The sequence below is a fragment of the Parasteatoda tepidariorum genome, chromosome 1 (genome assembly GCF_982258835.1).
Source record: "Parasteatoda tepidariorum strain Cologne lab strain chromosome 1, Ptep-v5.0, whole genome shotgun sequence".
Classification (NCBI taxonomy): domain Eukaryota; kingdom Metazoa; phylum Arthropoda; class Arachnida; order Araneae; family Theridiidae; genus Parasteatoda; species Parasteatoda tepidariorum.
This window is the reverse complement of record NC_141755.1, coordinates 123,828,771-123,949,020: the sequence shown is the minus strand read 5'-3', so window position 1 is coordinate 123,949,020 and position 120,250 is coordinate 123,828,771. Positions and strand designations below refer to the sequence as shown.

At 29.1% G+C, this 120,250-nt stretch overlaps 2 protein-coding genes and 2 long non-coding RNA genes across 11 annotated transcripts; 2 read left to right on the top strand and 2 right to left on the bottom strand.

Annotated features, from left to right (window-relative positions):
• The first annotated feature begins 4,167 nt into the window (after window positions 1–4,167).
• LOC147816878 (uncharacterized) lies at window positions 4,168–44,435 on the top strand. Its single transcript, XR_015429351.1, has 6 exons — window positions 4,168–4,230; window positions 12,837–12,916; window positions 20,555–20,637; window positions 32,545–32,622; window positions 34,269–34,320; window positions 42,268–44,435. It is a non-coding gene; the product is annotated as an uncharacterized LOC147816878 (long non-coding RNA).
• A 7,287-nt stretch (window positions 44,436–51,722) lies between these two features.
• Window positions 51,723–61,621, bottom strand: LOC147816877 (uncharacterized). Its single transcript, XR_015429395.1, has 2 exons — window positions 59,704–61,621; window positions 51,723–51,913 (listed from the first exon to the last, which is right to left on the bottom strand). It is a non-coding gene; the product is annotated as an uncharacterized LOC147816877 (long non-coding RNA).
• A 3,136-nt stretch (window positions 61,622–64,757) lies between these two features.
• Window positions 64,758–93,589, bottom strand: LOC110282368 (phosphatidylinositol N-acetylglucosaminyltransferase subunit A). The gene is given in 13 exon segments (XM_087152170.1): window positions 64,758–64,955; window positions 67,801–67,900; window positions 70,392–70,575; window positions 72,486–72,571; window positions 74,543–74,625; window positions 75,964–76,070; window positions 82,639–82,746; window positions 84,405–84,475; window positions 84,477–84,518; window positions 87,092–87,267; window positions 88,389–88,511; window positions 91,683–91,836; window positions 93,269–93,589. Coding segments are annotated over 13 exon segments (1,329 nt in total). The 5' UTR covers window positions 93,334–93,589; the 3' UTR covers window positions 64,758–64,925.
• A 435-nt stretch (window positions 93,590–94,024) lies between these two features.
• LOC147816876 (ras-related protein Rab-34-like) lies at window positions 94,025–118,749 on the top strand. 8 transcript variants are annotated; one of them, XR_015429355.1, is made up of 12 exons: window positions 94,030–94,266; window positions 95,239–95,345; window positions 96,143–96,237; window positions 97,479–97,544; window positions 97,969–98,070; window positions 99,655–99,719; window positions 101,748–101,875; window positions 102,721–102,906; window positions 103,525–103,615; window positions 107,118–107,182; window positions 109,257–109,384; window positions 110,997–111,085. XR_015429355.1 is itself a non-coding variant. In XM_087152177.1 (8 exons), the coding sequence occupies exons 2-8, from the start codon at window positions 95,253–95,255 to the stop codon at window positions 117,010–117,012; spliced, it is 684 nt and encodes a 227-aa protein (XP_087008303.1). In that variant the 5' UTR covers window positions 94,025–94,266; window positions 95,239–95,252; the 3' UTR covers window positions 117,013–118,749. The 8 variants fall into 8 exon arrangements, 4 of the variants coding, with proteins under 4 accessions (XP_087008303.1, XP_087008318.1, XP_087008307.1 ...); XR_015429354.1 differs by lacking the exons at window positions 102,721–102,906; window positions 110,997–111,085 and having other exon boundaries at window positions 109,257–109,331; XR_015429358.1 differs by lacking the exons at window positions 101,748–101,875; window positions 102,721–102,906; window positions 103,525–103,615.
• Window positions 118,750–120,250: the final 1,501 nt, after the last annotated feature.

Genomic DNA, 120,250 nt, shown 5'->3' with positions numbered 1-120,250 from the left:
CTAAATCCCAATAATGAATTCGTTATATGGAAATTCATTAAATAGAAAAATCACCTTTTGAAATATTATTTGCAGGTTTTATATTCATAAACACCAGACATAATTAAAATAGCAATTGATACACCTTTATCTTTCATAGTAGTATTTGCTATTTATTCTATAAATCTCAACCATAAAAGAAATCTGCATGGAAAGCAATCATAGAGCAAAACATTATCCAGTATCATGTTACATATATTTTCAACTAAAAAAAGCTACATTTATGCACAAAACTATATCTGCATTTACTATAATAGTAATTTTAAACATGCGTTCTTAAGTTTAACAGATTTTATCCGTTAATTTTGTTTTCGCTTGAAATGCAAACAAAAAGGGATTTTACTCTATAAAAGTTACGTGGCTTCGAAAATCAATCGAAGGTCATTTCCCTTATAAAATGCGTTGAACAAGTTTGAAATGTTCTGAAATATTTTGGGAAATAGCTGTTCATAGCTATTAATATTAAAAATTCTACTGCTGACATTTTTATTATGGCTTGGAGACACTATAATTTTAATATATATATTTTTAAAGGCTTTTATTACGTCTTTTTATTTTATATGAAAATTTTATTTTGTCTTATTGGAGAATTTTATTTTAACTTTTTACTAAATTTTTATTGAACCTTTGAATCCTGCATTTATCTTAAAATTGCTGGTATCTAAACCACTCATTGATAATGGCAATTTTTATTTGATTCGCTTTTTTAAGAGTTATAAAGTTTTAGTTATAAATTATTTCCTTCTTTGAGTTAAAAATCTTGCTCTTTGCTTTTAACTCTAATGATTTTGTTACACTCTTCAAATGACATTTTGTACTATAAATAGTTTTTGCATAATTAAGGTTTAAATTATTATTATGTGAAGTTTATTTTTTATTTAATTTAATAAAACTGCATTTATGTATGTTTCAGCTTTATAGTTTGTTTCACTTAAAAAAATTTTAATGATAATAAAATTTTGATTGATAATTAATGCTATTCAGGAATATATAGTGTCTAGAATTTTCTCTTATTTTATAGATCCTTTTGTTGGTACTAATGTTGCAGCAGCAGCTAGTGATCCTTTCAGTGGAGACCCTTTCGTAAGTGCTTTTAATGTAACTGCATCACAATAAGAAAAAAGTGAGAGTATGGATTTGAATATTTTAAACAATTTCTTTTATTTTGATTATTTCAAATTTTTAACAGTTATTAATAATTGGTTGTTATGCAATACACATATACATTACTATTTCCATTTCCATTCTAACTGCCAATGATTTTCTGTAAATTCTGCGGGTCTTAACTTTTGTTTCTGATTGCTGAAACTTTGACAAACACAATATTAATTAGTAAAATAATAATCATTTGACTAAAATTAATATTATCAAAGTTTTTTTTATCCTTATCGTTTTTCAAAAACATGACAACTTATATAAAGCGAATTAAATGTTTTATTTTGATAATATTGCATATATTAGAAACTTTGAATACAATTGATCAAATATGCAGTTCGTTCAGAATTTACAAATTATTAAATACTATAAATAATGTTTCCTAGGGAGGTAAATTATGGAAAAACAGCTATTTGACTCTGCAAATGCGTAACTTTAGATATTATTCTTGAATTTCTTTATATTTTATATGTTTTTTATTGTCAAAACTCTATAAAAATAGAATTGAATCAAAATTTATAGTTTAAGGTTTTTGAATTTATTTTTCCTTTTCGTAAATTGGTTTAAAAAATACATTTCTTATTAGTTTTAATTTAGTTTACTGTATTCTACATTTTTAAGCATAATTAATTCTAAAAAAATTTCAATACATATAAATTCCATTTCACATATTTCTTTTGCTTAAAACTTATGATTCTTATAATATTCGAGCAAAAAGTTCCGTTATATACTGGTTTTAAAAATTAAGAGGAAATTTTAGATGTAATGGATTATATCCAGAACTACTGTATAGATTTTAGTGAAATTTACTATCAACATAATTAATGTAATGCAAATTTAATGACCTTTCAACAAATATAATGCCTTTTACATGATCATGTGTATCACTCATGTGAGTTCAAAGGATGAAATAGTGGATAAAAAAATGTAATAAAAAATAGGTTAATATGGTCCTGCATATGGAATAAGCCTAGAATTTATTTTGCTCCAAAGCATCTATCTAGAATGAGATAATCTAGATATGAGAAAATTAAATTTCATCTATCTAGATATGAAGAAATTTACCTTTCATGCAATAGTTTTTTAAATGGAGGGCCTAGGGAATTGGACAGAGCCACAGTTATTTAAAGAAAAGTGTAAACGTTTTGAAGCAGTAAAAAATGTTAAGAGGAATCTGTCAAAACCTCCAGTGGGTTAATGTATTGGGTAGTTTTCAAGTTCTTGGGGCAGTTGGTCATGATCATCTAGCAATATTGATTTCAGTCTCTTGAGTTTTTTTTTTTTTGGGAGAGATATCGCACGCTTAAATTGCTCTCTAGAGTGTACCAAGCATGCTTTATAGAGATCATGTCCAGAAACCTGATTATCAAATCTACTCGACCAAAATCTGCACTTTTTCAGAAAATTGTCTACCAGGTGAGCTCTATGTTGTCATGTGCTACCTTAAAATGAAACAGGGATAACCTCATCTCTGAAAAGGCAAACAAAGAGTATCAAGGGCTCTTTTTTATACCTAGTCAAAGTGCTAGTTTGTAAAAGATAAAGGGGGTCTGCAGCTATTCAGCATACTGCTTACTCGGACCACGAACACTAAACGTCCATAATTGTAAATTTCTTAATCATTACACTGGTAACATTAGAGAATAGATAGTGGCGCTTTTGTTCAAAAGTGAAACTCTTTCATATGAAGAGAATCAGTGGTTTGCCAAAACTTCTCATGTATCTGAGAAAACAACCATTATGTTTGCCCTGTGTTTGCCTTTTGGTGGATACAGTTGACCCAAATTTGATTTAGATCCAGTTTTGATTTTAAACAGTCAACCTCAAAGAAGTCAGATAGACTGCGATTTTCTAAAAAATGAAAATATAGACTTAATAGATTATCCAGCAAAAACTTAAGATCTCGACTTTATGAAATATGTGTGAAATGCTCTGGGAAGAGCAATTAAAACTTGCAGGCACCCTCAGACAACCATCTGGACCCTGAAAATAGTGTTGAATAATTGAGACCGATTTCTACTTAGCTGATTTATTTCCACCGTTTTTGTTTGAGAATGTATTGTATGTCTGTATTGTATATATGTATTGTCTGTATGTATATATGTATTGTATCAACTCAAGTGCATTCAAAGCATTATTATTTTCTTTATAGAGTGATCCATTCTCTGGAAGTGATTTGACACTGCTTCTACCCCCTGGTAAGTAGTTGTATCAAAATTTATTGCATTTTGACAGATCTGAAACCACTTATTTATTTTTTGCTCTTCATTTTTGAAAACTCTAGCTTTCCAAGTTCTAACTCTAGGTAAAATTGAGTAAGCTTTTCCCTGCTACAAACTTGTTAAAATAACAATGAGATAAGTTAGTTTTTGTTGCATGGGTCGGAATAGCCTGGTTGGTAGGTTGCTGGGCTCATATTCGTGAGTTCGAATCCTGCTGGCCAAAGAATCCCCGTGTATTAAATTGTGACTCGGACACTTTAAATTTGTTGGGATCACAAAGTCCTTCAAGTTCCCATAATAAATCAATACTTCTGAGAGTACTGAATTGGACATTGATCTTCCTCTGGTTAAGGTCAAAATTATGATGCGTGGAGGAATGAATGGAGTGTGACTGGTTCCTCCCGGTAAAACGGGCTGTGACGTGTGTATGGCTGCTCTTGGGCATAGATGGTGCCACTGAAAAAAACAAGAAATGCCCTCTCTGCCTTAAAATAGCTTGGATTCTCATAGCAGGATTGCCGTCATTGGCAAGTGACATTTGTTACAACATCAGTTTTTGTTGCAACAATGCAACCTGTTCAACCTTTTAACCGATTTGCAAAGTTATGCAAATATTTCCCTTCCAAGCTGAAAAATTGATGTTAGCTAAAGGTTTAAGCTTAAAAAGACCCAGAGCAACTACTTAGCTGGTTAAAAATTATTTTATTCTAATTATTTTAATAAATGTATTAATACTTATTTCTTGTTTTTCGAAATAGATCGTTTTGATCCGTTTGGTTTATCTCAAGCAAATTCTAATCAAGCTCCTTCTATGGTATGTCTTTTCGGTTTTAATTTGTTTATGGCTGATTTTCAATTGTTCAATGATTTAATTGCACTGAATTTTCTGAAAATTTTCTTAATAGATGAGAGATAAATATTCAGATTATTAATGGGTAAAACTGTCTGCATTTATAAATTTTGTTTGTTGTTTAATGTTTGGAACTTTATCTATTTTTAAAAAATTAACTTTATAAAAGCAGGCTATCCACCCACCTTGAAAACTTGGAATTATCAGGGATTTTTTTTATACTGGAAAAAACCTGGATAAATCAGGGAATTTTTAAGAAAAGTTAGAATTTTTTTCTTAATTTAAATTATTTTACCATTCGTTATATCCACTTTATTCAAATGGAAATTTATCGTCAAACAGCTTAAATTTCATCAACTTTGCAATACTTCATTAAAATTCTCTCCATTACTACCCAGCTAAACTAGAATGCCATATAAAACTCTCCCATGTTGCTAAATGAATGGAGAAATCTTTGACCTCTTTGGAGATGGGACTAAGCAGTTAAGGAAAGTCAAAAATTGAGGGGGAGATGGAAGAAGGGGTTAGTATATTTGCTTCTGTCCATAAAAGGAGGGTTTTTCTGTTTTTTATCTTCTTGTCTGTGGGCTAAATTCATTTACTGTTCAAGTTTGTTAAGATGCTTTGGGTGTATTTTTTTTCTTTTAACAAAATGTTTCAGTATTTTTAATTTTATAAAATTCTTCGAAAAATAATTGGTTATAATTTAATAATAGATTTTATCTTACACTCTTTTTCTGAAAGCTTTTGTACTTCCATCAATGAATTATTTTTTTCTCAGCAAAGGCTTTGAAACATGAAATAGAATAGATTGTAAGAGCTGTACAAAATGATTATTTAATTTTATGCTGGCAATAAATAAAGCTATTAAATTATCATTTTTCCTAAGCAGTCTTTTTTCCCAGAAAAATTTGTTATAGACTTATAATACAGTAAAAAAATTGTTTTTATTTCCTTTTAATGTGCAATGACATTTTTTTCAATAGATTTTTTTTAATTTTATATAAAAATAATGAAATTTTCGGTATTCTTTTCCATATTATTAAAGAAAAATAGCAACAGCTTTTTTTTCCAAGATTTTTAAAGCTATTTAATTTAGGAAATATTGCTTATATATAATTTTTGTTTACATTGTTGTTAGGATATCATGCACAGTTAATATTTAAATGGTTGATTTTTCAACTGACTTATACAAGATGGAAAATGCTACTAAAACACATTGATCCATTCATTCCAACAGGAAATATTAAACATTTTAAATTTAAGGAAGCTATTAAATTGAAAAATGTTTATAGCATTAAAATTAAAATTTTCAGTCATTATAGTGATTATCTTTAACTAAAATTCATATCCATCTTGAAAAATTTATGTCTGACACTGAAGTAAAAAATTTCAAATTAATTATATTTCATATTTTACAAGTTAAGAACTGCATAGAATTTCTTATTCAAGTGTCAGCTTCAAAATTCAGTCATATTTACATTTAAATTGTAAACAAATTCACAGAGTTCAGACAATTATCAATCAATTAAATGAGTAATCGTTTTCTGCTTTTGTGCGATTTACATCAGACACCCACAATTAAATCCATTTATTTTAACTTATTATAATCAGTTTTTACAAAATAAACTGTTTTTCGATTGGTTATGATGTAATAATACTTAATGTAAAAATTTGATGATTATAACTTATGTTTTATGAGATAATTTTTCTAAGGAATTCATGTTAATTTTTTATGCATGACACCATGGAATTGCCTATTTGCAAGAAGAAAAACAATTAAATAATCTAAACAAAAAAAACATGGGGTTAGATAAGAATTCTCTAAATATTCCAATTTCTAATAAGAAAAAAAAATTAAAGAATTTTATTTAGTGTTTTTCTATAGAATATGCAACAAGAAATTCGACAATTTTGCCTCTGCGAATACTGAATATCTCTTAAAATAATAGGGCTAATTCAAAGTAAACAACATTATTTAAAAAAATTTCTTAAGATATTGGTTTAAAGAAAAAAATATCAATGAATTTTATAAAGAGCACTGTTTGGATAAAATAAAGTATAAAATGGCCCTATATTGAAATGTAAATAAATATAAAAATTTACTGATGTGTAATCACCCGGAGTTATTTTCTTTTGCTTAATGAAAATATATTAAACAGTACTTATCCAAGGTTGAATATCCCAACAGAGTTGGATATTTGGTTTCGAATTGATGTATGGTATTTTAGTGTGGAAAGGCGATACAAATATGACTTGTACGGAATTTGTTTCTTCAATTGTTCCATCTTGCAATCATTAAAAGATTTTTAAAAAAATTTTCATTGATTTTTTTTATTGTTTTAAATTCCGACGTTTTAGTTTTCAGATTGCTGTTCAGATGCTTAAAACTAATGCTAAAGATTGACTCTACAAAGTCTGTTGCTATAAATTTAATTTATATTAATAAATAAATTTCAAATTTTAAAACAAAAAAGTATGGGATAAATTTATTCATAGGAAGAGTCATAAAAAATTTAATTTACATGTGGTTAACAAGCTAATGTTATTTTAGTTTCCAAATAAACATGTGAGAGAGATTTAACATTGATTGTGTAGTCTCAAGTCGTGTAAGTCTCATGTTTGTGGTTATCGTATGACTTAGTTGTCTCTGGTCGTGATATTCTGAAGTCTTGGATATTCTAAATACTTGGAAGTCTAATTCTGTGGTAGTCTCAGGTATTCTCTGGTGGTATTCTCCAGTTGATCTCAGGTTATGTTCTCTGGTCGAATCAGTCTCAGTTTGTGTTAGTCTCAAGTTACGGTAGTTTCAGGTTGTTTGTGAGTCTCAAGTCAGGAAAGTTTTAAGTGGCGATAGTTTCAATGTGTAGTAGTCTCAAAGCGTGGAAATCTCTATAGTCTTGTTACAGTCTCAAATCGATGTATAGTTCTTATCAAATTTTAGAACTCATGTCTGGTATGGCCAATGCCCTTTCCGTAGGTCAAATCACCTTTTTTGGCAGCCTATTGCATGGCCACCAATGCATTTCATAACATCAGAAAAAAAGTTTTAGTATTTTTTAGTAGTAATAAATTACTTTCTTCGTATATTGCTCACTTAAGCAGTAGATTTTCCTAAAAAACATTTTCGTCGTAATAGCGGTAAGATAGTAATTTTTAAATTGTTATATAAATATTTTTGGAATCTTCAATGACAAAATTTTGTCAGCAACTTGCCGTAATAGTGAATTTCTTATTACATGTCGAACTTGTTGAATCGAACTTTTACTGTACTTAACACTTTATATACCAATTAAAAAAATTATCAAAAGAGTGAGAAACTTTTTTGTCCCATTAAATATAGTCTATTTTTCACTTTGACAAATACTTTTTTAAAAAAATTAAATGTTATTTTCCTATTTTTCATAAAATTCTCAATATGGATTTTACAACTCTTAATAAAATTTTAATTTAAGTCAAGCATTTAATACTTTGTTTCTTAACTAGTTGAAAATATTAATGAATCAGTAAGAAAATATGAAAGACTTGCTTGCAAAATTGATCTTAATAGAAAGCTGAAAATTGAGGAATGAAATTGAGGAATAATAAAATAGCTTCCTAGAACGACTTACCAACATATAAACGGTTACATTGATGTTAAACTTTAAATAATCGTGTGTTGGCAACTATTAATAATAAACGTAAAGTCATATTACAGGGACAGGCAAGTTCAAATGGGATATTTTGTTCCGTTTCAATGCTTTATGGAAATATTATTAGTTCAACTTAAATGTCTGATCGGTACATAAAGGGTTATACAGTATCAAAAATTTATTAATATAATTTTTCGAATGATTTGAATTGATATATTCATAACTTCATTGAAATCGTATTACTTTTTTTGAGTTTTATCCTTCAGATTCTTGTCTTTATGATGAGGATGGCATATAATTGGCAGGTATTTTGCGATGCCCCATAGTTCTGGTAATAATATGATTTGCTGATTCTTTTCTGATAAATGAGGGGGGAGGGGGAGATTATAAGCAATGCTAACCTACGACATTGTAATAGGCTACGGCAGGAAAAATTCGTACTTGAAGTATCTAAGTCGTAAATTGCAATTTCTAAGTAAAAGTTAAGTAAAACTAGTTTTGGTGGTACAATTAACAAGTTGACTAACGAAAACAAACTATGGGCGTGATGATTTATTACGATGAGATTAAAATTCAAACTTTCAAATCATAAAGAAAACTAAACATTGCTTTTTCTGCAACTCGTTGTTAGGTAAAATAACATATACTTGGGCTAACAATTTCATACAAAGGGCAAACGTCCGCTCTGAAAATTCAAACTTGCTTCCAGTTAAGACACTTTACTTAAGATAATTACTTGAGATAATTACATGGCATATTTGTAGACATAAAAGTGTAAATAATGTTTTGGTAGAATTTTTTTTTTATATCGTATTACTCAATGTTTAAAAATTCATTATTTCTGTAACTTACAATTGGTCCTGTAGAAGTCTTAAGCATCCACGATGAGAATTTTAATTTTTAAAGATTGGTAACAAGGTTCAAACTTTTTCCTACGTCATCAAGTCGCCACATTTTTTGCTTTCTTTTTGTGGCTTCTCTTACAAAACTTTTGGGCGAATTATTTGCAATAATTCGCTAATGTTTCACAGCAAAATTCAAACTTGGAGTTTCGATCACAAATTTAACCAAAAGTAAATTTTCCTTAAACTTTTTATGATTTTTTAGCTGAGCGAAATATTGCAAAATTAGTGAAACATTGTTATCAGCCAGTGGCATTTTTATAGGGGCCTCAAAAATTAGAAATTTAAAACAATATCCAAAGCTATCCATATTATTTATGTAAAGCATGTCTCAAAATATCAAATACACTACACGATTCATTTCTAAGATGGAGAAAAAAAAATTCTGTACCTCTTTAAGTAGTTTTGTTTAAAATTTTAGCCTAGTATAAATAATGTTTTTATCTTATAAAATTTAGGGCTTAATCTTTTAAACCAGTAATGCTAAATAAAATTTGTGTTAGTTTAGAATCATAAAGTTTATTAGATACTAAACAAAACTGATATTATTGGGATTAATATAACGCGATATGATTTATTAAATTATTTTTTTAACATCCATAGATTAAAATTTGATGGGAAATTAACTTGATTCTGAAATGAATCTTTGATAACGAAATTCAGTTCCCCTGAAATACCGCTCTAGTGTAAAATAAAATTGTTCAGAGTTTCATTATTCAAAAATGAAAAATACGTACAATCGTAGCTGACATGAAACTTTTAAATAGATTATTGCAAATAAAACATTTAGGAGAAAAAAAGAGGATCAGAAATCCATATTACTGTACAAACTCTGCAAATTCCAGATATGCGAAAGTTTCGTGTACTCGAAAACTGTAAATCTCTATTTTTTTTTAATGTTACTCAATCTTCTGGAGAAAACAAAATACTGCGTTTTACAGGAAACAAATTATGGCGATTCAAGCAAAACAAACAATTCAAGCAAATATTTTAAAGATAAGGAGAGAAAAAACTATAATTGTTGTCCCCAAATATTAAGTGAATTAAAAGAATTGAAATTATTAAGTGGAGGGGAAAAAATAAGAAGAATATGCAAATACTTTACTTAATTTTCAACTATATTTATTAAAAGTTTTGAGCAAATTATCAGCCTTTCATGTTAGCTTACATAATAGACTAAAAAACACTGCAATTGAAAAAAAAGTTTACATTTATAGAAAAAATGAAATGACAAAATAAAAAAAACGCAAGAAATAGAAAAAAACATATATCAGAATCATCACTTATAGCAAAATAATAAAAATACCGAGGAATAAAACAAAAACTATAAATGTAGGTCTAAAAACGATACTAACAGTGTTTCTGACAATTATGAATGAAGCAAAAGAGGAAAATAGATCGTTTTGATTTGAAAAGCAAAATTTTATTTCTACATATTATCCAGGAAAAAAAGGAGATAAAAAAATTAAATCATCAGTAATGCTCTTAAAAAATAACGCGTCGTAATAAAAACGTCGATAGAAACAAAAAATTTCAAACAAAGAATAGCAAAAAAAAAAAACAGTTCTAAAATCTCAATTTTTCAGATTACGGGAAAAACTACCACGTCTTTGTATAAACAAAGATTAAGAACAAATTATAGAAAAAGAAAAAATGGAGAAAAAAAATTCTTAATTCTTAAAGCAAAACTTAAAAGCCGAAAGTTTTAGAGCGAAGCGACGATAGAAAAGTCTATCAAAAAAACACATAAAAATGCACCTGAATAAAATTGCCATTAAAAACAATAATTTAGAATTCAATTCTAATAAAAAAATTATTTTTCACACTGTAAATATCTTTTTTTCGTTTTGCTGCAAGTGGAAAAGATAAAAAAAGTTTTATTCGTCATTAAAATCTTATTTAGTCATCTTGTAACGTCTGCGAATGAAAGAATGCGTACCATGCCCGGATGGCCCAGTTGATAGAGCGTTGGGCCCATGTCGAAGTGGTCGTGAGTTCGATCCCCAACTGCCAACGGCTCTCCCCGTGCAGTAAATGGTGACTGATAGTGCACATTAAATCTGACAGGTCACAAAATCCTCCATGCTTCCTTAGCAAATCATACTGCTAGGGAAACTGAATTGGAAATAGATCGTTCTCTGGTGCAGGTCAAAATTAGGATCTGTGGATGTATGAATGGATCCACCCTTTAAACGGGCTGCAACGTGTGAGTCTGAAGTAGCCTTCTTGGCCACAGATGGAACTACTTTGCTTCACCCAACGAGCTTGCTGGTATAGGCAAGTTACATAAAAAACAACAACGAGAATGCGTGCAATGAAAGTTTCAGTGAAAATAGCATCTTTCTTGCGTAATACAAGAAGTCTTTATTATAGTACTTTATTTGTGAAAACCTTTAGCGTGGCGGACAGCTGGCCGCCTTAATCGGCTAGTCCTAAATAAATGATAGCTAACTTTTGTCCAAAAAAATTATGAATTTTGCTTAAAAATATTAGTTTATTCCCATGCTGCACAATCCATCCAGCAGACGTCTAGAATTCTTCCACATTATCCATAAGACATCGTGGACCAAACATCGACGTCTACTAGACGTTTTCTAATAACTTATTTATATGTAATCCACAATGACTTAAGTATAGACGTCTTATAGATAACTATGGTAGACGTAATATGGCTAATACAAGCGGTGGGCTTTAGCAGACGTCTACGAAACAACCATCAAGAAACGTATCTTAGAAGGTTTCTCGTAGTCGAAATTTAGACGTAGGATTGAACCGAAATTAATAGCTTGATGAATGAACACATTTAATTATCACTATTTACATTTATTTATAATTTAAACATAATGTGTTTCAGTTAAATTTGGCATCGAATATTTATGATGCGTACTGCAAAAAAAAAAACAATATAAAGAAAAGCAATTCCAAAATTAAGGATGAAAATTAATGTTGCTAATTACAATTTAAAAGCTGAAAAATTTAATATTGCTTTTAAATATTGGTCAATATTAAGACAGTATAAGCCCGCGGATAACCTGCTGAAAAATATGGTGGCCACAACAGATTTTTGTAAACATTTGATAAATTAAAGCAAAGGATTACAAAATACAGTCGTACTTTCTGATGAGCTTACATATCTGCACATCTGCAACTATAAATAAATAAATCAAGGCTTGTGTGCGCATTTCAAAAGAACTCCTATTGGCCATTAAAGGACAAGGAGCTAGAGATGGAATCCAACCCACTATCAAAAAAATCAGATGTTACAAAATAAGGAAGCACAGACTCAAAGATTATGGCTAGATTCGAACCCACTGATTCGAATTCCACTCGGTCAATCATTTTTTCGAGTAATAATTTTTTCAAGCAATCATTTTTTAAGTAAACATCTTTTAAGTAACCATTTTTTGAGTAAACATTTTGAGTAAACATTTTGCTTAATAATTTTTTACGTAATCACTTTCTTTTCTTGCGTTCATGCATTCTTCTGCTATCTTGCGTTTTTGCGTTCGAGCATCGACCAAGACTAGGTTACAACGAAAATTTAAAAAAAAAAAAAATTTAAATGTCTGAATTTTTTTACCAAAACAAAACAAAAAAAAATCGTTAATCTTTCCACCCAAAAAATATGACCAAAAGGAGTTTTAACTTATTTTGAACTAGAAAACACGATTAATTTTTTACTCTAAACAATAGCCTTTTTTTTAATAGTTATACCATCCGCTAAAAAAATATGGAAATAGTATTTAATTTTATTTTTAACCAAGAAACTACGAATTAGAATTTTCCCTATAAACGTTAAAATTTTGTAGAAAATCGTTAACCAACCAAATGTTTTGTTAACCCATCAGACAAAAATCAATGTATTGAGAATTTAATCCATCTCTTTCGAGTTACCCTTTTTCTAACTGTTCTTGCGAGTTTTCGAACTTGTGAGCTTTGAAATACTTATTATATGTTGTATATTGTAATACTTATCATATACTATAGATTATTATATATTATATTTGATTTCTAATTGTTTTCCTTGCAATTTTAGGTTTACTTCTGTAAGAGAGAAGAGAAAAATCCTGTAATGGCAACTAAAATGCGACTATTTGGTATTAAGTTCGATGCGAGGTAACTATGTCTACTATGTTAACAAAAAATAGCTATAAATTACAATTAACAGAAAAAGGACAACTTTAAAAGAAATATTAATTTAAAGAAATTACTATTGCCAAACTAGTAAGTTGCGACATAATACCTAATAAACAAATTTGTATAAAATATCAGATTTAAAAAAAATAAAAATCATATGAAATGGCTGAGAAGCAATGGATAAATTCATAAAAAAATGCACGGAAACAGATGTGAATTTGTATTAAAAGCTTCGTGAGCAATATCAAAAAAGTGATAATTCAGTTTTTCAATCGCGTGTCGAAATATCATATATCAGAATCTTATATTTAAAAAAACCGAAACAGAACTAAACAATGATCAGTAAACAACGTCGATTCATTAGTGAATGCCGCAAATAAAATACCCCAGAATGTGCTTGCTCTATAATTCGAAATTCAGGTGTCTTAATCTCGTACAAAAAAAAGTGAAAAACTAAGAAGAAATGATCAGAAATCGACATGAATTCAAAATGGAATAGTCGCTAGATTAAGCATGTTAAAATGGGATTATTTTATAACTCGGAATTCGAGTATCGTATTACGTTGAAAATAGTGGAATTTCAAAAAACATGGTCGGAAAAAAAAATTAGATAAAAACAACGTAGGTTTACGATCGAAACTTGATTTTCACACGTCAGTATGTGATCACTCAAATTCGAAATTTGCGTTTCGTAATAATATATCACATCGAAATATCGGAAATTAAACTAAATATTGCAGAACAACTAAGGAAATTGGAAAACGTCGTTGATGGAATAACTATATTTAGGGTAAAAAAAAGGAATTACTTGAAAGGGACATTTTGACCTTGAACCGATTTTTGGTAATGGCCAAAAATAGGTACAAAAAAAATTGTGGTTTTGCAATGAAACTGTCTCGTATAAGAAAGTGATAAATCAAATTCCAAATTTGCGTATCATTACATCATATTCAAAATGTTGAAATTTCATAAACAAAATTGAAAAAGCGATCGAAAATCCGCATGGATTTCTTGATAGACTGTGTGAATACAGATTTTTGTTTTTAATATTGTGTATAAATACTATCAGGGCCGGATTAACCTATAGGCACACAAGCATGTGCCTAGGGCCTTCGAAATTCAGGGGCCTACGAAAAACTTGGGAGAAAAATTATTGTTGACAAAAATAATTTATCTTTAGAAACAACAAGTGTATTTTGCACAAAATTATGAAGATACAAATAAAAATATAATATTTTTCGGTAATAAATTATTTTGCAGAATCTTATGATCTAATATATTACTTTTTTGCGATTTTTGGATTCAACGAAATCTTGTATTATGCTGTCGAATTCCAAACTATGCAAAATGTCGTATTCAATAGACTTAAGTGCGAGCGATGCCAAACGATCTTGATTCATTGTTGAACGCAAATAGTTTTTTTTATCAATTTTAATCTGGAGAAAGATCTTTCTCCTTCTGCATTTGATCCAAGAATCGACAAATATATTCTTAATGCAATGTGAACGTTAGGAAAAGTATTCACAAGTTTATCTTTAATTTGAGCCTTCATCATTTCTTGTGCAGCAACATTTCTTGTCATACAAATTTGAAAATAGTAAAAATCCATCTACAAAGTTTTCCTCTAAATCGGATGAGTAAATTTTCACCAAATTTTGCGCTTTTAGTTTAATCTCAGATTCTGACAAATTTTTGAGAACAAGAAAACCGAAATTATCGTACAAATCACTGTAGGCTTTACGCCTTTTAGCCATTTCTGAAATTAATACATCTAAAATGGCGTAATACGTTCCTGACAAAAAAATTTGTCTTGGATTCGAGTTTGAAATTACTTCTTGTTCTTCTGTTTCGTCGAAAAATCTCTTTCGTTTTCGTGTTCTCTTTATTTTATATTCAGTATTCGGCAAAAGAACTTGTGCTTTCGATTTTAATTCGTCGAACGATTTTTCGGTGTACATGTTTTGAAAATGTTGCAATAAACTATAGTACAATTTGACTATTGTGCACAATTCTATCCCTGGTTCCTGGAGAGCTAAAGTGATCATATTAACTTGTTTTAAAGCATGCTACCAAATTACGGTCATAAACGCAGTTTCAAAATTACTTAATTAAACGATCAATTTTCTTGCCTCATGTTTAGCATCTTCCTTTTCAATATCACTTTTGCAAATAGTTATCGATCGAACTAATCATAATGGTATTATCGATATCAACTGCAATATCGGCAGTATGTCGGTATTGCAGATAAAGTTCGATAAACAAATTTGTAAGTTAAAATCCATATTAATAAAAATGTAAAAAAAAATATGCAAGAAAATTTTATCATATATTTTGAAAAGAGAGGAGGAGTGGGGGAAGGAGAGGAGGGCCTAAAAAGGGCTATGCCTAGGGCCCACGAAAGGTATAATCCGGCTCTGTATACTATATATACAATGTGAGGGTACGTTAGAGGGCAATAGCAAAAAAATGTGCAAGTCAAAAACGCCATACAATCCATTGTCGTAAATCGCTTGATCACGAAATCCACGAGACGATTGGAAACTTGATAGTCAGACGGAGTTAGAGGCAAATCTCGTACTGGCGCCTTTCCTTAAATATTTATATTATCTTTCTCTTTTTTACACTATATGAAATAATTTAGCTAATTTTGGATACATAAATCGCAGGTTTAATTTTTTCCTTCAAATTAAAGCCCATTGTTGAAAATAGTTAACAAATCAAAACACATTTTGACTAATTTTGAAGTTGGCAACCAAAAGTTTCAGACATTAGCCCAGTAGGGGAAATCCTTAGACAAAGAAAAATTTTTGTGAACTAAACACACCAAAATATTTCACATCGCGTCAAATTTTATGATCCATTGTAGTTCTTTAACCCCACTTGCCAAAAAGAACTTCTGTCTAAACAAGTTTTAACTATAATATTATCTGGAAAACAAGATATTTAAATTTGCTTTAAAGCGTTTTCCAAATTAACACTAAACATACCTTAACCGGTCAAATAACCGTTTAAGAACTTTTGCATCGCTTATCATCTTATCGTTTTTGCACATTTGACTTTTTCTAACAATTATACACAGTTAATAATCTATTGTTATAATTTTTTTTATATTTTGTTTGTTTCGAATAATACTTGTTGTATACCTATTTCTACCACAACCGGTCACTTGACCGGGAGAACAAATTATTGCTTTATAAGATTATCGGATCAGAAATTATGATGCAATGCGTGTTCAACGAATTGCATTCGATGAGTTGCACAGTTCTGCAAAGACTGTTGCGTAGTTAGTTCAATCAGAATGAGTGTGAATTCAAATTTCTAGAAAGTACCTAAAAATTTAGAAACCACTTAATAGAGTTCTCCTCAATTTTAACCAAATGTAGGGAATATCTAGCCTATTGAAAATCGTCACAAGTTCGATCACTGATAAAAAGTTTTTGGCTGAAGTAAGACAACAAGAAATAACAAAAGAACATGCTACACATATCAACATCTGTAAGACTACCTAACAACAAAATAAATTCTGTACTGTCATCTAGATTAGCTTGTCTTATATGCACAGTCAGGGGTCTGTCCAGACATTTTGTGAAAGGTCCGTTTTTCGTGAAATTGTGAAAAAATGACTCGCATTCTTTCAACCAGGGTCCGTATCTATGAATTTGTGCAAATAGGGTCTGGTTATTGCAAAAAACTTTTTCAAGGAGTTTTTAAATTGTAAATAGATACAAGATTATGCTCGACACTGTAAAATTATAATAAAAAAATTAAATTTTCAAAAATAAACAGCAATTGCTGCTTCTAAATTAGAGATGCAACATACAAATATTTGGTATTTAGCCTATACAGCTGAACGCAGAATATTCATTTCGGACGAATAATAGAAGAATCGTCTGCGGAAGACTTAACTTAATTCGTTTACATCCATCTTTCTTGTTTTCTGCCCTGGGAAAGGTTTATTTGATTAACAAAACAATAATGAAGATAAAAAAATTTGTGAAAGGTCCGATTAAAAGAAAAATCATTTTGAGAAGGGTCCGTTTTTAAATTAAAATATTTTGTGAATGTTCCGTTTTTATGAAAAGATATTTTGTGAAGGGTCCGTTAATGGACCCAAATTTCTTCTAAACAGACCCCTGACAGAGCGCACGAAAAACGAACCATTTTCAATAACGTTCGATGTAATGATCTTATTTTTACGTAAAACGACTCTATCTAAATGGTTTGAGAGGGGAATTTATTTTTAAAATTTATTCGTTTTCTCAAGAACTATTCGTACAATTTCGCTGTTTTTCGGTATTTTTTCAGTTGGTTATTTAAAATTAAATTCTTTAAAAAGATGTAAAAAATTTGGAAAGCATACATTTTAAAATTTTTTTTGTCTATTATGAAATAAAATAGTTAAAAATAATAAATACTTACTAAAAGCTATTTTTTGTATGGTATTATCTTTTGATAAACGAATTTTATAATTGCGTTTAAAACTTTTCAATTATCTTAAAAAGTTCTCGCGATATGGCAAACTACGCAAAGAAGTCTAAATAACATGAAAGTGTCCAAACTTTGGACAGCTCTCCTGACAAAACTATTGGAACCAAATTACCCAGATTGCGATTGCGACTACCACATATATTTTATGGATCAGATATCCGATTCCCCCGAAAAAAATTTCAGTTTATTCAGAGAAAGTACGATTTGTGCCTGCTTTCGTAGCTTAAAATATTGTCTGCATTAATTAATTAGCATATTAGTATTTACTCCCTCGAACCATTAAGATTGAGTACTAGAACGTGAAGATCCCATCATCAGATTAAAAGTTATCCAAATTAGTTCGGTTCTTTTTTTCGCACTGTAAATTGATGAACCGTTTATTTTAAAAGATATTTTCTTACTAATTTTTGATATACTGCAATTGAAATAAAAAAGCAATTTTGAATTCATTTTTAAAATAAGAGTATTAAACGCTTCACAAAATTGCACGTATTCGAAATTTTCTTTTTTAATTTATCATTTTTTGACAAATATGCGCTGTCGATAAAGTCATGAAAAGTTGAAATTGTTAACAGAAAAAATTCGAGAAAAACTCTTTAGAATGACAAACTGACTCATGTAAACATGAAAAAACGTTGCGTAATTATTTCTCATGTTTGATAAGCCTATTTTTTTCATTCAAAAATATTTTGGACATAGTTGAAAATGAAACTCTCCAACAAAATTCGTCTCGTAAAAGTCGTGAAGTAGTGACTATATTTCAAAAATAGTTCGTAGTCACTGCGTTTAAAAAAGTAATTGTAGTTAATTACATTTGTACACAAAAAACAGTAGTCATAGTTGTAGTTAACTAAATAACAATGCAGTTTTTCAGATTACCGCCCACGCCTCAAAAAGGTTCTGTCTGAACAAGTTTCAACCAATTTATAATCTAAAAAGAAAATTTTATTTAACCGCCTTATAATTTTGCCCTTTAAAATAAAATTTCTGGTCGCTGCTTACAACTGGTACGAACCAAAAGGATCAAGTACAGGACTGTGTACCAGCCTTATTAATTAAAATCCTTATGTTAGAACAACAAAATGTTTCGCTAGATATGGTGGGAAAAGAAAGTTTTAACTCATTTTTAAGCAAAACAACCACATGCGTATGGTTCTAGTCAAAAATTACCATTAGTAGAGAATCTGTTTGCCAAATATTTTTATCTCAAAAGCAAAACAATTGTTGCGACCGAAACATTTTGTATCCAACTTCTGATAAATTAATTATGATAATTCAGAATTTTGATTTGATGGAAAATTTAAAACTATTTCATGGTATATTAGCTCATCGAAGAAAATTGTTATTTTGCTCAATTTTTCGTCAGTTTACCTTCAGAAGTAAGTAACATTTGTAGGAATTTTTAACCGAATTGTTTTGGGTTTATGACTACTAGTGTTCAACTCCTTCTACTTCGTAATTTTGAACCCGATTCAGAAGACAAGGGAATTCCTGGATCAAGTACTGTGAGAAATATGCCTTCTTGGAGGATTTTTTTATGGAACTAACCCGCATTTGCGTTACATGGAGAGGAAGACCACGAGAACCTCCCACGGTTAGCCTGACGGCAAAGGGACTCCAACCCATGATCCGTCTACCACTTAGGACATTTCACGTCAGCACTGTTGTCTGTGCAAGCAAGATGCGAATTCGTTCCGACCAGCCATCGCTGGATTCGAACCCGATTCACCTCATTTGGAGGCGAACTCTATCCGAGCCATCGAACTCTAAGAGAACATATAAAAAAAATCGTCTTTCGGCATCCGGAAATCTATCTTACAGCAAAAGAAAATCCACATAAACCTGTATATCAGCTTTTTTTTACATGCCTACCTTTAACCCTTTCTCTGTTAGTATCGCATCTCATACGTTCGGCCTTTTTGTGGCCGTATGGTAGGCTTCTCAAGCCATGTGAGGAATAAAAAGAATTGAATCATTGAAATGGAATCCGTCGCTACCTACTCAATTCTTTAAATCCTGTGATTACTTTTGTATTTCTGAATATTGCTAAGAGATGGCGCAACTACTCCCACTTTCTTCACGATTTCCGCAATGAGATTTTCCACCTTGAATTGAAATCAAAATCATTTTGTACTTTTTGCAATTTAGCTTTCATTAGTGCTACCGTTGTATGTCAAAATAGTTATGATGTATTCGGAGTGTGAATCTGAGGACAGTGAATTTATTATATCTCTGTCGGAAGATGATAGTTCTGAAAAAAGTATTTACAAAAATGTTTTTTACCTAAGTTTAATAACTATTTCCTGAAGATCTTACACACTTTAAAGCAATAGAGTTAATAAATATGTTATCACATTGAATTTTTCATAAAGATAAAACAGGGAAAAGTGGAGATCAGTGGTCGGGACGTAAGATATTACGCCAACAATGCGTCATGTTAAAAACTGCTTGAGAACAAATATTTTGCATTTTTGAAGTTAGAGTAGAACATATATTAATTTTCAGCAGTAAAGAAATGTTTTTTTTTAGGTCTGAAATTTGAAAAAAATCAGACAACCAACCACATGCATACAGCGTAAGGGAAAGATAAACCGAGAAGCTATGCTTATGTTTAATGATAATTTATTTTAAATGATTAGTCTGTCTTAAAATATAAAAAAATAATTAAGCAAGGAAATCACAGTCCGATTTTTTAGAACACATGAAATACTTACTTAAACCATCTCTTATACAATCGTTCTATTGAAAGAACTCCCCTCGCCATTCGTCTGGAGCAGAGACGGTGACGAACTACTTCAAGTTGGAGTGTTGGGTCAATATTTAAGATAGGTTTGGTGAGAGAAAGGAAATCAGGGAAGAAAAGCACCCTCTTGCGATAAACTTTTTCTGCTATTTTTCTGGTTTCCATAGCAGTAGATGGCTTTAAACCCTAGGGTGATTTTTTAAATAGACAAACTATAAGTTACTGTCTCGTTCCTCCCTGTTCCCGTAATCTTTTGCGCTGTCCACACTTTCGTTTTGTAAAATATAAGTGTCACTATTTTTTGAATAAATTTTTATTGTAATTTATCATTTGAAATGTCGATTACCACGTTTGTTCTCTTATTATTTTCTTTGCAATTTTTACAGAACAAGATGTGGCCTTCTTTCCTGATAGAGTTGAGTCCTGATGACGTTGATTCAGGTGCATAATGAGATACACCTGAATTCAGGTACGAATTTCATTCTCGTGTTCCATTAATTAAAAGATCTCCCAGTGCCGACCAAAATATTTAGTTCAATTTTCACTCCTCAATAAAGAATAAAAAATAATTTAAGTTTTTATTCCAGTTACAGTAATACTATTTATGTTCGTTTTTTGAAGAAAAAAACTCTTAGTGTAACTTATTAATGTTGCTACTTGTCCTTTTTGCTGACTTTTTTTTTTCTCCTTCTCAAAACTGCAATTTCCAAACACAGGTTACATACTTTTTTTTAAAACTATTTGTCTTATGAACTTGAATTTTGATGCACACAAATCTTTTTCATTTTTATTAATTTAAGAAATGCTTTTTTGGTTTTAGGAAATAACAATGGTTATAGGAAGTAACATCATTAAGAAAATGGCGTTGCTTTTACGCCCTTTAGTGACCCTTTATAATTACAATTTTTCTGGCAATTTATAAAATTTATTAAACAGCAATAAAAATTATAGAAAATTGGTAACTTAAATTTGATCTCCAAAAAGTTTCGTTTGCTTGACCGCTAAAAAATGCCATACATAGGTTTTCGCTGATTTTTGACAAAAAGAAAAACTAAATGTTTGAATTTAACATCGAATTCAGATAATTGACATCCAATAAATGTTTCGTAATTTCTCCACAAAAAAAGGCATAATAATCTTCAAAATAAATTTTAGTTAGTTTTCGACGAAAAAGAACAGACATTTAAATTTCGCCTCCAAATTTAAGCCAAGTTTACGAGATTGTTAATCCAAATAAAATATTCATTTGTCAAAAAAGTTTTGGATTAAATAAATTTTTAACTATATTTTGACTTACAAAATAATTCATTTTTACTTCCAAACAATAGCCCGTAGCTGTAAATTATTAGTACATATTAAACTGCCTAAAAAATTTTTGTTCCATCCGCAAAATAATATGGCGCAACAAGAGAGAACTATAAAACTTTTCGTCCTTGAAATAACAGTTTGAATTTTGCCTTTAACTGTTAGCCTATAGTAGTAAACCTTTATCCCACCAGAAATGGTTTCTTCAAACTGTTGGTCCATAGTTAGCATTTGTTAGCAGTGTAGCAATAAAAGTCTGCCTATTCCAAAAAAAAACTCTAAGCCGGGTTGATTTTATTAAGGAAACCGTATTTTATTTAAATAGCTTTTATTGATTGTATTTTTTACCTTATTGCAGAGAATATTGTGCTCCGGAAAAAATCCGGATTTCCCGTTTTTTCTCTAACCGCGATCCGGAAATCCAAGATCCAAAAGTTTGGAGAAATCAATCACATTTATGTATAAAAATTCTTGTATACAATTTCATTTAGAAATTTTGTGATTTGAATTTATGCTTGGCATATTTGTAAATATTTTTTCTGGTAGAATAGTAAACGCGATTAGCGATAAAAGTAAACCTATACATAATTATTGATTTAAATTATGCTGCATATTATTTATTTAGAAATTTCATGTTCTGAAAATATCAGTGATTTAAATTTATAAAACCAATAATTTTTTTGAAAAGCGGCATTAATGATTTTACTCAAGAAATTTTCAGGATTTTTGAGTTGGGCTCACAACTTTTTTGTCCATTGTGTATAGACACATTGTATTTAAATTTAATTTATTGATTATTTATAGTTTTCAATTAATAGTATTTTTTATGATGTAATAATGCATCAGACGTCTAATGCTGCTGCTCACAATAATACCTGTTAAAATAATGCAACAAACGTGACAGAAACAATCAGTATCTTATCTAGTACAAGTTGTATGATGATACAATGATTTAAAAGATATTTTCATGTCTTCAAGTTGCAGAAGTTAAAATCTTAGTTTTTTGAAGTAAAAATTCGTTTTTAGAAATAAGTGAATTACTTCAATTTTTATGAATTTATATACATCAAGTACAGTGTGCAAAAAAAAAAACCACTGTGCATAACTTTTTGTGCAATGATCGGATTTTCACATTCTAAGACTCAAACTAAATGTTTCCGAGAGATGACTTCAAACGTAGTAATTTGTGTGAACGATATTTTAAGTTACGAAATCATAAACAAATACGTACTTTCTCTGAATAAACATAACCTTTTTCTTTTAACAGATTTTAATTTCTGACCCTCAATATAGAGGGGGTTGCCGCAATCTTTCCCAATATAAAAATAGATTATTAATAAGATTGCACTTGTTAAAATTTTTACTGTGCAAATAAACTTTAATAATACGGATATTTTTCCACTTAATTTCTTCAAAAAGAAATTTCTTACTAGTTAAAGTTATTTACTTTTTTTAATGGTACTTATTACACAAATTGTTAAAATGCTAGTAATGTATAATAATTCTTTTTTTTTTTTTTTTTTTGCAATTCATCCCATTTACTTTAAAATTAGCCTAAAATCATTCTAAATATATTACAGTCACGTTTTAATTCATACTAGTTGTGCTTTACATTGTTCCGGCTTAAACAAGTATTTTTCCTAAATTGTGCTGAATCTTTTTATCAGGAGTTTTCTATAAAAATCTTAGATTTGTTAAAAATACTAATTAAAATACATTTGGTTGTAAAATTTGAGAAATTGATTATTATAATTTCAATTAGTTTAAAATTATTGTTCTTAACACTTCTAAAGTTTACATCTGTTTCTCCAATAAACTAACGATTTTCAAATTATCATATTAAATCATATACCATGTAATGTACAGTCCGCCAAAAAAGAAAAAAGAAAAAAAAAGGTATGACTATGAATAATTTTCGTTCTAATGATCGGATTTTCACGTAAGTGTCTTTTCCTCTTCTTTCCTGCCGCCCTTAACATAATAAAGAAATAAGTTTAGTTTCTAATCTAATAATTTTAATTATTTCTGTTTCAGGCTGTTAAACGTTACTTCCAAATAGATTTAAATTCTGGGGTTAATTGTCACGTTTCGATTGAGCATAAATGAAACATTAACATTTTTGTCTTTTTACAATGAAATAAAAGAGCAATTTCTATTTATGATTTCTAAAAAAAATATATTAAAACTATTTGCTGAGTTACAGCTACACTCTATAACAAAAAAATCGACGCACCAAGAAGCAATCATCCGATTGCTTTGAAATTTCGTATGCATGAATGTTTTGAACAGATATGGCTGGAATGATGCCGACTGGGGACGTATAGTCTTTAGAGACGAATCCCGTTTCCAACTGTGTCCTGACGATCATCGAAGACGTGTTTGGAGACGCACAGGGCAGAGGGGGGATTCTGCCTTCACTATTGCACGCCACACCGGCCCTCAACAATACATTATGGTCTGGGGTGCCATTTCCTTTGACAGCCGGTCCCCTTTGGTCGTCATTAGAGGTACACTTACTGCACAGCGGTACGTTGACGACATCCTAGGACCTGTTTTGCTACCGTTCCTTTTGCAGCACCCTGGGCTGGTTTTTCAGCAGGACAATGCCAGACCAGATACAGCACGTGTTGCTATGAACTGTCTGCAAGCTTGTTAAACTCTTCCTTGGCCAGCCAGATCACCAGATCTCTCTCCCATCGAGCATGTCTGGGATATGATGGGAAAGCGATTGCATCTGGCACGGAATGTTGAAGACCTCGTTCGACAATTGGATCGAATTTTGCAGGAAATACCGCAGGAGACCATCCGGGAGCTTTATCGGTTTATGCCACGCCGTGTGGCAGCTTGTATCCAGACTAGAGGCGGGTCAACACCTTATTGAACTTGTTACTGTAACTCTGCAATAAATTATTCAATTGTTCTGAGATTTTAATCATTTACTATTCTGTACATTGTCTTCCTATTCACCAATTTTCGTTTCAATCGGACAACTCCTTCTTGGTGTGTCGATTTTTTTGTTATAGAGTGTATTTGGGGGAAGAAAATAGAGTGGAAAAAATTTACCCCAGAAAAGATGTTAGCCACAGCTTAATGGCCAACTATACATACAGTGGCGCTCACGTACTTAAGTACATGTCTTTATGAAAAGTAAAATCCAAAATTTAATGTTCACGCATAAGTTTATAGAATTGATAATTATGTATTGGAACAAATAACTTATTTTTAACATATTTTCACAATGAAAATTATTTATCTAACTGTTATACTTAAATTATGCAACATTTTAGAAAAAATATGCATTCCGCATACTTAAGGACAACAAAATTGATATTTCTTAATCGTTAATAAAATTAATAACAATGTAAAAAATGTAACAAAAAATAAAGATTTGGAGCTAGTATTTAGTCTGTAAGCCTTTTGCGGCAATTACTGCTTCACATCTACGAGGCATCGAATCTACTAATCTTTGACATCGCTCAGGTGGCGTAGCTGCCCAGCCTTCCTGAACACATTTCCATAAATCACCTACATTTTTTGGTTTTTGCAGTTTCACATATTTATCCACATCTATCCATCTTATCGGGTTGAGATCTGGTGATTGGGAAGGCCACTGCAAAACCTCAATTTTCTTGCTTGACAAGAAGGCCTTCGGAGTTTTGCTCGTGTGCTTTGGATAATTATCGGCTTGCATGATTGGTTTTCTTGAGCGAAGTTTCCTGTAATAAGGCAGAAAAACAGTCTTGATAATGTCCACATACACATGCTGATCAATGATGCCTTCGATTTTGTGAATTGGACTACATCCTGAACGTGCCATAGCACCCCACACCATCACCGAGCCGCCTCCAACTTTTACAGTTGATTTTGTACACCGTACATTAAATTCTTCTCCGACTCGACGCCTCACATAACTTTTGCCATCTGAGCCCATTCTGTTGAACTTCGATTCGTCTGTAAATATAACTCGATTCCAGTCAGCTGATGCCCAGTTTCGGTGTCTTTTTGCAAAAGCTAATCGAGCTGCTATATTCTTCTTTGACATCAACGGTTTTTTCCTACATACGCAACCCATAAGCCGAAACACATTTAAACGCCGTTTGATGGTATTATTGCTTACGTGCTTGCTTGTTAATTCAGCGAATTGTTTTCTGATGTCCATGGTTTTGTGACGATCTGCTTCAGAAATTCGATTAATAATTCGATCTTCTCGTTCGGTAGTTTTACGAGGACGTGGTATTCGGGAGCCTTTTTCAATACTTTTGGTCACTTGAATAGATTTAAATGCTTGGAAAACTGCTGTTTTTGATAATTTTACCGCCTACCAATTTCTCTAATGCTTAAACCTTCTTTTCTCAGAGTATCTATTCGATACCTCTCTTCATTGCTAACATTTCCTCCTTTACTCATAATAATGTTGAAATTTGTACTAAAAAAAGGGGAAAAAATATTAATATAATGTTTTAAAGCATCAAACAAAGATAATGTAGTAAATCACACTTACATTGATCGATAAATTGATTGTTATCATTCAATAACTCATGATTAGACAAACTGTCCTTAAGTATAAGAAACTTAACAAAATACTATATTTTTTATATAAACTTTTATGAAACACTTGTGAACACGAATCAATTATTTGAGGATTGAAGTTCAACTAAGGTAGAATTCGTCATTATAGATATCCTGATCAAAACGTAATATCCATCCAATATAATGTCGCATTTATTTTGAAAACACAGTCCTTAAGTACGTGAGCGCCACTGTATAATGCGGCACTCTGAAGATGTAAAGAGTGAAGATTGTTCTGAATGCTTAAACACAAAAATTAAAGGCCAAGCTAATTATTTTTGCGACATAAGTTCTCGAAAACCAGGGCTTTCTATTGGAGACTGCTTTGAAAGATATCACACGATGGAGAAATATAAAATATATTTTTTTACACAAAATTAAAACATATTATTGTGTTACATATATCTAAAGTTTAAAAAAGAATTAAATAATTGTATTTTTCTTTCATAATCCTGCATATTATGTATTACTGTTCGCTCAACGAAAAGTAATTCCGACCAACATGACACCCATGTATGAACTTAATACGACCGCAAAGGGTTAAGGAAATTCTAGAGTTAGGAAAACAAAAATTTTGTGAGATGATTCTAGAAATAACACGGTTTTGAAATCTTTTTACATTTTTCTATTTCAAGTGTAAAATAAGGCAAATCGAGCATTTTCCTGATATAATTCTTTTTTATTGTTCTAAAGGAGTTTTTGACTTTAAGCAAATTTTTTCAGCATTAACTTTAATAAGAGGGTAATTTCAAAAAATTATGGGTCGAGAATAAGTTTGAATATCAAAATAAAATTGCATGTGCATAATTTTTCGTTCAATTAAAAAAATCAAAGGCAATTTGTTGTATTTTTTTGGTGGGCACACATATGCATTTACTTTTCATTACTCAAAAAATAAGAAACAATAAAAAAAGACAATTTATTTTTATTTTTGGAACAAAATATTAGGAGGACCTGAAAGTAATGTCGTTTTAGCGCATTAAATATTCGTTAGTCTCGAAAACAAATTAATTTTTTCAGATTTATTTCGATTCATTTTCGATCCGGCATTGAAATCGTTGTTGCTAACGATTGTGAATAAATCATTGATTAAAAATAAAATCTTGATGACAAATATCGAATGCACCAAAATGACATTATTTTCCGATCTCCCTAATAGTTTGCTTAATAAATAGTCAGCTGTTTAACATAGAATAATTTTGAGCAACAGAATATTTTTAATTTCTTAACAAGACTTAATTCCCAGCTAGCTAGCAATAATTCTAAGTTCTCTTTAATAAAAACTTGATAATAATTTAAAAATGAATTTTACCTTAAAGAAAACCTAAATTGGAAAAATAGATAAAAATTCTCAGTATATTAGTAAAAAAATAATATACGTGGTAGCGTAAAGAAAAAGATTTTGAGAAATGTTAAAATTAATGAAATAATTGATAAATAGTTCTAAGAGACACGCGCGGACAGGTATTTAAAAAATTTATTTTGAGATTAGGACGATATATAAGATCTTGAAAAATTCTGCAATACTTAAAAATGTTGACTAAGCATTCTTATTGATAGTTATAAAATATAGACTGAAGAAATTGATAATTATATTATTCCAAATCTATGCATATGTATGTATATTATTGAAATTGTATCAATTATTGAAAAAACAAACTAGAAAATAAAATTTAAAAAAAAAATCTGAATAATCACATTCTATCAGAAAAAAAGCTTTTACAAAACTCGGCAATCGTTGAATAAAATGTTTTTTTTTTTATTTAATAAAATGTTTTATTCAAATTTCTTTACTAAATTAGGAATTTTAGACGACTAGAAAAAAAACATCGTGTTTTATAATTTAAGAAAAAAAAATTAGCAGTCGGTTATTAGCGAAAAAAATGGGAATGAAATTTTATGCAATGCGCGCTTAACTTAAGTTTCTCGTAAATTATCTACATTTAAATATTAATCGCCCTCATTTAAATAATTCTTCATCTTCACTAAATTATTTTCTTAAAAAACAACTTTAATTTTTCTCGATTTCTACTAAAAACGGTTGCAACTTCAGATTTTGATATAGAAAAATACGTAGATTAAAATATTATAAAAATAAATTATACCTCATAATTCAATTTTTTTCTATCCACAATTAAATAATGAAAAATAATAAGTAATTATTAAAAATTATTTTTTCATGAAACTATCTTTGAGTAAATTGGTTTATGAGTTTGGAGCATTTTTTTAAAATTAGTTTTAAAAGTAAGACTAAAAACGCGAAAAGTGAAATTAACATTAAGGAGTCTGAACTTAGGATCGCTCTCCTGACAAAACTATGGGGACCATATTTCCTAGATTGCGTCTACGCACTGTATTTTGAAGGTTAAGAATCCAAATACGTAAAAAATATATATATTTATTCAGAGAAAGTACTTTTCTGTTTCCGATTTCGTAACTTAATAGTTATCATTAAATAATTTTCATATTTGAGGTCACCCCCCCCCCAGGAATCATTAAGATTGACACTTAGTGCGAGAAAATCAGATCATTAGATAGAAAGTTATTGAGGGTGATATCTTTTTTTTGCGCACTGTATCGTTTAATTAAAACTATCATATTTAATTAAAACTTTTACATCATCTGGTTATTTTGAAAAATATTTTGTTTTCGTAAAAGTCTGCATTTTATTTATTTTAGCCGATCTTATTTTAGTGGTTTGAGCAAAAAGCGCACCTGCTTTGATTTATCTGGCTCAAATCCGGCAACCCTGTACGTTAACTCACTAGTTAAAATGTAGTTTTGTCTGAAATTGGTTTTGCATATTTAATGATCTCTAAACCTACCGTTAAAAAAAAAGCATTAGCAAGCGTTAACTATCTTTTACTTAGAAATTTGAAAGGTAAGTAGAACACTGACCCACCCAAGGGGGGTATGCGGAGATTAAAAGTTAAAATATTACATTAAATATTTCTTGATAACAGCATAAATAGTAAGCTGAAGTAAGTGTTCGAATTTTAGAAAACATAATATTGAATTTTGGCTCAAAATGTTAGCTTCTTGCAGAAATTTCGTTACTCTAATTTAGTCGGTTCCTTTTGGTATTCATCCACTTTTCCTTCGAGGTTAATATCTTCTTTATCTGTACTATGCATGATTCTTTATCGCCTTACGACATCATCGCTAACAAAACCAATTATTTTTATTTTTTGAAATGCCGGATGCTATTTAGGCAAACTATGAAATAAACGTCCTGATGAGGTTATTATGTAAATGATGTGCATGTTACTGTGAATGACCGAAATCGGTGGTTGTTGACTTTCACCCATGAATGTTGACAATCAAATTAGTCGCTTTGGTGAATGTCCGAAATATTTATTACATCCGATTTGATATTAATTTATTTGTGGATATAATTACATTTATTCGATATTTTAATACTTACTGACGATAGATTAGAACAAACATCAGTATTTGGAGTATCGGGCATATATATACCAGGCAGTGACACTTGACCTTAAAAAAACATCAGTGTAGGATATACCGGGCAAATGTATACCGGGCAATGGCACTTAACCAGAACTAGTATGACTAGACCTTTGGTAAATGTCCGAAATATATACTAGGTCTAGTGCCACTTTTGCTATAGCTTAAATATTTTTAAAAAAAATTAAACAAAGCGTTTGAATCAATTTTAAACAGATAATGAAATTATTGCTTTAAAATTAAAAAAAATAGTAATAAAAACTGCTCTAGATAAGAGTAATTGAAGTAGTTGCTTTATATAGCGCATGTGCGGAAAAAAAATTATTCAGATGCATCTAAAAGTGGATGAATATCCCAAGACACCAATTTAGTCCTTCAAAAATTTTCGTTCGGAAAACCAATAAAAAGATAATACAAAGATATGTTTGAAACAAAAATTTGAACTAATATTAGCTCACTCGATATGATAAACCATTAAAATTGATAGCCCATTGCTTCATAGCTCACTCCTCTGATTACCCATTTACCATGAAACAGAAGCTTATTATAAGAAATCGTTAGCCCCTAAACGTTTCTTCTGGCCAACCTCTACAGAAAAAAAAAGTGACAGTGACAAATATTTATTAGATTTTAAACCACAAGTTTAAATTTATGCATCGAAGTTAAAAACCATTGCAGGAAACAGTTTTCGTAAATCTAGGGATAAATATAAAAAATTTTCAATTCGCTATTTAATTTTAACCTCTAAAATCATTTGCAATGAAATGAATTTCGCAATAAAAAATTTATTAAGTTCATTACCAAAGTTTAAAAAATTATAACGTGCAGTAGGAATTAAAAAAAAAAAATTTTTTTTTCGATATTTGAAAAAGTCAAAATTTTTATTTTATTACTAAGTTGTTAGTTGAACTATGATGGAAACAAAAATATAGTAACAAAAAGTATATAAATCATTTACAAGCAAGAAAATGTCTTTCACAGACACATTTCAAAGTCAATTTTTTATTAAATTCTCGTAATAATTTTGCATACACAAATTATAACATTGAAAAATTTACAGCGATGACACTTAGTTTAAATTTTAGCCAGTTATTCGATTGCTAGTTGTAAATCTAAAGTTGAAACTAGTTAATGATTTTTAAGATGTTCATCAGAAGGCAATGAATGGTACTTTTTTTTAACAATGTTTATTACAGATTAAAAATAGGTAGGTAACACATATTCATAAACTCAAATAACAAAGAATAAATATGTAATAAACGTTATAATAATTCTTATTTTTTAACGTTGTATAGTGCTGTCCATCGCAATGTTGCTAACAGAATATCTATGCTTTATATCTATGCTTCTGACCTGATCCAGGAGTTCCCTTGTCTTCTGGATTGATTCAAAATTACAAGGCTACGGAGACATTGAACATTAGTAGTCGTAAACCCAAAAAAATTGAGTTGGCTGTTCAACGATGGATGTATAAAAAAAAACATTGTAGGTAGCAAGCTTCCAAAAAAAATGTGGCAAAACTTTTTCCACAGTTAATTTTTAAAGTCTGCAATAAAACGGGACCTATATTAATCGTTAGCTCCACGTTATCCCACAAACAATTTTCGCGTGGTCATTGCTCAAACTAAAATAAATTGAGTTACCGAATTTTTCACTTAAATACCACAAGTTATAATTTTGTCTCCAAGCATCAGACCGTTATATAAAATGGTTTTTCCGCATGCCAAAAAAATATATTATGTCTAAAACAAGTTTAAACTTTTTAACAATAACTAAAAATTTTAAATTTGTATCCAAACTTATCCTATTATAAAAAAGTTTAGCCTGCGATATACAATCTTTTGAAAAATAATATTATGGCTACTTTTCCAATTTTTATAGATATTCAGTACCAATAGGTCACCAATATACGGTTGTGAATTTGAAATTGTCGGCAGTTAAAGGCTTTTAAGTTGTCCATCTGTCCGAGATAAACGATATTGGTTTTTCACAAAGTTTATTACTTATGAGCAATGGGAAACTAACACATATTCCTCGATTGAAAAAAACGAAGAAATATTTTGTAAAACCTTTTAAATTTTAATATTGGTATCAATTCGCTTTTTACTTTATTGTTTTGGCATGTCATTCGTGGCACGAATTGGTTAACTCTGCGTTAAGTTTCATGAAAGTATTGTCTTCCCATCGGGGGGGAAATATTGGCGAAACAACCTCATTTCTGACAATAGAAACCGATTGTTTTAAATTTGCCCCCGAATTTAAACGAGTTTTAAGAAATCCGTCAGTCTATGTTAAACTATAAAATTTTCTTTAGCTCATCCGCCAAAAAATGCTATGACCAAAGCAAATTTTTGACCTAGAAGCCACAGGTTTGAGTATTACCTTAAAATGTTGAACCGGTGTATAAAACATGGTTTAAAAAAAAACCTTCATTCAAAATAAAAATTACAGCCAAAACAGCTTTTAAGTGGACTAACTCTTATGGACTAACTTCTGTAATCCCAAATTTGCGCATTCCCAGCGATCTTGCATTTTTTAAAATTTTTTTGCTAATTACAACTAATTTTTGAACTAAATTTACAATTTTTTTTTCAATGTTAATTGATTGAGACTTTCGTGTTTACTCGCTAAAAAATATTTTTCAGCCGATCCATAAAAAAATGAAAGCTACGACAACTGATTTTTAGCCAAGTTTGAATGATTGATTTTCAGAAGTTTACGCAAAAAAGTGTCATTTTTTATGTAATCATTTTTTGAGCAATCACTTTTTGAGCAATCACTTTTTGGGCGATGATCACTTTTTGCTTGATGATCACTTTCCGCGTAATAACTTTCCGCGTAATAACTTTCCGCGTAATCCCTTTCCGCTTAATCAATTTTCGCATAAGCATTTTTTCGCTTAAGCACTTTTTTGCGTAATCTTTTTTTTTCTCGTAATCACTGTCCGTAACATATATTGTATATTGTAATGCTTATTATATACTATATATTACTATATATTATATTTGATTTTTAATTGTTTTCCTTGAAATTATAGGTTTATTTTTGTAAGAGAGAAGAGAAAGCCTGTAATGGCAACTAAACTGCAACTCTTTGCTACAAAGTTCGATGCGAGGTAACTATGGCTACAATTTTAACAAAAAATATCTAAAAAGTGACAATTAACAGAAAAAAGAAAACTAAAAAAAAAAAGATTAATTTAAGGGAATTACTATTGCCAAACTACCTAAGTTACGCCATAATATCTAATAAACAAATTTGTATAAAATATCAGATTTTAAAAAAATCATATGAAATGGCGGAAAAGCAAGGGATAAATTTATAAAAAATGCTCTGAAACAAATTTGAATTTGTATTAAAAGCGTCATGCATCAAAAAGTCATAATTCAGAAAAGTGATAATTCGTGTCGAAATATCATATATCAGAATCTTATATTAAAAGAAAACAGAAATAGACAATGATCAGTAAACGACGTCGATTTATTAGTGAATGTATCAGAGGTGCTTACTTTGTAATTTGAATTTCAACATCTTAATCTCTTACAAAAAAATATCGGAATGTGAGAAACTAAAGAGGAAATGATTAAAAAACGACATGGATTCACGGTAGAATAGTCGCTAAATTAAGCGTGTTAGAATGTGATTATTTTATAACTCGGAATTCGAGTATCGTAATATGTTGAAAATGATGTCAGTGACATGAGTGTCAGAAAACATAAGAGATTGAAACAACGTTGTTTTACGATCGAAACTTGATTCTCGCAAGTTTAAATATGATGCACAATTTCGTCCGTTACAAATGGCATTCTTACACACCTGCCACGTCCGGTATCTTGCTTGCAACTTGAAAAAGAACTCCTGTCCCATAGTTGTTCGTTCAGTCGTTGAAATATTCTTGCATCGGGGACATGTTGGAAAACGATATCCGTGCAATCTTTGGAACTTCCCTTGCATTGTCGTACGTAGTTCCGTGCATGCACTGCATCTCCACCTTTTCCTGATTTGAGTAACGCATCCATCTGATCGGAGATCCACAGAGCAAATGAAAACAGTTGCAGTAAACAGCCTTTTTATGGCTGTCGCTGGGAGGCTCCCTCTAGCTCGTTGCAGCTTGAGATTAGACCATGGACTGTATGGTGATTTATGCTTACTAACATGTGTACCATGCGTTTTTTGGAACTGTAGAAGAGCACATGACATAAAGAGCATGCAGTGCGGAACTTTCTTATACCGAATTCAAGCAGGTCAGCGCTTTGCAAACTTATCCAATAATGAACTCTATTTACTGTTTATTATATAATTTTTTCAACATGTGTCTTACTTTTATTAGAGGCAACAACTGTATGCAGGAAGTGTCACAATCCAGTTTCATTCAGTGTTTGGAAGATTTATAACAAACAAAATACTATCAATGCATCTACAAATTTTACTTATATTTCTTTCTCTCCAAAGTATGTTCAGTATGTGAATCTTTGGTGATGTGTCAGAATTCTTGCCACGCTCGCTGCAATATATCACGATCAATGGTTGCGGATGTGGTCCATGATCGTAATTCTACGAAATTACGATACTTAGGGGGTATCAATACAGAATCTTTGATGTAACCCCATAAAAAATATCTCAGGGATTTAAATTTGGAGATCAAACCAATTTCATTTCAAATTCCGGGGGGAATTGTAACACACCCTTCAATTCTGATTACATTATTTAGACTGCTTTTTTGGAGCTATGGTTCTACTAAAATAACTATTTTTCTTGTAGGGAAGAGTTGTGGCGTTAAATGAGCTGTATAATGACGTACACTATATGTCAGGTAAGAATATCCTTTGCGTGATTTATCAGTTTTATTCTCTTCACATGTTTTGACCAAAAATTAAGTTTTCCAACTTTCGCTTCTCAGTCAAGTTTCTGGCCCCGCAGTTTCTGGCCCGATCGTTAAGACACGTTTCCCAACAGATCACCGTAGTCAAGCATCACTGGTTGTAGTCAGTGTGCGGGTGGGTGACCACTTGGATCACTCTGCGTAGGGACCGAGGGTGTGCAGTATGGATCCTCGTTAAACTGTTCTACCGTAAAGTGCTTGACTTCGCGCGCAGGTCGTTGGGCTACCGAAGCGGGGGTGCCATCCCCTCTACAGAGGATCAAAATTCTGATGGTATGTCTTCGCATCATCCTCAGGGATGCTTCTCAGACCGTCGCCAATAGCCCATTGTGCAACTCTAGTGCGACGTAAATGAACTACAATAACAACAGTAAAGTTTCTGAAACAACTTCATCAGTTCATCATTTTAGTTGCAGTAGAAATACTTTTATGCTTTTTTTTAAAAAGTATCACTCCTTTTTGTTAATATTGTTACGTATTTCTTTTGTTGGCTTTTTTCTCAAAACTGCGCACTTCAACTGAAATGAGGCATCTTTAAAGCTACTTCAGCAATAAAATTTAATTTTGATGAACATTGCATAAAAGAAGAAAAAATCAAATCAGCCCTGAATAGTTTTAATCTCATGATTGGATCTTCAAGTATTCGGTCTAGATCTTAATGGTTCGAGGGTTGAATAAGCTAATTAATTAGCGCAGACGATATATAAAGTTACGAAATCAGACAAAAAAAACGTACTCTCTCTGAATAAACATACTTTTTTTCTCGACGATTTCAGATTTCTGACCCTCAAAATATAAGGAATGGCAGCAATCTGTAAAATATGGTTCCCTTAGTTTGATCAGGGAAGTGGTTTAAAGTTTGGACCCCTTAATGTTAATTTTACTTTTTGCGTATTCTCCCATATCTAGAGAACTTTTAAGCGAATTGAAAATATTTTGCGCACAATTATAAAATTCATTTATCCGAAGATAATTCCATGCAAAAAATTATTTTTAATAATTATTTATTATACTTTACTTTCTTTGATTATAGGGGGAAAATTAGAATTGTATGGTACACTAATTTTTGCGTCACTTCAAAGAATATCACTTTACTTTGATGAAACCAATTAAAGGAAGGAACGGTTTTTTTAAAGAAATAAATAAATAAATAAAAAGCAACACGTATATGCAAATGAGTTATGAGATGATAGCTAAGCTCTTCGCGCACACCTTGCCACGCAGTAGTCAGTGACATCTTATGGCAGTGGTGCAATGATTGCATTTATGTAGTGGTACCTCATTTGCTCGCCTAAGATTGTAGCGTAAAGACGTTCTGAAACATCGTAGCTTAGCCCAATCTTTGTTTTTGACATTTTTTTACCCATCTTTAGTATCGCCAATCTTCATCGTCTAATCACGATGGCAGGGAGTTGGAAGACACAAAGCAGGGCAATCCGTAGCTTTGTAATTTTGAACCAATCTAGATGACAAAGAAACTCCTGGATCAGTACCCCCAGAGGCAGGATTTGTTATGGCAACATGGAGGATTTGGTGACTCAACAGATTTAACGTGCAACAGTCACCATTGACAACACGGGGGTCTTCGGCCGGCGGGGATCGAACCCACGACCTCTTGGACACAGGTCCAGTGCCCTACCAACAGGATACTTGTTGTAAGGACCTCTAGGTTTCGAGAAAGTTCACACAGAGAGAGGGGGGAGCAGCAGTTCGTCAGCCTGATCAAGGTGACAAAAGGGCAACAGCGCTGTCTCAAGACCATTATTAGCCAGTTCTAGCCAAAAGTGATAGCCCGTGAAAGCCTCGCAACCTGCATAATGCAGTAGAAATTTATTATTTTACGGATAACAGTCGACTAGAGGCTTAATACAGGTGCCCCGTATGCCAGGCGTCCTGAACCCAGCGTCCCGTTTACAGTGATCCACAAAAAACCCGTCTAGCATGGTTCCGGAAACACCTCTGTCTTCGACAAAGGATGATTGGGAGTGGGTTTTCTTCAGCGATGTGTTGAGATTCAGCCTGGACACCGACTCGAGACGCATTCTCATCTAGAGAGATCAGGGGTGTCGATATGGGTCCTTTAACATTGTCGAAAAGTACCACTATGATCAAGGAAGTCGGATGGTCTGGGCAGGCTCATGTTAGGCAAGCATACCAATCTTAATGTGTACGATTGAGGTACTCTGACGGGTCAGCGATACAGGGACGCAATCCTTGCACCCTATGGGACCTTTTTCCTCTGACCATATGGATCAAATTTCAACCTCTTGTTCGATAACGCTGCCCCATACATGGTTCAGTTCGGGATAATTAACTCTAATCGGGTAATATTCAACAACTAAAGTGGCATGCGATGTCCCCTGAACTGAATCCCATCGAACAGGTATGAAGCATCCATGGATGCTTCATTGCAGCTTAAAGACCAACTCCAATGACCACTGGTGAGCTCAAGGTTACCTTGGTGCAAGAGTGGATGTGGTTGCCATAGTAATAGATATCTACCCTGATAAACAGTGTGAAACACCGATGCGAGAGTTGTGTAGCTGTTTGAGGCCATTATATACCTTATTAGATATGTTTTTCTCTGACAGGATATCGGTCAGCTTTTGCGCTGGACAAGTGACCAGCTTTCTTTAAGTTTAGGACACAGAATGTGCCCATCTTTTCCTCATATATTTTGACTAGGTTTTGCTTTGTTTGTTTTGTCAGTTTTTTAATGCAGAAAAAAACTATTTTTCTTACCAATTGCTTTAACTAATGTATATGGCAAAATATAAAATTTGAACGAAATGGGTCGAATGCTTCCTGATAAATAGAAATCTATTTCCAAAGAACTATTCAGGGAAGAAGGCTAACTTCCATAGACATAATGTAAACCGCTTTCCCAAAAGTGGGCACGGGACCTGTGTATAAGGGAAAAGGCAGCATTTAGGGGCTTAGCCAGTGAAGATCTTCCTGAAACTGATTTTCGGCCCATTCTTCCAACCATTGCTGAGACTGGGATTAAAAGAAATGTTGTCGATTCGCTTTAAAAGTTCACGAGATACAACGAAATAAGCAAAGAGTAAAATTAGCATAAATGGGTCCAAACTTTCGACCGCAAAGAATTTGAACTCATCGAAAAAGATATATGTTTATTCCAAAAGTGTACGTTTTTGTGTCCGATTCAGTAACTTAAAATATCGCTTACATGCATATTTTGGGTCAGGCCCTCAATCCATTGAGTCCTATAGATCAGTGTTCCCCAACCCCCGGTCCGTGGATCAAATGGTACCGGGCTGCCAATTTCATTGAAACTGAATTTAAATTCATAGGTTTATACACCAAATTAAAAATATCTGCGTTCCATTAAAATTTTATTTATTTAAAAAAAGGAGCCCCCGAAGGTAGTGATTTAAATTTTCTTAATGTATATAATGTATCATTGCCTCTGATTACCCCCAGATGGAACCGTCTCATTGCAAAGAAACAAACAAGCTCAGGGTTCTCATTGATTTAACGTTCTAGTAAGTTAAAATGTTAAATCACTTTATATTTATTTTTTGGTGTAACTGTATTTTATTTTGAAGGCATGATTAAATATAATGAAATTAAAATTATTAAATCAAAATAATCTAAAATATAAACAATCAATGCCCCCCCCCAGAGGGCCGCTGTAAAATTATCAAACGTTGACAGGTTCGCGGTGATTAAAAGGTTGGGGAACGCAGCTATGGATCAATAGCTTGAATCCAATAGATCAAGATTTATTTAGAGTTATTACTTACATATCTCGCATTCCCTATAAATAATAACGTTGAGAAACTTTATACCGATGACTGTTTTAATTTTCATCAATTCTGCAATGGATAACTGTGAATCAAAAGATGAAGGTTTTTGAATTGTTCATCAGTCAGCAATGAACGATGTGCGTTTTTAATAATGTTTATTAGCAACAGGTAAGTAACAAATAAATATTCATAAACAGTAATTACAAAGAAAATATTTATAATAAACATTTTGAAAAAATATGTCTCATTTCACGACATTATTCAACGGTGTCTATAGCGACCTGAATAAAAATATAAAACCGAGCAAAAAGCTGCCAAATATGAAACACTTCTGTTATGGCTGAACATACAAATTTATTTTCAGCTTGCAAAAATTTTAAGCCTAATTGCTTTGCATGTTATTTTTGTTTCGCATATTATTATGGCAAAATGGGTAGTATAATCATTCAAAAAAAAAGTATAAAGTTGATACTAATTACGTCAGGTAAGAAACATGCTAGAAAGTGATTTGCTCCAATGTAGATAATCAGAGTTGTATAAAAGAAGATTTTGGTAGTTTGCACGAGCAATACAATGTCAGCTCTTTTAACGCGATAGAATTTTAGATTTTAAAGAAATTGGCTTGAGTGGTTCTGAAATTGGCAGAAAAATAGGAAGGGTCTAAGGCTACAATGAATACCTCAGAAATCCTGAAAGCTATGGCCGTTAACAGCATACTGGAAGGTAAGAAAAATTAAACTGGAAGCTTGCTTGCCACGGAAAGATTTCCTCTGCACAATAAATAATGAAATAAAATTACCACGCAGCAGCCGCACGGTTAGAAATTTTTTAAGTAATAATCCGATCATTCAATTTATAAAGATTAAAAAAAAAAAACTCCGTTTATTAAATGACACAAAAATGTTCGTTTAGCATTTACAAAGAAACACAGTACGAATGGGAGTGATGTGGACGTTTAATTTGGATGAATTAGATGGCTGACGAAAATTATATTTATACGAACCAAAATGAATTCCATTATGTATCAGGATATAATTTATTTCCTGTTGCTCCTCTTATAACATCCGAAGACTGAACCTTATAACAAGACAATGTTCATATTCAACTAAACACTGGATGAAAGCAAATGAGACTAAATCCCGCGTCCCTTACCATTTTTTTTTAAATGCAAAAAATCTATGTATTTTTTACTTCAGTAATAAATGCAGGGAACTAAAACAAAACATAGTACACAAGTTTTAAGTTGAAATTTTTTTTAATGTTTAAAACACATTTAATCTACCATCAGTTTACTATCCTCAGTTATCTCGGGCAAATGGAAAAAAAACTTAAATATTAGTCTTTGTATATATTTTAGACAACGCAGTGATACTTTCTAAACGCCAGTGAAGTGACATGCTTTCTATGTAAATTCAGCAACCATCGTATGTACAATCGTACAAAAGATGTGAGCAGTTCCACACTCCAACAGCAAAACTTCCAAACCAATCACAGTAGATTAGTTTTCTTGAAGCCGAGGAAAAACGGGATAAAACAAAACGCACTGACAAATTCTACTACTCCCGAGTTTTCTCGGGATAATCAATATTTGCAATATATACATACCCGAGTTAACTCGGGATGATCAGGGAAGCGGTTAAGTGGCCATCACGTAGCCCAGATCTGAATCCGGTAGAAAATCTTTTGACGATATGAGTAAGACACTTTTACAGATCTGATCGACAGTTCAAAAACAACTCGGATTCGATTTATACAATCAAGATGTTTGGAAAAAAATATTGATATCAAAATTTTACGAACGCTCTCTGGGTCCATGAATGTGAGATTGGAAAATGTAATTGATTACAAAGGGATCTCACGACTGATGTAACAATTGAACCGACTTTATACTTTTTCCAATTTACTTTGTTGAAATCTTAAAATGACAAAGTAATATGTAATGTATTTTGCTATTAATTAAATTTTGATTTTGATTTTTTATATATCATAATCTATGACTACATTATAAAATAAAATGATAGAAGTACTACTTTATACGTGCTACTTTATAAGTACTACTTTATTCATACGTTTTATCATTTTCATCAGTGACTTCATACTCAGAATTACTAAGCAAGCAATTTGTCTCACGTATTGTCCATCCCTGCATAACCCCTCAAAATATTTCTGTCTTCATTTTCGTCCTTCATTCTATAGACAGCTAAAATATTTTAAAATTACAAGTTTCACGTAATTTTTGAACTAGAAACCAAGGATCTGGATTTTACCTCCAAACGTTTGTAAGAACAAACCTTTAATCAAAATAAGAAAAACGGTTAAAACAGCATTTTGTCATCTTTTAAAGAAAATGACAATTTTAAAACTGATATCGGAAGTCCTTGTTTTCCTCTAAAAAAATTGTTAGACGACAAGATTTAATTTTTTTTCTCCTGGACGCGATAACGAAAGAGCCACTATGAGAAGGCACTAAGGCGTGTTTGGGGAGAACCGGGGTCCGATCCCCAAAGTTTTTAGGTTCACCAGCTTCAAATCCATTTGTACCAGCTCGTCTTCAAAGTAAAGGCGGTCAATGCATGATGCTCTCATGATTCTTTCCCTAGAATATATTATGCTGTTGCGGGTATGTTTATTTTTAACCTGCTTATAAGTAATTTTTGGCTAAAACATCTTATCAGCTTAAGTTAACTTTTGAACCAAATTAACGAATTTTGCTCGGAACTGTTAGTTGGTGTGAAATTTATCTAAATTTCGTTAGCCGACCCTTCAAAAAAACGTGCCCCATTCTATATTATAACCGGCGTCAAACGGCGTTTGAAATCGTGGATAAATGTAACTTTCGTGGAAAACTTTTTGAAGGAACTCACTTGCATTTGTGTTAAAGAGTGAGGAAAAACTCCCACGGTTAACCCGATGGCAAGGGGATTCGAATCCAAGATCCGTCTAACATTGAGGATATTCCACATCTGGTCTGTACTAGTCGGGAGCAGAATTCGTAAATATTAGGCATTGCTGGGATTTAAAGCCGCATCCCCCCCCCCCCCACTGGGTGGCAAGCACTTTATCCACTGAGACACTGCCTCGCTCATAATCGAATTGAATGAGCTTTCCTATTGTAAGTAGAAAACGTGCCAAAAAAAAGTTGTGGCAAAAACGAATTGTGAAGATGATAAACATAATTTTGAAAACGTAGCTCCCGTTCACTCACAAAAAAGTATCGTTAGATAATCACCTAAACAAGAGTTAAGGCAAAAATAAGTTTAGTTCATTTTTGACCTGGATAACAGAAGCTAGAATTTCGCCTCCAAGCGTTAGTCCGTTGCCCTATTGTAACATTTGCCCTATTGTAGAAGTTATATACCTACAATAGGCAACCTGACCCAAAAAAATTATATTCAAAATAACTTTTTCTTAATTTTTAATAAATCTAAGCAATTTTCAAACAGTTTCAGATATTTAATCCGATTTGTTAGTCTAATAATAAAAAATTTTAGCTCACTTTGCCATTTCCTCAGCTGGATCGCCGAAAAAAGCTACGACCAAAACATAACTTCGAGAATTTTTAACTATAAAACCAAAAGTATGAATTTCACCGCCATTTGTTAACCCATGCTGGGAAATTAAAAACCCATCAAAAATGTTAGTTAGCTAACCCTCTAAAAAATTTCGTGGTTAGGACAAACTTTAGCCCATTTTTGACCTACAAACTAAAATTTTTAATTTGGTTCCAAGCATTAATGTGTAGTACGATACCGTTAGCACATATGCAAGAATGAATTTTGTCTTGAAACGTTTTAGTTGATATGATCTAGTGATCACTATTTCGCCTCAAACTGTCATCCCCACAACCAACAACTTTTATTATTTTAACCACAAATAAAAAGCAATGGATAAAACAAGCCTTGCATAATTTTTGACAATAAAACCACAAGTTTTAATTTAGCCTTCAAATGATAGAGAGAATAGTTTGAACAACAAAGTCTGTCGTTGCTCATTTTCCAGACAACAGAGTATGAAGTTGGAAAGAAAAATTGTTTTGACATTAGTTATGATTTTTATAATTGTAATAACATGTTATGAAAAGACATTAAAAATGTACTTCTTGTTTCAGGATCTGTAGAGTCAATCTGTGGAATAGTTTGATACGTTGCTAACACTGATATGATTTCAATAAGAAGTGATGAGGGAAAAAAATGTCATTGATGCCAAATTAATGACATGTGAATACGACGAATTTCAAATATTATATGTAGCAGCTTCGTAAACTGGCTAATGCAGTTTGTGCTGCAGATCATCAAATTGCAGAGACAATTTCTATCCAGCACAACAAAAATATAATTCCAATTCACTAGTATATAAGACATGTTAACTCAATTCTGTAGTGGGGTGCCTTTTCATAGATGAAAGTTGAGATGGTTGATAACTACTATCCCCACATTGGTGACCCGGACGTGATGTGAAAATGCCTACCTTGATAGAAACTCCCACTTTGATATGAACACGCCTATCTTGACAGAAACTCCCACTTCGAATTGAACACGCCTACTTTAATGGATGGTCCACATTGAACAGTTGACTTGCAACTTGTGACTGCGGCATTTTTCACCTCTTCACGCTATTGCTACTCAGTCTCAATTACACACACAACGTCGGCCTGTATACACTCGACTGCTAATAGCAACATAGGAGCAACCATGACGGTGAACAAAACAACAATGAGTCAAGTACTGGTATCCGTTCATCGAATTCTATCAGATATAATTCTGGTGGGGGAGTACTGTAGTGTATCTACCACTACAAAAATACAATTCTAATTCACTAGTATATAGGACTTGTTTACTCGATTCTATGATGGGGTACCTTTTCATCGATGACGGTTGACAATGCCGATAACACTCGCCCCACCGCCTAATTTTCGTAGTGGGAAGAGATTCATTGGAGGCAAACTTGACTGTGAAAGTATAAACATTTTGAAAATTGCATCTTGTACAATTCTTTTTTCAGAATTTCCATCCAGTTTTGTAAGTATTTGATTGAACAATTGCCGTCCATCAGAATATAAGTGTCAGTAAGTTCAGAATGGAGGGCGAAACTCAAAGCCTCTCTGATGGCAAGATCTGAGCGAACATTCGAACAGTTGTCTGTGTTGCGAAACCTGTGATGAAAATTCAAACCAACCTCTAATTTAGCGTAGACACAGTTGCCAAACCTACCGGAGTGCAATTTACTTCTATCAGTGAAAAATACTAGGGCCTGAGATGGGATGTATGGTTCAGATTTAAGGTTTTTCTGATACAATGAATCATCTTTAATTGCTAAATATTAAGTATCACTATAGTGAAAGTAAATGGAAAACTAGCATATATATCTGTTTCATTCGCCTACCAAGTCTCCTTATTTACTAATTCTAGACTCAACCAGAGCGAAAATTAAATTTAATCTGATCCGACAAAGAAATTGAGGGTATATCAGTTGAACGAATGCCTAGAAAAGCCTTTTCTTACCTCTGAACTATACAGATTAATAACAGATGGGCAGAGCGTGTGGAGACTGGTAACCTCAAAAATTTGACAGTGCTGCAGAGGGTTCGAGACTAGAAAGAGGCCACAACTTTGAAAAACATAAAATAATTGCAGAGGAACATGGAGGGAAATCGCTAGCGGAATTGAAAGGGCACCATCAGTTAAATCTTTTCGTCAGATGTTTTACAGGGAGGGATGAAAGTTTCTTGGTGAAACCTTGTACCCCTCTAATCTTCATCGTAATCGCCAAGGATATAGAAGAAAAGATCAAATCAGTAGAAAGACTCTTGGAAGTGAGAACAAATGGAGAAGATAGGACAATTTAGAACCTTGTCAAGACATCTCCTAAAATATACTTTTTGAAAATTTTCTTTTACAGTCTAATATTATGTATATTTTTAATGCGATACAAAAAGCAAGCTGTATATGTGTTTAACATTAATCCTATATGATTGCTCAACGTTAACCCCCTATTTAGGTTAAACCTCATAATTCCTAAAAATATTCTTAAGTATATGGATTTAAGTGATCTTATATTTATATTGTATTTAATACGAATAGTTCTAAGCCAGTGATGTAATTAAAAGACTATTTCGTGTGTGTGTCATATTTACAACCTAAGAATAACATTTTAGCTGAGCAGAAGATTGATCCAGTTAGACATATCTAGTTGAGTTAGATTCTAGTGCAAAATTTACTTCGGATAAAATTTGAAAAATATCCACGCTAAAGAAGGTGGTAGCTTAAAGAGTAAGATATACAGTTTCAGAAATTCAATGTTGAAAACTATAGTAAAAAATTCAACTTTATTCCATAAATTCTCTATTTTTAAGGAAATAGAAAATACAAAGTAAATAAATCAATCGCATGCTGAATTTTTTCTCACCAAATAAATTTAATATATTAAATAAATTTAATGATTGAGTTCAAGGCTCGTATGCCGTATCCTGTGAACTGCAGCTCATTCAGCCCGGTTACTTTCTGTTGAAAAGCTACACAATTTAAAATCTATTTTTTTAGACAGAATTGTAAAAGTAAGCTGCAACAAAATAAGTATACCCGATGAAAATTTTAAGGTTTTAAGTATTGAACAAATGAGGGTATATTAGATAACTGCATGGATGATATTGGAGTAAAGTAAAACCTGTTTTTGTGCGGTGGATAGGGACCGCATAAAAGAAATCGTACAAAAAAAAATATTCGAAAATTTTATAAATTCCTACATATAATAACAACTTTGTACGATATACAACCTAAAACTTTTTTTATGTGGTGGATAGGGACCGCATAAAAAAAGTCGGACTCAGAAAATACATCAATGATTCATGAAATTGATGTGAGAATGCTTTCAATTTAATTAAATTAGACCTAAAGAAATTGTAAAAATATTTAATTCTTCATTGTACATATACATGGAGAAATTCTCAAATTATACATTAAATAGTTTGCTGCTACTCGTCGTAATCCAAAACGCGCATCTTCTTGGAATGAATTGGTTGAAAATCGCTTTCGTCGCTTGAAGATAGGATTTCAATTGATTTGTTTTTTGGTACCATAAAGTCAGTGATCAGTTTTAGTGACGACGGTCGACTGCTCAATTGCTTGTAAACGTTACGATAGTGAGACATGCATGATCTCAGCTCTTTAGGAATTTTAAGCGTCTTTCCGCATTGGTATCTAATTTAAGAAAATGCGTTTCCAATTTTTTCGAAATCTGGATCTCTGCATATATTTTATCTCTTGTAATAGAATCATAAAAACTACATATAAATAGAAACAAAAGTAATTAATTTATTTACCTTTAATCTCACTACAAAATGAATACTTAATCACATGAATCGTGTATAAAACTCTGAATACGAAGCGTATAGTATTTGAGATACGCGCAGACGAGAATTTACAAAATAAAAATAACGGTTTAATTTTAAAATACTAAGTACACAGCAGACGATTTTTTACTGATTTACTTCAACTTGTTTAGCGCAGATTAAATTATAAACAGAACAGAAAATGGAGTTGACGATAATAAATGAACTAATGAAAGAAAATAAACAGAGCATCGCGAAGTCCAGATACATCGTTGTCAAGGAGACCACGTAATCAGAGTTCGTTCACAACATGTATATGCACATTGATAGGAAACATTAAACTGGTGCTAACGCCTCTAAGATTCATATACCGCATAAAAATAAATCGCACAAAAAAAGTCGCAGAGAAATAAAATCGCACAAAAATAAAATCGCATAAAAAAGGACCGCACAAAAGCAGGTTTCACTGTATACAATCTTTTTGCGGCAACTCGATTCTAAAAACTCATCAAATATTAACGGGTTAGATAACCAAACTTGATTGAAATAATAATTTTTAAAAAAAAGTGAGGTCGGAAAATAATTTAATGATATATGAAAATAGTTTGAAGTACAGATTTTAATTAGTAAGTTCGAGTCCGGTAATGCAAAATTATAGCATAGTCAAGTTCCTAGAGTAAAGTAATGGACACAGAATAGATTTTCAAGTACAAAAGTAAAGTAAATAAGTTTTAGAATAGAATTAACGAGATTAGTTTTGCTGAAACAATTACTAATAGAAACATAGATTTAAAAACAAATGGGACTGGTTAAAGGTAAATAGCGAGTTTGAATGATGGTTAGCCAATTGATTTACGAAAACTGATCAAATAATTGCAAGTTCGTGTACCGATAGAAAAATAGTGGGATCAAGTATTGGTCAAAAGAGAGTGTCTAAAAGAGATAAGTCTTCTGACCAATACTCGAACCGACTAACTTTCTATAGGTTCTTTAACCTGATATAATTTGATAATTTTTAAAAACCAATATCCTTTGACCCAGAGCCGGATTATACCTTTCGTAGGCCCTAGGCACAGCCGTTTTCGGGGCCCTTCCCTCCTTCCCCCACTCCTCCCCTCTTTTCAAAATATATGCTAAAATTTTCTTGCATATTTTTTTTAACATTTTTATTAATATGGATTTTAATTTACAAATTTGTTTATCGAACCGACATACTGCCGATATTGCAGTTGGTATCGATAATACGTACCATTATGATTAGTTCGATCGATAACTATGTAAAGGTAAACACTTCACGTCAACAATACAACAACAAACCAGCAAAGAAAACAGTGAAATTGATAGTAAGATTAATTATAAGAAATAATTATACTACAAATAGCTTCATAGTTTTCATGATACTACTATGATAACTCAGTGAAGGAATTTAACATTGTCAAAAGTAAATCTTTTGACATTAATAAATAAATTTGCAAGGTAGGTTAAATGTTTACTAATAGAAAAAAAATGATTTAATACTATTTTCATAAAATGTTAGTCACGTTTTGTCAGGAACGTATTACGCAATTTTAGATGTATTAATTTTTGAAATGACTAAAAGGCGTAAAGCTTACAGTGATTTGTACGATAATTTCGGTTTTCTTGTTCACAAAAATTTGTCAGAATCTGAGATTAAACTAGAAGCTCAAAATTTGGTGAAAATTTACTCATCCGATTTAGGGGGAAACTTTGTAGATGAATTTTTACTATTTTCAAATTTCTATGAACATAAATCTGCACAAGAAATGTTGAAGGCTCAAATTAAAGATAAACTTGTGAATACTTTTCCTAACGTTCACATTGCATAAAGAATATATTTGTCGATTCTTGGATCAAATGCAGAAGGAGAAAGATCTTTCTCCAGATAAAAATTGATAAAAAATTATTTGCGTTCAACAATGAATCAAGATCGTTTGGCATCGCTCGCACTTATGTCTATTGAATATGACATTTTGCGTAGTTTGGAATTCGACAGCATAATACAAGATTTCGTTGAATCCAAAAATCGCAAAAAAGTATTATATTAGATCATAAGATTATGCAAAATAATTTATTACCGAAAAATATTATATTTTTATTTGTATCTTCATAATTTTGTGCAAAATACACTTGTTGTTTTTAAAGATAAATTATTTTTGTCAACAAATTTTTTTCTCCCAAGTTTTTCGTAGGCCCCTGAATTTCGTAGGCCCTAGGCACGTGCCTAGTGTGCCTATAGGTTAATCCGGCCCTGCTTTGACCACACTGCTTGAACTTACTAAATCGGTTACCACTAACATTAAAACTTTTGTTGAACAACTCTCTTCTGAACAATCCTAGAACCTACTACCTATTTTTCTCTAATCAAACCAAATTTTATTTTATAATTACTCGAACCCACAATGCTTCTATCGGTAGTCACACCTGCAATTCAGATTTCGAAACCAATTTTTCCATTTTAATACTTCAGTACTCGAACCTACTATCATTTGATCAGTTTTCAAATGCAGTTTCTTTTGATCGAATTCAAATCCACTATCTGTCTACCGAATTTATCACTTTTAGTTACACATTAACTTTCGATACACGAACCGAATATCATTTGATTAGTTTTCAAAAATCAACATATTGACGAATACTTGAATCCACTATCCCATTCTATAATAATCGCTATATTTCATTCGATTTAATTTATAAATCAGTTTTCGAACTCAGTCTCTATAATTCTATCCTCGAACCCATTTATTTTCTTCGCAACTGCAATTAATTGTACTGGAACCTATTAGTTATTCGATTATATTCTTCAGTACTCGAACCTGCTATCATTTGAGCAATTTTCAATTGCAGTCAGTGTCAGTCTTTTTTGTCCGACCTCGAATCTACTATGGGTTTATCGGTATTCAAAACCAATCCCTTTCGATCAATACTTGAACCCAATAACTTTACATCGGTACTCTAACCTGCGATTAATTGATCACTTTTTAAAACTAGTATCTTTAATTCAATACCCGAATCTGCTATAATTCGGTCATTTTTAGGTACGGTTGCACGAATCCGCGACTTAGGTTCACAGTATCCACTGAGTAACGTTAAATGAGAACACTTCTGGCATTTTCCGAGGTGAAGAACTATAATTCGGTACCTACCGTTAAAAATATATATATATATTTGGTACTCAAAAGAACTATGTCTAATAGAACTCTTTTTTTAGAAAAGTACTGGAACTCACTATAATTCATTTGATACTCGAACGCACTTTTTATCAAAACAATTTTAGAAACCAGTTATTTTAATTCAATACATGAATCCATTGACTTTCTATCGATACAAGAACCTACTAATATTTGATCCGTTTTCTGTCTAGTAAACGAATCTACTATCCCATTCTATTTAAATAAGTACTTGAATTCGCTAAATTTCATTCGATACTGGAACCTAATTCATAAGTTTTCAAAACATTATCCTTAATTCTATATTCAAACCTATTTAGTTTCCATCGTTACTTTAACCGTGTCGTTACTTTAACGATAAAAGTTCAAATAATAATAGCGGTCATTTTTTTAAAAATAAAATGTTTTACATGAATACTCGAATCCACTATATTCTTCTTGGTACGTGACCTGACCATAATTCGATCACTTTTCAAATCAAGTTTTTTTCCACCAATTCACGAACCCACTACCTTCCTCAAGTACCGAGATGTAGGAAGTGGGTAATGATGAAAAGATAATTATTTTGAAAAATGAGCAAATTTTAGCAGGTTCAAGTACCTATAGAAATATAGTGGGTTAGAGCAGTGTTTCCCAAACTTATGACTTTTGTAAATTTTTTCTAAATTTTTCGTAGCGCTGTGTACCACTAATAAAAAAAAAGAATGTATTTTTTACTGTAAAAGTTAAAAATCACTATAGCCAATAGAAAAATAAGTAATCGAAAATTTTCATGGCTAGCTTTGTACTTAAATAAAAAAAAAATTTACATTTTCGTTTGTTGCAAGATATTTCGCATAAGAACTCGTACCCCCCGCTAAATTGTTCCCGTACCCCTAGTGGTACGCGTACCACACTTTGGAAACACTGGGTTAGAGTATTGATCAGAAGACTTATTTTTTAAAACTGATCAAATTATAGCGGGTTCGAGTATTGATAAAAACAGGGTAAGTTTGAAAACTGTTCAAATGATAACAGATTCGAGTATCGATTAAAAGAGTTATGAAAACTGATAAAATTAGAGCAGGTTAAAATACCAATAGAAAATTACGGTTTCATACCCTCATTCTCAAAATTTTCTATAAATATTTATTTCTTCAATACTGGAGGGAAACCTTTTTTTTATGATGGAATGTGTTTTCTTGATAGAATTCGATTAAAAGGGAAATCAAATGAAAACATCATATTGCAAACGTGACATTTAAATTAAAAAGCACACATTAAATAAAAGAGCACAAAATTCTATAATATTTTAACCATTGAGATAAAAGTTCAAATAATAACATGAGCAATTCGGATGTATTCTGAAATCTGTAAACGCATCTAAAATTTAATGTAAAAATTTCGCAATTTTTTCTTTTTCACGAAGCCTAAGAAATTTAGATCTGATATACAAGAAGAATTATACTATTATTCGTATTAAACACTCGAATTTATAAGGCGCTATATTTCATTACGTAAAAACTGTATATGCGACTATTGCACACGATTTATATCACAAAATTATCTCATTAGTTGAGAATCTTAAAAACAATTTTTAAGGTTTATTGTAATTACAATTTTATAAAGACTTCAAGAAAATTTTCTACGAAAACCATCTTTGTCTGCATTTCTCCCCAACTCATCTGTTTTGGTAGAGGCTTAGGGAAAACTCATTAGGGTGATGTAAGATGGTGTCCCGTCTTACTTTTATAAAAAAAGGTGACAGGCATCGAAGAATTCTATCAGGGCTGGAAAAAACTCAAAAATTTTACCCGTCCTCCTTTGAAACTAACCCGTCGCTTCTAAATAAATAAGAATATAATTTTCTCTTATTTATTACAAACGTTTATAAAAATTGCACAATGAATTAGTAGTTACTAGGATTACAAATACTAGGATTCAATATACAGTAATAAAAGGAATACTAGGTTACTAATAGGAACCTAGTATTTCTTTTATGAAATAATTTAAATGACAAGTTATCAGGAATGTCAATTTATCCGAGGGTACTGCGTTTTTTAAATGAATCAAATATGACGTTTGCCAGTTCCACAATCAAGCTAATGATTTACAGAGGTTTCTGCACAAAAATCTGAAAGGGGTTTTCCATTTAGGTAGATGTACATAATTGCTTTTAACGCTTCTTGTTTAAGACCAGTACGTAATTTTTTATTTATTTTTGTAAGTTCATTGCTGAAAAGTCCCTTTCAACCGCTGCAGTACGGGAGACAGAGAAAACATCAATTCCACCATGCGCAGTATGTTGCTGCATTTCTAGATTAAAAGGTCATTTTAGAAGTGAGACGCTAGACTCTTGTAAGTTAACAAAAATTTAAAATGTATCACCAACATTAACGGGTAAATGGCCGTCCGCGCGGACGTCGGATTCGAGAAATTCGTTGTCCGCGGGGAACTTTTGACCGCCGAGGACGAGCCTTGAATTCTATCCCTTTTTTCTTCTATACATTCCTTTTCGATTTTGGCATTATTTGTGAGTTAAGTAGTTAGATAATAGTGAAAGAAAAGAAGAAAGGACAGCACAAAACAGGTATAATGCAATCAGTTCAATTCATTAGTCGGTTACGAGGAATCTTTTTTTTTTATTTAGGTTAACAAAATAATTAATTAGTGGTTAGTAATTTGTTAAGAGTTAGTATTAGTAAGTTGATGCAAAAATGAGCCGCAGTAAATCCACGAAGGGGGGGGGGCAACCCAAGCAGGTGTGAATAATAAAAAAGGTAAAAAATCATATTTTTATCTTATTTGCTCGATTTTTACCTATGGCCACAGTTCACATGCTTTCTACATTAGAGAGTGGAGACTTGGACTATCTTGATTTTCAAATAGATTAAAAACTTTTTAGTTAATAAACTAAATGGAACTAAGAAATCAGTTTCAAGTAAATCTCAAGTGGCAAAAGTAAGTAAAAATTTATAAAATATAATCGGAATATCTTAAATGGACGTGCACCTTAACAAGGAATCAAAATTATTAAAAGTTTTTTTTAAAAAAAAGAAAGACAAGCAGTTTAAACATTTATTTTTTATTCCTTTTTCTACAAATACATTCAATGAAATAGTTTAACAGTATCAATAAGTTTTAACATAAAATATATTACAAAAATTTATGCCTATAAAATGTTGATTTGCTGATGAATCTGTCGACACACAAGTGTTTATATAGCAACATCAGATTAACTGATAAGCTATATCAATTGTCTGAAAAATTCAAAAACAAAATCAGTTATGGCATAACATTACAAATAAAATATAAAAACAGTTTGCCAGTTAATCTGGACATAGCTCAAAAAATATGTTTAAACATCTAGCATTTAGACGCGTCTAAATACGCATTTAGACGCAGGTCTAAATGCGTATTTAAGAAAATGGGCCCAGCTAAAAATACCCAGTGGAAGACGGATCATTGGTTAGAGACCCCATGCTTGATCCAAGAGTTCCTTTACTTTTTGGGATGAGTTCAAAATTAGAAGGTTACGTAGTACATAATTGATAGTTACTAACTCAGAATCGGGTTACATTCAACGCCAGTTATATAAATGAGTGTCTGTCAGTGTGTGCGTCCTTTAAAAAGAATCCTAAACCATTCGACAGACAGCGATGAAATTTGCCATACAGACAGTTTCAAGCACGAGGAAGGTCACTGTCAACATTAGAACATTCTGCGACAAATCGTTCTCGCAGGATGAGCGAAAAACGAAATGGCATTTTCTGATAGGTTAAGCGTTAGCCATTGCTTTAAATTTAGCGATTCAATTTTCACATATTTTAAAGATAACATCAGTGATAATTGCTAGCTTTTAAATCGGTCTGAACAAAAATTGCACGTAATGAATTATTTTATATTCGCTATTTCAGACGAATTCAATTGGGTATAATATAAAAAAAAACACAACTACTTTCACTTAGTAGGAATAACATTTACCATGACGCAATGCTAAATTCTATGCCACTATCCACATAAATCAATTATTAATCAAAAATCGAATATCAATTACTTTTCTTTATAATGCAATAAAATCTGGCGAGCAGCTATTTAAACGATCAAACACTTTGTTTGTTTATTTGTGGCTTGAAGTTAGGCTCGCAGAAAATGCTGTTCATGGGTTAAATTTAGTAGGAATAACACAACCTGTGACGTATGCTATAGTATACCTAATTAACATTACGTGTTAGTACGCGTGGTTTACGTCCTGCATATTATTATTGACACTAATGCTCAATTTAATATTGATAATGTGTATTAATTGAAATAATATAAAATAAGCTATGTGCTAAAAAGCCAAGCCCATGAAAGAAAGATTAATGGGAAATTCGCTTAAGTATACATTAAAATATCGTCACTCACAGATGAGGCTTAATTCATATATAATATGTACTGCAGGTATTATGGTAACTGGCGATTTGGTTTTGATAAGCAACGACTTTTCCGTAGTTTCAGAATATCCAGTGGTAGCTAAGATAGTGTATTAATATTTTAGAATAACTTTTTTCCATCACTACTTTTAATTATTTTAACAGTAAATGAAAGGTCAGATAGAGTCATGCTCCGAAATCTTTATAAAATTCTGTTTTTTTTTCTTTTCTTCTTTAATTAAGGCGGCTTTAGACACTTACAAATACGTATTAACTCAAATGTTGAAGGGTTATGTAATAAGTACCAAATATACTTATATATGTATAAAATATATTGATATATTTGGTCATTATTAAAACTGCACCAATCAGTTTTTATACCTATACTTAAGAATGAAGTGTTTTACGGCCCCTCGAAAGGGATATGCACCTGAGAAAATCACTTCATAGTGGTAAATTTTAACTATCATGAATCGGTCACATGATGCCAAGAGATGCTAAATACATTTTACCTTTATTCCATTGGTGTGAATTACAAACTTCAATAACGTAAAGCCACGGAAGATTACAACATATAACATTAAGTAAAAAAAAAGAAATTATTTTAGCTACATTAATTCAAAAACCTAGTGGAAGAACCAAATAAGTGCCATTTTCAGAATGAAAAAAAAAAACACACCTCCGAATTATTCTATTACCAATTTATTAGAAGGTGGGACTAATAATTTCTTGCTTCATTTTATTTACCACTGCCTAATCTATGCGAATCTATCTGATCTATAAAAATGAATGGTTCTCTCTGTCCTTTAAAGACTCCTAAATCATCCAAATGAAACTTAGCATACAGATAGTTTGAAGCTCGAGGAAGGTCACTGTCGAGCATATGCGAAAAACGAAATGGAATTTTCTGATTACGTTAGTCATTGTCTTAAATTTACCTATCCAACACATTTGAAATTACATTTTTAAAAATCTTTTGATTCTTGAGATTGAAAGTACAGATTAAAGTAAACATTTAATGCTGTCTTAATATAGACTTGCATAGCTGTAGAAAATAATTAATAAACATGATTTTTTTTCAAAAAATAATACAAATAATGTTAATTAAAATTCTACCTTTTGAATGAAAAAGCGTGAATTAAAATCTACATCATATTTTATTGGTGAAAAATGTATATTTCTGAAGCTTGAGGTTATATTAAAAAGAAATTACCCTAATATGCCAAAAACAGAAAAAGGAAAAAAAAAGGGGCAGATGAATTCAGAGTTTTTTTTTCCAAATATAGTGTCATTCTTCCCTTTCAAAGTCTATTTGATGCAGTAGGGTTATTAACTGGTATTTTTCTCTCATAATATGTTTACAGTATCTTTGACATTATCTGATTTTATATAAAGAAATTTTGTGGAAAAAAATTCAAATGAGTACATAGATTTTCTAATTTTTTTTTATAGTCTAATTTATCTATTTTGATATAGAATTAAAAATGAATATTTTAATATAAAAATATATAGATTAAATATTTATTTATTTTTTGATGAATTTTATGAACATTTATAAACACAGTGCTACATTTATTTTGTCATTTTAAAAATCAAGAGAAAAAAAAGAAATCACAATTTTAAATTAAAGTTATGGTTTGCTAACTGAAACTTTGTTTTAATAGTTAAAGTACAGGGGTCTGTCCAAGCCAACTTTACTACCGTTTAACGGTACCTTTACAAATTCAACTTTAGGAAAAATGATAGAATAATCACACGAAATACTTTTTCTTAAAATCTTATTTTTGTGTCTCATAAGAAACAATAAATCCATATTTTTACTATATTTGTGTTGATTTTTTAATATAATTTTAATTTTCACAAAATAAGTACCTCTCAGAAAAACCCAGACAGACCCCTGAAGTATTCTTTAAAATTCTCTATTTCATCTAGTCCTTAAATTTTAATCATGCATTTGTTTCAAAATGGTTGCTATGCATTCAAAGCCATGAATTATAATGAAAAATTATTTTAGTCAGAGCTTCTAAAATATTGTTACAATATAGTTTTAATATTAAGTTAATTTAATTAAACATTTATTATTTTTTTTAATCATAAATTAAAGTTCTTACAGTGTATTTGAATAAAAATCAAAAAAATCTGATTCTTTTGATTTTTTTAAAAAAAATCACGAACCCTGCTATCAAGTTCTAATAAGAATTCTATGTACTTCGATAAACGCTATTTAATGACTTTCGTTCACGACTTATATCACATTTATTGGTATTACTTGATGTTTGACAAAAAGTTCTGCTTTAACGAAGAGATCATCAATTTAACATCACCTCTCAGCGTTTATAGTTTTCATTATTATTTTAAACAGTTTATTCTACCACAAAATCCACTTTATTGCTTTTTTTTAAAACATTCAAATATTCAAAGTTTTTGTTAGTTCAATTTCTTGTAAACTTTCCCTTCCAAACAAATTTCATAATAAAGTTACCACTTAAGTTTTAAAAAAATTTAAAGCGAGAAAAAACCTTACTTTTAGTAGGGTTACTATTATTCAAATTTTTTCCTTTAATTTTGTTAGTATAGTTTTTGGTGAACGATTTCTATGCTTTCGTATTATGAAAATATTCGACATTAAAACAATGTTATTCACAGCTTATAATGAACTAAAGTCTTTTTTTTTTTATTTACAATAATTAACTAGTCATGAACGATAGTCAGTTATAAATAAGAATTTTAAAAAATATAGAGATACAATATCTCCCTTTTTTAAAAAAAAAAATTCATCGAATTAGTGAATGTTCCAATGTCATTAGCATGGACTAATTCAAGTGATTAGAAAACATTTCCATAACTAAGGCGTTTAAAACAATTTAGGCAATGGTCAGTAATTCATTCTAAATCAGCATCCTTGATCTTGTAGCAGAAATTTAACGTCCCTAAAATCAAGGATTTTCAATAAAAAAAGAGCAAATGCCGGGAAGAATTTGAGCTCAGAAATTATGTAATTTACTTCTTTTATTGAAAACAAAATTATCCGTTTGAAAATATCGCCTCGCAGAATAAGCTGTAGTAAGCAGTTGCAAACTTTCTAGCCGGAACTAGAGCAGGTATTGTTCCCTTCTCATTATTTTTAATTCATTTCTGACTAACAGTCCTGGCCATTATTTAAGTTGCTCACTTTTTCTTCGCATTCCGAGGACTTTATGTGTAGGGAGAGGTATTTGTTAGGCGATTTATCTACGGCCCTATATGCACTCGTTGTTCACCTACCTTGAAATGTGGCATCCCGTTAAATTACCAGACTTCTAAGGAGATTAAATTAATATATTACTGCTCGAATGTGAACTTCAACGAGTTATGAGACTATAAAATGCTCTTCTTCCTTCTGTTTATTTGCAAGACCTTTTTTTTTCCTTTTTTAAATTTCATAGAATGGTTATTTTTGAGTGAAATAAGATACTTTCTCTGATAAGTTTATGTTGTACTTTAGTGATGCGTGCCATTAAATGAGAATTACCAGACATTATTACATTGCTTTGTATTCTTTGAAGAAATATTATATTGAATAACAAGGAAATGGGTAGTCAGCCAAAAAACAGAATAAATATGTCATTGATGGAATTTAGAGGTAAAATTATATATTTTTATTCCTAATTATGGATAATTCTCATAGTTTTTTAAAACATAATCAGTAGGTTTCATACCCTTGCATATTTCTAGAATTTAAATTTATATAAAGAGAAATATTGGAAAACACATATGTATTTTTCAGGAATCAGCATTAGAGAAATGCTATTAAGTCGTAACATTATTTAAACTCGATTATATTATATTTTTTATATTTAACTTTTTTAAATGTCTTAATTAGCCAAAGATTTATGAACATTACAAACAATAAGAAGAATACCGCCTGTTTTGTAGTACTTCAAAGGTGAAAACATTAAAGATACGGAATTTAAGTACAAAATGGAATCCAAGAGTTTAAGAGACTATTTAATTTTATAACCGCTTTGATTAGACGATCCAATTCTGAGTTTACGACTATCGATGCTTAACTACATAACCTTGTAATTTTGAACTCAAAACAGAAGACAAGGGAACTCTTGATTCAAACTTTCGTTCGTGGAGGACGTTTCGATGGGGACTAAATCACATCAGAGTAAACCACATACGCTGTTACAGAGTGAGGAAAAACGCGAAAACCTCCCATCGATAGCCCGATGGCAAGGGGATTTTAACTCATGATCCGTCTACCACTGAGGATATTTCATAACATCAGTGTGGTCGGTGCGAGCCAGGCGTAGAATTCGTATCAATCAGCGACTGCTGGGATTCGAACCTGGGTCACCTAAATGTTAAATATTTAAAATAAAACAGCAGTTTATTCAAATTGAACACTACTAAATTACAAATTTTTCTTTTAAAATTAAATAAAAGCAATGATGCGGGAAAAAAAAAATTTGTAGCAAAATTGCATCTAATAATTTCGCACTGGGTAATATTAAATAAAAATATTTTTTAGTTCTTTTATTTCCAGGTAATTTAATCAGCCATAAAAATGTTATAGAGTAGGGAGGAAGCTCTTGACTATCCGGTTCAAAGTGGTGGAAGTGTTAGCTGGGTAACAAAATAGCCAGATAGGACAAAGATGGCCTTTCTACCAGCTCTCCCATGCAATTGAAAACTCTTTTTAAAATAAATGATTTGTGCAAAAAAACTCAATATTTATTAATAATCCATTTATAAATAAACATAAACCATACTCTAAACCATAAAACTTAATATTTACTGAAGAACCAATATGAAGAGTCAAAATATAACCACTTAGGCATTCCTGTTTTTTTTTCACCTCCCACGACAAGTTTTACAAACGGCCGGATAGTCGTGTGCCTTCCTTACATTGGAAAACATTTTGGAAATCAAATTATTTCTCCAAAGTACATTTAAAAGTTATTTAAATAAAATTTTTTTTTTTGAATTTGTTAAATTAATTATAACAAATCATTCAAAATAGGTCACTTTCATGCAGAAACTACAGGGTGTTCAGTTATGACTGCTCTCTTCATATATTTTTAGAATCCTTGTTCAAAATGGTCACAAATTAATACTTACACAACAATTAAAAAAAAAAAAAAAAACGTTTTAGAAATAACTATTGATGAAAGAGGGTGTACAAAACTAAAACATAAAAACTTGCTTGATTGCTGAAGAAAACAGACAATTACTCGAAACACCTTCAATCTTCAACCGGCAATTAAACATGTTTTAATGCTGTGTCCACCCGCTTTCCTCTGTAGTAATTTGTATGATTCCTAAAACATTTTTATTTTTTCTCTGGCTAAATATTAGTTCACAACCCCTTGCTTTTGTAATTTTTTGTCTGTTGGAACCATTAAAAACAATAAGAAGGTCAGAACTGAAAGAGTTATTTCGAATCATATTAATTGGGTACGTAATTCACATAATATTTTCAAGAATTAAAATAGTCCTGGAAAAATAAAAAACTACCCCAGTTATGACAGATAAGGCTAAGTACAAAGCACAAAATAAAAAACACATCACTCTAAATAACTTTTGTTCAAATGATAGGATTTTCACAAACTAAGTTGAAATGTCTTGATTTAAAAAGGTGGCCTCAAATATACAAATTAATTATTGCTAACTATTGAATAATTATTCATCAGGGTGCGTAGCCAAATCTTTCAAGAAAAAACAAGCATTTTTTAAGCACTCAACTTTCTTTTTAAACACTATATACATAAACAAAATGCAAAATAATTTCCAAATGCTTCACATGATCATGATAAAATAACCAGTTTCGGACAAAGAACTCTTTTCTTGATTATATTAGCCATTATAAAATGATCAAGAGATTTTTCACTTTAATATCAGAGAGTGGAAAAGGAAGCCTGAAATTGAGAAAATCTTTCAAAATGCAGCAGAGTCAATAACTGATTGCTAATGCTTACAATTCTAAGACTGGTTATTTAAAATTAGCTTATTATCGTGTTTATATCCCCGTGTAATAAATGGTGGCTGGTGCACGTTAAATTTGTCGGAAAACAAAATCATCCATGTTCCCACAATAAATTATACCTCTGGGGGTACTAGATTGGAGCCTGATCAAAATTGTGATCAGTGAATGCATGAATGGATCCCCCCTATAAACAGGTGCGTCGTATGGGTGCGGCAGAAGTCGAATTATTGGCCATAGATGGCACCACTGGAAAACAAGAACAATGCACTCCCAGTGCGACTTACGACAAAAACATCTGGTTTACATAGGCGTAATTTAGGAACTTTTCAGGTTTTCGTAAGGGAAAAATTTAACTTTCCTTGACTGCTTTTTAGAGTCAAAATAAAATTTCCTGACAATTCCAGGTTTTCCCTAACCCCAAGATATATTTTTTTAAGACTGAGATTGGACCTAAAAAAGAGAATTGCTGGACCTGGCTCAACCTTGAAGGAGAGGTTTGACAATTTTAGTCATATTATTTAATGAAAAAAAATTTTCAAATGACTCAAAAATGTAATCTATTAAATCTTTCAAAATTTAATATGTTATATGAAAAAGTATGTCTGAAAATTAAAAGCATTTTTGAAAATTTTAGACGTGGAAGACTCAACAGTTATTTACTTACATCTTCTGGTATATACCATAAGAGGAAGAGATATACTAAATGTTCTATGGCTTGTAGAAGCATAAAGAAAGCTCCAGCTACGTATCCTTGAAGTCAAAATCTATGAAAAGAAAAACATGACTCAAAAAGACTAAAATAGAAATAAAAAAAGTGTAATAGTGTGCTATAGTTTCTGACATCATTCATAATACTGAATGTTGAGTACAATAGTTAGTTAGAAAGAAGTTAAATAATGGTAGGTATGTAGACACCTAAAGGCACATCCATTTGAAATGTATGAATAAATCAAAAAATTTAAAATAGCAAAGAAATGCTTTTCAATAGCTTTTGTATGGAGGAAGATATGTTGGCCACATATATTTGCTTTACTAACGTAAATATCTGACAGACATAAATTAAAACATCTTCCATTATGCCGTTTAATTTATTAAACATATAATTTTATTTATTTAAACAGCATAAAAATGTATTTCCCTCAACAACAACAAAATTATTACTATAGCAGATGGCTAACAATTTTTAACTCGTTATAAACATGCAATTTTTGTATTTTTAATATTAGCATGTTGACAGCAACTGGGAGACAAGCCGCAAGAGCCGATTTCCTGTATCATGACATGCTGATTACATTGAGCTTTTATCGTATTTTTTTAAAAATAGATTATATGCTTTTCTTCTTTCTTGAGTTTGTATTTAGAGTCGAAATTAATTAGTATAAAATGGGGTACAGAGAGGGCAATTTCAGACTTTTGTCTTGCTCTCTCGATAGAAAAGGTTCCGCTTTTACGTCTTCCGCAGCTGGTACCCCCTGAAAACGTCAGCTTTGGTTGTCATATTTATCCAATTTTTTTCATTGTCTCATTTGTTTCAATTCCTTTTGGATTCACTGCTGCTAAACGCGTTTTTCCATTGGAAGTATTATTGTTTTTGATTGCTATAAAATTTTGAATTCTTTACTTATTATATAAAAGGTGCGGCGTTTTTTTCTTCGGGTATATATGAGAATATTTCATACTTTAAAAATTAGAAATTTTAAATGCTATAAATTTAGTAAGATATCTCATTTCAAGCTACAAATAATTATTTATTAATTTTAAAATCAACAAGATATTTTCTTCTTTGATGTTACTAATTAATACTTGTAAATTTTAAATGCTATGAATAAGATTTTTCCTTGTTTTATATTACTAATTAAGATCTGTCAATTTAGAATGTTATTAACTTAGTAAAATATTTTCTTGTCTTATGTTTCTAATGTGTGTTTTAATTTCCTATGCACAATTTATAAAATTATTAATAGGGTTGATGTAGAAAATACATAAAAACTATCAATCAATGTTGTCTTTGCCGATACAAGTGAGTATTATTTATATACATTTAAGCTTAAACAAATATTATGTCTTTTGTTTAAATAATCTAAAAAAGACATAACTTTAAACCATTCAAAACCTGATATCCCTTCAATAATTCAACTTTAAAAAAATATCATTTAAATCATTAAATCCAGTCTTTTATTTCTTTCTTTAAACCTTTCTACAAGTATAGAGCATAAAAAACTCATTTTTTAATGTCCTACAGATGGAAAAAGGATTTAAAAAAGTTGATCACTTTTGACCTTTCTGATTTTTAATTACATAAATATAAGCTTTCACAATGTGTAAGCATAAATTATGTTTTTTAAAATAATCTGATAAAGGTTAAATAAATTTAAAAAGCATAATATTCATTCAATAATTCTACTTAAATTAATTTAAATAAAAATACATTATCTCCAAACTCATTTTTTTATTTATTAAAGAATATTTTGTTTTGTTTTTTATCAAACAGGGCCAATTTTTAAAAAATAAGAATAAAGTAAATATGATATAAAATAAAATGTTTAGGAATTCATACTTAATGCTTTCCAAAAAGTAAAAAGTTAATTCTTTCATTTGATTAAAAAACATAATATTTCGAGTCTTACTTTTTCAACCGACAAGAGAGGGTATTAATGGGCTCATTGGTAACTTGATGGTAAACATTTTTAACCCTGAAAGCAACATCATCCCACTTATACATTTTTGATAGTTTTTTATAGGCAACATCTTTAGGGACTACTTTATTGTTTATCCTAGCATCCATAGCTTGCTCCAGACCTTTTATCAAACCTGTTTAAAGGAACATGACATTCAAATAATGTATTTTTCTTTCTAGATAAAAATATGGATAATGGTAGTTTAATTACTCAATAAAGAATAATAACAGACTCTATATTATGGCCCAGCAACAACAAATATTTATCAGTACATTTTTTGGCAAAATAGTCATAAAATATTTCCTGTGCACATATTATTTTTTTCATTTTTCATTAATTTGCATTCAACATTTTTAGTAACAAATCAGGGAAGCAACAAGTACATCTGACTTTAGCAAATTTACTGTGTGAATATTAATTTATTATAACAGATTATAAATTCCAGTAACAGGCATATAAATTCTTATTATAATTAATTTATCATTGCAGAACTGTAAAATTAACATTATTAGTATTTTAGTTTAGTCAAATTGATAAACATAAAATATGTTGTAAAACACTTTTACTACAAAGTGAGGGGGAAAAAAATCTGTTTAAATAATTTTCAATATAACTTCATGAAAAATAAATAAATTAACAAAATATAACAAATAATAATAAGCGCAAACTTTTAATAATAAATAAATTTAATTGATTTCAAATTCCATTGAATTGGCCACCTTTAGCAATGATGCATAGGAGCAAACACTTATTGAAATTTTCAACAATGGGTCGTAAGTCTACATTCTATTCCCACCAAAACAATTGCTTTAAAAAGCTATTAACAATTGCTTTTGTGTACAGAGCAAACAAAGGATCTCACTCTATCGTTTTTTTCACTTAAACGACACCAAAATAGCAGATTTTCGGCTTCAGATAGTAAAAAAGACAAAACAACAAAATGTTAACTAATAGATATAATATAAAATATTTTATAATTAAAGTGGAAAGAAATGAGCATACAAATTAGAAAGAAATTAGTTACTTATATTCTATGATGTAATAACTTTATCCAAGTTTTTTTCTGCACCTTGTAGTAATTGAAGTTGAAAATAAACTTTCTAAACAAAATTATATGTAGAATAAACTAGACAAACATATTACACAAAATCTTTTAAGTAGATAGCAGCAAAGAAACATAATGAACCCCTCGTACACGTTTGCTCTCCCTTCTTTCTTACTGCTGCTACAAATATTGTTATATCAAAGATGAATGTTAGAAATACTGGTAAATCATTGTAAGAAACTCTTGTTATTAATTAACACATATGTCTATGAAGTACTAGTTTCTTAATATTTAAAAGCCCTGTAGTGGACTGTTCGTTCCCAGTAAAACACCGAAGTCAAGCATCACTGGTTGCGGTCCGTAAGTGGGTGGGTGACCAATTTATCAGCCTGCGTAGGCCATGAGGATGGTCGGTACGGATCCTTGTTAAACTGTTCTACCGTAAAGTGCTCGACTTCGCGTGCAGGTCGTTGGGCTACCGAAGCAGGGGTGCCATCCCCTCAGCAGAGGAACAAAATTGTGATAGCTTGTCTTCAGATCATCCTCAGGGATGTTTCCCAGGCCGTCGCCAACAGCCCATTGTGCAGCTCTAGTGCGACGTAAATGAACTACTACTACTCAAATAATAACATGAGCAATTTGGATGTATTTTGAAATCTGTAAACACATCTAAAATTTAAACAAATTTAATTTTAAAAAATTTCGCTATTTTTTTTTTCTTTTTCACAAAATCTAAGAATTTTAGATCTGATATGCAAAAAGAAAAATTGTATTGAACACTCGAATTTATAAGACACTATATTCCATTACATAAAAACTGTATATGCATATTACAGCAACTATTGCACACTATTTATATCACAAAATTATCTCATTAGTTGAGAATCTTAAAAACAATTTTTATTATAATGTTATGATTTTATAAAGACTTCATGAAAATTTTCTACGAAAACCATCTCCCCATCTCATCTGTTTAGGTAGAGGCTAGGGAAAACTTATATGTATATATATAGATGGTGTCCCGTCTCACTTTTTTAAAAAGGTGACAGGAAATGTGGAGCAGCCATCGAAGAATTCTCTTTTTTTTTCCTATATATTCCTTTTCAATTTTTGCATAATTTGTGAGTTAAGTAGTTAGATAACAGTGAAAGAAAAGAAGAGAGAAAAGACAGCACAAAACAGGTATAATGCAAACATGTAACAACATAAGCAAACAGTTCAATTCCTTAGTCGGTTACGAGGAATAATTTTTTTTTTTATTTAGGTAAACAAAATAATTAATTAGTTGTTAGTAATTTGCTAAAAGTTAGTATTAGTAAGCGGATGCAAAAATGAGCCGCAGCAAATACGTGAAGGGGGGGGGGCAACCCAAGCAGGTGTGAATAATAAAAGTAAAAAATCACACTTTTATTCTTATTTGCTTGATCTCTACCACACTTCACATGCCTTCTGCATTAGAGAGTGGAGACTCATAGGAAAATATAAGTTAATTTCTATCTTGATTTTCAAATAGATTAAAAACTTTTAAGTTAAATAACTACACTAGACATAGTTCTAAAAGAAAGAGGCCTGGAAGAGATAGTTTTGACAGTTATACAAAAAATATTAAGAAAGGGGAAAATATTGTAGTTCATTCCTATACAACTGTCAAGAGGAAAGCGGGGAGGATCAAGAAATGAACCTGTCCCCTCCCAGATGGCTTTTTCGAGCGTTGCGATCGAAAATAACTGGATGCAATGATAATTAAAATTTCTAATAGGCCCACACAAAATATTTACAGATTTTAGGGTATTTTGACAAATTTAAATCTCCAGAAATTTTCTGAAAATAAATTGCCTTTTCTCTTAGAAATCAGTTGCAAATAAATCTCAAGGTGCAAAAGTAAAAAAAAAATTGACAAAATATAAGAGTAATATCTCAAATGGGCATGCTTATATTATACTTAACAAGGAATCAAAATTATTAAAAGTTTTTTTTAAAAAAAAATACAAGCAGTTTAAACCTTTAATTTTTATTCCTTTTTTTTTACAAATACATTCAATGAAATAGTTTAACAGTATCAATAAGTTTTAACATAAAATATATTACAAAAATTCATATCTATAAAATGTTGTTTTGCTGATGAACCTGTAGACACACAAGTGTTTATACAGCAACATCAGATCAGATTAACTGATAAGCTGTATCAATTGCCTGAAAAATTTAAAAACAAAATCAGTTATGGCATAACATTACAAATAAAATATAAAAAAACAGTTTGCCAGTGAGCTTTTTAATCTGGACACAGCTCAAAAAGTATGTTTAAACATAATGGAAGTAGGTCTAAATGCGTATTTAAGAAAATGGGCTCAGCTAAAAATACCCATTGGAAGACAGATCATTGGTTATAGAGACCCCATGCTGACGGTGGAATGTTTTCGTGGTTTTCCTTTCCATGTAATGTAAAATATAAGGATATATTTCGTGATTATTAAAACAGAACCAATACTAATAAATACTTATACTTTAGAACGGCCCCTCGAAAAGAATATCTACTTGGAGAAAATTATTTAATAATGGTAAATTTTTAAAACGGAATTAAATGCTATGTCCATCTTCTTAAACATGCCCCCTGAGCTGTGTTCAGATTAAAAAATTCACCACCGATTTTTATCCCCACCAGATGGTGAGTACTAAACAGATTCAGGGGTTAGCCAATTCAAACAACTAACATACAATATATTATCCCTTACATACTGATACAACTGAATAACAGTAACTTGATATATTTATCATATACCTATAAATCTTAATTTAGAAATTCATTGAAAGAAAGATCGATGAAGAAAAATTTTGTAAAATTTTTTTAATTTTCTGTTATTAAACATGGTTTTATTAACAACTTTTTGATCGTCTAAAGTGCAGAATCGTCTAAAGTGCAGAATGACTTAATATTTAAAATAAAACAGCAATTGATTCAAATTGACCACCACTAAGTAACAAATTTTTCTTTCAAAATTAAATGAATCCAATGATGAATACATAAAAATTAGTATTAATATTGCATCTAATAATTTCGCGACTGGGTAATATTAAATAAAAAAAAATATTATACAATAGGGAGGAAGCTCTTGACTATCTGGTTTAATGTGGCGGAAGGGTTAGCCAGGTAACAAAATAGCCAGATAGGACAAAAATGACCTTTCTACTATCTCCCCCATGCAATTAGAAACATTTTTTAAGATTAATGATTTGTGCAAAAACCTCAATATCTATTAATAAACCATATAAATGTAAAGAGTCAAAATATAAGAGCTTGGGCATTCCTCTTTTTTTCCCCGCCTACCACGACAAGTTTTACAAACAACCAGATAGTCATGTGCCTTTGTTACATTAGAAATTGAATTATTTCTCTTAAGTACACTTAAAAGTTAGTTAACATAAATTTTTTTCAATTTGATAAATTAAATATAACAAATGATGAAAAATTTCCTTCAAAATAGGTAAATTTCAAGCAGAAACTACAGGGTGTTCTGTTATGACTGCCCTCTATGTATATTTTTAGAATCCTTGATCAAAATGAAGAGAAAAAAGTACACACATACATAAGTGGTCGCAAATTAATATTTACACAAGAAGGGAATAAAAAACGTTTTAGAAATAATTATTGATGAAAGAGGGTGTACAAAACTAAACCATAAAAGCTTGCTTGATTGCTAAAGAAAACAGACTATTATTCAAAACACCTTCAACCGGCAATTAAACATGTTTTAATGCTATGTACATCCGTTTTCCTCAGTAGTAATTTATAATGATTCGAAAAACATTTCTATTTTTTCTCTGGCTAAATATTAGTTCACAACCCCTTACATTTGTATTTTTTGTTTGTCTGTTGGAACCATTAAAAACAATAAGAAGGTCAGAACTGAAAGAGTTATTTCGAATCATACTAATTGGGTATGTAATTCACATATTATTTTCAAGAATTAAAGTAGTCCTGGAAAAATAAAAAGCTACCCTAGTTATGACAGATAAGGATAAGTACAAAGCACAACATAAAAACATTGCTCATAATAGCTTTTGTTCATATGATAGGATTTTCACAAACTAAGTCGAAATTTCTTGGTTTAAAAAGGTGGCCTTAAATATACTGCTTAATTATTGCTAACTATTGAATAATTATTCATCAGGATGCGTAGCCAAATCTTTTAAGAAAAAATAAGCACTTTTTAAGCATTCAAGAAATATTTTTAAGTATTATATACATTAACAAAATGCAAAATACTTTACATGATCATGATAAAATAACCAGTTTCTGACAAAGCACTCTTTTCTTGATTATTTTAGCCATTATAAAAAGATCAAGAGATTTTTCAGTTTGATATCAGAGGGTGAAAAAGGAAGCCTGAAATTGAGAATATCTTGCTAAATGCAGCAGAGTCAATAACTGATTGCTAATGCTTACAATTGTAGGGTCACAAAATCTCCATGTTCCCACAACAAAAATTATACATCTGGGGGTACTGGATTGGAGACTGTACGAAATTATGATCTGTGAATGTAGGAATGGATCCGCCCTATAAACAGGTGCGTCCTATGGGTGCGGCAAAAGTCGAATTATTTGCCATAGATGGCACCATTGGAAAACAAGAACAATGCACCCCCAGTGCCTTAATTACCTACAATAAAAACATCTGGTTTATATAGGTTTAATTTAGGAATTTTACAGGTTTTTGTAAGAAAAAAATTAAACTTTCCTTGACTATTCACTGCTTTTTAGAGTCAAAATAAAATTTTCTGACAATTCCAGGTTTTCCCTGACCCATGGGAACCGTGATATAAGACCTAAGAAAGAGAATTGCTGGACCTGGCTTAACCTTGGAAAAGAGGTTTGACAATTTTAGCCATATTATTTAATAAAGATTAATTTTCAAGTGGGTCAAAAATGTAACATATTAAATCTTTCAAAATTTAATATGTTATATGAAAAAGAAAGTTTGAAAATTAAAAGCATTTTTGAAAATTTTATATGTGGAGGACCCAAGAGTTGTTTACTTACATCTTCTGGTATATACCATGAGAGGAAGAGATATACTAAATGTTCTATGGCTTGTAGAAGCATAAAGAAAGCTCCAGCTACATATCCTTGAAGCCAAAATCTGTCAAAGGAAAGACATGACTCATTAGTTTAGACATGAAAATAACCCCTCATCACATGGCGAGTCAACAAAAAAAGTGGCTACTTCAATTAAATAAACAACCGGTCACTTTTACCAGTCTTTTTTTTTTTTTTTTTTTTTTTTTGGAAATTGTGATAAAAGTACATCAATGCAGAAAGAAGGTTCTTTAAAGTTAGTATGTTCAACTAAATATTGTCACATATTTATAATATTTTTATTGCTTAATTAACTTTTTATAGCCCTAGATTGTTTCGAATACAGATTTTATTAAAAATTCAACTTAATCCAATAAAAAAAAGTTGGCAAAGTGGCTATTAAATGGAAAAAACTACTTGGTATTGGTCACAAACTCATTATGTTTGAGGAAAAGTCTACCAAATACTGGAAAGAAGTTAAATAAGTGGCCATGATAGGTATGTAGACACCTAAAGGCACATCCATTTGAAGTGTATGAACAAATTAAAAGATTTATTCATACACTTCTAAAGTGTCTTTTTTAGCGTAACATGATATGAGCAACTACACATAAATAGAAATAAAAAAGACTAAAATAGAGATTTAAAAAATTAGAGTTAAAGTAGAAATAAAAAAAGTATAATAGTGTGCTACAGTTTCTGACATAATTCATGTTGAGTACAATAGTTAGATAGAAAGAAGTTAAATAATGGTAGGTATGTAGACACCTAAAGGCACATCCATTTGAAATGTAGGAATAAATCAAAAGATTTAAAATAGCAAAGAAACGCTTCTCAATAGCTTTTGTATGAAGGAAGATATGGTGGCCACATATATTTGCTTTATTAACGTAAATATCTGACAGACGTAAATTAAAACATATTCCTTTATGCCGTTTAATTCATTAAACATATAATTTTATTTATTTAAACAGCATAAAAATGTATTTCCTTCAACAACAAAATTTTTTTTACTATAGCGGATGGCTAACAATTTTGAACAAATTATAAACATACAATTTATTTTATTTTTAATATTAGCATGTTGACAGCAACTGGGAGACTAGCCGTAAAAGCCGATTTCTTGTATCATGACATGCTGATTACATTAAGCTTTTATCTTTCCTTTTTTTTAAAAATAGATTATATGCTTTTGTTCTTTTGTATTTAGAGTCAGTATTAATTAGCATAAAAGATGAAAGGTTAGTATAAAATGAAGTTAGTAAAAAAGGTTAGTATAAAATAGGATACAGAGAGGGCAATATTAGACTTTTGTCCTGCTCTCTTGATAGAAAAGGTTTTGCTTTTACGACTTCCGCAGCTGGTACCCCCTGAAGACGTCAGCTTTGGTTGTCATATTTATCCAATTTTTTTCATTGTCTCATTTGTTTCAATTTTTTTTTTTGGATTCACTGCTGCTAAGCGTGTTTTTTTATTGGAAGTATTATTGTTTTTGATTGATTTAAAATTTTGAATTCTTTACTTAATATATAAAAGGTGAGGTTTTTTTTTTCTTTGGGTATATATGAGAATATTTCATACTTTAAAAATTAGAAATATTAAATGCTATGAATTTAGTAAGATATCTCATTTCAAGCTACAAATAATTATTTATTAATTTTAAGATCAATAAGATATTTTCTTCTTTGATGTTAATAATTAATGTTTGTAAATTTTAAATGCTATGAATAAGATTTTTCCTTATTTTATATCACTAATTAAGATCTGTCAATTTAGAATGTTATTAACTTAGTAAAATATTTTCTTGTGTTATGTGTCTAATGTGTGTTTTTATTTCTTATGCACAATTTATAATATTATTAATAGGGTTGATGTAGAAAATACATAAAAACAATAATCAATGTTGTCCTTTCCGATACAAGTGAGTATTATTTACGTACACTTAAGCTTAAACAAACATTATGTCTTTTGTTTAAATAATCTAAAAAAGACATAACTTTAAACCATTCAAAACCTGATTATCCTTTCAATAATTCAACTTCAAAAAAATATTATTTAAATCATTAAATCCAGTCTTTTATTTATTTCTTTAAACCTTTCTACATGAATAAGGCATAAAAAATGTATTTTTTTATGTCCTACAGATGTAAAAAGGATTTTAAAAAGTTGATCACTTTTGACCTTTCTGATTTTTAATTACATAAATGTAAGCTTTCACAATGTGCATGCATAAATTACGTTTTTTAAAATAATCTAATAAAGATTAAATAAATTAAATAAATAAAGATTTTATAAATGTGATTTTAAAAAGCACAATATTCATTCAATAATTCAACTTAAATTAATTTAAATAATATCTCCAAATTCACTTTTTTATTTATTAAAGAATATTTTTTTCTTTAATCAAACAGGGCCAATTTTTAAAAAATAAGAATAAAGTAAATATGATATAAAATAAAATGTTTAGGAATTCATTCTCGATGCTTCACAAAAAGTAAAAAGTTAGTTCTTTCATTTGATTATTTGATTAAAAAACATAATATTTTGAGTCTTACTTTTTCAATCGACAAGAGAGGGTATTAACCGGCTCATTGGTAACTTGATGGTAAACCTTTTTGACCCTGAAAGCAACATCATCCCACTTATACATTTTTGATAGTTTTTTATAGGCAACATCTTTAGGGACAACTTTATTGTTCATCCTAGCATCCATAGCTTACTCCAAACCTTTTATCAAACCTGTTCAAAGGAACATGACATTCAAATAATGTATATTTCTTTTTAAATAAAAATATGGATAATGAATGCTAGTTTAATTATATAATATAGACAAGTCACAGACTCTTGATTATGATCCAGTAGCGACAAATATTTATCATAAATTTTTTGGCAAAACAGTCATAAAATATTTTTTGTGTACATATTATTTCTTTCATCTTTTATTTATTTGCATTCAACATTTTTAATAACATTTCAGGGAAGCAACAAACACATCTGACTTTAATCAAATTTACAGTGCAAGTATAAATTTATTATAACAGGAATAAAATTATAAATTCCAGTAACAGGAATATAAATTCCTGTTGTAATTGATTTATCATTGCAGAACTGTAAAATTAATATTATTAATGTTTTAGTTTAGTCAAATCGATACATATAAATTATGTTAAACAGCACTTTTACTACAAGGCGCAAGAAAAAAATTTGCTCAAATAACTTTCAATATAACTTAATGAAAAATAAATAAATTAACAAAATATAACAAATAATATTAACAAGAGTAAACTTTTACTAATAAATTAATTTAATTGGTTTCAGAGCGGCAACCTTTTGCAACGATACAGAGGCGCAAACGCTTATTGAAATTTTCAACAATGGATTGTAAGTCTATCTCCTATCCCTGCCAAAGCAATTGCTTTAAAGAGTCCAAACTTTTGTGTATAGAGCAAAAAAACGATTTCCCATTTCACATTTTCTTCACTTAAACGACTCTAAAATAGCACATTTTTGGCTTCAGACTGTAAAAAAGCCAAAACAACAATCTGTTAACTAATAGATACAATATAAAATAGTTTATGATTAAAGTAAAAAGAAATGAACACACAAATTAGAAAGAAATGAGTTATTTCTATTCTATGATATAATAACTTTGTCCAAGTTTTTTTCTGCACTTTGTAATAATTGAAGTTGAAAATAAACTTTGTTAACAAAATTATACAAAGAATAAACTAGATAAACGTATCACACAAAAAATTTTAAATAGATAGCAACAAAGAAATATAAGGAACTCCTCGTACACTTTTTCCGCTTCTTTTTTGCTGCAGTTACAATTATTGTCAAATCAAATATAAATGTTAGGAATGCTGGTAAATCACTGTACGAAACTCTTGTAGTTAATTAACGCATATGTCTTTTTAAAAAATTTACATTGATATTTAGCAATAAGTGGTGTTAAATCGATTTTTTAATAAAAAATAGATTTTTTTAAAAATAGATTTAAACTTTTACATAATTTCATAAATGTGATTTTTTAAAATTTCTTTTATTGTGTCTGTGTAGGTACATAGCCAGATTTTTCAATAATAAGCACCTTTATAGTACTTTTTAAGCACTCAAAACTATTATTAATCACTTTCCGGAAATATTTTAATCACTGTGATGTAATAAAAATTACTTTTTTCTATCATTCAGAGTTCTTAATTTATAAACATAAAATCAATAAAATTCAAAAACATTTGTAAAAACTTTACATAATCATGATAAAATAACTGGATTCTGATAAATATTGCAGAGAAAATTGTGAAAATCATGAATTTTTTGTAATTTAGAACGCCAATCGACACGGCAAAGAAAAAAATCTATTTTCAAAAGATAGAAAATTAAGATCTTTTAACATACCCCAAATAAAAAATTACCTTTAAGAGCTTTTAAAAACATAAATAAAAAATTAGCACCTTTAAGCACTTTTTAAAAACGCTATGCACCCTAAGGTATAAAACCTGATTATAGTTTGAGGCAGTTAAGAAGTTGAAAAATAAATTAAGCATATGAAAACAATATTCTTAAAATATATACCACAAAATTAATTTGATATGCTTGATCATTTTTTAAAAAAAAATTCAAATTTAGACAGTCAAACTTATATTTACCAATGACAGTTGGTTCAGTTAACGAAACAAGTTCGGGGGGCAAAACTTCAGGCACACCACCAACACTAGTGCTCACAACTTGAAGTCTAAATAAGGTAAATTATAGGTATGAAATGATATAATATAACAATCGCTAAACAATTTGAAACATAAATTGATTAATTAAAATATATAGTTTAACCCTTTATAAGACTAATACATCCCACCAACTTCATCAGTTTTTAAATATTATAGGGGTGGTTTCAGTTTTAATTATTTTCAAGAGATATTCGCGATATTGTCTAAGTTATTGAACAGGGTTGCCACTCGATTTTGGAAGAAAAAAATTCCCCTTGTTTTCCCTGTATGTGTCATACACAATATATTAAAAAGCAAACACAATTAGTGTTTTCTTGTGTGAGCTATATTGGGCTAACTATACTAGTTTTAATTGCTAGAAAAACTTAAAGTAAAAAAGAAACAGCTGAACTTAAATAATGCTATAGTGAATGAAATAGTTAAAATAGCTGAAATATCTTCACTAAAGATTCCAGAGATTGCACTTTGAATGGTCACCATTTTTTTAAAAGACAAAAATAAAAAACAAATTCCCTGTATTTTTCCACAAAAATTCCTTCCATTTTTCCTGTATATTTTGGTGATTTTTAAATTCCTGTATTTTCCAGGTTTTCCTTTTTCTAAGTGTAGTGGCAACCCAGTTGAATTTTATGATATGCGTTTAATTTTAATAATAATTTAGAATCTGTCTGGCAGCCATAAAATAACACAAACACCCATAAGTATAAGTTCATGACATTTCCATACAATAGGCAGCAAAAGTATTAAAATTATTTCCATCTCTGTCATGAGATACGAAAGAAAACTCATCCCGAAATCTCTTTTATGTGCTTTACTACTGCTTTACGAACCAAGCGAACCATAACTTTCTGGTATAACATATATACATGCTATTGCTTGAAAAGCAAGCTTCGTCACCAATACTTGATATGACAGTATGCTGTCCAATAGCACCATATGTTTAAAATTTCTGCTGCTATTTCAAAAAGGATAAAAAATAAATCTAAATAATTACTTCATAACTAAGTTTTTATTTCTATACAAATACGAAATTATTCTGAATAAATACTAAGCATATAACTAACCTAAACTATAACTTAAGACTACATAACAAAATTAATTTAAACAAATGCTTAACGTAAAACTAATTATATTTAACACTACTTAAATCATTACAACCTAACAAAATGAACTACTATAAATGACTACAATGTTGCCAATTTAGGTAGAGAAATACCCATATATTTGGTGCAATGTAAGAGAAATAATTATACAGATGTTTTGTTCAGTTATCTGATGATAACTACAAAAAAAAGATACTATAGTTTGTCTAAAGTAAGAACTCCCCTAGCCATTCGTCTGGACCCGTGCCGGTGGCTATGGAAATGAGGTACAATTATTTCAATTAGGGTCACTGTTTAAGAAAAGTTTTTGCTCGAGTTGGCAAGAGAGAAAGGGAATCTTTTTCTTCCGTGAATTGTGTTAGCCCCAGAGAAAAGAGAATCTACCCTCCGTGAAATGCAATATTCTTGTTTCCATAGCAGCAGACGGCCTCAGACTTCATGGCAGGGGGAATTCTTATCATATACAAACTATAATGAAGTGCTTTGTTTACATAAATGTGGATAACAGTTAAGGTTAGAGTGAGGTCAAGAAGAAAGTTTAATACACAGGAGCTATTTTTCTCTTGTGTGTTCTGTGTTTGTTTATTTGATTGTTTCTCAACAAATTTATTTGCAGTTATAAACAAAGAATTTAGAAATTCTGTATGCACAGAAAATCACATTTATGGCCAATTCTTTGCTGCAGGTTAAATTTTGAAAATCCCCACCACCTTTTCATAAAGAAACTGATCTTATAAATCAACGTAATAAGCTAAAGGAATTTCTTTGTATAAATAAATCTCAAAAATATTTTAACATAACATTACTAAAATGTTTAACTCTACAAAGGGTATAATATATAAAAAAAAATTATATTAGCAGAAAAATATTAAATACCCACAACAAGCTGCTTCTAAAATTGCAATACAAAATGCTTCTGTAAGTGATGCATTCAGGTAGATACCACCCTTTACAAGAACCTAAACAGAGATTACTATTTTTTTTAATTCATTTTGCAGTCATAAAAAACATAACTCAAAATTGATAATACTATCTGAGATTAGTATATAAAGATTCAAAATTTTGAAAAGATAGGAGCCATTTTCAGAAACCAATATATGGCAAAATAGAAAGTAGTCTAACAGATTTTACGTAACAGCATAAAAAAAATTAGAGTTACAGTTTTCGCATAACAGCATAAAGAAAACTACAATTTTTATCAAAAAATGTCAGATGTATGTTATAGAGTTTTAATGCACAGAAAATCAGTATTTCGACTTACGTAATATGAAGTGTCAAATACGGCAAAAAAAATCATAGAGCGGGTGCAAAAAATATGTTATAGTTCATTCTCTTGAATATGTAATTTTTCTGCAATGTAATGTAATTTTTTTAAACCCTTTATTTTTTAAAAAATTTTCAATAAAATTTTCAATCAAAAAATTAAACTTTTACTTTCAAAATTGAAATTTTAGAGACTTTTTAATCAAAAAAATTTCTTATAGAAATAATTAAATCAACAATTAAAAAAGTAAACCTAAGTTAGAATCAGGGCTTGAAAAAACTCAGAAATTTTACCCGTCCCCTAGGACAGCTTGTTCAACAATGTACATGTCCTCCTTTGAAACTAACCCGTAGCTTCTAAATAAATAAAAATATAATTTTCTCTTATTTATTATAAACATTTACATAATTGCACAATGAATTAGTAGTTACTAGGATTACATTATTCAGTAATAAAAGAATTAACGGGATTTCTAGATTAGAGGAGATTAGAGGGTCATTTTAGAAGTGAGGCGCTCGACTCTTGTCAGAAAACAAAAATTGAAAATGTCTCACAAACATTAGCGGGAAAATGCCCGTCGGATCCGAGAAATTTGTTGCCCGCGGGGAATTTTTGACGGCCGAGGACGGGTGGTTTTTCGAGCCCTGGTTAGAATGTGTACCATACCAGGCAATATAACAAAAAAGTTTAACAAAAATTGAATTTTGCATCTATCACATCGAATTTAATCTTGCAAAAGAAAGAAAAACATACATTTGCAAAATGCATTTAAAGTTTTGCTAACAAATGTGACTACCTTAATGCACATAAACTACTCTAGAAACCAAACCACCAATCAGAATCAAGTTACATTTGTCATAATTTGAACATTATATGTAGAATAAAATAATTTAATATTTTGACTGAAATGAGCATATAACTTATTTTAAACAAAAATTAAATCATAAACTATAAACCATAATTAAAAAACTATAACATTAAATAAATAACTATAATAAAAGCCTTTGTGAGATAAACGGAAGAACATATTTACATCTCGGACTTGCGTTTGCTTTACGGCTCCAAGAAGAGTCACTCTTTCTTGCAGTTGGCAACGTTCTCGAACTTCTTCTAAAACTATTCTCTTAGGACCATCCCCGCCTGTAATAATTCAAAAAAAAAACTTAGTTGTATCAAAGTTTCTATTCCAGTTTAGAACATTTTATCTCTCTAATTACAGACGCACTTTGATACTGATGATTTTACATAAAATAGTTTAACTCATTTTAAGCCAAGTATATAAATTTTATAAAATGAATTATTTTCATTCAAATATGCTTAAATTACATTCATTAAGAAACAAAATTTCGTGTATAAAAATTATATTTTATTCAAGAAATAAAATGGTGCGTATGAGCACCATTCACCAAATCAATGAACAAATCATTTCGGTGAACGCTTGTTTCCTTTTATGAAATTTATTTTATATTTTTTTTATTAACTGACTTTCAACTTTAATCCATCATAAAACATAATGACAAATCTTAAAAGGAATAATTATAAATTTTCAAAAAATTTTATTCGTCAATAACGATTTTAAGTTTAAAAAAACTTAATAGTTAAAAAATTTCTCAACAGAAAGTGTGTACTCCAACTGAATTATTATTAAATTTTGGGTGTCTTAAGAGCCCTTGACAATGGCAGAAAAATAAAATTAGTGAAAAATATATGTCACAGTGTTAATAAAAAATATTTATTGAAATGGTGCGTTTGCGCCCATTTGGACAAAAATGGGTTAATACATAACTCCAGTTTACAATACTTTGATGGTAAGTATTTGTTCTCTAAAACAAATTTAAAACCAAAATTTCAACAAAAAAATACAGTAAAAAGTAAGGACACATTTGTCATGGATGTGGCCAATGGTTTCACTACATTTGGCTATAAAATTTAACGCCCTGTTTCATCAACATTAAATTCATTGTAAATGTTTCATATCCTACTGCTGTACACAATTAAGGGAACTTGCCATAATTCCTCAAAATATATTTAAAAAATGTAAAATAACTTACTTTAAGAAAGCAAAAATATCGTAAATTACAAATACAGTTGCAATAATGTTATTTGTATCCCTGTAAATCAGAATTGTATGGTTTGGGGCATTTTAAAGAATGGTTTTAGACATTTTCAAGGTTTGAATTTTGTCAAAAAACAGTTGAAGTACACACTACTTGCTTAGGAAGAGTTTGAGCAAAACAAACATTGTAAAGATTTTTACTAATAGCAAGTATTTAAATCAAATTTGATGACATGGCAAAATTCATTGAAATTATTGAATAATGTGGGGCTATGAGTAGACACCTAGGATAAAATAACTATTGTATACATAAAAATCAGATGAAAAGTATGATTGGATTCATGCATTCTCATTGATCAAATAAATCATGTGGTATAAGATCCAGTTTTCAATTGTATGAAGAGTTATTTGATTGTCAACAGCATAAGACTAATAAAAGTTGGTAAATAAAATTATTAAAGGAATTTTTTACATACAAAATATATGTCTTCTCCTTAATTTAAAGATAGTAATAATGTAATATTAATTACTCATCCTTTCTTACTTTTTTTATTTATTTATTTATTTTTTTTTTTTGGTTTTTGATTATTATTTTAAATTAGAGGCTGAAAACTGAAAAAGCTTCCTGAACCCATAGCCATTAACAAAATTTGCAAAACAAAATAGTTATGATCAGATATTTAAAAAAAAACTGAACTACATCAGTAATCATAACTGTTACTTTAGATAAAGATACATAACTGTTTCTCTAGAACATGGCTGAAAAATATTTTAAAGATATTTTTTTCTTTCATATTTTTATTAATATTTGAGGCCGATCAAGGGTCAAGTTAATAAGGTCACTTGGGCCACTTTTGCCAGCCAGCCATAAGTTGTGAATCCTCCTGTTTTAAAATATCCAACAAAATGTTACATTATAACTCAATATGCATTTTTAACTCTTGTAACTTTCTAATTAATGCTTTTTTTTACTTTGAAAACTGAAAAAATAGTTTTGTCCCCTTCTCTTTTTAAATATTTCCCCTCTCTCTTAGTTTCTTACTTCAAGCGGCAGACACATTTTAGATAGATGCTACCAAAAGTGTCGAGGGTCGGACAAAAGGTATGCTTTCCCCTTCTGCTTCCACTTGTGGTTAAAAGGGGTGATTATCGGTCTAGGTGGTCAAGGAGGGTCAAGACAGTTTGATGGATGAATTGTGTTTCGTGATTCACTTTTCTGAAAGTCGTTGTTGAACTTCATACAATCTTACACTTTTCTCTGAAATATCAAGCAATTCTTTTGTTCTGATAAGATAATTACTTTCAGGTTATGTTACATTCTTTCTTGTCCTCAGCTTTTTCACAATGACATAGTTGAAATATAACATCAAAGGAATGTTCAATGAAATGGAGCTGAATAGATTCTTGTGATTGATAATTTTTCCTTCCTGTTTCCTGTGATTTCTTTTACTTCTCAGATACATTTGCGGCTACTGTCTAAGTATTTTATTTTAAAAAATGCGTGTGCATTTTAAATTGCTTGATTTCCGAATTCAAAGTACAATTTCATTGATATACATGCTAGTAAAAAGTCATATTTATCTTTTAAGTATATTAATGATATTTTTAAATTTAAAAAAATAATTAATGAGTATTTTTTCAATAATGTTCGATTAGAAAAATAACTGCTGTTTAATGGATATTATTTATTTAATTCCCGTTTCATTTCTATTTTTCTTTGAAATTAAGTAAAAAAAAAAAACATTTCGTAAACTCTGTTGTTCTAAAGATGGAATATTGTTAAAAACGTACTTAAAACTTTTTAATGTACGTTAAAACTCTTTACATAGTGCTCGTATTGAATTTCAAGTTATTTAGATAATTTATTCTTAATTCGTCTTTTAAATATTTAAGTAAATGCTGTTCATATAACATATTATAAAATTGACTAAAAATATAAATTTCTATATACACTAGTTAAGCAAAACTGCATTTTGTATAGTAAATTTTCTTATTTTATTTCATAGGGTAATATCAATAATAAAGCTTAAAAAAATTCATAACCTTATGAAATTTTACATACAAAGAATAGATATCAGTACAGGAATTGTTGCAAGAATATTATTTTACAAGTCAATATAATGATGATTCTTTGTTTTGTCCATTGCTGTTACATTCAAAGGAATGATTCTAGCAATATAGATCATGCAATGACATATATTTGGAAAAAAAAAATCACGTGGAATTAACAAAATTTAAATATACAAAAATAAACGTAGTTATACAAAAATTTTCGGTAGTATTGGTTTCAAATATTTAATGTCGAATTTTTTTTTTTTTTTAAATTCATCTCTTAGCACCATGTTGCTAGACGGAATCAGTTATTCCACACTAGTAAAAAATGGCGACTAATAAACACAATGGTAAGTAACAAACAACAATAATTTTTTTTGGCTTATATAATATAGTTCGACTTATATATTATATAATATCGTGAAAAATTGGAAAAATGTGTTAAAAGGACTTCATCACTTTCTCTCCCTATCTGTTAGTAAAAAAAACATTGTTCTGTGTTTCTTCTTCGTCGAAACAAACTGACAAGAATTAGAACTAATGATTATGACATAAAAATGCTTTGACATAAGAAAAGGTACTATGACTATGCACACCTTTTGTATAGCAATAAAATAACATCAAAAATGCTTTTTAAAAATAAAAAAAATTCTTAGGTTTTTTTTTTTTACTTTTTAAAGTGCGCAGCTTAGCAGTAAAAAATCAAAGAACATATGTAACATAAGCAGAAAAATTTATTGAAATAAGGAAAGTAAAATTTTCTGTATTACTTCGGTCAAATATCAATAAATTAAAGATCATAACTTTTTATTTTCTAAAAAAATTAAATTTAAAAATTTTTTTAAAAGAAAATTATTCTTAAGAAAATTAACATTAAGTTATGTTATCTGTGATTTTAATTTATATGTGGTAAAATATATTTAAAATAATAAAACTAGTATCCCTTAATAGTCATATTTACTATTCATAAGAGTAATATTTTAAAAATATTGTAGTATTTATAATAAATAGCAATATATTTATGAATGTTGTGGATTATGAATGAAATTGAGATTGTGGTTGGGCACAAAAACTTGCTATCGCTTTTTCTTAAACATATGATTTGTTGGATTATGTTTTATAAATTTGTTTATAACGTCATTTATAAATTCAAAAATATCCAATTCCAAAGAATCAAAATAACGTAATGCCTTCCATTTTAGTTGCCAAATATTTTTGGAACTTTTTATTCAATTAGCGAGTTAATTTTTATTCCAAAAGTAAATTCTGCATACAAAATGCATGGGAAGATTACTGATGAAGTAAAATGCATATTTTGTTGCAGAGTGTTATTGAATTGTATTTTCCGTGACCTTTAATTATAAATTTTATCCACTACTTCGATTATTTTACTTGTTAAGTTCGCAGAATTGTCGTGTACTTTATTTAAGTTCATTTATGTTTTATTTTTTTAATTCTAGCCTACTTTTATTCTTATTTTTTGTTTTAAGTTTATTTAAGCTCTTATTTTAAGTTTATTTTTTCGCAATCGAAGTTTAGACTTTAATTGAATTGCAGAAAATATAGCGACAAATCTTCTCTACATTTCGCATTTCTCTAACTTCTGCAATTTACTTTTAGTACTATACGCCCATTTTTTTAGATCACCTTTTACAGCATTTTTGACCATGAACAGAAAAGAAAACGTTCCCGTTAGATGAAACTGTATGATAACTCGTATGGACACTAGTATGATAACTAGTATGATATCTGGACACTAGTATGATAAGTATTGTCTAGATTATATTTACATCAGAATAAGGGTTTGTTTATCGCTTTGCGTACCCCCATTTTAAATTAAACTTCTGAAAACTATTTTAATAACTTAACAAAAACATCATGTAATCATCTACTTTAGATTTCAGACAATCAATCGATGCATATTTTAGTACGAATGTCAGTACTGTAGTACTTACGTTGGTTGTTTCCACCCATCTGGATTGAACAACTTTTAAATTCATGAAATATTAGGGAGATCTGAAAGTAATGTCATTTCGATGCACTTGATATTTGTTACCAAGATGATATTTTTAATCAAAAATGTATTCACCCTTGTTATCAACAACCCTTCAATTCCGGATCGTAAAAAAAGGGATTTTTAAGACTATTGAATATTCAATGCGCCAAAGTGTCATTACTTTCCAGGTTTCCTGAATATTTACAAACATGATAATTACAACACAACTCGAGCTTACACCATTGAATTTACACACACTTTTATTTGGATTTCGAATGATATTATAGAAAAAATTGTACTTTAAATCAAATTAATGATGAATTTAATTAAAAATAAAACATCTTTTTGAAAGAAAAAAAATCTTGTTTGCAAGTGTTCCAACAATTAAAATATATAAAGTGTGTAATGATTTTTATATTTTATTTTAGTTACTGGAATTTTCACAATGATTACTTAAATATTTTAAATATAATCAGTTATACTTTTAAAAAAAATCGTTTTCTTTAAAATGTATATCTAAATGTATGTATATTTAAAATGCATTTGAGTGGAATAAAATATTTACATTTATTTTGTGGACTCGAAAAAAATATTTAGTTTATTATAACTCACTTAGTTATTTGGAGTTTTAACAGTTCGTACATTTTTTTATTATTATTTATTAAGGAAATTTGAGTATAATATTAAACTTATCATTACAGAAATATGCTGCATTTATATATTCACGTGTATGAGAAATGTATTTACTAATGAAAAGAATTTCGATTTTTTCTCTATCCATGAAAATGCTTTAATATCATTAAACTGAAGTACAAATAAAACTAGCGTTTTGAGTGATGGGATTTTTAGAAAAATGCCGAGAAAGTCTTTAACATTACAGAAAGAGGAGAGAGTGTTTCAAGAGTTAACTTCATTTGCCAGATAAAAAATTTTTTAATTTTTTTATAAGCAACATAATACTTAAAAAAATTAACTAATTTAAATGAATTAGTTAAATACTATGGAAAATTAGTAATATTAAAAATTCATTAATTAGTTCATTAAATATTGTATTTGTATTCAGACAAGAAATAATTTCCTGCAATTTACTCTAAAATGAAAAATGCTTTTTAGAAAATTAATTGAAATTTAAAAGCACGAAACGATTTTATTTATTCAAAGATTTATTATAATAAATTAAGCAATAAATATTTTTTTTTTAAAAATTCAATATTTCGAAAGTGTTGGAGAAAATAAAAATTTAATCTGTTTTTTAAAAGTAAACTTTTGGTTAGATTGGGGTTCAAACATGAAAAAGAAAGCAAACTATTCACATCTATTCAAACAGAAATATTCTAGCACAAAGTGAGTGATTGACAATGACAGCTTATACGCCTCTCAATTTGTGAGCAGTAGGAGTTTGAGGGGGAAGGAAATATTCTAGTTCAGAAAAAGATGTGATCGCTGCTCCAGAGCCAGAATGTGAACCCGTGCATACATGGGCAAGCCGCTTTTAGCATAGAAATCATACCCGTGATATAACGGGCTTGACGCCAGGAGGGTTAAGACTGGTATTTAAATATCGCTTACGAACTGAGAGGGAAAAATACATTTAAAGCACATACCAGCTATAAAATCTACATCGGGGTATCTGGAACAAATTTGTGGAATCACTTCTGCAAGTAGATCTATTCCTTTTCTATAAACAAGTCTACTGATGACAACGATTGCAACTAAAATAAATTTTTATTTTAGAACATAAGATTACTTGTACAATGAAATTATTAATATGAAACTTTATAATAACATAAATATTAAACAATTTTGCATTATTAACAAATATCTATCTATACATATTTTTAGTGCGCGTAGCCTGATTTTTCAACAAAAAATAAGCACCTTTAAGTACTCCAAAAATATTTTTAATCACTTTCCAAAAAAAATCATAATTAGGATCTGTGCAGTAATAAAAATATTTTTTTTTCTTCTATCTTTTAAAGTTCTTTATTTATAAACATAAAATCAATAAAATTCAAAAACATTTTAAAAAACTTAAAATAATCATGATAAAATAACTAGTTTCTGATAAATATTGCAGAGAAAATAGTGAAAATCATGAATTTTTTGTAATTTAGAACGACAATCAATACGGCAATGAAAAATCTCATTTTAAAAAATAGAAAATTAAGCCCTTTTTACAAACCCTGATTAAAAAAAGCACCTTTAAGGGCTTTCAATAAATGTTAATCAAAAATAAGCACCTTCAATTACTTTTTAAAAACTCTATGCACCCTGTTAAATATGTGTTGTGTCTAAACCAGTTATTTAAGCTTGATTATTATGAAACTGGAGGAATACATAGATTCCCAAAACTACAATTATTTTTTTGAATACATCGAACTGATGAATGAATATGAATCAAATGAAGAATATGAATGAATGGTTATGAATATAATTGTGTTGAACATAAATGAGAATTAACAGACATTGAATACCAGTAAAATTGGAAGGATTCAGACAATATCAGGTGATAAGACTAAAAACAGGATTTGAGTAGTGATAATGAAAGTCTGGCAATGTGGAGTTACAATCCTAATGCAGAGTTTGTCTATGTCTATATTTTAACTTATATATATAATATATATATATAATTATATATAATAAATAATATACATTATTATAGATATAATAAATACAGTATATATATATATATATATTACTAATTTCAAGTAACAGAAGCGTTTCCTGTTTTCAAAAAAAAAAATTTTTAAAGAAAGCCTTATGAACAGAGTAGAACAGCATATAATTTTTTAAATTATAAATGTAAGAATTTTTTTTTTTTTTTTTGATATACATCAAAAAGAATAGATATTCTGATATCATTGGCGATATTGTCCTGTTACAAAAAAATTTTTGTGTAGTTAACTTTTTAAAATTTTATCGATTTGGAAATTACTTTTTATAATATCAATCAGGCATTGGGAATTTTTTTTTTATTCTCAAAGCAAAGTAAAAAAAAAAAAAAAAAAACATGAGCATTTCTTCCATCTCTGATATATGCGAAAGACATTTTTTAAAAATAATTCAGCAGAAAAGGAAGAAAAAAAGCTCTGCAGAAAAAAAAATCTTCCCAAAAATTCTGCAGATAAAAAAAATCAAACTTGTTTGCTTCCCAAATAAAAATTTGTTCTGCAAGAGCTCTGTAGTGTTCTGCGACAATGTCGCTGTGTCCCCACGATTCTGCCACAGGCTCTTATATATAGTTAAGATAAGAGAGAGCCTATATTTTAACTTTGGGACATAAGTGCCATGAGAAAATAAAAGATAAAAGGAATACAAATGAAATTTTACAGAAAAAATAAGGTAAACACGTTGGCATAAATTACTTTACTTCTTGACTTTAGCTTTGGCAAGAAATCCGGCTGGAAGATCGTTGTATCCACTGCGTTTGGTATAACTGATTGTATTTGGACAAACATTTGCTTTAAGAGCAGTATTTTCTTTCCTAATTAAAATAAGTACATTTTAAAAAAATTAACTTTAAAAGTAAAAACAGCAATTATGAAATCAAAATAAATTTTTAAAATTGGCATGTAATAAACAAAAAAAACTCTCAATTTATGGTAATAAAATAAGAAATCAAAAACAAATAAGAATCAACTGTATAAAGCTGATAAATACTACAATTCCAAAGAAAAGCAGTAAAAATTCCATAAGTAAATTGAAACCAATAGAAAATTTTAAAGAAGAAAACAATGAAAATAATGAAAAATATAATAATGACGTCCGAAGTTGACGCGTCAGGGGGTACCAGCTCCGGAAATCACAAAAATACAAAACCTTTTCTGTAGAGAGAGCACTTCAAATGTCTAAACTTTGCTCTCGCTGTATCCCAAAGATTTTGCAAAAAGTTCAGAAGGAGAGAATATAAAATACAAAAACAAAATAAAAAAAATAAAATATATAAACTAATTACAATGTTCAAAAAACCTGCTTAAAAATATTCCATAGTTAAACCAAAACAGCACACTACTTTCTGAAAATCCTTAACTGAACAGAAATTCACTAACAAACTACGCCCCCATTTTATGAGCAGAAAGAAGAAAAAAAACATAAGCAAGAAAGTTGTTGCCATTTGTTAGTAGAAAAGCTTAACTGGGGAAACTCAGTTTACTTTTGTATTTTTTTTTTTTTTTTATTCTCTTTTTCTCTCTTTCTGGATTTTTTGCAAAACCTTTGAGGTACAGAAAGAGCAAATTTTAGACATTTGCCGTGCTCTCTCGATAGAAAAGGTTTTGTGTTTTTATGACTTCCGGAACTGGTAACCCCTGACGACGTCAACTTCGATGTCATTATTACATTTTTCATTATTTTCTTCTTTAAAATTTTCTATTTAAATATATGGGTAATAATTATAAAAGATATACACTAAACAAAATCGAATTGCATAAATCCGTGCAAAAATTATTTGTGTTTTTGTTTTCTGGTATTTTAGTCACTTGAATTATGGAAGTGGGAACTATTACTCTCAAATTATGTTAAAACAAACTGACACTTACAATAATGAATAAACATTAAGTGTTGTGATGAATAAGAATAAAGTAGGATATTAAAATCAACAAAAAAAATTTATAAAAAAAAATTGAACCTTTGTGATTCTATTTTTTTAATGTAAAGCATTTGTGACCAGATTACTTAATACTTAAAAAATTACTCCATTAATGTTTCCTTCAGGTTCACAAAATATATGCAAAAACTGGAAATGATTCATTTGTTTAAATTATATTTAGTTAAGAGAAAAATTTGGCCAATTGGCAATTTGCTAAAAAAAAAAAAAAACTTAAATAATTTTCTTTAATTCTTTTGAACAAGATAATCTAAAAATAAAAAAAAATTTGCATCAATTTTCAAGCACCGAAACTAAAGTTATTTTCCTCCAGAAAAAAAGAGTTAGAAAATTAAGTTTGGTATAGAGAAAATAAAATTTTAAATGGCATGTCTATGGAAACAAATGCTTTTTTTTACTCTGCCATTCTTTTTACTCTGCCATTCTTTCTACTCCGCCATTTTAACTGTTTATATATATATTTTCAGAATTTTGCCATTTTCAATCAGCATACATATATCTGATAAGGTAATACATACCTGCCAACATTCTAGGAAAAAAATAACGGAGATTTTACTATTTTACAAGCGAAATTTTTCGGGCTGCGCATAAAGTTTTGATACATCATGTATAATCATATAAGTCAAAGAAAGAAATTCAAAAATGGAAATAACATAAGCACTTATATTTAGCGAAGTAAAAATATATATGTAAATCTTAATCTGAAGAAGATTTCTTTAAACCATTATTTATAATTACTTAAACTATTTCGTAACCATTGTTAAACAGCCGACACAATTTTGGGTTTATGGCTACTAATGTTCAACTCTGTTGCCTTGTAATTTTGAATCCAATCCAGAAGACAAGGAAACTCCTGGATCAATCAAGTATTGGACCAAATTTTATATTGTGAAGGACATTTTGATAGAACTAACCTGCATTTGCATTACATGGAAAGGAAAACCACGAAAACATCCCAAAGGTAGCCAGACCGCAAAAGGTACTTAAAATATTAACACTCAACATACTGCATACAACTTTTTCAACAAATATGGAGAAATTTTAGAATATACAAGCAAACAGGTGGTAGCCGTAAAATGCAGGAGTCTTTGTTAAAAATCAGGAGAATTGGCAGGTATGGTAATAGAAATTCGAGAAACATGCTGCTAAGACCATAAAAACTTCACTCTTCAAAGAAAGAAATTCATAACTATAAAAGAAAAAGGAATAATACTCAGATTCCAAAATGGTGCCCTGTTTCTCAAAAAGTACTAGAACAACATACAAGTGTGTTACGACCCCATTACATAGCAATGAGAGGAGTTATGACAATAAATTAATTTCATAATTTAACAAAAAACATGAGAATACCTTAAAAAGATATTAATAAACAATACACATTTCATAATCGTAAGGAAAAATTAAACTATATCTATTATATAGTAATTAAAATATATCTCAATATAGCATACCCAGTATGAGACACACATATCACATGATAACAGACACTCAAAGTCATTTGGAGAAGTTTATTTGTGATTATGGCACTGGCATCTGCAAACCCAAATAGGGAATGATCTGTAAAAACTGCTTTCAGTCCCATTGTCTTAGCGTGAAGCATTGCTTCATGTGCTAACGCAGAAAATGCCTGGAAAAAATTAGCATACATTTTAAATTTTTTTAAATATTTCATATTTTTAAACATCAAAACTGTAAAAGAAAATTTTCTTATTTAGTAATATGAAAGACAGAAAACTTGAAAGAAAAACAAAAATATAAATTAGAGAAATTATTCTGTCTAAATTTTTCTACTTATAGGTAAATAACAAAATTTGTTTTTCTTCTGCATTGTCATAATAATTAAAAGTGTTCCAATAAAAAATTTTTAATCACACATATTTTAATTGAATTCCAAGGTAAGCTGATGACTTACCCGAATTGTAATTATGGCACCTATGTTTTTTATAACTATTATTATTCTTAAAAAAAGGTAGTTCTATCATGTTGGCTTGGTTGCATTTGGTTATGCCATATTGAAATAGTAGATCCGCTCTTGCTGTTATTATAGCATTGTAGTTTAATTCATTTACTATTATCTATTTTTCTTCGTATACCTTAATTGATTATAAGATATCTTTAAATAAATAAATTGTAATACTATTGCATAATAATTTTCATTCCTTAGAATGTATTACTTTAGTATAATACATATTGAAACATAAACATTAGTTAAAAATATTAAGGTAATAGTTTACAACGGTTGGTACCTCTCATTTTTGGCAATTTTTTTGATGCCAAGGTCGGTGTCAAAAATTAATAGATATAATCAGAAACAGGGTTTCATCAAAATTGTACAATTGACATTTTTCGGCTCTAACAAGCAAGTAACTAATGATAAAAGAAAAAGGAATTTTAAAATTTCAATTAATATGTATGAAAATAAACCAAGAGCCAATCTGGTAATATAAAAAAAATTGTGGCAACTTGAAAGAGATGTCAATGAAAGCAAAGAATATCATGATAATCAAAAACGGAGTTTCAGCAAAAACTGTACAATTCAAATTTTTTGCCAACCCTAGGTCTTCCAGACTCTACACTAGAGCCAAGGTAAATTAATAAATGATAAGCATTAGTACCCCCAGTGATTGTTAACTTATTAATTTTTTGGAATTTGGCAACAAAGTTGGCAAATCATACAATTTTAGGAATTTTTTACACAATTTTTTGAGGATCCTTTACAGCAAAAGCAAGGAGAAAAAAGTATCTTACTGAATGTCCATGCACAATAGAAATTTTTTCTTTAACAAGGATAAAAAGGATGACAGGGAAGGTGGTAAATAATGTTGGTAGTGTGCACTGATTGTACACCACCCATACTGGCATATAATAAACCTAAAAAAAAAAGTAAATGTAAAACAAGTATGCAATTAATAATTGAATTAATTATAAGTACATAATTACTTTTAAAACAAATAAAACCCCATTATATTTAATATAAAAGTTACAATAATTTATTTCTTAAGTTTTAAGCCAATTATAAATAAAAAATAACATAAATTGATATATGGATTGATAATTTAATGTTTAAATTAAAAATTTGAAAGTTTATAGTACATTTTTTCTTATTTTGTATTTTACTAATTGTTTTCTTTAATAAAAAAATTCACTGTAAACTTTAAAATAAAGAAAACTCTCCTAAGATTTATTTAAACTTTTAAAACAATATAATAACAATGATGAATTTTTAAAATAATATTAGAACTTTATATTTTTGGTGTGAAATGTGCGGTGATTATTAACCCTCCTGGCGTCAAGCCCGTAATATCACGGGCATGATTTCTAAGCGGCTTGCCCGTGCATGTATGGGCTCATGTTCTACCCCTTGAGTGGCGAACCCGTATTTATTTCAAGTAGAATATTTTCTTCCCCCCTCAACCTCCTACCGCTCACAAATTGAGAGGCGTATAAGCTGTCATCATAACTCACTCACTGTGCTAGAGTATTTCTGTTTGAATAGATATGAATAGTTTGCGTTCTTTTTGATGTTCGAACCCCCACTCAAATCAAAAGTTTACCTTTAATAAACAGATTATTTTTATTACTCCATTTTCGATATATTGATTTTTTTTTTAATATTTACTGCTTAATTTATTACATTAAATCTTTAAATATTTTAAATCATATCGTACTTTTAAATTTCAAATTATTTTTGAAAAAGCAATTTCATTTTAATGTAATTTGCTGCAAATTATTTATTGTCTAATAATGTAATATTTATTGAACAAATTTATGAATTTTTAATAATACTTATTTTCAGTTATATTTAACTAATGTAATTCAATTAGTTAATGTTTTTTTTTTTTTAAAAAAGATTATTTTGTTTTCAAAAAATTTAATTTTTTTTTTATCTGGTAATTGAAGTTAACTCTAAAAACACTCTCTCCTCTTCCTGTAATATTTTGGACTTTCTCGGCGCTTGTCTAAAATCCCATCTCTTAAAACACTAGTTTTATTTGTACTTTAGTTTAATGATATTAAAACATTTTTATGGATAGAGAGGAAATCGAAATTCTTCTCATTAGTAAATAAATTTCTCATACATGTGAATATATAAATGCAGCTTGTTTTAGTAATGACAAATAAGTTTGATAATAAATTCAAATTTTCTTAATAAATTATATAAAAAAAATTACAAGCTGTTAAAACACCAAATAACTAAGTGAGTTTTAATATACCAAACATTTTTTTTCAACCAAGCAAAATATCAAATGAATTGTAAATTTTTTTTATGTTACTCACATTACTATATACATTTTAAAGAAAACGATTTTTTTAAAGTATGATTGTATTTAAAATATATATTCGTTATAAAATTCCAGTTCTAACTCCAATAAAATATTAGAATGATTTCACATTTTATATATTTTTTTCTTAGATTAACAGCTAATTTCTTCGATATTTTTTTCTTTTAACAAGATTTTCTATCTACGAAAAAGTTTTGTTTTTAATTAAATTCAACATTAATTTGTCTGTAAAGTTTTCACTGCTATCATATCATTCAGAGCCCTGATAGAGAACTATGTAAACTCAAGGGTGTAAACTCGAGTTGTGTTCTAATTATAATGTCAGTAAATATTTAGTGAAACTGGAAAGTTCCGACATTTCGCCGCTTTCAATACTCATTAGCCTTAAACACCAATTAACTTTTTTTCAATCCTGAATTGGAAGGTTGCTGATAACGAGGGTGAATACATTTTTGATTAAAAATAAAATCTTGGTAACAAATATCAAGTGCACCGAAATGACCTTACTTCCCCCCCCCCCCCAATATTCGATGACGTTCTACATGAGTGACTAGTTCGATGACGTTCGACTTAAAAACGTGAATTTGCAATCCCATAGATCATTTCCCATTATACGTCAGTCATTTCCTATCTCTTGACTTTGAGGAGGGACGAAAGAATGAAATAAAACAGGATATTTAAAAAATTAGGCTGTGACTTAATGTCACAGTATATTTTAAAAGATATTTCATTTTTGAAACAGTAGCGCTTAACAAAAGCTTTTTTTCTCTCACTTTCAAGGAAAAAGAAAAATTATACATGAATATATAATATATCCATTGAACTGCAGTTATTTTTCCTGTCTAACATTATTGAAAGTACTATTAATTATTTTTTTAAATAATGGTTAAAAAGATAAATATGATTTGTTACTAACACGATTTGTTACTAACTATGATTTGTTACGTTTTTTTCTGACCCTGGACATTTTAGGTAGCATCTTTCCAAATGTGCCCTGCCGTTTGAGGTAAGCCAGGAGGGTTATTATATAAAACTAAGCAAATTTAAATTCAATATAAAACACTTAAAAATGGAAATAATTTTTTTTTCCTGACATTAAACTAACTCAAAACTATTAAAGATTTTTTTAGTTATATATTATTCAAATTAATTTTAAAAAATTTCAAGTTGTTGAAGGTAAAACAGAAAATTTTGAGTGTGGAGTAACCAATAACTTGCAAGAGAATCAAAATTACTTTGCAAGTGAATTTGTTAACTAAAAAAGAATTATAAATAATATACTACAAGCAAAAATTTATAGCATATAGTGCTGAATATGAATTCAAGCTGAAAAACAAAGTTTGAAATCCAAAAATTTATAGGGAACCCAAATTGAAACTGATATCAATTTTTAAAAATAAAAAAAAGATTAAAAGAATATAAAATGTATTTTTAAAGCTACACAAACATATAAAATGCCAAAACTAGTAAAATAAAATCAGATGCATAATAAATTATTTGCAATTTATTTAATTTAAAAAAAGGAAACCTCCTCTGATGAATAATTAAAATTAGACAATATACAACATTTCTTAGGAATTAGCAACAAAAAAAAAAGTTTGATATTGCTGTGCCTGAGGGATAAAAATTACAAAAGTTGTTATGCATTTTAATAATATTATTAAGAATATTAAAATATTAATAATATTACTTTAATAATATAATTTTAATAATATTATTTTAATAATATGTAAAATTTAAAAATTACTTATAAACATACTTTTCATCCATTGGTTAAATATCTTATTCCTTTACGATTTCCATAGGCATGAATAACAATGACTTTGTGACCTTTTTTAATAAGACACTGAGCAAGTTGGTAAATATGACTCTCTACTCCACCAGTATTGGGATAGAAGAAATCAGACACCATACTAGAAGTAAAAAATATTCCGTGTTAGAATTTAATGTATATGAACACTGTGTCAATTCATATATAACTTCTGGCAGTTCATCAGATTTGAAAAGAACTTTTTAAACTACATAAACAAAGCATATTTTATTTTTGTTAAATAATAGGTAATAAAAATTTTTAAAATAATACATTCTAAAAAGTTTTTTAATAAATAAATGTTTTATGTAAGCTATTATTTCAGTTGTAAAGTTAACATTTTGAGTTAGATGTGGTTTAATTATTTTTATGTTGAAACAAAAATTGCATTTGACCAATAAAATAAAAATATATCAAGATGGAAAATGAGTGTCTTTTCTCATTTTTCAAATATAAATTCTTTTACTAATTTAGCTCATAAAAAGTTAGGATTTGTAATTAAATCTAGTCATAGTAGTGTTATTCCTATCCAAAAAAAATGAGAAATAAAGGGGCTTTATGTAAATCACATTTCAGAATAAAAAATAACTAATTTAATTTTGTGTTTTGCTACTTTAATTTTGAATGTTCTGCACTCATTTCAATTAATAATAAAATATGTTTCATGATGCTGGTTTCATTCTGTAAAATCTGAATAGGTATAAAAAAAGGGGACATATTTCCGTAGTGATACCTGTTCACACCACGTAGAACTGCCAGCTCCCCAAAAGGAATTTAAACTCGTAAAATTATTCTTAAAAAATAAATAAAACATTTGGAAGCTTGCCTTAGAAGCCCTTCTATAGCTTTACTTTTTTTCATTTTTATTATCATTATTTCTTGCAGGATAATGCCCAGAAATCAACAAACATAGGTACAAGTACCAATACAGAAATCATCTGGAAAAGAAAAGAAAAAACAGAATTGTGCTTTTTTTTTAGGATCAAAAGCATAGAGAAGACAATTTAGTCAAATTGTAAATACAATTAGCAATCAATATAAACTTCACTTTTCATTCATTTTAAGTTTGTAAGTGAACAAGGACATGAACGCCTGATTTAAATTAATAGATCAGATCAATTAAAAATAAATTCCAACTTTTTCTTTCAGAATCAAAACTATTTACTAGTTGTTGATGGTTGACTTATCTAAATATTGAAGTTTAATTGTATCATCAATGATATTGATATTTTTACTTTAGATTGTCCTCAAAAAAGAAAATTCTCCCCTTTGCAATTCGTATTTAAAAAAAATTTCAATTAACAAATTTAATATCGTATGTCAATATTTCTGTATGCAAAATAATTCTAAACCAACAGTGTTATAATTGAGGGGACAATTTCAAAAAAAGATAAGTATGTTCTACACATAGGAAGAATTTGTACCATTCCTAATGTCAAAATTTTAAATCGAATACATTGTTATCAAAGTACTATGTATGCATATGGGAATAATTTATTATGGATTTTCATCAGCATAAGCATCATTAAAATGACCAAATGTTGAGCTTTTTCTGCATATTTTCTCCTTTTCGATTAAACATAAGATGAATTTGTATCATTCCTAATGTGAAAATTTTAAATAGAATACATTGTTATCAAAGAACTATGTATGCATATGGGAATAATTTAACATGGATTTTCATCAGCATAAGCATCATTTAAATTAGCAAATGTTGAGTTTTTCCTGCATATTTTCTACTTTTCGATTAAACATAAGATGAATTTGCATCATTCCTAATGTGAAAATTTTAAATAGAATACATTGTTATCAAAGAACTATGTATGCATATGGTAATAATTTAATATGGATTTTCATCAGCATAAGCATTATTTAAATTACCAAATGTTGAGCTTTTTCTGCATCTTTTCTACTTTTCGATTAAAATTTCAATAAAGAATTATACTTTGACTGTTTACGAAATAAAACTTCGCCTTTTTATTAAAAAAAATTTAGCATCTGCCATAATTTATGAGTCATTTCTCAATTTAACAACAATCTCAAACAAACAATCTCAGTCAACGGCACAGTGAGCAGATAAAATGAGTCTTTTTTTCACATTTCCAGTGAAGTGATTCAAAACTTATTATTTTTTTGCATCGACTAGTGTTTTATCACTCTGATAATAGAAAATTGATTTTTTATTTACTCTTTCAGAGCTTTAATTCAATAACTTTCTAAATTTATTCTGTGCTACTATTGTAAACAGAACTAATACAACTCTACTTTAGCCTCTATCACTTTTGTTGATAAACAAAAAGTAAGTTGGTTTTGTGTTCTTTTCTATCAGCATATCTTAACTTAAAACTGTGTTTAAATTAACGAATGTAAGTTGATGAAAAAGATAGCTAAAATATTTACTATTTTAAAAATCTACATTAGCCGACAATTTGTACTTAATGCACCTTTTCATAATTTACGTATGTTTACAAAATTGATTATAATAGAGAAAGTGCAGCCCATCTTTGATAAGTTTTTATTCTAATTTTTTATGGTACATGTTTTTTTTTTTTATATATATAATTTAGTTTTAGTATCTATTTTTTAAAAAATCACAATCTTTCAGTGGCATTTTTCATATTATCTTTTGCATATCTTCTTTTCTAAATTTTATTTATGTTTTACGTGCGTTTAGACAAATAACTACTATAATGATAGTGGAATGGTGTATTACAATTTCCATCTTAATATTTATTTTTAAATGAGTATTTTTTGAATAACGTCTTTTCAAAATTTTGTTTCTGTTTTACTGTTGTTTACAAAAATGACATGATGAGAGTCAAATTGTAGTCTCTCTTTATAAGTTGTTCTAATTTTTTTTGGGTTACATGTTATTTTGTTATTTAAATTTATGTTGTGTCTTAGAAACAAACCATGAATGTGGTTGTATAATTTTTGTTCATAGATTATTAGAAGTTTATGTCAATTATCTGCACCTGTAAAAAGCTGCTTCTGGCATGAAAATACCCGATTTTTTGCACTATTTGTTTTCAAGTAATGTATTTTTAAAAATTTCTTTAATGTTTATATTTTTTTAAAAGCTGTATCTTAAAATCTATTGCACCTTCAAAGCTATATTTCCTGTCCTCTAGTTCACTCTAATAGTTTCTTCCTAACATTTTAATTTTTCTTTTAATAATTAAGCTATTATATATTTTGTAAAATTATATTATAAATTTACCTCTCTATGATAAATAGTTCTCAAGTTTTAATTATTTAAAAATTATCGAAAAAATTTCTGAATTTCCAGAAATACTTAACTTGGAAACAAATGGTGTGAAAAGAGTGAATCTTGGTAATTTTCTTCTATTCCCCTCTACCTTTGAGCCAAAACTAAACAACACAAATACCATTTTATCCAATGGTTGATTTGACGTGATGTAGAGACTAGAAAAAATGAATGTACTAAATATCTTTATTAAATAATAAATTGTTATCAAATATTTAATTTTATTTTTCATTTTAGGTTGAAATCTTCATATGGATGAAAATACTAAAAATGATCAGAATACCTTCTATGAAGTTCATTTAAGAAAAACTGTTGAAGAAAGAACAATTACAGAATTTCTTAGTGTAAGCAAAATTGTGGGTATATTTTATAGAACTTTATACTGCATAAAACAATGATTAAAAAAATGTCAATATTCTTGAAGGGAGATGGTTGAAATTTTCGAATGAGTATGGATGAATAAATTTCCCAAAGAATTCTTGAATGAGGACTCATTCATGAGTCCTTCATTCCATAATTTAGGAGAACACCTATAATGGAGTATTACTTTTCGATATAGCTTACCATTGAAATCTACGGAGATAATTGTAACTGCTGTTATTTAAAAAATGGAGTCTCATATTAAGAGGCCATCACTAGAAATCTTTGGGGATAATTTATTTATATATCTTTAGAAGTGAGAATTTTTTAACTTTAATAAGCATATAAAAGTATTTTGATCTATCTTATTTTTGCAATTTTTATGAATATAGGGTAGAGACCACTGCTTTCAGCAGTTAGGCTTAGATTATTAGATCTATCCCTTTAATTGTAATAGAAAACAAATGTTTCAAATTTTCATTCGCAAAAATAAATTTAAAATCCAAATTTTATTATTATTAAGAAAAAATTATTTTTTAGAGATCACTAGCTGAGAACTGTGTAGAGTCTTCGAAAAGCAGAGCCTTGAAAAAAATGTCCTGTTTGCTTCCTCCCTTATAATGGCTCAAGAGACCATTGTATTTTATGTAGTAAAAAATTAATAATAAAATAATTTTCTGCAACTTTTCATGTTAGTTGTCAATAGTGATTTGATTCACAAAAACATGTATAATTGTTATTTATTGATTAACGTTTTAAAATTTCACTTATTGCTTTTTAGTCATACAACTATGATTGTTCACCACATGGAGAAATGAACTTTTCCTACCGGATTCACAGTGCTTGCCATAAAATAAATAGTTCGAAATGTGAAATGTAAGATTATTTCTCTCTCGTTTCTATGGTATTTTTCTTATTAAAGTAATTTAAAATGAATAATTGTAAGAGAGTTGCCTATGGCTTTTCTATAAAGATTTAAATCATGTTTTTTTTTTTTTTTTTTAGTTCTACTCTCAAGTACATGTTATCTTATACTGAATTAATCATTTTTAGCTTACTATGAATTAATTCAAATAAAGTAAGACCTCTAATGTCTGAAGTAAGTTTGTTACATCAGACAGAGGGATACCTGCAAATGGCGTAGTGTGAGTATCTCAATCTTGATTGGTTGTTGATTCTTTCACCATATATTTACACAGAGACAGGTCTGAAGCCATGTGGAACATAAACTAATTATTGATCGAAGTTGCCAGAGTACACAAAGCACATAAACATTTTATAAATCTAAGTTAAGTAAAAGAAGTAGACGAGAAAGAATTATATTTCAACTAATTCGATGTGAGATACAGGCTCTGTATTTAATTAATTGACTTATGTGGAGAAACTTGGCTCAACTTTAATATGCCATTTTGCTGATAAAGATTAGTTGACATCGTAGGTCACATGTGTGGGTATGGGAGATATTCTTGCAGTGCAAGTACCCAATTGAAATAATCATATTATCGAGGAATCATATTATCTGATTTAGCATTGTCTCAGGGTGCATTAGATTCTCAGAGCCCTATTTTTCACCAGAACTCAGTATTTCAGGTTTGGAATTTCCCTCAAAATTAAAGATCTTTTTTTTTAAAATTACAATACCTTTTTCAAAATATTTTTAGAAAGTAAAGTTTGTATATTTATTGTAGCAGTTGTATTTGAATTCTTAGCTGATGTCATTGATTCAAAGTTCATTTCATTTATTTGTAATATTCATACAACTTCTTAATTATAATGGATTACAATTTAGTAAGCATATCTTGTTTGAGTATTTAACAATTCTTATTTTTAATATCACCGAATAATAAAACATTTATTTTTGCTTACATAAAAGGGCATTGAAATTTAAATAAGAAAAAAATAAGTATGCATGAAGAGAAAAAAACACTTCAAAATCAATTTCAATTAACAGAAGTATTCAAATCAAAAACTTTTCCGAGATAATTAAGGCTCTACTGTAATTGAAATAATTATAGTCAGGGAAAATGTGACTTTTCCCCAGTTTGCATATTAAATGTAACTTGAATTATCGATATGTGTGTCTTCAAAAAACATTTACTAGCTTTACATTTTTATAGGCTCAGACTGACAAAAGTCATTGTTGTTGGGGATGTTGCTGTTGGGAAAACTTGTCTTGTCCGGCGGTAATTAAAGTCGTGCTTTTTTTATACATGTTTTTCTTTTTTTTATGTTGCTGTTAAAAATGTAGAGTATCAAAAAATTATCTTATTAATGATCCTTTTTAGAGTAATGCATCGAAAGCATAAAAAAAAATTCTTTTTAATGTACCTATTGCTCATTAGTTTTAATATATCCCTGTTTTCTTTTCTTTCTTTCCTTTCTTTTTTTATCAAAAGTTTTGCTTTTATATATCTGTTTTTATTTTTTTATGTTTCTCTTAAAAATGTGAAGTATCAGAAGTTTTTAACCAATCGATATTCCTTTTTAGAAATAATTCTAAAAATGCTTCTATAGCACAAAATAATTTTTTTTTTTTATTGTTCAATTGCTTATTAGCGTGTTCACTATTGCTCATTATTTATTCATATTTTTTTTATTCATTTTAAGGTTTTGTCTACAAGCGTTTGATAGAAACTACAAGGCAACTATTGGGGTAGATATTGAAGCAGAAAAATTTTATATATTAGGAGTTCCTTACATATTGCAACTGTAAGTTTATTATCTTAAATAATTTTTAATCTTTTCATTGTTCAACCTTTAATTATTCAGCATTTTATCTTTTAGATAATAATTATTAGTAGTAAGTGTTTTTATTAAGCTCACAATATTGTATAATCAGGAGTGATTAATTTTGTTGAATTCATGTCTAAATTTAAAATAAACATAAAACTAATGCTCAGAAATAATGGCGATAATTGAGTGATTTTAATGAAGCAACTTAACCCATTTGGTCTTTCTTCCTCAGTTTGAAATCCAGCTGAAAGTGTCATCGTCAAAGATGATACTTTTTTTAGCAGCTGTGTTTTCCCTTTCAAAACTATAAAGGAGCAGTTCCTCTAGTTATTTTCGGTTTCAGAATGCAAATCACTAATGATAGTGGTTTAAAATAGGCGATGGGACCACATTTGTTCATAACAGTTGTCCACATTTGTTTATTTCAGTTTTTAGTTTATGAGTTAGAAGGTTTACCATTGTTGACTTTTTTTTCTCTTTTTGTATTCAATTTTTTAGGATTTTAAGAAAAATTAAATTAATTTAAAAATCTTATACTTCTTAGTAAAATTTTGCAAAAAACAATCTAATATATATATATGTTGTTTTCTGTCTATTGATCTATTTTTATTGTTATGAATTGTTACTAATGCTAGAGGTTTAAAATAGGCAATGGGACCACATTTTTTCATTACACTTTCAGTTACTACTTTATGAGTTAGAAGGTTTAGGTGCTTTTGTACTAGTTTAGATAACAGGACATAGATAGTAATGTTACATTGGTTTAGGATTAAACTAAAGATTTATCATTAAGTTGTTGTTCTTTTTAAGTTACTTATTTTTATATACATAAATATAACTATTATTTCTTTATTTTATAATTTTAAGTATATTTATTACTAAATTAAGGGTTGCCATAGGCAACTAAGATGCAATTGTTTGCAACTATTTTTGGCATGAGGCGACTATGGCAACTTTTTTTGCCTGAAAAGTCTAAAAAAAAAGCAACTATTTTCATGAAGAATGATTTTTTTTTTTCTGAAACTCATCACATAACACCACTCAACATTAAGAAGAAAAAATGCTGCACACTTATTATGTTTCATGAAATGCTCCAAGAACATAAAAAACGATGACTTGGCAGCTATTTTTTCGAATAGAAAAATTGATTGATGAGCAATTTCGAAAACAATGTGGACAGGCCATGATTTTAGAGTTTTTGTTAATAAACTCCATTAATGTAAGTTTATTGTAAATTAATCTTTTTAATTGTATAGTTAGTTTCGTGTTGCTTTTAAAAATGAAATTATCATTGCTGCATTTAGACTTATGGTCAACTATTATACAAATATCTTTATTAGTACTTATTCTGATGTTCCACAAGTCTACGTTTTAGAATTACTTTTTTACTTTTTAGAACATATTTGGTTCAGAACTTGTTCTTGAAAACTCATTTTCTTGACTTTATTTTAGCGCCCCAACTTTGAGATATCGAGAGTAAACTATATATATATATTGTTGTTTTCTGTCTGTAGATTTATTTTTGATGTTATGATTTGTTGATTTCTTTTTTATTTTTAGGTGGGATACAGTTGGGCAAGAAAAGTTTAAATGCATTGCATCTTCATACTACAGAGGAGCAAGAGGTTCTCATTATATCAATTTTTACTAACTCTCTTTTTGAAACAAAATATTTTTATAAATTACTAATTTTTATGTTTCTTTTTTTTTGGGGGGGGGGGGCAATTTTCATATAATGTATATTTTCCATATAGCACTAACATATGCAATTACCACTACAGAACTAATGTTGAAAATTAAATTATAAAAACTTGCACATTAATAGATTGATGTTTAAATATGAACTATATCTATAACTAATATCCAATTGGTGAGCTTTACCAATTTAGAGAACAATTCCTACAGAAGTTTAATTGAAATAATCAAAACCAATACATTTGTATCCAGCAAATAGGTTTTGAATTTCTCTCCATACTGATTCCACAAAATTTGATATTTGTTTGGTTTTTTTTTTTTTTTTTTTTTTTAAACTCTAATAATTTATGGCTTTGATTGTGTTCTTTTTTATGATTCATTACTTGATCAAAGTTCTAAATATATATATTAAAGATTGTGATAACAAAAGTGAATCGTACTTCATTGTAGAAATATATTGCATATAGTACTTGATTAATGTTACTTCAATTCTGAGATAATATGCATGGCGTGGCGTAACTACCACTACGATTATTAAACTTTGATTCACTAGTATATAAGACATGCTAACTCAATACTATCTTAGTGGTTCCTTTAATAGATGAAGGTTTACATTGTCAGAAACTCCTTTCCCTCCATAGTTCACCTGCAAACGTGATATGATACTTCGATGTATGGTCCACATTGAACAGTTGACTTGCTATTTGTGACTATATCATTGTCCTCCTCATGCTGTTGCTCATTTACACATTACAGTATAGTCTCATTACACATCGGAAATCCTGCACAGACTCGACTGGTAATAGCACTACAGGAGAGACCACACACGCAGCCACCGTGAACTTAATACGACTCTCGCGACAAAAGCTCAAAACTCGGTCAACTGAACGCAGCTCTCCGGGTCTTTCTCCAATATGGCAACTATTGGTATCCGTTCATCGAATTCTATCCATGATTTCTGGTGAGAGAGTATTGTGGCGTAACTACCACTACGATTACTAAGCACTGATTCACTAGTATATAAAATATGCTAACTCGATTCTATCTTGAAGACTGACATAATCAATATTTATATCCCACACATGGTATGTAAGATTTGATCGTAGGTAATGTCACTCTTTTATGCAAATAAACATCTCAGCACACTATGACCAGTAAAGAGGTCAGTTAACTTATGATACTTTCTCAGTCTACTTTCTACATCACTTTTGGTAATGAGTGTTTATCAGAATGCCAATTCTACCAGTTTACCCTCGCATTATTTGAGGGCCATGAAGAAGTCAGTAATGAAGCCATTCAATTTACATAACATGAATGTTTAATATTAACTATTAAGAGACCCTAAGAAAGAGTAATATATGTTAATTTTAAATCATGACCGAAAAGACGTGTTGTGATGCAGTAACCGATAATTCTACCCCTGCTGACAGACTATGGGTTCACCCAAATGGGAGCAACAAAAAAAAACAGGAATGTAAGCAAAATTTAGGAATTTGTCTGATAACGTTCTTGTTTGGTGTTGTTGGTCGATGGAACATTACAAAGTCTTTCGCCAAGGTTCTAAAGAACATTCCAGAAAATGTCTACTGCGACGACTTTAATGTCTTGAAATCTTACATCAAGCCATGTATTTATCTAGGAGAAACATATTTTAGGTCCATTTCTAATTTTTATTTTAAATTTTCATTTTTCAATTTGCCTAAATTCATTTACATTTATTCACCCAAATTCATTTACATCATATACCTTTGTCAATTCAGTAAAGTAAGAATATTCTGTGCATTTAATAAATGTTCCAGATACTGCTACAAAATCTGCTTTTATAAGAAATTTTCCAATTTAGTCAAAATTACACTTTACAAGTGAATTTGCCTTGGCAGAGTATACTGTATTTATTTATTATTCTGAAATCATGCTTTACAATATTTTGTTTTCTTATTTTGATGTATTTATTGCAGTTGTAATCTTGGTATTTGATTTCTGTGTCCTCTCATCATTATATAACATACCCAAGTGGCTTGATGAAACTTTAAAATGCACTAGCGAACCATTGCTGTTTTTAATTGGTACCTTCAAAGATGCAGTTGTAAGTCTTAATATATTCTTATCATGGCGTTTCTTAATTTAATTAATATTTTATTAATTTTTCTATTGAATTTTTAAATTATAATCATGCAATTTATTAAACAGAAACAAGAAGTTTCTGAGTGCTTGGTAATTTAAATTAACTTTTGTGGTTAGAGAAATTAAGGAATAAAGAGTTAATAGATTTTGATGTTCAATTAAGTTGTGGCATGACTTAATAAATTATGCATTTGTATTTGATTTTTAAAAAATTAGCCGTTGTATTGATTAATAGGAAAAGAATAACATATTTATGTTCGCTTTTTATAAAATGTAATAAAAACTAAATAATTAGTTTAATTTAATGGAAATTGGATTAAGAATGATTTAAAAAAATTTAATTTAGGAAATTAAAGAAATCTTTAAATACTAGGAAATATGTAATGCCTATAAAGGCATCACAACTCCTAAAACATTATTTTTCAGTTCTATAATCATGAAAGGATTTTATGTAATTAACTGAAGTAATCCTAATAATAATGGCTCACATTTAAAAAAAAAAATTTATTTTAGTACATTGATCTCAAAATTTTAGTAATAAATAGTATTTATTATGGGATTTCTGTATTACGATATGAAAATATTGTTTTCTTTATTATATTGATTTAGTTCTTTTAGATAATTTATTTAAATTGCTTTTGAATAATTTGAATGGATGCATAGCAGAATTTTCAAACATTAAGAAACATTGAAAGAATTTAATTATGTATTTATTTTTCCTTCGTTACTCTGCCACTTGGTTTATGGTTATGTATGTGCATGCTTAACTTTTAAAATCACATTATTTAAGAGGGGTTTTTTTTTCAGAGCTCTTTCATCAAGGAAAATAAATAAAACCACAGTTTAAGTGCCTTACACTGGAGGCAAAGCTGTAATTCTATGTTTTCCGTCTGTACCTATATTTGGTTGCCCTGTAGCCACAAGGTTGCTAATTCACAAAACTGGCTGGAGTCAGCAGTCTGCTATGAATGTTTAGTTATTTAGGGTTAATAAGTATGGAATTGTTATGAATCTTTTATACTGTTCTGAAAATTAATTTATTTCACTTCTTTCTTAAAATTTTTCTTCATTTTAGATATGAACCTTGTAATGTTTGCCATATTTTGACTGCTTATATTATTAAAAGTGTAACTTTCAATTTCTGAAAAAGTGTCCGCATAATTTATAAAATAGCTATAAAAATAACATTTACAAAAAGAAACCTTTATTTTATGCGACAATGAGCTTTTGTAAAACAGCTTTAAGATCTCAAATGCAAAACCAAAAAGCAAAGCTAAAAGTTGCTCAAGTAGCACTTTTAAGCTTAATGTATATTATATTTGGCTTTATTAAAAATTAATCAATAACTATAACAGTCCATTACACCACTAAAGAGTAAGAAGAACAATAAAAAGTTTCAGCTTTGTATCAGAATTAAAATTGTATTACAATTTATATTTTACAGTTATAACCATTGTACAAAAATTATTTCAAATACTTCTTTTTTAAACATTTTCAGGTTTTATGTTTTAATGTTTGGCTTTTAAATGACGAAATGTCTCTTTTAGCTAGGAAATGTGATTTAGGTTGAACTTTAATATTTAGAGTTTCTTAATAGTTTATTTTTTTCAGGTGAATTCTGCTTATAAATTGACAGAAAATGAGGCTATTTAAGTAGCAAACACTATTAATGCTGAATATTGGCCAGTATCTTCAAAAACAGGTTTGTATTCTTCAGTTTATTTATTTATTTATTTATTTTTTGCATTTCTTTTATTCTAATGTAATTCATAGCTTTTTTTTATTGTTTAGTTTATGAATACTACTCTATTTGCTTTTATTCTAACTTTATTATAATAAACTTAAAAAATTGAAAGCAATTTAATGCATATATGATAAGTGATTTTCTCAAAACGCAAACTTTTTGAGAAACTTGAAGGGAAAAAAACGACAATTTTGAACATTTTATCTAATGATTATCTTAATATTAATAATTTTTACATTAGGACCATACATTTAAGTATACAAATCAATGTCCAGCAATGAAAAACTCTAAAAATTAAAATTTTATGACAGTTATTGCATTATTAGACAGTTTTTAATTATTATTGCAAAAGTCTAATTATTGTCCCCTCACTTAAATGCTTTAAAAAAATATAAAATATTTTTTTTCTATGAATTAATAATTAATAAACTAGGAGGCTCCGCCCCCTGCTCGCTAACGCTCGCCATCCCCCGAGAATTGCTACGCAATCCTATGTGGTTCACCCCGTGAACCATGGCTCGCTGCGCTCGCTCGCCAATGAACACAATGTTCTAGCACAAAGACATAATATATTATCATCAAAGACATAGTATTTTATCATCAAAGACATAGTATTGTACTTATGTAGAAGAATTCGACCAATGTTCTTATTGGCTTTTAAAAAAGTATATTAGCTATTTAGATTGTACATGGTGAAAAAATCAAAACATTAGCTAAATAAGAAACATATTAGCAAAATAAATTATCAAATATTGCTTCACTAATATTCTGCATTTTAAAGCGTGAAAATTCAATGCATAAATAAACGCGAAATATAAAAAAATTCAATGCATTCAATACAAACACTTAAACGTTTATTAGATGTTTAGGTAGCTCCCAGTAGAAAAAAAATCAATTCAACAGCGGCCTTTTAAAGCATTCTCACTTCAATTAATTAATTCCCAATTGAGTTTAAATTAAATATTGTCATGTTTTTAGTGCATGAATCTGAATTGAACAACCTGATAATGCTCACTCTGGTTATTGTTATCTGGTTGCTCACTACGTGCTCTTGCGCGCCAAATCCAATCAATTAAAAATTAAAACTGTTGCCATCGCGAGAAAAGAAATATCATCGGTTTTATTGATACATACATACGTACGTATTAGCGTTTTATATAATATAGATAATGAAGGAAAACATTTTAAATAATATTAAATTAAAAATTTAAATAGCATTTTTCAAAAAAAAGAAAAAGATTATATCTAGAATTTTGGGGGAATAATAAGATTTTTTATTGCAAAAACATTTTCTTATTACTTATATTTTCATATAACCTTATAGCAGCTGTGATTTCTCTTTCCAAACTAAGAAGGAGTAGTCCCTGTAGTTATTTTCAGTTTCAGAATGCAAATCGCTAATGCTAGATGTTTAATATAGGCAATGGGACCACATTTGTTCATTGTACTTTCAGTTACTAGTTTAGATAACAGAACTTAGATAGTACTGTTATTTTGGTTCAGGATTAAACTAAAGATTCATCATATAGTTGTTTTTTTGAGTTACTTATTTTTATATACATAAATTTTTACCATTATTTCTTTTTTATACTTTTAAGTATTTTTATTTCTAAATTACAAAAATAATGAATTTTTTCCTCTTAGATAATCGGAAAGTTTTGTTTATTTGTAACATCATAAAAGTATAAGTTGAAACTAATATAAATGAGAAACACACATTATTATTTACATTATTGAGTGTGTATGAATAAAAATGGTTTGGAAACTTTAAATAGCAATATCTCAAAACATTTTCATCTAAGAGTAAGACTTTTCTAAAATACTTTCAAACACAGTTGAATATCTTTTGATCTATTCTTTTTTCCAAAGAACTCAAACGGATAAACCTTATGAATGCAAGCTAGAGCAGACCATGTTTTTTGTTACAAAATAATATCATGCTTTCTTTGATTATATATTCCTTTTTTTAAATTACTGATTAGGAAAATCTGGAAAATAATATTTCGATAGTTCAGTCTGGAATGCTATTGAAAATTTGAGTTTCTTGATTTCATTACCCGTACTTTTCACCCAATTTATCATATCTCTCAAGGTACATTTTTTTAAAAAACAATTGTAAAATTTGTTTACTCGAAAATAATTCTATGTAAAAAATATTTATAGTTATTTATAATCATTTATTATATAATAATCATCAACCTTTTTAATTGTAAGGTGTACAAAATTTTATATAATTATATTAGTATTAACCCGTTTTCAAACATCACTGTACTAACCCTGATCTCCAAAATGAATCTAATTGAAAAATCTATTAGATTCAAGTCTAGTGAATAAGGTGAGCTTTCATCGATGCCTTTAGCTCTGTGTACTGAGCAGATTCCTGTTGGAAGACTGATTTTTAGTTTCCAAAGAACTTGTGTAACCAAGCAAAATATTTATAAACATCTATAGATATATTTGGTTTTAAACTTTGTTTAAGATATTTCTTGTTCCTCTGTAGATGAATGAAAAATAGAAAAATGTGTTTTATTTTAGCTTTACTAACTTTTTTTTCCTCTTTGCTATTTAATTTTCAAGGATTAGCTGTTGAGGAAAGCAATTAATTTAAAAATCTTATACTTCTTAGTAAGATTTATTATTAAAAAAATTAGGCAAGAAGTAATCTTATATATATATATATATATATATATATATATATATATATATATATATATATATATATATATATATATATATATATACATATATATATATATATACATATATATATATATATATATATATGTATATACAGTGTACTCTTGATATCGCAAACTTTGATGTCTCTAAAGCTTTTTTACGTCAAGAAAATACTTTTTCCCTTAGCATTGCATATCCACTTAATATTCATTTGAATTCCTATGTCAAATACTTTCCGAAGTAAAAAATTCTTGGAAAAATCATCACATACCACAACTCAACATTACTGTGTCTCAAGAGAAAATGCTGTCCACTTATTAAAATGTTTCCTGAAATGCTCCGAGAACAATGAGCAATTTCGAAAACGATGTTGACAGGCCACGATGGTAGAGTTTTTTTTTAAGGAACTCTATTAATGTAAGTTTATCGTAAATTAATTATTTTATATTTAATGCATAATTATTTTTGTGTTACTTTTAAAAAAAAATTAAGTTTTTTTTTCATTATTGCTGCATTTAGACTTGTAGTCAACTATTATACAAATATGTTTATTAGTACTTATATTCTGATGTTCCACAACTCTAAGTTTTAGAATTACTTTTTTACTTTTTAGAACATATTTGGTTCAGAACTTGTTCTTGAAAACTCATTTTCTTGACTTTATTTTAGCACCCCAACTTTGAGATATCGAGAGTAAACTATATATATATATATTGTTGTTTTCTGTCTGTAGATTTATTTTTGATGTTATGATTTGTTGAGATTTCTTGTTTATTTTTAGGTAGGATACAGCTGGACAAGAAAAGTTTAAATGCATTGCATCTTCACATTACAGAGGAGCAAGAGGTTCTCATTACATAAATTTTTACTAACCTTTTTTTAAAAACAAAATATTATTTACATAAATTACTAGTTTTTATGTCTTTTTTTTTTGTTGAACATTTTCATATAATGAATATTTTCCATAAAGCACTAACATTCGCAGTAACCACTACAGAATTAATGTTAAAAATGAAATTATAAAAACTTACACATTAATAGATTGATGTTTAAGCATGAACTATATCTATAACTGATATCCAATTGATGAGCATTACCAATTTAAAGAATAATTCCAACAAAAGTTTGATTAAAATAATCAAAACCAATATGTTTGTATCCAACAAATTGCTTTTTAATTTTATCTACTGTGTTTTCTCTCGATACTGATTCCGCAAAATTTGATGTTTGTTTGGGTTTTTTTTTTCAAACTAGTAATTTATGGCTTTGATTCTGTTCTTTTTTCTGATTTATTACTTGATCAAAGTTCTAAATATATATATTAAAGATTGTGATAACAAAAGTAAATAGTACTTCATTGTTAAAATATATTGTATATAGTACTTGATTAATGTTTCTTCAATTATAAGACATTAAGCATGGTGTGGCATAACTACAACACGATTATTAAAAATTGATTCTCTTGTATATAAGACATGCTAACTCAATTTTATCTTGGGCTTTCTTTAATAGATGATGGTTAACATTGTTGAAAACTCTTTTTCACATAGTTCACCTACGGACATGATATGGACATGCCTACTTCAATGTATGGTTCACATTGAGCAGTTGACTTGCTTTTTGTGACCGCGCCATTGTCCTCCTTGTATTGTTGCTTCTCAATCTCATTTACACATTACAGTATAGTTTCATTACGCATCGGAAATCCTGCACATACTCAACGGCCAATAGCAACACTGGAGAGACCACACACACACACACCCCGTGAACTTAATACGACTCTCCCGACAAAGGCTCAAAACTCGGTGAACTTGACACAGCTCTCCAGGTCTTTCACTGATATGGCAACTATTGGTATCCGTTCATCGAATTCTATCCATGATAAAATTCTGATGAGAGAGTATTGTGGCGTGACTACCACTACGATTACTAAACATTGATTCACTAGTATATAAGACATGCTAACTCGATTCTATCTTGAAGACTGACATAGTCGATATTTATATCCCACACATGGTATGTAGATTTGATCGTAGGTAATGTCACTCTTTTATGCAAATACACATCTCAGCACACTTTGACCAGTCAAGAGGCCAGTTAACTTATGTTTAGTCTCTCAGTCACTCAAATGATTCCCATCAAGACTTTCCCGTGATAAAAAACGCTTTTGGTAATGAGTGTTAATCAGAATGCCAATTCTACCAGTTTACCCTCGCATTATTTGAAGGCCATGAAGAAGTCAGTAATGAAGCCATTCAATTTACATAACCTGAATGTTTAATATTAATTATTAAGAGACCTTAGGAAAGAGTAATATATGCTAATTCTAAATCATGACCAAAAGGACGTGTTGTGATGTAGAAAACCGATAATTCTACCCCTGCTGACAGACTGTGGGTTCACCCAAATGGGAGCAACAAAAAAAAAAACAGGAATGTCAGCAAAATTTAGGAATTTGTCTGATAACGTTCTTGATTGGTGTTGTTGGTCAATGGAACGTTACAAAGTCTTTCGCCAAGGTTCTAATGAACATTCCAGAAAATGTCTACTGCAACGACTTTAATGTCTTGAAATCTTACATCAAGCCCTGTATTTATCTAGGAGAAACATATTTTAGGTCCATTGCTTGTTTTTATTTTAAATTTTTATTTTTCTGTTTGGCTAGATTCATTTACATTTATTCACCTAAATTCATTTACATCATATACCTTTGTCAATTCAGTAAAAATAAGAATATTCTGTGTATTTAATAAATGTTCCTGCTACTGCTGCTAAATTTGCTTTTATAAGAAATTTTCCAATTTAGACAAAATTACACTTTACAAGTGAATTTGCCCTGCAGAGTTTGCTGTATTTATTTATTATTCTAAAATCATGCTTTACAATATTTTGTTTTCTTATTTTGATGTATTTATTGCAGTTGTGATCTTAGTATTTGATTTCTGTGTCCTCTCATCGTTATATAACATACCCAAGTGGCTTGATGAAACTTTAAAATGCACTAGCAAACCATTGCTGTTTTTAGTTGGTACCAAGAAAGATGCAGTTGTAAGTCTTATTCTATTCTTATCATGGTGTTTCTCAGTTTAATTAATATTTTATCAATTTTTCTATTGAATTTTTAAATTGTAATTATACTAATTATCAAACAGGAACAAGAAGTTTCTGAGTGCTTGGTAATTTAAATTAACTTTTGTGGTTAGAGAAATTAAGGAATAAAGAGTTAAAAATAGATTTTGATGTTCAATTAAGTCGTGGCATGACTTAATGAATTATGCATTTGTCTTGAATTTTAAAAAACATTAACCGTTGTATTGATTGTTAGGAAAAGAATAAAATATTTATATTCGCTTTTTATAAAATGTAATAAAAACTAATAATTAGTTTAATTTAATGAAAATTGGATTAAGAATGATTAAAAAAATATTAATTTAAGAAATTAAAGAAATCTTTAAATGCTAGAAAATATGTGATGCCTATATAGGCATCACAACTCCTGAAACATTATTTTTCAGTTCTATAACCGTGGAAGGATTTTATATTATTAACTGAAGTAATATTAATAACATTTAAAAAAATTTTAATTTTAGTAAATTAATCTCAAAATTTTAGTAATAAATAGTATTTATTATAGGATTTCTGTATTACGATATGAAAATATTGTTTTCTTTATTATATTGATTTAGTTCTTTTAGATAATTTATTTAAATTGCTTTTGAATCGATGCATAGCAGCATTTTCAAACATTAAGAAACATTGACAGAATTTAATTATGTATTTATTTTTTCGTAGTTACTCTGCCACTTGGTTTAAGGTTATGTATGTGCATGCTTAACTTTCGAAATCACATTATTTAAGAGGTTTTTTTGGAGCTCTTTCGTCAAAGAAAATAAATAAAACCACAGTTTAAGTGCCTTACACTGGAGGCAAAGCTATAATTCTATTTTTTCCGTCTCTATCTAGATTTGGTGGCCCTGTAGCCACAAGGTGACTGATTCACAAAACTGGCTGGAGTCACCAGTCTGCTATGAATCTTTTATACTGTTCTAAAAATTAATTTATTTCACTTGTTTCTTAAAATTTTTCTTCATTTGTAATGTTTGCCATATTTTGACTTTGTAATGTTGTAATGTTTGCCATATTTTGACTGCATACATTATTAAAAGTGTAACTTTCAGTTCTGAAAAAGTGTCCACATAATTTATAAACTGGCTATAAAAATAACATTTACGAAAAAAAACTTTTATTTTATGCGACAAAGAGCTTTTGTAAAACAGCTTTAAGATCTCAAATGCAAAACCGAAAAGCAAAGCTAAAACTTGCTCAAGTAGCACTTTTAAGCTTAATGTGTATTATATTTGTCTTTATTAAAAATTAATCAATAACTATAATAGTCCATTACTCCACTAAAGAGTAAGAAGAACAATAAAAAGTTTCAGCTTTGTATCAGAGTTAAAATTGTCTTACAATTTATATTTTACAGTTAAAACCATTGTACAAAAATTATTTAAAATACAAAACTTCTTTTATAAGCATTTTCAGGTTTTATGTTTTAATGTTTGACTTTTAAATAACGAAACGTCTCTTTTAGCTATGAAATTTGATTTAGGTTAAAATTTGATATTTAGGGTTTCTTAATACCTGATATTTTTTTTTACAGGCGAATTCTGCTTATAAATGACAGAAAATGAGGCTATTAAAGTAGCGAACACAATTAATGCTGAATATTGGCCTTTATCTTCAAAAACAGGTTTGTATTCTTCAGTTGTTGTTTTTTTTTTTGTTTTTGTTTTTTTTCTTTTTTGCATTTCTTTTATTTTAATGTAAATCGTAACTTTTTTTTTGCTTATTTAGTTTATGAATACTATTCTATTTATTTTTATTCTAACTGTATTATAATTTTCAGCATTTTTAAGTGATTTTAAAAACAAAACAAACTTAAAAAATTTAAAACAATCTAATATATATATATATATATATATATATATATATATATATATATATATATATATATATATATATATATATATATTTGTATAAATGATTTTCTCAAAACGTAAACTTTTTGAGAAACTTGAAGGGAATAAAAACAACAATTTTGAACATTTTATCTCATGATTATCTTAATATTAATAATTTTTACATTAAGACCATACATTTAAGTATACAAATCAATGTCCAGCAATGAAAAACTTTAAAAATTAAAATTTTATGACACTTATTGCATTATTAGGCAGTTATTGCATTATTAGACAGTTTTTCATTATCATTGCAAAAGTCAGATTATTTTCCCCTCACCTTTAAAAAAATATAAAAAAAACTTTTTCCTATGAATTAAGAATTAATAAAGGAAAACATTTTAAATAATATTAAATATAAAAATTTCAATAATAGTTTTCAAAAAAAAAATTTTTATATCTAGAATTTTGGAGGAATAATAAGATTTTTTACTTTTTATTGTAAAAACATTTTTGTATTACTTATATTTTTATATAACCTTAAGTAAGAACACATTTTGTAAGCAAACACATAATGATTTAAAACCAAAATTTTTGTTTTTATTTTTAAAATGTGTTTTTGTGTACAACAATAGTAATTATAAAAAGAAACAAGGATGACTATAAATCAGAAAACACCATTTTTTTTTATCTTATTAAAAAAAAAAAAGTTCTTGACTTATGTATGACCTCTGTAATAATTTAAAAACAATTTTGATATTGTTTATTTTGCATTTTAAAATATAATATGTATATTGTATCTAAATTGTTTAGGGTTTGGAAACTGGCCTTTGTGGCCTTTTTTAAAGGACACATAATTTCACTTCTTGTTTATTTTGTGCGTGCATTTTTTAGCCAAACAGACAAGTGAAATGTCAGTTAACTCATTACTTAATGTCAGTACTTGGGTTGAAGTTTTAAACTTGATCTTCTTTTTTATTATCTATCTCTGAAATTAAGAAATATCAACAAGTAATTAAAACTGAAATTGAAAGTTGCTATAATACTTGAGAATTGTTTTGTTTTTTCAAATTTTTTTTTTAGACAAGTAAGTCATTTTGAACAAACAACAGTTACAACAACAAAGAAACGCAATTACGTACAATAAAGTTACCTGCAGATTTTTAAAGGTAAAATTATGCTTATTGACCCAAAAGGAATGGTACTGTGTTTAAGCTTTACTGTTCTTTAGAGAAAAGTGTTTTTTGTAACATGGAAGTGATATTTTATTCAGCTAGAACAATCTATGGTGTCACTTTTCGCACTTAATAGACAGTAACAGCACAAAAGTTGGACACATGTGCAAAATGATGTGGATATAACTTAGATTAATTTAACTTAATATACAGATTCTCATTAATTTATTTTAGCATACTTTCAATTCAGAAGTCAATTATAACCAATTCTAGTATTTTTATACTTAAATATTTATTGAAGATTGTTTTTTAAATTATTGATTTGATGTACAAATTGAGTCTTTGAAAATTTAGGTGAAAATATTGATGCCCTTTTCCAACGCATTGCTTCTGTTACCTTTTGTGAAGATATTTTGAAAGAGACAGCTGATGTAGATTTAGCTAAAATAAATGAAAATTTTGTTAGTAAGTAAGCATCAATTCTCTTTCCCTTTTTTTCAGAAGAAATGATCTGAATAAACGGGGAGTTTATAAAATATTTCTTTTAACCAATTTTCAAATCATATCGCAATGCTGATAACTTAAATCAAATTGTAATTTTTTACTCTGAATCGCTTACAATTTTATTTTTGTTGTATCAAAGGTATAATTTTTCTTGACTTTCTATGGAAACTTTCTCAAGTGGAGGCAAAATTTATGTTTTAACCCTTTTGGCGTCATATATGTTAAGGTTTAGTTTTTATAATCATAATTTCTATCAATAATAAAAAGGAGCAAAAATCTGGTAATAACTTATTTACTACAAATCCCTTATAAGAGATATAAAAATTTTATAGCTGCTCTGTACTTTTTACTCTGTATAATGTTACATTTTTTTTTTTTTTTTGCAGTTAGTGTAATTAGATTATCTAAACAAATTGTTAATGTTCGATTAAAAAAAATAATACAATATATATTACAATAAGTTTTGAAATTTTGTAGAAACACAATAAATTTACTGTTAGTTTTTTATTTTATAAGAAATTAACAAGCTTACACGTGTGTACACGTAATGTTTTTATATGCATTTAAGATAGTGTTTTTATACCTAATGTTCATCATTCAACTCATAGGTTACCATTAAGGCTCATTTGCCACAAATGTTCACTTTACTTTGTTTTTTGAATTTTTATTGTATTGCCCCTTTTTTTATCTTTTTAAATTCCTTTTAGTATGAAGTAAATAAATCAAATAAAAAAATTTCCCCTGACGAGGTTAGTATTTATTTCTTGGTTCAGTAAATTTACTTCAATGTGATTTTGACTGCCACAGCATATAAATGATTGAAACATATATAAAACAGTAGTTTCCGCTTAATTTAATTTCAGTTAATATTCACATTTTTTGTTTTGTTTATTCTTTTTATTTTATTTTTCATTTATTTTTATTCATTCTCTGTATTTAGAGGAAGCCTTTTCTTTCTCTGTGCTAATGCTTGTGTTTGAATTGCCAAGAATTCTACTTCTTCTATGCTAGAATTCAATTTCTTTTGCCACTTCTTTAACTGCAGGTGAACTCTGGGTTGTGTGAATTTGTTGTTAATGAAATGTGATTTCTTTCATCTTTTGGAATAGCGAGTTCAACTAAGAACTACCATGTCATCATTTTAATGCATTGCTCACTTTCGTAGAGTTACAATGTGAATGGCAGAAAGTGAACTAGTTTAACGTGAAACAAAAGATTGACATTTTAAAGCATTCAGCCATGATAACTAACGATCTTGATGCAGTGCACCTCTTAGCAACTTCATGGGATCAAGTTTCTGCTGAAATGCTTATGCAAGATTTTACGAAGAAAAAAAGGTCCAGAAAACTGAAAAAATTATAGAACATCCTTCAGATTTGACATCTTAAAAATTCTAGTTATGGATGAAAATGAGGTACTTGCACTTTAAGAAGAAGAAGAAGACCTCCCATACCCACACATGTGACCTATGACATCAGTGCCGTCATAGGTCACATGTCAATCTTTATCAGCAAAATGACGTATTAAAGTTAAGCTAAGTTTCTCTGCATAATTTAGAAAGTTAATTAACGATAAGTCAATCAGATACTGAGCCGTATTGCACATCGAATTAGTTGAAATATAATCCTTTCTACTTCTTTTACTTAAATTAGATTTATTATTTATTTATTGATTTTTATTGTGAACGTGATATATTTTTGCTTTGCGTAACTGACAACTTCGATGCATAATGAGTTTGTTTATGTTCCACTTGGCTTCATGCCTGTCTTTGTGTTAAGTAAGAAATATATATTGAAAGAATCAAAATCTTTGTGAAAGAATATAGAATATGACATTTAAGGGAATTGATAGGGAAGGGAATCGAGCTTGGCTTACTCAAAATAGGATGGAAAGAACAGTTGCTAACGTAAACAAATGCCTCGTTTTAACAACCAATCGGGATCGAGCTGGTTACACTACGTCACTTGCAGGTATCCTATTGATGAAAATGCTTTCATATTAATGAAATCTGAAGTTTACCAGATTGTTATCGGAAAAAAGATGTTGGAACTGACAAATCAGAAGAAAATGCCACCTTCTTCAAATGTTGAAATGAGGAATGCAATGAAAGTTTTGAAATGTTTATTGCAATACAGCATCAATGTCTTTAAAAAGCATTATGAGTCAGAGTGAACTTATGAGAGAAAATTGTTGACAATCAATTTTAAATTAGGTATCATTTTTATATGTTAAAGTAAAAATGCTTTGCATAAATATAAAGTGAATTTTTCTCTTCAATTTATGTCATTTTGGTTTCCTTTTCATTGTTATCACTCTGTTAATGCTATTAAAATCGTTGTCACAAATTTAACACGTTAAGCAGAGACTACTGTATATAAAATGCCACTTTGTTCCAATTATCTTGTCCTAGAGCTTTTATGGTATTTTTACAATTAATTAAGTTTAGTGTTTATGTTATTATTATATTTAGTGTCTACCAATTTCGAAATTTTTAACAGAAAGCAGAGCTGTTATTGAATCTGGTGTGTTGTGCTTACTTTTTTTATTCTTAACATTTGTGTTTATTTTTTTGTTTAACGTACCTAAAAACAATTTGATAGTTAATATAAAAATAAACAGCTTTTTTTAAATTGATCTTTATGTATAAATTTTTAACAAAATTATATTTAGTGTAGAAAAATATTTTTCGAAAAAAAAAATTAACATCCTTATTTTTAATGCAGCGTTTGTTTTTTAATTATAACTAGTTTTTTTTTTAACAAGTATTTTATCTGCACTTTCTACTGCTTTTTGAGGTTTTTCTTTCATATCACGAGTAACATTGCATAGTTAAATATGTTCCCACTTTGCTTATTTGTACATTGCATGCAATGCCTTTATGCACATTCTAATAAACAGAAAGACTGCAAGCAAGGGCGGCTCCAGTAGGGAGTCGGGGGGGGGGGGCAGTTGTCTCCTGTCGGACATCGTTTGTCTCCCTATCAGGACAAATTTAAAAATTGTTGGGAAAATGCTAATGTCTTGAAAAAAAATATAATTACATTCTTAAAAAGGAAAAAAAAAAACTATTTTTTTATTTATATTTTTTGTAAATAAGAATAAATTAAAAACATTAACATGAGAATGTTTTATTTTTACTTACACTTTACCACCACTTACTGCTCACTCTTCATCAGAAAATTCTGATAGACAAGTCTTTTGTTTGTGTCCATATTGAAAGTTATTTTACACCCCTGAGTGATAGGGCGAGACAAGAAGACTGTCCTACTCCATTGTTCTCATATCACAATTTTTGAGACTGACTATAATGCACACTTTCTCCGCATTCAGTAACGAAAAGTATTTTGTTAGACGTCACACCATTTAACTCAAAGAATTCTGTCTTTAAATTATTTGGACAAAGTGAAGGAGTGAGTTTGTTCTGTCAATCTTTTTCTTTTTTTAATTTGCTCTTAAATAGTGTATGTATACTAATAAATTCAATTATAAGCGCTCATATATCAGTAAAAATATTAAAATAGAGTTGTAAATGAATCTGCACATTATTGTATCAAAATAATTTATTTTACTTTCTTAGAAACACATTTGAAAAAAATGATGTGAAAAAAAATATAAAGTATAAAATGTGTTTTAATTCAAATATTTTGAATTAATTTATTTGAGCTCCCCTATCGGGGTGGCTTGACCCTCTGCCTGGCAAAGTCTGGTGCCATGCTTGACTGCAGCTTACATATCTCATTTTAAATTGATCAAACTTCAGTATTTCTTATGTGAATATGTCACAATGTTTGACAATTTTAAAAGAAATGTCCTAAATTTTAACAAATGCAACAAAAATTTATTATTCATCTGTTTTAACACTTTCTGTCTTTTTATATTTTGTGTAACGTCTTACTATTTTCAGAGATCAGCAAAAAAAGTCCGAAGAAAAAGAAAGGAAGATGTGTGTCAGGTTGCGGCTCTTGACTTGCAGAGAGAGAACAGTTACCTCTTGGATTGCTTTTATTTTGTTGCGAGAGTTACGGGTTTAATTTTTTAAAAAATTCAATTATCCTACTTAATAAATATGGTTTACATTACTTTCTATGCATTATTTATGTATTTTTTTTTATTAGTAATAAGGTGAACTTAGTTATTAATTTCACACAATATTTTTTGTTTTGTTCTTGTACAGTATTTTTTTACAATATTTTAAACCAATAAAAACTACTTATTTATAGATATTAATGTAATTATATTTAACAATATTTGCTTTTGATATGTATTTTTAATACTAGTAAAAATATGAAGTCATAAGACTTCACTTATTTTTCATTAAGAATCATTATAACCATTAAGAATTAAATCAGCTTTAAAGCTTCATCTTTAAATAAACTAGTGTTAGATTATTTCAATCCGTCCTTTACTATATTGTGATTAATTACAGCTTTAGTAATTTTTTTGTTTTTCCTCAATTAAATAGAGATTTTCACCCCCTAATTTTAATAATTTTTTTTTAATTTTAATCATATGAGCATTTTTAGAAATAGTGTCAATTAATTGTCTTCAAGTTTTTATGTTATCTACAAGCAAAACGATAGATGCATAGCTGCCAACTCTACTGGATTTTCCAGTAGACTACTGTATTTTGCCAGTTTCTCCTGGTCTACTGGTTTAATTGAATTTCACCTGATTTTTGTGCGTTTTAGAAAATTCCCTAAAATTGAGTAAGTTATCGAAAAAATCCCTCTTGAAATAGAATTTTTAAGCAGATTATTGCTTAAATATTTAAATAAGTATTACTAATATGTAATGAAGTAAACCTCATTTATAGAAATCAGTTCAAAACTTTTGTTGTTTTTAAATATTCAGTTTATTTTAATACTAAACTCTCTTTTTTTAAAATAATTTGAAAATTTTTTTTTTAACTATCTTTGATGAATTAAATGCCTAATAATATTCAAAATTATGAGTAAACATAATGCATAACATTTCAAGTATGTTTAATTTCAATTATGGTTGAAAAATATTGCAGTTTTTATATTTTGATGACTTTAAAAATCTCTAAAATTCCCTACGTGTAAAATATTTAGTAAATTATGCAACAATTATCATGAAGTTTATATTTTGTAAAATCTGCTGGATTTTTTCCTATTCATGTTGGCAGCTATGTATATGTTGTTGAAGTTGGCCTCCTAATTATAGCTTACAGGAAAACAAGGCTTGTAGTTTCTTATCCAACTTACCTTAGTTTTATAAAAATGCAAGAGAAAAAAAATTTTTTCAATCAGGCAAAAAATATAAATAATATTTTGTAACATTTTGAAAGGATTGAGGTACATAATGGGGATGCACAGTCCTCATAAAATTACCTCCAAATTGTAGGCATAAGTACTTTTTAAAAAAGTAAAGCACTTGGACGTAGTGCTCCACTTGCACATCAAAAGTTCGGACCAGACATTTAAAATCCTAAACTAGTGACAGAAGTTTAATTTTTTTCAATTTTAAGAACCATTTTCACAATGTGATATTTAAACAGAATTTGTAGTCTTTACTTCGTTTTATATGTACACATTTTTTTTTTCCAAAAGAAAATAGCTACATCTCACAAAAAGGTAAGGCTCAAAAGTAAGAATTTAGTGTTAGTGACCGAAGAAAATTATATTCTCATGTAATTTTACTTGGTTTTTAAAGTAAAATTATGCACTCAAAACATGTAATTTTTATTTCAATTTATTTATTCTATAAATTTTAATGAGCAATTTTATAATTTACAAATTGTCTTTTTTTTTTTTTTTTTAAAGAAAAAAAATTATTTTTTGTAGTCACTGATACAAAAACGACACTATATTTGAAAATGCCCATATATATTAAGTGCTTTCATTACTTGATCGTTCTCTACACTTTTTTTTTAAATAAAAAATGTTTACCAGTTGTTTTTATTATGTATGTATTTGTTGACAGTATTTTTTAATATCATTTTTCCCAGAGGTTTCAACCTCTAAAAAAAACCTCCTTAACCCATACATTATTTCATTACTTTTGTTGTGTTTACATTGAAACCTACTTGGAGCTAAAAAAAATTGCCTTATTTTTTTTATACATTGTGTAAAAGTTTATTGTGCTATATACCATCTTTTATACATATCTATATATCTTTTATTCATAATAAGTAATAAGCAATTAATTCCATATGTACATATAAACTTCCAGTATTTCTTTATTATATAATTACTTAAATATTCCATCAACTTATGTATTATCTAAATTTTAAGATTAAAAAGTGTTTTGCTAGGACCAAATATACAATTGTTAAAGTAAAATGACCAAATTTTAAAATTCATTTATGAAATCTCATTGTATTTTTATTTCTTATATTATTTGGATATTTTTTATTTTTGCATTATTAAAATTACTTTAGACAATGGCATTATAATTTTTTTTTCAATGGTTATTGTGCCTTAAAATATTTATGCATTTATTTAAATATCACATTTATTGTCAGGTTGTATCACATTAATTAAAGTTAGGATATTAATGTTCAGTTATATTAAAAATGTTATTTGATTTCCACTCTTTTCTGTTATGGTACAAGTTTAAATAATTTTATTGTAATAAGTATTTTTTACTATGGTCAATCAACAGTGGTTTTTACTTGTAAAAAACTGTTTGCTGTAAATTAAATGTACAATTGTACCTTCCAAAATTTTGGAGTAAGCTAAGCAACTTATGCCTGGTAGCAGAAACCCTACTGCACTGCAGAGGGCATTGCAGAATATTACAACATCTGCAGATTAATTTTCCCTTTTCTAAAAATTCCTATATACTATTTTGTAAATGTTTAGTGGGAATAAATCATACAATTCTATAAATGATATATTGTGTGCGTGTATATATATATATATATACCACTTATTTTCATTTTACTACGATTGTCGCCACTATTAAGTATGTCTTTCTTCTGATCACAATTATATTGATAATTTGTAATTATTTAACTATCTCTCTTATTTTATGCATAATTTATTATGTAATGGAACTACATACAATAACTTATATGATTTAAAATTTGATATTCTTCAAAATCATCAACCCCCATTTAAAAATATACAAGAATTCTGTTGATTTGTGTTGTTCAGGAATGAAATTAATTTTCTGCTCCACAATCTTTCTTACCATAACCAACATCACCTTACTTATCAGCACAATTTAGAACTTAGTAAATCTCCTATGGCATTAATTTTTTAATTATTTGACTGAAGAATTAAAACGATTAAATTTTTCACATTTTTTATCCA

What these genes read in the sequence shown, in the direction of transcription:
- LOC147816876 (XM_087152177.1), top strand. Translation starts at nt 95,253, where the DNA reads ATGGATGAAAATACTAAAAATGATCAGAATACCTTCTATGAAGTTCAT. An exon ending in GTTCCTTACATATTGCAACT is followed by an intron (nt 98,071 to 99,654) that starts GTAAGTTTATTA and finishes TTTTATTTTTAG; the next exon opens with GTGGGATACAGTTGGGCAAG. An exon ending in ATACTACAGAGGAGCAAGAG is followed by an intron (nt 99,720 to 109,256) that starts GTTCTCATTATA and finishes TATTTATTGCAG; the next exon opens with TTGTGATCTTAGTATTTGAT.